This window comes from Petaurus breviceps, unplaced genomic scaffold (assembly GCF_028583685.1).
Source record: "Petaurus breviceps papuanus isolate PSGF00001 unplaced genomic scaffold, PetGlider_PUasm1.0 37, whole genome shotgun sequence".
NCBI lineage: Eukaryota > Metazoa > Chordata > Mammalia > Diprotodontia > Petauridae > Petaurus > Petaurus breviceps.
Window position 1 is genome coordinate 95,272,277 of NW_027186296.1, and position 144,179 is coordinate 95,416,455.

General features: G+C 38.1%; 2 long non-coding RNA genes across 2 annotated transcripts in view; one reads left to right on the top strand and one right to left on the bottom strand.

Annotated features, from left to right (window-relative positions):
• Positions 1-4,981: 4,981 nt before the first annotated feature.
• LOC138168675 (uncharacterized) lies at positions 4,982-65,517 on the bottom strand. Its single transcript, XR_011170178.1, has 3 exons — positions 65,336-65,517; positions 62,463-62,554; positions 4,982-5,236 (listed from the first exon to the last, which is right to left on the bottom strand). It is a non-coding gene; the product is annotated as an uncharacterized lncRNA (long non-coding RNA).
• Positions 65,518-137,449: 71,932 nt separating this feature from the next.
• LOC138169528 (uncharacterized) overlaps positions 137,450-144,179 on the top strand; it is a 12,422-nt gene continuing 5,692 nt past the window's right edge. Inside the window, exon 1 of the long non-coding RNA XR_011170374.1 lies at positions 137,450-137,839. This is a non-coding gene — a long non-coding RNA (uncharacterized lncRNA). The remainder of the gene's footprint in view (positions 137,840-144,179) is intronic.

A 144,179-nucleotide genomic window follows, 5' to 3' on the forward strand; every position in this document is an offset into this window, starting at 1 on the left:
TCAACTGCTCATCTCTACTGTTGTTTTAAGTGGCCTAACTCATCCACTACAGGAAGAAAAGAACGGTTTCTTTAAGGAATTGTGCTATTTATAAAATAAATATAAAATCTAATATCTATTATGCGCAAATGATAGGGTAGGCGAACTCCGGCAGCTGTATATTTGTTGAATATCAGCCTCCTGTGAGTATAAATTGCACCTTACTGAGGAGAAATACAATACAGTTCACCAGAGACTTTGCTGCAAGGTGTAGTTGCTTGTCTGTGGGCAAGTAATGACTTGCGTTTTCAGCTGCTTCTTGGTAAGAGCCTTGGTAATTGGAATCAGTTATTCAAAACATCTCTAAATGTGATTTAAATGGCAAGGATTTAATAACAGAGAAAGAAGCCATTAAAGAGGTTCAAGCAGGGGAGAAGGGAATTCCGTTTTTTAGAGCAGAGGGAGAAAAATAAAGCAATTACTTGATGTAAAGGCCAGAAACAGGACTCCTGCTGTCCCAGAGAAATCAAATCTGTCAGCAATTAGTGGGATCTTAGGAGGCAAAGAACCCTTCAGTGTTGAGCAGTGAATAAGGGGTGAGCAATTATATGAACTGATAAAAGTGTTCTGGTTTTCAAACAGCAGGTTAACGAGCCTTACTTTTTTCATAACTTGATGCAGATGTGATGAGTCACACTTTATGATATTTCTCAATGGTTTGAATGTAAATTTTTTTTTAAAAAAATAACCATATTGCGCTGCCTCTTTCCATCTGAAACAGTGTTAGCTCTACCTAACCCAAAATGATGTGCAGGAGAGCAATTTGATTTAAAGAATAAGAAGAAGAAAAAAAAGATTTTTCCCCTTAATAAGGCCAGTAGCTCAGCTGCCAGAAAAAGCCCTGGAGTTGTACATTTTTACCAAATAGAAAAGCCATATTTGTAAAATGTGATAAGCATCCTATGTGATAGATAAATACTGACATTTCAACATTGGAAGAGAGAATATTATTTGGCATAAAGTAGGGCAATTATATTTATTCAAGAAATATTTAGCTCTCGTTATTTTATAATATGGCCTTAGAAACCTCAAATATCTATATAGTATGGGTATAAATATAATTACATTTGTAGATATAAATGTATAGCTATATACATGTGTATGTGTATAAGATATGTATTTTTTTAAACAAATTTCTCTCCTGCACATCATTTTGATTTAGGTAGAGCTAGCACAGTTTCAGATCAATAGAGGTAGTATGATATATTTTTTAAAACTTTACATACAAATAATTGAAAACTACAAAAAAAATTCCTCATCATATCAGCATCTACCCATGTATCTATTATCTGTAAGTGCCTATCATTTAGGCTCTTTATACAATCAGCTGTTATGATATTTAAATAAGTATAAAGAGTCATATCTAAAGGGAAGAAAAACAATTTCTCTACAACAAAATAGTCTTGATGATCTTTGAATACAAGGAGCAACACTCATTACTGAACTAGGGAAGACTGTCTTTAGGGACATTTAAGAGTTATAAAGAGAAACTTTCTGAGCAAGGATTTTTTTTATGAGTTTCCTAGAAATTTCTGATTTGAGGTATGAAAGTCACCAGTTAAATATTTTTTTCATTAACAGGTGTTTTATTTGAGAAACATTGTAAAACACACCTAAGCAATTAAACATTAGATGAAATAAATACTTTAAGCATATGTGATATTCTTAACAAATGTGTATTGGTTTGAGAAGTATGTTGGCATTTTTTCTTAATTTATACTTTTTTTTTCTAAAGAAAAAAATCAAGCATTAATTTAGGTCTTGAGGACTGTTTTCCTTTCTTGATACAAACTTGGCATCATCAGAATCCCATTACCTAATATATCTAATGGATCCTGTAGGGAATCTCTCTAAAATGAATGACTTCAGTGGTTCTGTGTCTAAATCTAATCCTTCCTGCTGTTGCTACTTGTAATTTAACCAAGTTGATCATACTTATTTAATGGAATGGAATGTGTCTTGCATATATCAAATGCTTTATTAACTCTTGAGGGTATAGATCTTTTTTGGGGGGTGGGTATGGTTGGGAGGTCTCTAAACTTGCAATTTCATTACTGTGTAATACTGTCATTATGGAAATTTCCTTCACCAATGTAGATCTGTACCTTATCTGTAACTTGTAATTTTGGAGAATTGCCTGGGGCATTGAGAAGTTAAGTAATGTGCCCATGTTCACACAACTAGCATATATCAGAGGCAGGATTTAAATGTAGGTCTTCTTGACTCCAAAGTTAGCCCTCCATATGCTATATTAAGCATTATCTCATAGGCAGTAGATATAAGTATGCTATTGTTGTTGCTGTAGTCATTATTCAAAGCAGGGGCTTGATAAACGTCCATTGAATTAAATAACATACATAATGCATATTTAAATGTGGCATTTAACACAGCCCCAAACTAAACATGAAGATTTCTCTTGCTTTTGTCTCAAAAGCAATTTCCTGTCATTGCTCCTTTTTCAAATGATGCATTTGCCACATGAGCAAATGTAGGTATATAGGAGTTAGTGTTGTTATTTTTGTAACGAACTGTTGTCAATTAAGATATCCAAAGCTCTATTCATCAAGCTAAAATTTTTCTTTTAAAATGGCATGGGGGAGGATAATGTAGAGTAAATCACATGGCCATGTTTGTATGCATGTAGGGAACAAATACTGCATAGTACACTATAGGTGACATGTCTATATGCTCAAAGTTTTTCTAGGGCCCTGCAGAAATTTGGGAAGAAAGGGAAAGGATTCAAATTAAGAGTACCATATATTTAAAACTTAGAGACTATTTTCATGCCTCTTTGGATAATTTCTTTAAAAAAAAATCACTTCTCATTCTTCATTCCAGAAAGCACTAGGAGTTACTGAAATGAGAATATGTAGAGAAAATACATGTATTTGTACACATACACACATATATAGACATGCATAATACTTGAATTATATACATATAATAAATCATACATATATTATTAGGTGCAGTAAGATATTCTTACTTATAAAGGTTATTAAATCTCTATTGAATAGCTCTCTATGAAATTATTAAATGTTCTAAAATTCTTGCCAGTCAATGAAATCAAAGCTTTCAGTCCAAGTTGTCAACAATGTTTTGTATATAATTTTCATGAGAATAAAGTAGAATTTAGCTATGTTTCAACAGATATATTACAGATTCATAAGGAAAATTTTTGTATTAATTAATGGGGCCTCAAAAGTAGTTTCAGTTACATAAATAGGCGAGGTACTTAGTGTGGGAGAGAGCAATTTCTGAAGACATTACAAATGGCAGTGATGCCAAGAGATCAAATATTCCTAGATTGATAAAACTTCTAGTGATCAAAATCCTTGAATCAGTCAAGATTCCCAGGTTCTAAGTTCAGATCTGCCGCTGATTCACTTTATGACATTTAACAAAAGCCTTCCCATTTTTTAGTTTCCTAATCTTCAAACTAGGCATGACTTGAAATGAATAAAATATTGTGCTCTAAGTTCGCAAGAATAATATTTTAACATGACTACTAAAGTTTTAATTAAAAAAATAAGACCTCCTATGTCTTTACAGGCAGATAGAGTAATACTGTTTACTCTGTGTGGGGTCTTCCTAAAATCTCTTAGATCTCTTATTTGTATAAAGGTGAATATTTTCCCCATTTCTTGGTCAAAATTCCTGTCAAGTGCCTGAAAAACAAGTATCTGGAACTTAGTAATTTGATGGAAATTCTTCACAATACACATATGTCTTAGCAAGTATTTTAAATGAGAATTAAATTTAAAGGCAGTTATTTTAACTAGTGCATTGGGGACTGGCTATTAGTCAAACAACATGCCAGTAGCCAAAATCAATATTCTGCAAGATATATCAAGGGAGGCTCAAAAATGTCAAGTTACAGTCTCTGATAGGTACAGTCATAAACCATTCTTCATCAGACAAAGGTAAATACATGCAAAGGAAGAAGCAGAGTCATTGAAGTTCCTGGGGACTTGGAGAGGGCTGAATCATGAGGTTAGAGATGCCTGGAAGCAAACCAGTTCCTCTGACTTGCCTCATTTCATCCTGACAACAGAAGCCCACTTTGTGAATGTTTGTGAGTGTGTGTGATGTCGCCCTTCTGAACAGCACACATATTGATCTCATAAATATCAGTTTTATATCAGGGCTTTAAAGAGCCCTGGGCTGTATGGATTGGACCTTGTGCTTCTGGAACCAAGCCCTGAAGTTTATTTTGATTGCTATTCAGCTTTGCTTAAGTGAAACAAATAACTATCCGGACCTCGGAAACTTGCTCTGTGAATAGAGCTGAGACTCACAGCCTGTTTTCCTTGACAGAAACAGGTGGGATGTGGAGACTGACTCTGTTTTCAGGAATCAGAAAGAGGTAAGTGGCGAGCAGCACTGAGAGATTCATCGGCTTCTAAATTTGAAGTCTCTTGCTTTGAGTACCTTTTTGGTTTGGGTGTGGTTGGCAGAACTTTCTTACCAAACTAACTGCTTCTAGAAACTTTCTGGAACAGCCATCCTGTCTGTTAGCTAAAGAAGAAACCAAGCAAGTGTAATCTCTCCTCACCATCCATTCTTTTTGTTCTCTAATATAATAATTGTTTGCTATATAATTTTTACCAGTATTGTGGAGGAGTTGATCCTATTCTACAGGCTGCCTTAGTATCCCAGTTGAATATAACAGCCTTCTTTTCAGGGATATTATTGAACCTTCTCTTTTAATTACATGACTTGGATCTAGTTGTATTTCTGATACACACCCTTATATATAACCATCTCATCCACCTGCTTGAGGTAAATAGTAAAGAACGCTGATTTATTGACTATATTACTGCTTGGGTTCTTCTCATAAAGGAGGATAGGCTGGGAAAACATTTTTAGGCTGATAAAATTTTAGGACTTGTTTGACAAAAAAAGAACTAATTCTTACCTTTTCAGTGACCATGCAGTTCTTGCCTCTGTGATAGAATCCCCACAACTTATTGGCATCTCTCTCGCCTCGAGTTTCATAATGTCTGAGCAAGGTCTATGTCTCTGGACAAGAGTATTTTCAGATTTCTGGCTCAGGCTCATTGTTTCTTCACTGTCTAAACTCCCATTGACTTCTCATAGATGAAGGGAGCAGTCTTTAATTAATGAACGTTCCTCTCACATACCAGAAATCTCCAGCATAGATTTATTTTTGATGGTATTCACACACTTTGATGACCTTCAAAAGGAAAAAAAAGTCAACAGGAGAAAGAGGCAGTATAATGTCCTATATTAATATAGAATCGTTCCGGTGGGCTTATTTTTTTATCTAAAACAGAATGTTGATGTGTGTCGGTATGAAGGAGTGTGGGACATTAAACAAAGGTAGAATGGAAATTCTGTTGGTTTTCCTCTTTCTGTTAACATGGAAGAGAAGCAACATGGTGCAGTTAATAGGGAGATAACCTCAGTCAGGAAGACTACCTTTAAAACACATACCAGTTGTGTGAACTAGAGTAAATCATTTAAACTATTGGTGCCCTGGACAATTCTCTAAGACTGTAAATTGCAGAGAAGGAGCTAATTCTCATCTGAGAGTTCCCTATATCACTGAAACCACAGGACCAATCCCTCTCCCTGTTAACATGGAAGTCTCTAGAGTTCAGTTGGCTTCTTTCTTCTCTTCTGTCATTCCTTTGATTGAAGAATTTTTTTCAATATTTTTGTGCAGTTCTTAGACTGTTACTTTTTTATATATAGTTTGTTAATGTATATATTGTCAGATTTTACTATGTCTACAGGAATAGATATTAGAAGATAAGAATTGATATTTTTTTTGTACCAAAAGTAAAAATATACAAAAAGTAAATGGTGCAAAATATTACTCATGCAACAAATATTTAATAAGGGCCTAATATGTGTAATGCTTTATACTAGGTATTGGAGGAGGGAAAAAGAGAAATAAGACATGGTTCCTTCCTTCAAGGAGATTGCGATCTAGTAGGGATAGAAAGCTATATAGTTATAATACAAAACAAAATATTGTATAAATACATTATGCTATAAGATTAGATGAGGTAGATGAAGGATCTAGTAGTGGTAATGTCATGTAAATAAATATAATATGGCATAATGTATTATAAATTTATAATAAGTATATATCAAAAGCATAATTAAAATAGACTTGCAGTCACTATGGATTGGAAAAAATCAAGGAAGGCTCTAGGGAGGAGGTAACATTTGAGCTGGGTGTTTGAGCATGGGCTTGGTAGGTTGAAATACAAGACTGAAGATATTACAGAAAATAAAGAACAGAATTGTGAAGGTACAGAGGCTAGAGGTAATGGGAGAAAGGGAAGAAGTATGGCAGTGGTAGTAGTAACAAGTAATAGTAGAAGTGGTGGTGGTAGCGGCCACTGTTGTGTCCTCTCACCTGACCCTGGCACTCGAGGTTCTTCTGAATGCCCAACCTTCTCATATAGACTTCTTAGAATCCCTAGCTTTCTTCAAGTCTCAAGTTCTTCCTCCTACATGAGGCTTTTCCTGTGCACCCCCCCCAGTCCCCTCACACCCCCTCGCATGCTCCCCCCCACTGCTAGTGCTTTGACTACCAAAAAAAATTTACCTTGCATTGACTTTGCACCTGTTTCACATTTAATTACATAAGTATATTTTATTTCCCCCAATAGAATATAAGGTCTTTGTGATCGGCAACTGTTTGTTTTTGTCCTTTTATCACCAATGCCCAGAACGTCTGTCAAATAGTATGTGCTTAATAAATGTTTGATGATTGCAATATTACTGTTTTCATTAACAATGATGATGACCTTATACTGATATGTATGCATAACCCCAAAACTTTTGTAGTAGCTACAATACCAGCAAAGTCCTCTAACCTTCAAGTCAACAAATGGGCTGGAAATTAAAAAAAAAAACTGTAACCCTTAATTTATTCCCTAACACTATATGTATACACACATATGTATGCATATACATGTACACTCATATGTGTATGCACACATATGTGTACACATATAGTGTTAGGGAATAAATATACACATATATCTTTATGTATTTATATTTCTGTTTGAATGGCCATTTCAAAGAATTAAAAGAAAAACAAGTCTTTACTGAGTACCTATTATGTGGAGAGATATGAAATAAATCTTTTAGGAGACTTAGTACTGACCTTCAAGCAGTTTATCATTTTTCTCAGGTTAATAATCACAGAATCAGAGATGTTTAGATTTGGAAGGGACTTCTGATTGGTCTAGTTCAACCTACCCCCATAAAGAAATATCCTGAACATGGTCATCTAGTCTTTGTCAACAAGTGGAACTTTTTTTTTTTTACACTTGTACAATTTAGAGCTGTAATAGACCATAGAGGAAAATCTAGTCCAATCCTCTCATTTTACAGATGAAGAAACTGAAACCAATAGAGGTGAAATGACTTGACTTAGGTCATAAAGGTAGTAAGTAATAGAAACCTCCTTTGAACCCGGGCCTCCTCACACAATACCCTTTCCACTATATCACACTGCCTGCCTTCTGGGTTTTCTTCTAGAGTTGCTAATAATTCTTATCTATGTCTAAGGACATGTAAATTATTCAACTGTCTTTTCTAGTTTCTGCAACCTTGAGATAGACTCAGTTCTGAATTGGATAGTGTCTCTTAATTGAAAGTGCACATTATTATGTACCATGGTCAACCTCGTTAGGAGAAAAATGTCTATAGACTATAAAGCATTACATAAATGTAAACTATTATTATCACTAAAGTCATAAGAAAAGAAGCAATGTGATCCAGTAAGTAAAGCCTTGGTTTGTTCAAGTCCAAGCTGTATCATTTATTTATGAACTCTTTGATGTTGAGCTGTGTCTTTACCAATCTGGGCTCTAGTTTCTCCATCTGCAAAATAGAGATGATAATATTTGCAATATCTAACTCATACACTTGTAAAAGTCAAATGAGATAACATAAATCACTGTGTAAATGGAAACTCTTTTTCTTTTAAAAAGAAATACTTTCCCCAAGAAGACAACTTGACCACTGTGGTCCATCATAGCCTCTTAAAAGGGCATTAGAAAGATATTATCTTGCATACTTAGAAGTAGAAATAACCTTGTTCCTTCAAAGCAGTCAAACAGCCTGATCAGGTGTCCAGAAAGTTTTCTTTGGTAGTAAGCAAGTAATACCAACAATTTTAAAAGGTCTTTTAAAATAGGACAAGATGCAAATGAGGCACATTTGCTATTACACCTAGAAGAAAGGACTATTGAAAGAAAAATCTAATCGTATGACTGTGGCACTTCATGGAGCAAAGAATGAATTTACCGGAGAGCCTGGCTTTATCACTTTCTTTTGGATTGCTGCCATGAGTCCTTGTGGTTGGTGAAGCTGTCATAAGGAGATCCTTTTGGTACTACTGGTAATAAACCCCCTTGGATTTAGTTAAAGGCAGACTTGACATGCAGAATTCCATGGTGGAATGGATTGTGTTATAGAAAAGCTGCAGTGCATTTTGTGAATTGAATGTACTCTGAATGCAGAAGTTTGGAATGATATAATTCTTGTGTTTTGAGAGTATTGTCTTGCTCGTGATTCTATATAGTGAAAAAAGTCAGAATTATAACCTAATCTTTTGTTGGAAAAACAATACAGTTATTAGTAATGTTATTAATGATTATGCAATGTCCTTCCATCAATTCCACAAAGATTTATTACATATATACCATGCTAGGTGCTTGGGGTGCAAACATGATATCACAGTCCATGTCTTCAAGGAACTCTACTGGGACATGTGACATACATTCAAATAAGCACAAATAAGAATAACACAAGGTAAAATGTGACAGGGACAAATAAAAGATCCATACAAAGTCCTTTAGGAGAATTTGAACAGGGAGAGATCATTTTCAGCTGGCAGAGATCAGGGAAGACTTCATGGATGGAGTGTGTATGAGCTAGACCTTAATGAAGAAGCAGGTTTTCAACAAATGTAGATAAGGAAGACATTGGGACAAGCTTACATAAATGCACAAAGAAAGGAGAATACAAAAAAAAAGTAATTAACCTAATCTAATCCAACCAGTATCTACTAAGTACCTCCTGTGTTCTAGGCACCACACCAGCATCTGGGGATACAAAGAAAAACAAAGGAAAACAAAATCCCTCTTCTCAGGGAGCTTACATTTTCCTGGAGAAACCAAATATGTAAACACAGAAGTACATGTGTGATAACTTGAGGAGGGACAGAGCACCAACCACTGACCACTGGATCCAGAACTTTCCAAAGGAGGTAGCAATGAAGGAAGGGAAGAATTTTAAGGGTCAGAGGGGAGTCATGTATTCCAGGCATCAGGATGGAGGGCAGCCTGAATAAATGCACAGAGTGGGAGACAGAGTGCTGAGCTTGAGGAACAGCAAATAGACCAGTTTTGCTGAAATATAGGGTGAATGGGGAGGAGTAATATGCAATAAGTATGGAAAGGTGAATAGATTGTGTAGAGCTTTAAAATATCAAGCTGAAGAGAATGCATTTACTTGGGAAATGAAAGGGAACTGTGGTCAGGCTGCATTATCTGATCTAGTGTCCATTCTAACTTTCTCATTCTTCTTCACTTCTCTTCAGCCTTTGACACTGTTGGTTACCTTCTTCTCCTTAATACTCTATTCTTTCTAGGGTTTTGTGACACTCCTCTGTTCTGGTTCTTTCACCCCTCTGACAGCTTCTTCTCAGTCTCCTTTAATGGATCTTCGTTCAAGTCACACCCACTAACAGTGAGTGTCTCCTTTCTTATTCCTCTTCCTCTTCACTGTTTTACTTGGTGATCTTATCAGCTTCCATAGATTCAATAATCATTGTGATGCTGATGATTCACGGATCTGCTTTATCCAGTCCTAACTTCTCTGGTAACATCTGATCTCACATCTCCAACTGCCTATTGGACATCTCAAGCTGGATGCCACATAGACATCTTAAATTCAACATATCCAAAATGGAACTCATCTTCCCCCTCAAATCTTCTCCCACTTCTAACTTCCCTATGGCTGCTGAGTGTCACAATATCCCTATAGCCTCCCAGTTACCCAGCCTTACAATCTAATGGTCATCCTTGACTTCTCACTCTCTCTCACACAAACCTCTACCCCTATGTCCAATCAGTTGTCAAATCCTATTGTTTTTGCCTTTATAACACCTCTTGTATATGCCCCCCTTTTCTTCTACCACTGCCACGCCCCCCCCAACCTTTGTGAGCCTTTATAAGCTCATACATGAACTATTGCTATAACCTGCTGGTTGGTCTGCCTGCCATAAATCTCCCCACTTCAGTCTATCCTGCACTCAATTGTCAGTGATCTTCCTGAAGCACAGGTGTGACTATGTTATACCCCACCCCCAGCCCTAATCAGTAGACTCTACTTGCTCCTTATCACCTCCAGGATCAAGTAGAGAATCTTCTGTTTAGTATTTAAAGCCCTTCATAACCTCTCCAGTCTACTCACCCCTTCCCCTGTCCCTACCACCCTCACCCTCCCATACTCTTTGAACCAGTGACACTGGCTTCCTTGCTATTTCTTGGACAAGACACTTTGAGTCCAGGTATTTTTACTGACTGTCCTTCATTCCTTGGAATGATCTCCCTCCTCATCTCTGCCTTTTAGCTTCCCTGATATCCTTCAAGTCCCAGGTAAAATCCCACCTTCTACAGGAAGCCTATCCCAATCTCCCTTAATTCTAGTGCCTTCCCTCTGTTGACTATTTCCAATTTGTCCCATATATAGCTTGTTTGTACAAAATTGTTTACATGTTGTCTCCTCCATTAGATTATGAGCTTCTTGAGAGCAAGAACTATCTTTTGCCTTTCTTTGCACATACCTCTCCATGCTTAGCCTAGTGCACATGGCAGACATTTAATAAATAGTTATTTACTGACAAAACAAAACACTCAGAATTGCTCCTGTAATAGAAATAATGCACTTATGCTGGTCCATATATATCTTGCCTTATTTATTCCCTTTTTAAACTTAAGACACATTTTTGAAGTTAAGGTCACTAGTTATTCCAAGGACAGATCCTACATCCTTGGCCTTATTAGTAGCAAGTTCAAACCATCAAAGCTGACCAGTTTCAACTTAGAGAAAATCATATGTGGGATTGTGGGATAAAAATTAGGCTGAAAATCAGGAACCTGTATTCTGGTTCTGTCACTAACTGGTTATAAGAGTCTTGGACAAGTTTTTTGCATCTGTTTCCTCTTTTGAAAAATGGAGATGATATCTAGTTCACAGCCTCACTGTAAGAATCAAATAAGATAAGGAACATTATTATGAACCCTTATATTCAACATGTGATACAATGTAATTCATTAATATTTCTGATCATACTACTTATGGGGAAAATTTCATTAATAATTAATTTCTACAAGCATCTTCTTTCCTAAAGCAATATCCACAGAAAATGCCTGATATGATTTTATATCAAAAATCACTTTAAGAAAAACAATGTAAAATTTATTAAAATTCATTAAAGTTATTTTTTTCTATTTTACAGGAAGCTTTTGTAAAGATCATTTTTTTAAAAATCTGTCACAAATAAAGTGCGTGGGGTGGTGGTGTGATTGACCCTAATATACTTGGCCAGTCTCCATCACTGAATGCTATGCTGAAGTGGTGGTCTTTGTGTCTTTCTCATTGTTATTCTTTGGTGACATAGTCACTTGAATGCTCAAGGAGTGGAAGCAGCAGCAGTATTCAGCATCAAGTCAGTTTCAGCTCTTGAAATTTGAAAAGCAACCACTTGGAGTTCATTACACATTTCTACTCAACACTCCTGCCTTAACATTGTATTGCATAAGAATTCTAAATTCATTTTGGCTGCGGTACAAGGGCTGTTTTCTGCCTGGATGCCCAGGTCTCTCTTTCTTTCCATTGTCTCTGGGTGGTGTCCAGGAATAAAGGATACTTAACATTAAAAAAGACAGAATTGTTTGCAGTGAAAATACTTCCCACTAACTGGTGCTCTCTAGAGGTTTTATAAACTCCAAATGTCACTTCCTCTGGAAGAGCATAGGCATATATACTTCTGTACATCATAACTGGAATTGTTATTTGTTTATGTTGCTTTATCTTTCCCTTTCCCATTATTTACATTCACCATCCATGAAGATATTTAGAAAAAGAAGGAAATTCTTAATGTGAATCCTTCATCACAACTGTTATTTCCAAAGGCTTCATTACTGGTGTACTTGGCACCTTCTGTTTTATATGTGAACATAGAAACCATTCCTCGAAAGTCTTATGGAATAGAAGTGGGTTGGTATAGTATTGTGGGAACAGCACTATGTTGGAACCAGGCAACATGGGTTCTAATTTTGACTCAGTCACTTACTAGCTGAATTACCTTGGACAGGTCACTAAACTTCTTGGCTTCTCAATGTTTCTACTTAAATTTTTTTTAAAAACTTCAAATTATCTCAAAGGTCCTTTCCAGATCTAAAATTCTATGTTCAACTCTATAATGTGCAAATAAATAACCTTTTAATCTAGGACACATTTGGGTATTTGTGTTGTTATGAGAACTACTAAGACTTCAAAGTCACTGTTGCTAAGCTTTTTTTTGTTTTTTGTTTTTAATGAGACAACACCAAATATTGTATAGAAGTGACAAATGTGATTGGAAGTTTTATGGATATCAAATTTTGTATCATTTTTGCTTAAGAAGCAGCAACCTTCTGAAATGATTACTGGCTTTGAAATCAGAAGACTGAGTTTTAATCCTGTTTTCATACACTTTATTATTTATCAACTGCCTTGATGTTGGGCAAGGGATTTGCCCTTTCTGAGACTCAATTGCTTCATCTGTAAAATGGGAGAAATACTTGTATGCTTAGCTCATGAAACTGATGCATGGAAAGTGATTTGTAAAACTCTATATGAATGTTGAGTTCTTTAAAAGTAAAGCCAAAAAAAAGTATATCTATCCTTCACTAGAAGGACATATGCTTATCATCTAAAAAAATTCAAAGTTATTTAACAATTTCTTTCTCTTGTGTTTACTAACTGACCATAGCATATTTGTGTTGTTAGGGGACACATCTTCTATGGTGCTTTGTTTGGGACATTTTTTTTTTCCACAGGGAGAAACTAATCTCCTGGCGAAGATCCATCCTAGTATTAGCCTTTAATGCTTTTCTCTCCCTCCTTCACTCTAAATCATTATTAAGTTTATTACTTCTTTTTTTTCTTTTGCTGGAGAAGATTAATGGCTTTCAATGGGCAGAGGTAACTTCACAGAGCTCATTGGCTCTATAAATAGCACCTGCTGCTAATTCTCCACTGCCTGGTATCTCCCCAACACATCTTGGTCTTTAAACAATTTGTTCAGAAGAAGAGAGCCAAGGGTCACTGTGCACTTTGATATTATTCAAACTGTGTTTTATGGATAGTGGATTTTTCTGCATGAGATTTGGCCTGGCAGGTCCCTAAAGAAAACTGGACGTACCAGCAGCTCCTCAGAGAGGCATGCATGCCTCCCTAGCTGAGTCTGTAATGATATCAGGGAACCTGTTGTACCTGTTGGGGGTGGCGCCTTGCTAATGGCTTTCCCCAATAACTTTTTTTTCCCAGTAATTTCTTTTTGCTCCATATGTTTGAGTCTCAGCTGAACTCTGTTCTAATAGCCTGAGGAAACTGTGGCTTCATTGAGATATAAAGCACCAAAAGGGAGAATGCTGAGGAAATTGCTATGGCAGAATAACTTGTTATTTCAGAAAGAGAAATAAGCCTGTACTATGCAGGGTATAAAAGGGGCTAGTGAGTGAAGTGAGAAGTATTGGTCCTGGAGTTAGAAGACCTGTGTTCAAATCCCAGCTCTAGTACTTATTAACTCTGTGGCAAGAGGCAAGTTGCTTAATATTTTTTGTGATTCAGCTATTTTGTCAGTAAAATAAAGATAATAAGACTTGCACTCTACCCCACAGAATTGTTAGAAGGAAAGCCCTTTATAAACCTTGAAGCACTATGTAAATGTGAGTTATGTTTACAATTGTAATAATTACTATTATCTGAACAATAATGTCTACCAGCACCTAGTTTTAATTTTGTCCAGGTTTATAAAGGTTATAAGAATGGGTAGCTAGATGTCTCAGTGGATAGATTGCTGGGAATCAGGAAAATAGTTCAAATCCAGCCTCAGACACTTACTAGCTGTGTGACCTTTGGCAAGTCCCTTAATCCTCTTTGCCTCAGTTCCCCCATCTGTATAATACACTGGAGAAGTAAATGGCAAAACACTTTAGTATCTTTGCCAAGAAAACTCCAAATGGGGCCACAAAGAGTCAGACACGACTAAAATGACTAAACAACAATAACAACAACAGGGGTTGTAAGGGACAAAAATATATATATCTTTGATCATGTGACTCCTCTGTTTAAAGACTCTTGGAGGCATTTCATCGTCCACTATAAAAAGTCAAAACAGTCTATCATTCCAGACCTTTCACAATCCTGGCTGAGACTCACCTTTCCAACCCATCATGCCCTACTCCCCTCCCTGTAGTCTGTATTCTAACCAAACTGGACTACTCATCATTCCTTTGCTCCTTCCTGTCCCTGTACCATCGTTTATCTCATGCCTTGTGCCCGGCATCCTCTCCTTCCTCCTCCCCCATCCCGTCCCACCACAGGTACGTAACTCTTCTACCACATCCTCCTATAAGTTCTTTCTTGGTCTTCCCAACTGTAATTTTTTCTTCATCTGAACTTCCACAGTCTTTATTTGTGCTTGTTTTTCTTACGCATTTTAACATATCATATCCTACTTTGATCATAGGTGTTTCTATACCCATCTTGTCTTCTTTCCTGAAAGGCAAGTTTCTTTTACAGCAAGTACTTACTATGTTCCAGGCACCATGCTAAGTGCTAACTATAGATACAGATATGGAAAAGTCTCTACCCTAAAGTAAATTACAATCTGATGGGGCAAGACAATCACAAAAGGAAGCTGAAATGGATGGAGGCAGGGGAGATCTCTGGCCCAGGAGACATGATGAAGTTCAAAAAAGAACAGCCAGGTGGGAAATTAAGAGATGGCTTGGATTGCCCTCCTTAAACAAAGGTTTTGGGAAGAGGTCTTCACTCAGTCCTGCAGCGGGGCAGAGGGTACTGATGAAGTATGAGTGCTATGGCTGATTTGACCTTGCAGTATGAAAAAGGTTTGTAGGATCATAATGGAGATATCCAAAGGAGGGTAGTGGAGTCATGCTTCTTTCATCTTCATATCTCTCCCCTATGCCTAGCACAGGGACTTACACATAATAGTTGCTAAGCAAATATTTACCTATTTTAAAAATGGAAACTTTGTAATAATTTGTAATAATAATTTGAAACATGTGTAATAATTAGAGTTAACATAAAGCAGAGAAGGCTATGTGGACATGGGACAGGTGATGAGGAACCTGAATAGTAGTAAGACTCCAACCAATGCTCAAAGAATGGAAAATTTGGCCATCATCACCAAACTAAAACTACAATTAAAGGGAAGCTTCTGGGGGAAGGCGATATTTGGCCTGCCTGTATTCTGCATCTGGTACTTGGTAGAACACGACTGTGGGATAATATACTTGTTATTTGTTTGTTTTCCCCAAGTATCTTGTGATGCTTATGTAATTACCAGGAAGTAATATAATCTGTCTGAGTAGCACACTCTGTTTCAGTGACATAGAAAATGAGACCAATGGAAGCATGATGGACATATCTTGGGCCCACCATACAACTGTGGATTTTAATTCTCAGTGCATGGAATCCCCATAGCTATATCAACTCACTCTTCATTCCTAAATATCACTTAATCTTTACACACAGACACAGATGCTGAGACACAGACACATACAATGTAATCCTTATACTAAGTATGTATTTGATCCATATTTTATTGTTATTTATAATGTCAATATAATAGAATTTTTCTTTAAAAAGTTATTCCAATGCTTCCTTGTAATATGGGAAGTGACATCCTTAAAGGCATAAACTGTGGTAGACATTTTCATCAAGAGGGTCAGAAGGACCTGAATGTAGCAGATTCCAAAGAATAGCAACAAAGAATGAAATCCATTATACGTTAACAAGGAAGAAATGACTAATTATTGAGCCATGGGCAAATTCATAATGAGATGTATATGTATAATTAGACTTTTGACTAGGTCAAAATCAATGCCAAATTATAAGAAAGCATAAAGAAGAGAGGACATTGAATATATTTACAACAGCTCCCTATTTAAACAGTAAAACTTTGAAAAAGGGAAATGGATAAAAAGTAAAGATATTGACTGTTTAGTTATTTTTCTTGGAGAAGTAGTGTCCAAAGTGGGGGCCATGGCCTGGTCCCATGGGAGCTGTGACTTGACCCCAAGGAATGTGTGGAGGATGGGGAAATGAATTGAATCCCATCTTCCCACAATAACCATGGCACACCAACCCTTATTCCTCAATACTCTACTGCTTTGCTCTTCCCTCCCACCCCTTCTCTGCTTCTCAGGCTTCCAAACTTTCCCTTCTGATCTATGGGACAGTTATAAACTAACCTCTGCTCAGACACTCAATGTAGCAACTATGCAGGTATCATTGGGAAAATACCTGTGACCCTCAGCACACCCACCCCCAGACTCCTAGGAGAATAACATTATGGCTCCATCAGGAACCTGGGGGAGGGGTGTAGGCTCTGAGCTTCAGAGGAGTGACTAGTAAGAGCCATTCCCTTTTACTTTGGGCAAAATAGAGTCACACCACTCATCTTATTACAGTATTTTTTCCTCCAAGCCCACCATCTTTCCAAACTTCTTTTTTTTTTAGGATGCCACCATCCTTCTAATTATCAAGACACTCTTGGTGTCATCTTCAATTCATCACTCTCCCTCATCTTATATATCAACCAGTTGACAAACCTTGCAATTTCTACTTTTACAACAGAGATGTCAAACATACCCAAGGTGGGAATGGATATAATGGCAAGCAAAGTAGTACTTTGCTGCTTGTTTCAGCTATTCAAGTGCCTTTCAGCCTCCACTTTGATTGTGTCAAGTCTTTGTTGGACATAGTATAGGTTTGTGTTGCCCTTTATAGGTCTAAGGGAGTTTGGAGACTTTTCTTGCCCTTAATAGGCTTAATATCAACACATGTAGCCCATGTTTGGAGAAGCCTGCCAAAAGAGTGGACAGGAAGGAGCAGAGCAAAGCTCAAGCATGAGCTGGGACAAAGCAGAACTGAGAGACAGAATGTTTGTGATGTCGTTACTCTGTTGTTCTGTCTGTTCTGTGTTGGTGTTACTTTGTCTGTTGATTTGTGTTACTTTGTGAGACAGAAGCACCCTGTCTGTTGTTCTTAGACAATAAGTCTTGAAATAGGACTTTACTACTGTTTATAGAAGTCCTGAAAGAGGATTTTACTGCCATTTACAGAAGTCCTGGGACTTTACTATTGATTTGTGCTTGATTTCTCAGACAGAAGCTTTGTCTGTTGGTTTGTGTTACTTTGTCAGACGGAAAGTGAATTGAGATGATAGTGCTGGCAATGTGTGTAAATACTGTAGTTTTGTTAAACTTTGTCTTCTTAGAAATAGAAACTGCAAAGGGCTTGGAGTGGAGCAGTGTGTATGAAATAGGAGTGGAGAACTGCCTACATGTGAGTCCAGGCAAGATGACCTGGGAGAGCTGCCCACTATGAATCCAGACAAGAGCTGGGAGCAGTCAGCCTGTCCTCCCATGGAGGAGGAGCCTTGAGGTTTGGAAGCCAGTCATGTGTCAAGATGAAAGAGAACTTTACTTGGATACTCTATATAGATTGATGAGATTGTGACTTACTGTGACCTATGGGTGTATGACTTTTGTACTTTCCACTACCCCTTAAAGATAATTGAATTGGCAGCCAGCCTGGAGTTAAGATGAAAGAAGACTTGATTTAGGTACTCTATATTGATTGATGAGATTGTGACTTACTGAATGATATGTTTTGTCTAAGACTATGTGGCCACCTCAGTAATAAGCTGTTATGTTATATTGTTTTGAATGTTGTGCTCTAGTTTTTTTTTAATGTTTTGCTTTCGTTTATTGCTGAATAAATAGAGAGTTCACTATACGATGTGATTAGATCCTTAAAGTTATTTACAGCAGCAGTCCTCAGAATTACTGCTGGTGATTGGCTTTACAATGGGTGAGAAGGAGGACACAGATGACTGGAAGCACTCTCACAGCACTCCTGAGTAAATCCTGAACCAGATTAAAATATAATTGGGAAATACTTAACAAAATAAATAAAAATATGATAAAATACAGATAATGTTAATATGTGGTTTTCTAAGTCAATATGTGCCTGCAGAGATCCTTATATATGGCTTAGTGACCTCATTTCTGTTTGAGTTGGACACCACTGTTCTATGTCTCTGACATCTATCTCCCACTCTCCAGTCATACAACCACTACCATAGTATATGTTCTTATCACTTCTTTCCTAAATTCCCTGCTTTACATCTCTTCACTTTTTTTGATCATCCTCTGACAGTTGCCAAATTTGTTTTTCTAAAATATAGCTCTGACCATGTCACCCCTCTCTGCCTTTCTCAATTAATTCCAATGGTTCCCTATTGACTCTAGAATTAATTATTATTACACCTTCACTTCATCTCCATTCATTCATTTTCTTCTAAAACAAACAGCTTTGTAATTCAACTGAAACTATTCTCTCCAAAGCTATAAATGGTCTCTTAATTTTCAAATCTAATGGTCTTTTCTCCCTCCAACTCCTCACTCCCATTTACCCAGCAACTATTTGTTGTCATATCTTGTCATTTCTATCTCTGAGACATCTCTCATTTTTATCCCTTTTTCTCTATTCACACAGCTACCATAGACCCTCATTTTCTCACACCGGACATTGCAATAGCCATCTGGTTTGGTCTCCCTGACTCAAATCTCTCCCCACTCCAGTCCATTGTCTACTCAACAAGTCAAAGTGATCTTCCTAAAGCATAGATGTGACCACGTAACCATCCACATGCACACAATAAACTCCAACTTGGGGCATCATGTTTATCATTTCCCACCAGTTGCCTTTCTTGGATTTTTTAGTTTATTTTTATCTTCAGCACTTAGTACAGTGTCTGACACATAGTAGGTGCTTAATAAGTGTTTGTTGAATTTAGCTGACTAAATGGGAAATACCTACTTCCCCCTCCCCCACTGTGATTTATTCAAGGGATTTGCCTGGAATAATCTGTCTAGAAGCAGGCCCTGTTTTCCTTGAGGAACATCACCTTCTGAATATGGGCTTTGTGGGCAGCAAGAATGATTTGGGAACTGTGCATTTTAACCCTCTGCCCTCACCATTCTACTGGTTAACTTTCCAAAAGTCCAGAAGTAGGCAGCAGCAGGACACAACTCTATACCATATAGCATTGTCCTCAAGTAATATCATTCTGCAATAACATCGTTATAACTTTATAACCAGTCCAAAGTCTACAGAAATGCCGTAATGCTCTGTTGTAACATCATCATGTTTGTAACATTTTTTTTTGTGGAACTACTTCCAGTGTGATTATTTTTCACACTGTTACGTTTTCTAAGGATCATCGGATGATTCTGGGCAGAATAGGCCTTTGTAATAATAAATAAACAACTGAATGGGGGCCAGGAGACCTGGGCTTGAGTACCAGCTCTGTTTTTAGCTCATCATGTAAATTTGGTCAAGTTTCTTCATCTAGGCCTTAGTTTCCTCATCTATAAAGTGAATGCATTTGAATACATGATGTCTAAGGTTGCTTCCACCTTTGACACTATGTTATGCTTTCACTGGAACTTGGTTATAAAAGTTGAATCATGTGTTCTTCAATTTTACTTGTCAAAGATACCCGGATCAATACTCTTCCCATGTAAAAAACTAGCCCCCCACAAAAAATCACATTAACATTCTCTATTGTCAATGGAAGGGATGCAATGTGGTATAGTAGATAAGAGTGTTGCACCTGGCATCAGGAAAAAACTGGGCTCATATACCACCTCTCACACAAATTGTGTGACCCAGGGCAAGTCAAAGACCTCTCTGTAGCTCTAAGTTGTTCAGTAATTGGTAGTAGTAGAGGGAATTCCTGCAACTAAAAATCACAGGTCTTTGACTATGTCTGTGGAAGCTGCTGAAATGTTTTGCAGGAGCAGAGCCATAAAATGCCCATGTTTCTTGCACCCATAGAGCTTTTCTTTCTCGGGCTCACTGTAAGATGGGGATTATCTAAAACTTCAGTGTTCTGTTAGGTAAAAATGATAAGTTTGTATTTGAAACTGACCAAGTCTTGGCAATTCAGTTAATGCTCTGAGGGAGATATCGATTCCTTCTATTGTCCTCGGCAGGGCAGTCCATGTGGGGAGTATCTTATTTTGAAGCACTCCAGGTGAGACACAATGCTTTCTTGTCTGAGAAGGCCATGTTTACTGTGCACAGAAGTATCATGTCATCAGTGTGACACCATTGTGCCATTCTGTCTACAAGATGAGCCCAGGGCCCAGCACAGCAATGAAGAACATATGTTTCCAAAGGGAACAAAGACAGAGTACAACTTATTTCCTTCCTGGCTCCCTCCATGAGTTGGGCAGGTAAAGAAAATTGCTTCTGTTTCTAATTTCTTCTGCCAGGTGGACCGAAGCTCCTTGAGATCAGGGATTATTTAATTTCTGATTGTGTGTCCCTAGAGCCTAGCACGTAGCTCGCACATAATAGATATTTAATACATGTTTGTTGATGGATTGATTAATCTGCCCCAGACCTTGGTCTCTCTACTAAAAGCAGGGTAACTGTGACATTACTGACTTACCTAACAGATGATTTTTTTTAGTACATTAGAGGGGGAGAAGTGTTATTATGGATCTGATTCTAACAAAGTAGAAAGAGCTGGTTGGTCAAGCAGAAATGATAGGAGCATAGATTTAGAACTGTAAGAGATCATAAAGGCAAATAGAACCTTGGGAGGAGGTGACCATGCCAATTTTGAGTCTATGATAGATTAAGAAGGGGAACTCAGTACATAGTATCAGATACACTTTAGTCTTCAAGAAACTAGATTTTAAATAGTTCAGAGAAAAAAATTGGTAAGCAATCATGACCTGAAATTATTAATATTTTTTAAAGACTTGGCCTTCCCATCTTACCCAAGCTGGAAGCATAGCAGCCATTCATGGGCTCAATCTCATTACTGAGTGTCGCAGAATATTTGACCTAATATGTTTCTGACCTCAGGTGGTTTGCCCCTCCTTAGGCAACCTGGTGGCCCCCAACTCCTCACCATATTGGTATCAGACTTGGTGTGGACACCTGATGGTCTGTATCCCTACTACAGCTTAGAATGCTCAAGCTCAAGTCATCCACAACTTCATCCTCCCCAGGATCAGGGATTATAGGCATATACCACCATGACCTTAAGTTCTGAAAGGGCAGTTGTTCTCAAGATGTATGGGAGGTTCTCAAAAACAAAATTTTGCCAGGAAAGTCACATATAATGTCAATGAGGAAGAAAAGTCACTGACCAGCTTGGGTTAGAAAGGTACATCTACAAACGATGAAAGAGAAATCAAATCATTTAGGACAAATACAAATGTGGTAAAGCCCTGTAGAAATAGAATCAGGAATGCCAAAGCCTAGGATGAACTGGTTAATCATAAATGCTAAAGACAATAAAAGTAGGATACATGCATATAAAAGAGGAGAAAGAGAAGCCACAGAAAGGATTGGACTCCAACTTGTTTTGGGCAGAAAAGCAGCAATAGATGAGAGAAGACATGTTGTCTTGGCACTAGAGAGCAGAATTCAAAGCAATGGGTGGATGTTCCAAAGAGGCAAATTTATAATTAAGGTGAGGAAAAATCTTCACAATTAGAGCCATCCAAAAGTGAAATGGGTGGTTTCAGGAGACTAAGAAAATCTGTGTAAAGTACTTTGCAAAATTGAAGGTACCAGATAAAGTAAATATGATTATTATGACAGTGGGTTCCTGCTCAGTAGAGACCTTCAAGAAAATTTTAGATGACCATATTTTGATGATGATGTAGAATGTGCTGTTGTTAAGGCATTGACTGGACTAGCTTTTCTTTGAAGTCACTTTAGTTCTGAGACTCCATAATTCTATGATGTCCTTTGAGGCAAGGTAGAGAGATTTGATTATGAAAGAAATTTAGAAAACTGGTTGATTCACTAAATCCAAAGAGTTTTGATTAATGTACCATTACCAGTTTGGGAAAGTCTCTAAGACTGCATTCAAAGGCTCTATCTTTGACCTTATTCTGTTTAACATTTTTTCTGAATGACTGGGAGGAATGTGAGGTTCTCAAATTTGCTGATGATACAAGGTGCAAGGCAGCATCGATATGTTGTGTGACAGAATTCAGGAACCAAAAATATCTCAACAAGCTAGAATGATGGACTGAATCTAACAAGGTAAAATTTAATAGAGACAAATGTAAAAATGGATTTAAAAAAACAAGTAAAGGAGACATGAGTAGGAAATAATTCATATGAGAAAGTCCTTGGAGTTGGAGAAGACTTTATGATCACTAAGAGTCAGCTGTCACAAAAGCTAATGTGATCTCCAGCAATATATCAACTTGTTAGTTGATGATTTAATGAATGGCTATAGATAGTCTAAAAGTTGTGATACTTAGCACCTCTCCCTTTTCTATTACTCTGCCACCATTACTTAGTAAGTAGCAAAGGGCATAGCCCTGAAATCCATTTTCTGTTTTCTTTTGTTATATGGAGTGCTTTTCCCTAAACTTTATCACCTAAAAGGTGCTTGCTGGTCATGAGCTTCTATAGATTCAGCTAGCCTGGTCCTTATACTCTGTACTCTTCCTAGGACTGAACTCAATTGTTTTCCACATTTTACAAGCTTGCCCTTCTCTGGAACTGCAGTTGAAAACCCAGAATTTTCTTCATGCCATAATGAAGTATCAGAGTAGGGTATTTGTGGAGGATGATGGTATTATTGTTGTTATTGTTCATTCATTTCAGTCATGTCTGACTCTTCATGACCCCATTTGGGGTTTTCTTGGCAAAGGTACTGGGGTTGCTTGCCATTTCCTTCTCTAGTTCATTTTACAAATGAGGAAACTGAGGCAAACAGGGTTAAGTGACTTGCCAGGTCACCCAGCTGGTATTTGAAGCCAGATTTGAACTCAGGAAGATGAGTCTTCCTGAGACCTGGCACTCTATCCAATGTGCCACCTACTTGCCTCAACAGTATGGCATTAGATTGCATTGAAAGAAACCTCTAAAGTCTTCAAAAGAAGACACTAGACCCACTGTACTCATCTCTGGTTAGGTCACACTGGGAATATCATCTCTAGTTTGGGCAATGATAAGCTGGTGGCTACAATGGTGAAGGAATCAGAAGCCATGGCATATGATGATTGGTTTAAGGAAATGAGGATGTTTAGGATTAAGTGAAGACTTGGAGGAGACATTTACTGTCTTTCAAGTATTTGAAGGCATATTGTGTAGAAGAGAAAGAGATTAAACTTGTTCTGATTTTACAGGAGATAGATTATATGACCTCTGAGGTCACTCCCAACTCTAAGACTCAACTGTTTTTTTATTTAATTTGCTCTATGAAACCTTTGTAAACTTTCTGAAGCCCACAGCTAATGGGTGAACATTACCAAGGAGTTTCTTATCATAGGGACTGTACAGAAATGGAATGAGTTGCTTTGGGGTGCATAGGGTCACAGCATCCTAAATTTAAAATTAGAAGGGACTTTAGAGTTCATCTTGCTTGTCTACCCCCTCATTTTATAGATGAGGAACCAAATCCAAGAGAAGTTAAATGATCTTCCCAAGGTCACCCAGGTAGTAGTAACTACTAGAGCCAAGATTTGTACTCAAACCCTCTCATTCCAAATCCCAGGTTCTTTTTCTAGTCCCATCATAAATTCCTAGTCACTAGAGAGAGGGCTTTAAGTGTAGGCTTTTTAACCAATTGTCAGAGATATCATAGATGAGATTCAAGATTTGGGACAGATTAGACAACCTCAAAGGCTTCCTTCTAACATAGTTTCTATTTCCTTTCTACTCTGATGTGAACTATGTGATTACTAATTGTTTGACCTTGGGTAATTTGCTCCAAACCTCAGGTTCCTCATCTATAAATGGGGATCATATTTGTACTTACCTTAAAGGGTTGCTATAAAGTTCTAATGAGATAATGGAGAGCATTCTGCAAACCTAAAAGCTCTAATTTGTAAAACATTCACTTGAGAGTCAATACATGACCCTCCTAATTTCATTGGTCCTCTTTGAGAACAAAGGACAAAGGACAGCAATACCTAGCATTTAATCATTGAGTGGGTGTTGCCGCAGACAAAATGAGACCTGAGAATGACCTTAGCTTAAAAAAGACAAAGTATCCCACTGTATCTGAGGCCATTGCCAGTTGTCCTGACCTATGTCTCACCACTGGACATGAATGACTCTGGAGAAGAGAGTGAGGTTGATGACTGCACAGACCTCCCTCCCTAAAATTCAATTTACTTGCAAGTCAAGACATCGCTCTCTTGATGTCATAGGAATGAAGGATGAACAGTAACAATTTATAGAACACTTAAAGGCTTGAAAAATGCTCTATACTTTGTTTCCTTGAATGTTTGAAACAATCTTACAAGGAAGTGATAGTATCCTCCTTTTATAGATGAAGATACTAAGGTTCAGCGTGTTTAAGTGATTTGCCCATGGTCACACAGCTAATCAATATCTGTGGCAGGATTTCCTAGTCCCTTACTCTACCAAGTGGGTTCTATCTCTCATGTCAGTCATAACAGTTATTATGTAAGCTCCTTGAAGGCAGGGACTGTTTCATTTGTGTGTGTGTGTGTGTGTGTGTGTGTGTGTGTGTGTGTGTGCCTATAACTATGCCTGGTATTCTCTATATCCAGTAATTACTCTATTTCTTTTTACATCTTAGCTGAGCTGTTTTTCTTCATTGAGACTTCTGATAGAATCACTCATAAAGCAGTTCTGATTGCTTTTTTTCTACATCTGCTGTTCATATGGGTTGCCCGTGCTAGCTTCCAACTATATTGTAAGTTCCTTGAGGACAGGGACCGTGTCCTTCCATACACATCACAAAAGATAAAATATTTTCACTCTTGAAGCAATTGTTTGTATCCCCCACAAATTAATAGAAATGTACGGATCCATGTTGTGTGTAGCATTAAAAATGGGCACTGCAGAGGATGCAAGACACTCTCCCAGGATCTTGCACACAGTAAATGCTCAGTGAGTGTTTGTTGACTGATTGATTTCTCCTTGGTATCTAACAGAGCATAAAGCTAAACATCCTCCTTTTTTAGGAGCTGTGCAAGTTAAATGCCAAGAATTTATGTAGCTTACAGCAAGTTGTCAATTAGGCTACTTAAATTAATTTTTGGCAGCAGTTAATTGGAACTGGAAGTCTTTTGTCTTTAAACAGCTAATCCAAAACAACAAAATACAATGATTAAGTGTGTTTTAAATAATATTGTTCACAGAATTTAAAATATAGGACTTAATTAAAAATTGGGCTTGTTAATCTTTTTTAAATAGAAATTAATTTAAAGTTTAGAAAGAAAACAAGTCCATGGTTATCTCTGGGGAGTCTCTCTAAGTCCATCCAGTGTCAGGTCAATCAGGATTCCATACATCCTCAGTTCCTCTTAGAATCTAGAGAGTCACACTACCCCATTTATATTTGACCCTTCCTCCCCCCCCCCACCCCTGGAAGAGACCACATTATGAATAAGTCAGTGTGGTCATAGCTGCAAATATATAGAAATGAAAAGAATTACACTTTTTAAAAACTGGAATGGGCTTTAGAGAGTATCTAATCTGCCTCCTTCGCATTTTACAGAGTAAGAAACTGAGACTCAAGTGAAAAGCCTTTAAATCTTAAGTCTAAAGCTGGGTAGTCATTGACTGGGGACATTGTAGAGATTTCTTTATATATGTGTGACTTGTATTAGGTGACCTTTGAGGTCATGTTAAACACTGAGATTCTGTGATTCTATGACTTGCCTTAGGACACACAGTTAAGTTGGTAGAGCTGTCATATACACACCCATTTCCAAATTTCTAGTGCTCACAGATTTCAAACTTGCTAGAAATATATAAATGCTGACCTTTCCCCCAGCAACACTCTATGGGTCCAACAACCTATAAATGCACAATACTTTGGAAGAACAAAATACTGATTCAACCACTTGTTTTTATTCAGCCATTTATTTCTAAAATGGAACTAAAAGCTTCACCCTCAGTTATCCATAGTAATAAGGATCAGAGACAACATCAGAAATTGAATTGTTATTAAGTCATTTTTCAGTTGTGTCTGACTCTTTGTGACCCCATTTGGGGTTTTCATTGCAGAGGTACCAGAGTGGTTTGCCATTTCCTTCTCCAGCTCATTTTACAGATGAGGAAACTGAAGCAAAAGGGCAAAAAAATGAATCTTCATGACTCCAGGCCTTACATTCTATCCATTGTGCCGCCTAGCTGAAAACCATGGGTTAAAAAGCAATATGTTGGTATAGCAAAAAAAATACTAGACCTAAATTTGAGAGAACTAGCTCTTCCATTTATCAGTCACTTATCTCTTCCACTTATCACTCATCACTTAATATCACTAAATTTAGAATACTTAATCTGGAAAACAGGGATCTCTCCTAGTATTTGCCCTACATATCTCATGGGTTTTTTGTGAGGAAAAAATGAGACAGTATACATAGAGGCATTTTGTAATCATTAAGTGCTTTTAAAATGTAAACTATTGTTCTAATTATTTAAGCTAACATTTTCTTTTTTTTAAATGCTTTATTAACTTCTGATTTACATCATTCGTTTCCGCCAGATTTTGAGTTACAAATTTTCTCCCCGTTTTTCCCCTACCCATCCTCCCAAAACAGCAGTCCCACAGGATATCCCCTCCTCCAATCTGCTCTCTCCCATATTTTCTCCCATACCCATTTATGCTTTTCCATTGGATCTCTATGCCTCAGTGCCTGTATATCTTATTTCCTAATTACATGTAAGATAGTATTAATAATAGTATATATATATATATATATACATATACACACACATATATATACATACACACACACACACACACATATATATATATATATATATATATATATATATTTGATTTAAAATTTTTCAATTCCAGATTCATTCCCTTCCCCCCCTGCCACCCACCCCCACTGGGAAGACAAGCAGTTCAGTATAGGTTGTACATGTGTGGCTAATGCAAAACAATAACATAGTAGATATATTGCAAAAGACTGACTATATTTCCATCCCTCCTATCCCAACTTCCATTTGTTCTATTCTCTACTTTGATCCTGTCCCTCTTCAAAAGTGGTTGTTTCCAACTTCCCTCCCCCCCAGCCTGCCCTCCCTTCTGTCATCCCCCCTCTCATCCCCTTCCCCTCCCTATTCTCCTGGAGGGTGAGATCCCCTATTTAGTGTGTATTTCACTCCCTCCTCAAGCCAGATTCAATGGGAATAAGGTTGACCCATTCCCTTTTGCCTTCCTATTCTTCCCCTCCATTGTAACCATTTTCCCTTGCCTCTTCTGTATGAGATAGTTTGCCCCAATCTGTCTCTCCCCATCTCCTCTCATTATATTCCTCTCACCTCTTAATTTCACCTTTTAAGTATCATCCCTTCCTGTTAAATTGGTCCTGTGCCCTCTATGTATACCTGTAAACATATATACACACATTCACATATGTATTCATATGCCCATATACCCTCATATATAGACATATATATATATATATATATTTCTAATCCCTTCAAGTACTGAGAAAAGTTTCATAAAATACATTTATTTTTTTCCATGTAGGAATGTTAATAGTTCAACTTTGATAAGTTCCTTATGATTTCTTTTCCCTGTTTACCTTCTCATGCTTCTCTTGCTTCTTGTATCTGAATGTTTCAGCAAGAATGCTTGAAAGTCCTCTATTCCACTGAATGACCAAATTTTCCCCTGAAACATGATACTCAGTTTTGCTGGGTAGGTGATTCTTGGTTTTAGTCCCAGCTCCCTTGACCTCCAGAATATCACATTCCAAGCCCTTCTATCCCTCAGTGTAGAAGCTGCCAGATCCTGTGTTATTCTGATTGTGTTTCCACAATATTCAAATTGTTTCTTCCTGGCTGCTTGTAATATTCTCTCCTTAATCTGGGAATTCCAGAACCTGGATATAATATTCCTAGGAGTTTTATTTTTGGGATCTTTTTCAGGAGGTGATCGGTGGATTCTTTCAACCTCTATTTTGCCCTCTGGTACTAAAACATCAGGGCAGTTTTCATTGAGAACTTCCTGGAGGATGCTTTCTAGGTTCTTACTTTGGTCATGGCTTTCAGGTAGTCCAATAATTTTTAAGTTATCTCTCCTGGATCTATTTTCCAGGTCAGTGGTTTTTCCCATGAAATATTTCACATTGTCTTCTATTCTTTCATTTATTTGGATCTGTTTAACAGCATCTTTATTTCTCATAAAGTCATTAGCTTCCATTTGCTCCAATCTAATTCTGAAGCAATGATTCTCCTCATTGAGCTTTTGAGATTCTTTTTCCATCTGGCAAATTCGACTTTTTAAGGCATTCTTCTCCTCATTGCCTTTTTGAGCCTCCTTTGACATTTGAGTCAGTCTGTTTTTTAAGGTATTATTTTCTTCAGTCAGGCTGTTGACTCTCATTTCATAATTTTCTTGCATTGTTCTCATTTCTCTTCCCAATTTTTCATCCGCTTCTCTTATCTGCTTCTTAAAGTCCTCTATGGCCTGTTAACCAGCTTGTATTTTCCTTTGAAGCTTTTGGTGCAGGAGTTCTGACTTCACTGTTTTCCTCCTGTTCCATGCCTTGCTCCTTCTTGTCCCCAAAATAGGAGTGTAACATTGGAATCTTCTGTCTGCTTTGCTTCCTTTGCCTGCTCATTTTGCCACTCAATTATTTGACTTTTGGGCTTTTTGCCACAGTAGGACTCTGCCACCAGACAGGGGAGTTTTCGTCCCAAACGCTGGGGACATTTCTCAGTTGCCAGAGGTATTAGATGGGTGCCCTCTCTGAGGTCTCCACATGCTCTGGCAAGCTGGACACACACCCCAGGACCTCCACCCTAGACTTCAATCCAGATCCAAGCAGGTTAAAGCAAGAGCGATTACCCCTCAGACTGGTGCTTGGTCCCCCTACACTCTGCAGGCCAGGAGCTGAAGCCACCATGTGGCACTGGCTGGCTGTGCTGGCGTCTCAGCGGCTTCTTGCCCCGGGGGTAGAAGCCATGCACTCCCACTTACTGGGTCCCAAAGTCCAGACTGCACTGGCCTCTCACCTTGTCCTTCGCATCTATGTATTGATAAATCTGGAAATGGCTACAGCTGCTGCTGATCTGGAGTCTCTCTGGCAGGCGGCTGGTCAGGCTCGCCCTGGGGCTAAAGCCTTGGCATGGGGCTGGGCTCAGCTCCTAGAGCGCTGTGCTGGATTTCTGCTGGCCTGCCGGGCTGTCCTCAGTGGGAGGTTAGCTTCTCTGTGTCATTTTGTGGGTTCTGCAGCTCCAAAGCTTTTTTAGAGTCCCCTTTTTACATGGATTGGGGAAGGTGGAAGCCGGAGCCGCGGGAAGGTCGTGCTTCTACTCCGCCATCTTGGCTCCGCCCTAAGCTAACATTTTCAATCATCTTCTGCTCCAGTAATGCTAAGTAGGAACAAACTGATTCCAAACTCTTATTCCTTTCTCTTTCCTGTTCTAAAGTGAGGACATTGATAAGTAGCAGGAAGAGGGAAGTGGATTTGGAATGAGTTAAAGGACTTGAGCTTTATACTAGTTATATTGTGTGTGATCTCAGGCAAGTCGTTTAATCTCCCTTGGTCTCAGTTTCCTCATATGTAGAATAAGGAGCTAGGTTAGCTCTCAATCTCTTCCTGCTGGAAATTCCATAAGCCTCTTTGCTGATGTAAAGTGTGTACTACCCATGTAAGATGTGCAAATATTATACACTGAAAGGTATGGGAGCCAAGAAGCCAAGATGGCAGAGTGGTAGAAAGCAGTATAGTGAACTAACCTCCTCAAAACTTCTTCAAACAGATCAAGAAAATGCACCAGACTGAATCCTGAGGATGGAATGCAGTAAAAATCACACAGTAAGTAAGTCATTTCTCCAGTCCAGTTAGGCATGGAGAGAAGGACAAAGAAATCTGCACATACTGGGGACAGGGTTGGGCCAGGAATGCACTGTGCAGGCTCAATGCAGTGGAGATAGTTGCCAACCATCAGCTTTGTCACTCATTACTTAATTTCAGATCACAGTTCCAGGGCAGAACTGGAGCATAAGGTATCATTCCTAGGTAAAGAGGCCCTGGACACTATATCTAGAAAGAAGGAAATTCAGAAGCCAGCAGCGATGTGGTTCAGACCCCAGGCACAGATTGGGGTCTTATTTCCAGCACCTAGCCTTCCATGCAGAGGACCAACAAGGGCAAGATTCCCAGACCAAATTTTGCCACTCTGAACCAATAGATTCCCAGATGGTTAATAGGAGCCAAGTTCAGCAGTGTTCTACTATTGCTCAGATCCACACCTAGGTCAGGAAGTTACAGAACTCAGAACAGAGGGGCACCAATCAGACTTTGCCCTAGATCAGATGATTTTGGAAACACTGAAAGCTTATAGGTCTCCAACCTTCCCCAAGATCCTGGAATTACATAATTTTCCATGTCCCAAAAATGAAGTGACAGGACCAACCCAAACCAACCAAACATATGCAGAACCCACCCCTAACATCACATCTGAAGTCAGGAAGTAGATTGGGAGAATGAGTAAACAAATAAATAAAGGAATTCCACTTAATAGTGTAACTTGTGATAGAAGGGAAGCTCAAAACATAAACCATGAAAAAGAAGATAACTCCAAAGAAAATTACTATGAGCAAAACTTCAGAGCAAAACATAGCTTGAGCAAAATTCAACTAGAATTCCTAGAAGAAATGAAGCAAGAGATTTAAAACAGTTTAAAAATATTTTTTCTAAATGAAACAAGCTCTTTCTTTAAAAAATGGAAAATAAATGAGAATTTTGGGAAAAAAAGAATTGGAAAGGGAATTAATAATTTGGCACAAGAGGTACAAAATCTTGCCCAAGCAACAAACTCCCTGAAAATGAGAATGGGTGAAATAGAACCCAATGACTCCATGAGGCAACAAGAAATATTAAAACAGTCAAATGATGGAAAATATAGAAATGGAAAGTTTTTCATGGGAAAAACAGCTTATTTGGAAAAACAGATCAAGGAGAAAAAAAGTTAAAAATCATTGGACTCTCTGAACACCAGGAACAAAAAAGAGTCTAGACACTCAGTTTCGAGAAATCTTAAGAGAAAACTTCTCAGAGCTTTACCAGTCACCTCCTGAAACTCCCAAAATGAAAATTTGTGGGAACTCAATAAATAAAGTCCATATTTTCCAAGCCAAAGAAAAAATACTGTACACAACCAGAAAGAAAAAAACCTTAAGTACATAGGAGCCACAATCAAGATCTCACATGATATAATAGCCATTACTATAAAGGAGAAGAGAATTTGGAATACACTATCACAGAAGGCAAAGCGTATGGATTTACAGCCAAGAATTACTTTCCCAGCAAAATTGAGTAAAATGATATAGGGGGAAAATGGCTCTTTAGTAAAATAGGAGATTCCCAAGCATTCCTATTGTAAAGAACAGGATTACATAGAAATTCTGAAGTTTAAACACTAGAGTGAAAAGAAAAAGGTAACCTTAATGAACAATGATAAAGGACTAAACAAAAATGAACTGCTTACATTCAAATATGATAAGATGATTCATGAGTCCTCTCTATGCCCTATCATTATCAGAGGTCATAGATGGAGTCTAGTTAGACAAGACTTGGGAGTGGTTCTGTTGTATTTTGATCTTACAAAAAATGGAAAAATGAGGAATAGAGCAATATACTAGGGAGAAAGGAAGTGAAGGTTGAGGAAAATCATCTTATATAATCAGGATGAGCAAGTTTAGATGTCTATACAAACAAGGAGGAGGGGAGAGAGTGGCTAACACTTGAACTTCATTCTCATCTGAACTGATCAAAAGAAGGAAGAGTACACACAAACAGTTGGAAACAAATACATTTCATTCAACAGGGAAATAGGAGAGAAAAGGGAGAAGGGGAGAGAATTAGAGAAAGGGGAGATCAAGAAAGCGATTAGTTCTAAGCAAATCAAATTCTAACTAAGGATATACAAAAATAGTTACTGTTTTTTTGAAGTGGCAATCTTCCATCAATTGAGGAATGGCTGAACAAAGTATCTTATTTAAATGTGATGGAATACTATTTTGCTGAATTCTTATCAGCATGACAATAAATCATGATTCTAGAGGCCTAATGATTAAATATGCTAACCACCATCTATCTGATAGAGAAGTGTTGGACTCAGAATGAAGACTGACACAATTTTTTTATAAATGAACAATGTAGAAATTTGTTTTGATTGCCTGTATGTGAGTGTAATGTATACTTGTATTTTGTTTTTCTTGTGTTCTTAGTTGGGGGTGTGAGAGGGTGAGAAAGTGGATTTTGGCTGATTAAAAGAAATGAAGTCTTTTTAAAGGCAAACATAAATTAAGGTGGTGTGAAAGAAAAAAATTATTTAAAAAGAATGCATCTGGAGAGGAGTTATCAACAGATATTTTTAGAATCTTGCCTTCTCTTTTCCAAGGGAAACTATGAATCCTGCCTCAAGGGGATCAGAAGGGGCCACTAGGCTATTCACTCTGTTTTCCTCTGAGAGAGGGACTGTTAGACTAAATTTATATCTATATGACCTCCTAAATCTGGTTGGTCTGGGGATACAATCAATTCAGAACAAAAAAAGCCACTAGCTTCCATGTTCTTTAGAAGGGTAAAGGAAAGGGAACTTACCAAATTTTAATTATAAAAAAGAATATCACAAATAATGAATAAGCTCATTTTTCCAAGAAAATAGCAGACAAAATTGTAATTTTTTTTAAAAATTAGAATATACTAGAAATACACAAGAGTGAATGAGCTCTTTAAATGGGAGTGAGGTGACATCTCACTCAGCTGAAAGAGAGATCCTGATCTCAGTCACAGGGGAATTCCTTGAAGTCTCTGGGGAAGCAAACTGGAAATCAGGGACATATCAAGGCTCTGGATTCCCCTAAATGTATACAAAAGAGTCTTTCTTTTTCTCTTCCCAAAAATAACCAACAACCGTGTATGTCTCCCGTGAAGAAGGAATGAAGAATGTCTCTCCTCTCCAAAGCTCTTATTTCAACTCCTCCTTTCACCCAGGTGTACAGTAGCTTCAGGTCAGAATTTTCTCTACCAATTAAAAGAGTTTCAAGCTTCCAAGTTTGGCTGGAAACCCGTTACAATAATGGGGAAAGAATCTATGATTTTATTACAGTGGGGAGCTACTAGTGTGGAAATTCCCTTCACTAATACAGATCATGATTCTTCAATAATTTGGTAGGTAATAGAATTAATGTCTGAGATTCCAAACCTAGTACTCTATCCACTGGACCAAACCAACTGTTTCTGAACCTATAATTAAAGTGAAAATGGAAAGTAAAGCATCTAGGTAACCTGCCAACTGGTTAATGAGCTTCTGATAATTAAATAAACTTATAAATCTTGTTTATAACATGTCAGCTATATTTGTGCTGAATAGTATAGCAAGGAAGTCAGCCAGCCCTTAGATGTTAGTGAGCACTTAAAGAAATGTGCTAACATATTTGGGTCACTGGGATAATATTTATGAGAGGGAAAGCCTCAAAAAAGTACAGAAATGGAAGGTTAGGGTAACTTGTACTTTATTACCTACTGCTGGCTTTGCTATGCCATCTGCACTATGACTAGGAGTTCTCATAGCTCAATTCTGGTTGCCATGAGCTCTAGCCCCACTATTTAACCCTACTGAAGTGTGTTGCATTGATTCTTGACAGATCAAACATTGTCATGTCTCAAAGAATCATTGTAGGACCTGAGTGTCCTAAACTCCTTTAAGCAGGGGATGTGATACCAAAAATAGCAGCTAGAATAATTTATAAAGCATGTTCCTATAGAGAATTTAGTTTTAAAATAACCAATAGGCAAATTTCCATTTGAATGACATGATGGTAATTTTATAGTCCCAAAGCAGAGCTAGCATATATCCACTTTTTAGGGGCTCAGTTCTAAAATTTGCTTTTTTAAAGAAAGTTACAGAGCGGGAGAAAACTAAGAGAAAAAGAAGAGCTGGTTGATGTGGAAATAGAACAGGCATAGTTGAGGACCTTGTCAGCCTAAAATGGAAACAGAAGCAATTGCTATTTCTTGGTCTGGCTTAATTATAATGCTTTTTGAATCATGTTTAGGACTCTCTGGTCTGCTGCTTTTAAAGGGAAGATTGAGAAAATAACTATGGTACACAGCTAGTAAGCACTGGAGTTGGGATTTGAACCCAGGTCATCTGCCTCTAAATTCATGGCTCTTTCCATGGAAAACTTATTCATATTCCTGAAGAGTTAAACCTATATTCTTCTACATGTTGAACAAAGTGAGAACTTTTAAAAGTTCCACATAATAATGAGAACACCTATACTATAATTGAATTGATTTTTTTTTTGCTTTTTGGAGGGCAATTGGGGTTAAGTGACTTGCCCAAAGTCACATGGCTAGTAATTGTGTCAAGTATCTGAGGCCAGATTTGAACTCAGGTCCTCCTGATTCCAGGGCCAGTGCTCTATTCACCGCACCACCTAGCCGCCCCTGATTTTTTTTTTTTTACTAATAAAAATATGGATGTGAAATTATAAATGATAGAACAGGTGTTTTTTAAATTAGGAAATCCTCAGCTATTTCTTGGACATATATAAATACCCATGTAAATCTCAACTACTTTCTGAGTCTCATTCTCTCCATTTATCAAATGAGAATAAAACTTGCCCTGCCCACTTCACAGACTTATTGTGAGGAAAATGATTCATGAAGCTTTAAGTGTCACGTTATCTATTAAAGTCCTATCTCTGATATCTTACCATGGCATGGAGGTGACCTTGGCTTCTTAAAGACTTGTCAGTAAAACAGAAGCTCTGACTGATTCTATCAAGTTGAAAAGACTTCAAATATGTACCTAGTCACAATTTATATGCTGTCTGAAGATCTTCCTAGCTAACTTCAGAGATGCTCATCACTAGGGTAGAAGAAGGATAATGATTTTTTTCCCACAGAAACTTTCAAAGACTTTCTAAGTTTTGGAGAGGTTGTAATCTGCTTTAGTGGAGGCAATCTCACATTAATGAAATCACAGACCCTTGAAATGTTGAAGTAACGTTTTATGTAACCATAAGCAATAATCATAAGCATTTCAAAAACAGTTTTCCTAATGACCTCAAAATTTTTTCCACTCAAGAAAAGTAGAGTAGTGAGAATAAATAATTACAGAGAAGTGGGAAAGAGAGAAAGGAATAGAAAGAGAAATAATACCTAATGGTCTTGGGGACCAAAAAAGATGCTGAAGTCTTTTGACCATTGGCAGAACTGATGTGACAGACCAGGCCATGAAGTCCCAGGAGGCACTTGGAGTAGCACAGCTCCAGTGACTAGGACTTCTCAGTGACAAGATAAAGGAAAACAGCAAGATTTCTCCTTTTTGCATACCCTTGAATCCAGGGTAGAAGTATAATTCAAGACTCACTGTGAAGTGGGAAATGGGGTAGAGACATCACAAAGTCACAAGGGGTCAGGCTTGGTGGAACGTTACTGTAGTCTAGCTAATGGGGGAGGCTTAAGCTAGTGGATTGCTTGAGTTCAGGAGTTCTGAGCTCTACTAGGGTTAAATCTGATTGGGTATCTACACTAAGTACAGCACCAATATAGTGAGCTCCTAGGAGCAGAGAGCCATCAAGTTGTCTAAGGAAGGAAAACTGGCCCAGGTCAGATAAATGGAGCAGAGTAAAAATTCTATGTTGATCAGTATTGGGATTGGGGATGACTGACCTCTGCATATCCATCCTGGGTAAAAGAGCAGTCACAAAGGGAAAATATTTTTTGAATTAGATAGCTGATGGATTTGCATTATTTATAGGAGGGAAAATTAAAAAATCCCACTTTGCTTGCCATTACAATTACAAAAAAATTTGAAGTGAAATTTCAGCTACCTATCATTTCCTACTGTCATGAAATTGGTCAATTTTATGGAACTAAACAAAAGTCATTCTTGAAAACTTGGTCCTGACCTTTGAGGAATGATATCATGTTAGAATACAGAGTAAGCAATTTGAATATTTTCAGTTATTTAGACTTATAATGTAGGACAATGAGGTAGGACTTTGTAAATTTCTCAAACTAAAATAATAGACAACCATTAGTAACTGCTACTAGTTTTTTAGAACACCATTGTACTAAAGATATTTTAACTAGTAAAATGAAAAACATATGTATTAAATTGAAGTACATAAATTATTCAAACTAAACATTCCTATAGATTTTAGTGATGAGAATCTATCACTTAAGGTTTTTAAAGTAGACTTTGAAAATGAATGCACTTATATACTTTGTAGATTGTTTATGTCCAATAAAGTGCCCCTGTGGAACTTGGTTAAGAATGTAGGAGCCAATGATGGCAATTTTATTTATCATATTTTAGAAGATTAAATGTTTCATTAAAAACTTAACATTTGATATCAATATAATCAACCAAACTTAGAAAATGTTTACATTTAAAATTTTTGGTTTCAGTGCATAAAATATTCTAACAGTTGTCAATTCCTCTATGTCTCCATCAGGATTCTTTATCCATTCATTGTTGCTTACTTTCCCCCCTAAATAGTGATAGTTATTGTTTATGCCATTCTCTAGTTCTCTTTTTTGCATTATTTTATAAAGATTTTTCCAGATTTCTTCGTCCATCTTAATGTCATTAGAGTATCCCATTTCCTTAATGTACTACAATTTATTTTACTATTTCCCTATTCTTGTATACCTGAGTTGCTTTCAGTTTTTTTGAATTATCAGTCAACAAGTATCTTAATCTAATTCAACTCCATAAATATTTATTAAGTGCCTACTATTTCCTAGGCACTATGCTAAGCATTAGGGATGCAATTAATAAGAAGAAAGATAATTCCTGCCCTCAAGGAGCTTACAATCTAAAGAAAGAAGATAACAAAAAGAATGCAGGAAAGGGGGAGGTTTCTAGAGGATACCCAGCATGGGAGCATCTCTTTCCATGGAGTTGAAACTAGACAGAGTATCAGATGCAGAGGGGAGTGAACCAAAAAGTTAAATTACTGTCCTCTATAAAGGAAGGCACTGGGAGGAATTTGGAGGGTGAGGGAGATGCACCTACTATGTGCTAGGTGCTGAGGATATAGAGACAAAAGTGCCCTCTGCCTTCAAGGAGCTTACAGTCTAGAAAGAGACAACGTGTGTGTGTGTGTGTGTGTGTGTGTGTGTGTGTGTGTGTGTGTACAAATTATACACAAAATATAGTGACTTTGCTGGGAAGGCAATAGGAGCTGGGAAGATCAGAAAAGGCTTCATGTAGAAGGTGTCAGTTGAAATGAGCTTTGAAAGAACTAGGGATTCTGAGAGCTGGAGGTGAGGAGGGAGTGCATTCCAGACACACTGTATGAGGGAACAGAGAAAGGCAATGGAGCGTTAAAAGATATATGAGGATAATGAATAATAAGGCCAGTTATACTGGACCACAGTGTACATGGGTGATTGTACAATAAGATTAGAAGGTGGGTTGGGGCCAAATTGAAAGGGTTTTAAATTTTACTCTAAAGGAAATAAGGATTTGCTATAGTTTATTGAATAGGATAGTGATATAGTAAAAATCATGCTTTAGGAAAATCAATTTGGCAGTAGTATGAAGAATTAATTGAAGAGGAGAGGAATTTAAGGCAGAGAAACCAATTAGAGTATCACAATAGTTCAGTAAAAAGGTCATTATGTTAATAGTAAGAAAAGGAGATGGATGCAAGAGATATTGTGGAAGCAGATATAGTTAGATTTGGCAACTGAGTGGATATACAGAATGAGTGAGAATGAGAAGTTGAGGAATATACCAAGATTTCGAATCTGGGTAACTAGAAGGATAATGAATCCCTTAAGACAAATAGACAATTTTGGAAGAAAAGTGAATTTGGAAGAAAAGTGGAAGGAAATGAGCTCTGTTTCAGACATGTTGAGTTCAAGATGCCTACATACATGCAGTTTGAAATGTCTAAGTAGCAGTTATTTTTTGCTAGATTGGACCTCAAGATAGAGGCTAGGGTTAGAAATATGGATCTAAGAGTCATCCACATGACAATGATAATTAAACCCATGGGAGCTGATGGGGTCATTATACTGCTATGAAAATCTGTGAACTAAGTTTTTAAAAATGTTTTTAATAACATTTTCAGAGCATGTTTCCAACAATGGAATTACAGGGTCATTGGGTAGAATTATTTTAGGGGAGCCAAACTACTCTCTAGAGAGACTCTGTAGTTTTCTAATTCCACTAGCAATGAAGGAGTATATCTTTTTCTTCATAACACTTCCGGCATTGAGTTTCATTGCTTTTAATTATTCAAATATTTAAATAAACTATCTCTCCAAAGCATATATTCTCTTCAGTGATGCAAATAACAACTCATCCATGCCTGAGGGACTCTTGTCCCTCTCCTCTCATAAGTTCACCATAGTACATTCATCCAATGTGCCCTTCTTCAATTTTTGACACTTCAATTTACCAGTGGAATACATGGGCTATTCATAGTTCATCTCTTACTTTTGAAAATATCCAGTCCATTTCCTTTTTGAATATGCATTTCTTTGTTGACATACTTTGTGGTCTTGTGACAGCTGGTTAGATCATTAATTTGTCGGTGTATTATTTGTCATTTTTACTCATTGCTCCAACCTATGCCTTTTAAAATGATATACTGTTATCAATACATCTATCTGACACACCTGTCATTTGATAGAGCTTACCATTTGTCATGTTGTTTTTCCAGAATTCCCCAAGCTGCTAGAACCTCTTCCTCTCAAAATTACCTCATATTTATGTAATCATTTTGTATAATATTTTATATGTATATATTATATTTTAACATTTATTTTGTGTGTGAAGATTGTATATTCCCCAGTAGAATGTAAGGTCATTAAGGAGGACATCATCATCATGATCCCTAACATTAAAATGGTGCTAAGGCTTGCAAGGCAACTAGGTGGCGCCATAGTGAATGAAGTACCAGGACTGGAGTCAGGAAGACTCACCTTCCTGACTTCAAATCTGACAATTACTAGCTGTGTGACCCTGGACAAGTCACTTAACCCTCTTTGTATTCCATTTACCTCCAACTCTAGTCTTTCTCCTGAATTACATACCCACATCACCTTTCCAACACCTCAGCATCATGATCCCAACATGTCCAAAAAACAACTCATCTTTCCCCACAAACCCTCCCCTTCCTCTCAACTTTCCTATTACCAACAAAGGTATTACCACAAGCCCAGGTATTCAGGCTTTTAACCTGTGTCATCCTCAACATCTCACATTTTCACTTACCCCACATATTCAGCACATTACCAAATCCTGTCCTTTTTACCTTTACAAACTCCCCTTCCCTCCACTCTACCACTCTACCTTACCACAGCAGTTCAGGCTCTCATCACCTCTCTCACCTGGACTGTTGGAAAAGCCTTCTAATTGGCCTCCCTGACCCAACTCTCTCCCCCACTCTAATCTATCATCCTTTCAGCTGTCAAAGGTATTTTCCTAAAACATACCTCTGACTATTTCACCCCCTACTTGTAAGCAAACTTTACTGGCTCCCTTTTAGTTGTGATCAAATATAATGTCTTTTGTTGGGCATGTAAAGCTTTACATAACCTGGATCCTTCCTACCTTTCCACGCATTTAACATTTTACTGCTCTACCATCCAGCAAACCTAGTTGTTATTCTTGGAATGCAGCCTTTGATCTCTCATCTCTATGATTTTTCACTTGCTGTTCCCCATACCTGGAATGCCCTTCCCTCCTCGACTTTAGCACTTAGGTTCCTTCTTCACTTCCTTAAAGACTCAGCTTCAATACTAATTTTTGCCAGAGACTTTCTCAGTCACCCTAGTTACTAGTATCTTCTCCCCTGCTATTCCCTTCCATCAATGCTTTGTGTCTTTTTTTTTTAATTGTTTATTTTATTTTTAATTTATGAGATAAAGCATTTCCATAACATAGTAGAATAATAAAAAAATAATTGCACATGAAACTGTAAATCTCTTATGAACAACTTGCTATTCCTTTTAAACATATAATAAATTTATCATGTAAATTTCTTTTTTTAATCCTTTCTCTTCTTCTGCCTGCCCCCCTTCTAGAGATGGCTACCATTAGACACAAATATATAAGCATGTGTGTTTGAGTGTGTGTGTGTGTAAAATCATTCTATATACACTTCTATTTATTAGAAGTGTATTTTGTATCCAGTTCTTTCTCTGGATGAATAATATCTTCTTTCATACATTCTTTGCAGTTAATTTGGGTATTTATAATAGTCAAAATGACTCAGTCACTCAAAGTTGTTCTCAAAACAATATTGCTGGGGTGGCCAGGTAGCACAGCAAGTAAGAGCACTGGCCCCAGTGACAGGATGACCTGGGGGATCGAATCTGGGCTCAGACACTTAGCATCCATCCAGAAACACCTGGCCGTGTAACCTTGAGCAAGTTACTTAACCCCAATTGCTTAAAAAAATATTGCTTTTGCTGTATATAGCATTCTCTTGGTTCTGCTCATTATTTCATGCAAGTCTATCCATGTTTTTTTCTAAAATTGATAAGCTCATCTTTTCTTAGAACATAGTAGCCTATAGGATGCAGCAAAAGCAGTAATCAGGGAAAAAATTTTTATCTTTAAATGCTTACATCAATAATATAGAGAAAGAGTAGACCAATTGGGTATGAATTGGGTATGCAATTTAAAAAAAAACTGAAAAAGAACAAACTAAAAATGCTTTGTTATCTTGATGCACTTAGTCATCATCTCTGGCATTAGGAAGTAAATTTCTTAAAGGAAGGATTTTTTTTTAACCTTTATTCTGAATTTCCAGCACTTAGCAAAGTACCTGGAGTAGAATAAGCATTTAAAAGTGCTTGTCAACTGATTGGCTGACCTTGAAGCCATCAAATCTACCTCCCTTATTTTACAGAAGAAGGAACTGAGGCACAGACAGGTTAAATCATTTGCCCAGGGTCACACTAAGTGTTTGAGATGAAATTTGAAAGTTTTCCTGACTCCAGGTCTGCTGCTCTTTACTACACCAATGTCCATATATACTAGACGCATATCTGTTATACAAAGTGTATTACTGGGGAAGGAGACAGCAAAACATTGTTTAGCACAGAGCTTTCAGTATGCTGGCATTGGGGCCTAGCCTTTTGTGAATCATACTTTTGCTTTAATTAACACTATGTTTCAGACTTTGACATTTAATGCTCCCACCTCAAAGTTGAGGAATAAAGTAATGCTTTGCTTAAAAGCATTTATCAAACTTGCTGAAAAATGATTCTAGTGGGAACATTCTTCACAATGGTATGTAGTGGGAAAACTGCTCCACGTTGAGTTCCTATACGCATTCAGTCATATCTGGTCCATGAGGACAGGTACCATTTTTCATATTTTCTTTGTAGTCCCAGAGCCTAACACCATCCCTTGTGTGTTGTTGTTGTTCAGCCGTGTCTGACTCTTTGTGGCCCCATTTTGGGGCTTTCTTGGCAAAGAGACTGGAGTAATTTGCCATTGTTCAGGGTCACACAGCTAGTACATGTGTAAGGCCAGATTTGAATTCTGGTCTTCCTGACTTCAAGCCCAATGCTGTATTCACTGAGCAACCTAGCTGCCTCCCTATAATTAGTGCTTAATGAATGCTTGTTGGATGGATTGGATTGGGTAATATTATTCATAAATGCTGTAATGTTAGGAGCATACCATAAAAAAATCCAAGGAGAAAAAAACCAGCCATAGAAATATCTATAAAAGGCAAACACCACAAAACAGTGAACTCTTTCTTGCTAAGTCATTCACATCTAATTCATTTATGAATGTCATCTTAACATTCCCCCAAAATAGGACTTGAACTCCCAACAAACATATACATACTTATATGTATACATATGTGTATACATATACAGAAGAGGGACAGTCTCTACCCACAACAAGCTTTCATATAGGGCAGAGGTGACCAAGAAAAAGTGACGTCAGAGATGATGAGCAGAGCCTTAGGGCAATCAGTTGCTGACCTAGCTAGAATAGTAATTATTGCTAGCATTTAAGGTTTGCAAAATGCTTTTGTAGATATAATCTCATTTTATTCCCACAGTAATCCTGGGAGACAGGTGCTATTGTTATACTTCTTTTACAGATGAAAAAACTGAGGCAGACAAAACTTATGTGACAGGCCCAGGGTCACACAGCTAACAAACATCTGAAGATACATTTGAATACAAGATTTCCTAACTCCAGATAGCAAGGTGGCATAGTGGATAGAGTGCTGGCCCTGGAATCAGAAGGACACATCTTCCTGAAAGGGGGTCATGAAGCCTTGGATGAGACTGAACAACAGCAACACAGCCATTAGCTGTCTCAGCGAATGCCTCATTGTTCAGAAGGAGTGGGAGTCTTGGTGTGATTATTGTTCTTAGAGCATGGAGTGGAGAGCTGGAGGTGGGAGTTGGGGAGGAATGGCAGTGGCATACATACCAGCCATTGAAAGAAGATGGTGGAGTTGGGTGTCTAGATAGTTGTGAGACATCATCAGTCTGTAAGGCAGGCCAGTCCCAGGGCAGGAGGTTAGTTTGGGCCAATGTACTAACAGGAATAAGACAGCTAGGTGATGCAGTGGTCAGAGCACTGTACCTGGAGTCAGGAAGACCCTGAGCTGAAATCCAGCCTCTTACTAGCTGTGTGACCCTGGGCAAGTCACTTAACCCTGTGTGCCTCAGTTTGCTCATATATAAAATAAGCCAGAGAAGGAAATGGCAAACCACACCAGTGTCTTTGCCAAGAAAACCCCAAATGGGATCACAAAGAGTCATGTCAATTGAATGACTAACAGGAATAATAGTCATTCATTCAGCATTTATTACACAACTATTATGTGCTAGGTGCTAGGCATACAAAGGAAAGAGAGTTTATATTCCATGGCCAAAAGATTCCATTAATATCTTCCTATCACAAGGCCATTTCATTATCATCTTTACTTATGAAGTATTTTGTTGGCAGAAATTTTATTAGGTGGCTACTACAACATTTACACACAATAAATAGTTTCTCTGGAACTTCTGTTATTAAGAGGATGTTTAAAGAGCCTTCCCACTCAACTTCTGAATGAGTCACAAGACATTATTCTGTGGAACTTCCCGAACATCTAGAGCAGATATGAGTTAACAAAAACACCAGAGAATGATAGACTTCAGAGGAATCACTGTGGGTTAGAGTTCAAAAATGACCAGAGGGATTATATAGTCTAACATCATCCTCACTGCAAAACTATTAGATGAAGTGGTTTTTGCCTAAGGTCACATAGTAAGTGACTGAACCTGAACTGAGCCTCTTCAATTCCAAGCCCAGTGTTGGTTTTCCAACCATATTGTAGCACCTCCTTCTATAGTATAGTGTAGCTCATTCATTCATTCTTTTTTGTCTCTCTCTCTCTCTCTCTCTCTCTCTCTCTCTCTCTCTCTCTCTCTCTCTCTCTCTCTCTCTCTCTCTCTCTCTCTCTCTCTCTCTCTCTGTCTCTCTCTCTCTGTCTGTCTGTCTGTCTGTCTCTCTCTCTCTCTCCTCACCCTTCTTAATTAAACATCTCCATTACCATTTTGAGCCAAACAGTAAAAACTAACAAATGTGAAAGAAACATCAGAGTCAAAGGAAACAAAATTGACTAAATTTACTAATAAATTTGACTACCAAGTATTATTTTAATTTCATGATTTAATTAACACAATCTTCAATCTTTCTCAGCTTTTACAAAAAAATTCAAATTACTATGGATATACCACAATTTGTTTAGCTCTTCCCCAATTGATAGGCATCCCTGTAATTTCCAGTTCTTTGCCACCACAATGAGAGCTGTTATAAACATTTCTGAACATGTAGATTCTTTTCCTATTCCCTAATTATCTTTGGAAATAGGCCAAGTAGTCCATCTGATAAAATCCGTTTTTATAACCTGACTAATGTATAATGTGAAAGTATTTACAGATCCTATACTTAACTGTATGCCGCCATGGGGAGGAGGGGAAGGAGGGGGACAAAATGCGAAACTCAAGGAATTGTGGAATTGAATCTTGTAAACTAAAAGTAAACAAATTAATTTTTAAAATTTTTTTAAAAAGGAAATAGGCCAAGTTATGGTATTGCTGGGTCAAAGGATATAGGTAGGGGCAGCTAGATGGTGCAGTGTATAGAACATCAGCCCTAGAGTCAGGAGGACCTGAGTTCAAATTTGACCTCAAACACTCGACACACTTATTAGCTGTGTGACCTTGAGCAAGTCACTTAATCCCAATTGCCTTGCCTTCCCCACTCAAAAAAAAACAAAGAAAGAGTATAGGTAGTTTAATAATTCTTTGGGCATAATTCCAGATTGTTTCCCAGAATGGTTGATTTGGTTCACAATACCACCAACAATGAAATAGTGTTCTAATCTTTCCACATCCCCTACAATATTTATCACTTTCTCCTTCTATCATTTTAGCTATAAGAAATTATGAACTCAATGATTTTAGAAAAACTTACATGAAATAATGAAGAGCAAAATTAGCAGAACCACAAAAACACTGTATACAGTAACAGCAATATTGTTTTAAGAGCAATTTTGAACAAATAAGTTATTTTAACTGTTATAAATACCCAAATAAACTATATAGGGTATATGAAGAAAGATGCTATCTACATCTAAAGAAAGAACTGAGAAATAGAAATGTCTAGAATAATTTTATACACACACATATATACATATATACATACACATACACACACACAACCCTATTTGTGTCTAATGGTAGTCAACTCTAGGTGGGGGAGGGGAAGGAAGAAAAAAACATACATGATAATTTTGTTGTATATTTAAAAGGAATCACAAGTTGTGCATAGTATATTTTCAGTTTCATGTGCAATCATCTTGTTTATTATACTATATTATGGAAATGTTTGTTTTACTCCATAAATTTAAAATAAAATTTAATAATTAAAAAAGAAAAAAATCACCATGCATTATGAAATTAAGCAATATTCAAGTGATTTTAGATACCCTCTTCAATTCAGTGGTGTTGCATAAGGGCTCCATAGAATTTAAAGAACATGACTTTTCTGGCAGCTTTTCACTAAGTATATGTTCTTACACAAATTTTTCCTTTCCTTTTTAAAAAAAATTGTCTGAAGAAAGAAATTTACTGACTTTGGGGCCCTCTAAGAGCCTACTCACCTTTAAGTGACCTTGCAAATATATAAGGACATCCTTACAAGCTTACAAGTTTTTTTTCTTTCCTTATTCAAGGAAACTAGAAGCAAGGACAGAATTTTATTGACTTTCACTACAGTTTTCACCCTTTGTAGTACCACTGAACCTACCATGACCTCTTCGGACCAAACCCTCTTCATCCAACAAACTGTTAAAAAGCATCTTGAGGCCAGATGTGAGCCTCAACACCCTGGGTTGCTATGCTCAAATCAATAAATCCCTTGCTACCTGCACCAACTTCTCTTTCACTGCTAACAAATGCCTCTGGCTTGTTGCTTTCTGACCTAGTTCCAAGAAGGGGAGGTGATGGGCCATTTTCTAAGATGTCATGAGATTGATGAAGTGTTGTCATCTCAAAACTAAAATAGATGACAGTCGGGCTTCATGCCGAAATCCTCCTCCTCCTACCCTAGTCATCAACAAGCTGATGAAGCTATCTTGAATCATCATTAGCTCCAAAGAGTTTTCTTGAGATACAGGCATCACAAGGTATGCTTTAGTTTCTCAACCGCAAAACCAAAACACATTAATGGATGTCAAATTCCCATACAATTTAGGGCCAATCTTCCTATTTTTCCTGTCCAACTTTGCTCATCTACTAATGCATAAAAAATGCTTTGAGACTGAAAATACTTGACTGTAGACCAGTAGTCCCTTGGAGATTAGCTTTTTCTTTACATATTTCAGCTCTAACTTTGCTAAAGAGAAAATAGACATGTATTTCAGTATTGGGAGTTCATTATTTTTATATCATTGATGGAACTATCAGTGGGTATTCTTGTGCTTTGTTTTTCTCTGCCTAGCCTATGGAACAACTAAATATTTCTCTTGATACAGCTCTTTAAAAAAGAGGTTACAGATTTCTTCATTTTTAAGCCAATACCCTAAGCTCACAATACCCTGATTCTAGAGCACCTGGAGACTTCACAAGGAATCTAAATAAGAATCTCCCTAACTTTTCTCCTCTTAACTCCTTCTGTTTCTTTTGTTGTTAAATGTCTTAAACTGCTTGGTGTCCTTCTCTCCTTTTTTTGGAATTCCAACAAATTATAAACAACAAAGAATAAAAAAAGAGAGAGAAGTGATGAGGGAGATATTAAAAGAAAACCACTTGTCAACCAGCAAGCATTAGGCATTTACTATGTTCCATTCACTGAACTAAGTGCTCGAGATACAAAGACACAGACACACACACACACACACACACACAATGAGGTTAAACTTACAAGGAAAGGTACTAAGGGAACCAGGAGAGGGTTTCTGTGAAGGTGGTGCTTGAGATGAATTTTGAAGGATGCTAAGAATTCCCTGGGGTGGAGTTCAGTAGAGAGAATGTTCCAAGTTTTATTTTGTTTTCCATTTACTTTTTTGTAGTCGTGCATATTGTTTTCCTGGTTACTTCACTCTCCATCAATTTATATAAGTCTTCCCATGCACCTCTGAATTCTTCCTAGTCATCATTTCTTATGGAACAGTAGATTTATATGCCACAGTTTAAAATAAGAGAAAAATCATTTTCCCAGTTGATGGGCATCTACTTTGTTTCTAGTTCCTTACTACCAAAAAAATATGCTATGAATATTCTGATATATATTGAACCTTTCTTTCTCTCTTTGATCTCTTTGGGGGTATATTCCTAGAAGTGGAATCATGAAGGCAGAGACATATATATATATATATATGTATATATATATACATATATATATACATATATAGACATTTGAGTTACTTTCTTAGCATAATCCCAAATTATTTTCCAGAATGGTTAGACCAATTCATAGTACCACTAACAGTGTATTGATATCCCTATATTTCCACAGTCACTCAAATACTGGTTGTTCCCATATTTTGTCTCCTTTGATAATTTTCTAATTGTAAGATCAAATGTGAATTGTTTTAATGTATATTTCTTTTATTATGAGCGACTTACAAAATCTTTCATATAGTTGTTAATAATTTGCAATTCTTTTGAGAACTTCTTGTTCATATCCTTTGACAACTTATTCTTTGGAAACTGGCTCTTGTTCTTGCATATTTCTGTCATTTCCCTATATATCTTGGATATTAAACCCTGGGTATCAGAGAAGCATTGTGGTATAGGGACCAGGAAGTGGACCTTGTAGGCAGGAAGACTGGGGTTCAAGTCGTGGGCAAGTCAGCTGGGCTTTGAATGTTCTAAGCAATTCTCTAAGAATCTTAATTGCAGAGAAGATGCAGAATTGCATTGGTAGAAGGGAGAGTCCTCATCCAGGAACTCTGCACCAATGAAATAATAGGTCTAATAACTTTTATCAGATCTTATTAGAGAAATTACTGCAAAGATTTTCCCATCTAAATAGCTATTTTTCCTCTAATCCTATTTGCACTGTTTGTGTTAGTCCAAGAACATTTCCATTTTCATGTAACTGAATTGATCTATTTTATCCTTCATGATTGCATCTAATTCTGTTTGGTTGTCTCCTCTTCCTAGCCATATCAATAAAAGGCTTTATTCTCTTCTAATTATTTTTTTATCATTTGATACATCATATTTCAAGTTGCATGTCTACTTTGTTTATTAAGATTTATGATAACATGTTGATCTAAACCTAAAATTTCTACCAAGTCATTTTCCAGTCTTCCTAGTAGTTCTTATGAAAGTGGGATTTTTTCCAGGTAACTTATGTTCTAAAGTCTATAAAACACTGAATTAGTAACATTTGTGGATTTATTTTGTATCTTGGTACTTTACTGATGCTATTAAATGTTTTGAGTAGGGGTGGCCAGGTAGCACAGGGAGTAAGAGCACCGGCTCCAGTGTTGGGATGACCTAGGGATCAAATCTGGGCTCAGACACTTACAACCCACCCAGAAACACCTGGCTGTGTAACCTTGAGCAAGTTACTTAACCCTAATTGCTTAGGGGCGGCCAGGTGGCTCAACGAGTAAGAGCACCGGCTCCAGTGTCAGGATGACCTGGGGATCAAATCTGGGCTCCGATATTTAGCACCACACCCAGAAATAACTGGCCGTGTAACCTTGAGCAAGTTACTTAACCTCGATTGCTTTAAAAAAAAAATGTTTTGAGTAATTTCCTTAGGTAACTGGTAGTGTAGTGGGTAGAGTACTGGCCCTAAAGTTAGGAAGACCTAAGTTCAATTTTGGCCTCAGATGCTTACTTGCTGTGTGACCGTCTGCACCCATCTGTTTACCTCAGTTTCCTCATCTGTAAAACAGGAATAAAAATAGCACCTACTTCACAGGGTTGTTGTGAGGATGAATTGAGATAATATTTATAAAAAGCTCTTAGCACAGTGCTTTGTGAATGTTTGTTCCCTTCCCTTTACTGATTTCCTGGGGGTGTTCTAAGTAAATCATTATGTTATGAACAAGTAGGGATAATTTTTTTCTCCTTGTCGCCTTTGTTTATGCTTTTAATTGCTTGGTTTATTTATATATCTAGCATTTCTAGCTCTATTCCAAATAACAGGGAAAAGATAGCTTTGTTTCACTCATGTAATTATTAGGAAAAATGTATATTCATTGGTCTATAACTGTCTTTTCATGTTTTATCTTCACTTCCCCCAAGTTGAAATATTCAAACATATTTGTCTATTATAAAGGGTTCTGTAATATGTTTTCTTTCTGAATTTTGGGGAATTATATATGTAACAGATTTTCCCCTCCCCTTTGGTACTTCATTTACAACTATTTCAATTTCATTTTCTGAAATCATATTATTTAACATTTTTTATTTCATGTTATATTAAATTTGTAAATTGTTTTTTGCTTTTTGGAGGGGGGAAGGTAGGGCAATTGGGGTAAAGTGACTTGCCCAAGGTCACACAGCTAGTTTTTGTGTTGTGTCTAAGGCCGGACTTGAACTCAGATCCTCCTGACTCCAGGTCTGGCACTCTATTCACTGTGCCACCTAGCTGCCCCAATTTGAAAATGTTTTTAAGCTAACTATATTTCTTTTAAATTCCCAGACATTCTGGATTACTGTGTACAGTAGATTCTGACAATTATTTTTATTTCTTTTTTTATGGCTTTGCTTTATACGTTTTTATTTTGGAAATTTTATTTTCTTTTTTTTATCAAATGAGCTAGAGGTTTATCAATTTTGTCTTTTTTTTTCAAAGAACTAGATTCAAGTTTTATGTATCAATTCTTTATTTTTATTTCTCAGCTATTTCTCCTCATTTTCTTCTTTTTAAATTTTGGATATTTTTGTCAATTTTATAATTCTTGAAATTGTATACAATCCATTAATCTCCTTTTCTATTTTATTATTTAAATTTTTCTAGAGAAAGTATTTTTACATCTCAGAACTGCTTTAGTACCTGAGAAACTTTGGTATGTGTCTTCATAACTATCATTTCCTTTTATTGTTATTGTTTCTATCATTTGATTTTTTTCACCCATTCACTATTCAAATTGTCATGTTATGTTTACATTTTTGTCTCTATCCTTTGCTTATAGTCTCTGAATTAATTATGATCTATAAATGATGTATTTATTATTTCTGGGTTTAACATTTGATATTTGTAATTTCTCTTTACCCTCACACTTGACTAATTTTTGTGAAAGTACCATGGGTTTCTGAGAAATATTCAGTCTAATGTTTCCATTTAGGAAATATCATAAATATTTTATCTCATAATTTTCTGTTCAGGATTGTATTTTCCCCTTTTGTTTCTCTTTCTGTTATGATTTGTCCCACCTTGAGAGAGATGAATATTAAAATATTCTACAGTATTTATATCACTATCTATGTCTTTTTGCCATTCAATTATTTTTATTTGATGAATGCAGATTCTATGAAATAGGAAGCATATGTGTTTTATACTTATAGTTGTTTATTGTCTATGGCTTACTTTTTGTCTATGTTTATATTATCAATTTTTATTTTTCCTTTATCTGATAGCACAAGTGTAACTCTTGCATCTAGGTGGCTCAGGAGATAGATTGCTGGAGTCAGAAAGATCTGCATTTCAAATCCCACATCAGACACTAGCTAGGTGATTCTAGATAAGTCAATTAACTTCTATCTGCCTCAGTTTCTCCAACTCTAAAACTAGGGTAATAAGAGCACCTACCTTACTGGGTTGTTGTGAGGATCAAATGAAGTAATAATTGTAAAACTATTAGCATCACACCTGGCATATAATACGCACTTAATACATGTTTATTCCTTTTTTATTCATCTGAATAATACTAAATTTTCTTATAGTCATTTATTATCATTCTGTATGTCTTTATTTTTAAATTTGTTTGTATATACATTCTGGGTTTTGATATCCTTTCTGTGATCTTTAATTTTATTTGATAGTTTGGTCCATTCACATTTAAAGTTATGAATAGTAAGCATAAATTTTTCTCCATTTATTTCTTTTGTGTTGATTTTTATCCCCTTATAGTCAATCAATAAACATTTGCTAAGCATCTACTTTATTCCAGGCACTATGCTAAGCTCTGGGGATACAAAAAGGTAAAAGACATTTCCTTCCATGTAGGAGCTCACAATTCAATTGAGAAAACAACAAACAACAAATATGTACAAAGAAGCTATATACAGGATAAATAAGAAATTGAATAATTAAAGAAGTAAGGACTAGAATTTATAAGACTTCCTATAGAAGATGGGGCTTTAATTGGAATCCAAAGGAAGCCAAGAAGGCAGTATGAGGAGGGAGAACGATAAGGGAGAACATTCTAAGTATGGGGGATAGCCAGAGAAAATGTCCAGAGCCAAGAGATAGAGTGTCTTGTTCATAGAATAGCAAAGCCAGTAACATTGGAGTCCTCAAAAAGTACATGGAAGGAAGTAATTGATATGAAGACTAGAAACAAAAAAAAAAATCTTAGAAAAAATATGGATAGACTTACATGAAATAATGAAGAATGAATTGAGCAGAACCAAGAGAATGTTGTATACAGTAATAATAATATCATTTTAAGAACAACTCTATGTGAATAAGTCATTTTGACTATTATAAATACCCAAGCTAACTACCAAGGATATATGAAGGATGATGCTGTCTGCATATAATAAATAGACATATGTATGGAATGATTTTACATATATATATATATGTATACACACACATATATACATATTTGTGACTAATTGTAGTCATCCCTTGGGGGAGGTGAAAAGACAAAAAGGGGGAAAAGTTACATGACAAGTTTATTATATGTTTAAAAGGAATAGCAAGCTGTACATGATAGATTTTCAGTTTCATGTACAATCATCTTTTTTTTCTATTCTGGAAATTATGGAAATCCTTGTTTTATTTCTACAGTTCGGAATAAAATAAATTAAATTTTAAAAAAGAAAACTGGAAATGTAAGGGGTGAGTCTAGGTTATAGGGGTTTCAAATGTTCAAACCTAGAATGTTTATATTTGATCCTGGAGTTATTAATTAAGTTATTATTAGGAGAGTGACATGGTCAGACCTGTGTTTTGGGAAAATCACTTTAATAGATGAATGGAGAATGGACTGGAGTGGAAAGAGACTTGAGGCAGGCAGACCCACCAACAGGATCTTAAGGTAATGTAGGCATGAAATAATGAGGGCCTGCACCAGCATCCTGGAAGTATCAAAATAGAGAAAGGGGAATATTTGACACATTACAAAGGTGAAATGGACAGGTTTTGGCAACAGATTATATATGAGGGGTGAGAAATAGAGGTATTAAGAATGATACCGGGGCAGCCAGGTAGCACAGCGAGTAAGAGCACTGGCTCCAGTGTCAGGATGACCTGGAGATCGAATCCTGGGCTCAGACACTTAGCACCCACCCAGAAACACCTGGCCGTGTGACCTTGAGCAAGTTACTTAACCCCAATTGCTTAGGGGAGGCTAGGTGGCTCAGCAAGTAAGAGCACCAGCTCCAGTGTTGGGATGACCTGGAGATCGAATCCCAGACTCAGACACTCAGCACCACAACCAGAAATAACTGGCCGTGTAACCTTGAGCAAGTTACTTAACCCCAATTTCTTTAAAAAAAAAAAAAAGAATAATACCTAGGTTGTAAGCCTAAGACAATTCAAATGGAAGTGATTCCACTTCCTGGCATGGCGCTGGTATACTGTCCAGGTTTCACAGACATACAACAACAAGGTCAGCACAATGGCTCTGTAGACCCTCAGTTTGGTAATCAGTATAAGACCTCTTCTCTCCCACACATTCCTTTGGAGCCTCCCAAACACTGAGCTAACTCAGGCAATTCATGTGTCAACCTCATTATCAATGTGTACATGCCTAGAAAGTAGATGTGCATGCCTGTCAAGGTAAGTGAACTTATCCACAGCATTCAAAACTTCTCCATTTGCTGTAACCAATGGTTCCATGTATGGGTGTTATGGTGCTGGTTGATGGAGTGTTTTCTTGGTATTAATTGTTAGGTCAAAATTAGCACAAGCAGTAGAAAAACAATCCATACTTTGTTGCATCTCAGCTTCAGAGGCTGCCTTGAGTGCACAAACCTGGAGAACTAGTAAGATAGTGTTACTCTTGGCAGTAATATGGAATTTAAGATGGGAAGGATTTGGGGAAAATTTAATGGATCAGTTTTGAACATGTTGAGTTTAAGATATCTACATTCAATTCAAAATGTCTGAAAGGCAGTTTGGGATACAAGATAGTTTGGAAGTCAGCAGAACAGTTAGAGCAAAATGGATAGTTTTGACAATCGCCAATACAGAGATGATAATTAAATCATAGGAACTGGTGAGATCACCAAGTAAAGCAGCATAGAGGGAGAAAAGGACCCTGGAGAGAACAGTGTGGGACAACTACAGTTGGAAGGTGTGATCTGGATAAGGGTCCACAAAGGACACTGAGAAGGAGCAGTCTGAGGAGAACCAGGAAAGAGTAGTGTCCACAAAACACAGAGAAAATAAGAAGAGGGTGATAACAGTGTTAAAGATTGTTGAGAATGAAGACTGAGAAAAGGCCATGAGGTTTGGCAGTTTGGAGATCATTGGTAGCTTTGGAGGGAGCCACTTCAGAGGAATGATAAAGTAGGAAGCTAGATAATAGAAATGAGATCAAATGGCATTGCTTGTACAATAGAGACATTAATCTTGGTAAGAAGTAAGTCCACTTTTTCATGAGACAGAGATGAAAAAGAAGATAGTGGCAGAAGGTATCTGATCATAGGAGATGAGGAAAAGACAGGAGGGAGCTCATGGTAAATGGTCTCAATTTTTCTGTAAAATATGTCAAGGTTCATTTTTTAAAAATATTTTATTTTTTCCAATTTTAAATTAATCAATTTTTTTTTGCTTTTTTTTTTGGAGGGGGGAAGGTAGGGCAGTTGGGGTTAAGTGACTTGCCTGAGGTCACACGGCTAGTAAGTGTTAAGTGTTTGAGGCTGGATTTGAACTCAGGTCCTCCTGACTCCAGGGCCAGTGCTCTATTTGCTGCGCCACCTAGCCACCCCTTTCCAATTTTAAATGTAAAAACAATTTTAACATTCATTTAAAAAAAATTTGATCCTAAAATTCTTTCCATTTCTCCCTCCCTTCACTGAGTCAGCAAGCAATTTGATGTGTTATACATGTATAGTCAGGTAAAATGTATTTCCATATTACTTATGCTGTGAAAGAAAACACAGGCCAAAAAAAAAGGAAACAAAGAAAGTTTTTTTTAAAAAGTATGCTTTCAATATGAATTCAGACTCCATCAATTCTTTCTTTGGAGATGGATAGCATTTTTCATCATAAGTACTTCAGAGCTGTCTTAAATCATTGTGTTACTGAGAATAGCTAAGTCATCCACAGTTGATCATCTTACAACATTACTGTTACCATGTGCAATGTTCTCCTGGTTCTGCCCACTTCACTTTGCATCAGTTCATGTAAGTCTTTCCAGGCTTTTCTGAAAGCATCTTGCTCAACATTTCTTATAACAGAGCAAAATTCTTAGCTGAGATTGTAGGGGGAGGGGAAACCAGGGAGATTTAGGGAGGGGTGAAAAGACTTAGAAGAGCTGCTATGGAAAGCGGCTAATATGGTAGGATTGCCTAGCACTGGTGAGAACCAGTTGAGGTTGTATAAAATAAGTTTGAAGTGGACCCTATCAGAATGGTTGCATGGCTTTCTCCACCTTCACTCAGCAGCATATGTGTAGCAGCAAAGGCAGAAAATGGCAGCTTGCCTCAAGGGACAGGCTCAGAAGGAAATCTTCTAAATCAGTATTCTGTCCCTGATTTTGTTTTACTTGCATTAGTGATATGCTTAATCTATTCCTATAGGTACTCTCCCTCTTATTCACTTCCTTCTAACATATCTCAAATTCTTTGAATTTACTAAAGTTGATGATTTCTCTCTCCCTCCTTTCTCTCTCTCTCCCCGCCATTGTCCTTTCTTTTTCCCTACCTAGTTAAGCAAGTGATTCAAAATCTTCTCTCTTCACTCTCTCCTTTTTCTTATTGCTTTCTTCTAGTGAATGATTTTCAAGAAGTTTTCTTTTGCTTTTACCTCATTCTTTCTCTTTTTTCTAGACTTTTTTAATATTTTAATTTATGGGATATGTCTTTGTTCATTCTTCTTCCTATCCTTCTTATAGATGTAAAGTTTCTGAAGTATTAAGTTTGTGCTCCCTCTGCTATCTAACTGCTGTTAACTTTGTATATTTTACCCTGTTCTTTTTTTTTCTCTACTGTGGCTTGCTCAATTCATTAGAGAAGCACTATTGGATGGAAATAATATTATGGGTCAGCAATCAGACTGAATTCCCGAGTCTGAGGCTTGGTTCTCTCCCTACCTTCCTCCTAGCACCCTTCCTTGTCATTCCCTAGAAATAATGCCTTTCTGATCATAAAAAGAGAAAGGTCCCATGTGTACAAAAATATCTGTAGTAGTTCTTTTTGTGGTGGCAAAGAATTCAAAATTGAGAGGATGCTCATCATTGGCTGAACAAGTTGTGGTATATGAATGTAATGGAGTACTATTGTGCTATAAGAAATGACAAGCAGGCAGATTTCAGAAAAAGTTGGAAAAACTTAAATGATCTGATGCTAAGTAAAGTGAGCAAAACCAGGAGAACACTGTACACAGTAATAAGAATATTGTGTGATGACCAACTTTGATAGACTTCACTCTCCTCAGCAATACAATGATCCAAAGCAATTCCAAAAGACTCATGGTGGAAAATGCTATCCACATCCAGAGAAAGAACTATGGAGTCTGGATGCAGATCGAAGCATGCTGTTTTCACTTTCTTTATTTTTTTCATGTTTCTTTTTCCTTTTACACATTGTAATTGTTTTGTGAACTGTATCTTTTTTTTGGAGGGCAATTGGGATTAAGTGACTTGCTCAAGGTCACACGGCTAGTTTTTTGTGTTAAGTGTCTGAGGCCGAATTTGAACTCAGGTCCTCCTGACACCAGGGATGGTGCTTTATTCACTGTGCCACCTAGCTGCCCCCGGAATCCTAGTCTTAAATTTTTCATTCTTATCTTTAGTACTGAAGACCAGTTGAAATAATCAGAAGGCAAGAAAATGGTGGTCACATTTCAACTTTCCTTCTTTTACCTTTCATATTTTCTAGCTACAACCCTTGGTCAGTTACCAAAACTCTAAAATCACATAGAACCCAGATCAATTTTAAGGACTTCTCAATAATTTAACACTCTATAATACATGTCCCCACCCAGGTTTTCCCCTGGAAACATCTGAATCTAACTTGTTTTAGCTTTCATATAGGTGTCTTCATTGTCCTTGAAAGTCACTAAGGCTGCCAAGGCATGGAATGTAGAAAAGGATTATAAAAGATATTCATACTCTTAACCAGTCAAGAAAACATTTTATTTTCAAGGATCCCATTTTGTTCAGGAAGCTATCTAGTTTCTCCAGGTTTGAGAGAAAAGGAAATGACTCAGGAAATGCTAGAGGAATCTAACAACCTAATCTACCTTCCCTTGAATCTATACCATCCATATGACACAATAAAAGTCTGGATTTGCTCTTCGGCTCTCATTCTTGCTCTGGACCTTGGCCACTGGATTCTCGGTGCTGTACCAATCTCTCCACCCCTGTTTAGGACATTTATTGTTGACTTAGGTCCCTCTGGTGTTCTATTTCTCTGTGCCATAAATGTCTTGGTTTTGTCTCATGTCTTTCACTGAAGTTGTGAGGGTCCATCACCCTGTCACCACTGCCTTCCTTACTGTTTACATAATTGTGGTCAACTTTACTTTGTTGACCTCTGTAGATATTTATTTGCCCCTCCCTGCTTCAGTCCCAACTGCCTCAGGAAAATGTTAACTACTCTTTCAGAATGAGGCCAGGGTATTTGGGGATTAATCAACACATTTCCAGCTCTTTTGTTTATCAGACCTATAGAACCATTTAAAGGAAGCCAAAGTGGTTGTTAAGACCTACCCCAACCAATGACCCCACCAACTCACATCTAATTTAGGATAATTAAATTCCTTTACCTCTTCCTTGCCCCAGGGCTTGGGCAGTGAGTCTCTACCCTAAGTTAGCACCCCCTGCTGACCCTTTTTCTTTGTAGGGTGGGGATCCCTAATGCTCCTTTCTATTTGATTATCTAGCACCCCTAATCATACCTGGTGACTGGGGCCAAGCAATACAAATTACCCTGAAATAAATAAAGCCTAAATCTACACAGTAATAACTCTTCCATTTTTCACATAGGGGAAAAAAGAAGAAATACAAAATGTCAATGATCATATGAAGGGATGCTCCAAATCTCTAATATAATGAGAAATGCTCCTAATGCCCTCTAATATAATAAGAAATTTAACCAACTCTGAGGTTTCACTTCACACCTATTAGATTAGCAAAGAAGACAAAAGAAGAAAATAGCAGATATTGAAGGGGTTTGGGGAGGATAGGCACATTAATACATTGTTCTATGAATTGATCTAACTGTTCTGGTCAACAATTTGGGAACTATACTCAAAAGTCACCAAGCTGCATATCCTTTGATCTAACAGTACCACTACTAGGCATATATTCAAAAGAGGACAAGGACAAAGGGGAAGGAACCAAAATTGTGTATGAAAGAATATATATAGCAGTACTTTTTGTGGTAGCAAAGAAATGGGAACAAAGTGGGTATCCATCAACTTAAACAAATTGTACTATCTGAATATAATAGCACTGTAAGAAATGGTGAATATAAGGAATTCAGGGAAACTTTGGAAGATGTGTATGAACTGATGCAGAATGAAATAAGTAGAACAAGGACAGTTTACATGACAAAAAAAATATAAAGTAAAATAACTTCTGTAAATCTTCAGAACTCAAATCAATGGAATAACCTATCATGACTTCCAAAGATTAATGTTTAAACATTCCTCCTGCCTCTTAGTAGATTTGTTACAAAGGAGCGATGTTTGGTGAAGGGTGCGAATTAGGGAACAGGGGCAGAGTTAAAAATAATAAATGAGCAACATTAAAATATTTATATAAGATGCAAAAAACAACATCAAGAAGCAGTTTGGAAGGGGATGCAAACATGGCAGTTTTGTTAAGTCTTGTTAAATTTAATATGCACTTTAAAAAACTAACTCTACATAATTAAAGTTAATGATTTTATGTATTGTCATTTTTGTTCTTTGTATATTTGGAATTTTGTGTTTGGTCATTAAGCTCACTTTTAAAAGAAAGCAACAAAGAAGACATTAGGAAAAGAAATGGAAATAGGCTTTGGTCAGGGTAAGTTGCATCAAAGAACAGGGAATTAGCCTGATATATGAGAGGGGGTGCAGAGAAATGGAGGTACCTTATAAGGGGTCAGTATACCAGAGTGGCTGTGCCAGCCCTGCCACAAACTAGCTTAACAATTTTGTTTATTTTACTTCTCTGTTTCCTACCAAAATAAAGGGAATAGACTAACAATTCTTCCAGTTCTGAATTCTGTGGTTCTGCTATTATCAACCTGGATTCACGAATAAACTTCTGTGTCCATTCTGAAGCAGGAGGGAAGGGGGCAAAGTTTCAGATTTAGCTTTAAGTGGGAGATTTATTTTTCTTAGATCAGGTGTTTTTTGAAGTTTGCAGATGGCAATTTCATTTGCATTTAATGTCCTTCAGATTATTTCCTTTCTGTTGTGCTAAACACCTCTCTCAGTTGGGCCTAATTTGATGAGGTCATGCTAGGACCCTTGACCCTTTGGTTCTTAAATGAAACCATCTGACCAGAAAGGAGAGGGAGCTCTCTTGTAGACAGACTTTTGAGATTTGCAGATGTGAAGCCAACTTTCCTAACTACTCACTTGCCAGTTTAGCTCTTGATTGGAAGAAGAATTAGTGAATTCCCAGCATTGGAAGGAAAATGGGGCCAGTTAATCCAATGTTATATTCTAAACAAAGTTAAAATCTGGCACCAATAGGGGAAAACCAACCCCTGATAGTTACAGCTTGTAAGCTAGAGTATTAATAAACATCAATCTGAGGAAAATACCAAAAGGATACATTTTGTAAGAACTACAAAATGGTCTATAACTAATCTTAACCAAGATTCCTAATAGGAAAAATTGAGTTACATGCTCTCCCATAAGAACTAAAATGCTGCAACACATTATAGAAAAATGCTTCTTTCTTTGTCAGGTCCCTAGTTAAAAAGGGCTGCAGGACGATGACCAATTCCAATCCAATTTAAACTGGTCAGATTTAGAAAACAGGTGCATCAGTAGAGGGTTAGATTTTACTGCAAGAATAATTTTGTTTTCTTTCCTGCTGGCTTTGTAATTATCAATCCTGAAAATAATGAGACTTTTTTCTCAAGCACCATACTGGTAGAAACAGCAGTGAACATGGAGTTAGATGCAGCTTCAAACTCATATTCTGCCATTTATTTACTAGTTGTGTAACCTTAAAGAAATCATTTAGCTTCTCTGAGACTGTTCTGCAAAAGTCATAGAAGCCTAGACTCAGAGTTAGAAAGGACCCCAAAAGCTATCATCCAATCTGCAGTGGAAGCAGAACCTTCTCTATAACATCTCTGACAATCTAGATTGCCCTTGAAGAACCTCCATGAAAGCTGAACTTACTGTATCCTAGGCAGCCTAACCTCCTTTTGGATAGTTCTAATGATCAGGAAGTTTTTCCTGAAATCATTTAAATCTCCTTCTTAGTGAGTTCCCCTGCTTCCAGTTCTACTCTCTGGGACCAAGCACATCTTTAATATCTCTTCCAGATGACAGCATTTGAAGCACTTGAAAACAGCTGTTATAACCCCATCTAATTCCTCTATTCTGTGGGTTAAAGATTCCAAGTTCCCTCACCAATCCTTATATGAGATGATCTTAAGGTCATTTATCACCTTGGTCTCCCTTATTGGGAACTCTCCCACTTTTCAGCCTCCTTCTTAAAATGTGATACCTAGAACTGAATACAGTACTCTATAAATGGTCTGACCAATGGGACAAGAAAGAGAGAAAGTAGAAAGAAAGAGAAAGAACAAAAGAAAGAGCTTTTATTTGCCACTTACTGAGTGCCAGTATTATTTGGGAATATAGATACAAGCAACAAAATAAAACCAAACCAGTTCCTGCCCTCAAGGAGCTTGCATTCCAATAGGAGAAGACACACATATAGAGGGAATTGTGGCCAGGAAGGAAAGCTTTGGATCAAGAAGTCCTAGGGAATGGTGATTGGAATCTTTAGGTAGTTGATTCAGAAACCCTTTCCAGGAATGATTGCATTGATCAGGTTACTTGTTATTTGTCCTTCATTCTCAAAGAGGACATCAAGAAGATGATGCCCTGACTTGCAAGTGAATGGATTTAAGTGAGGTAAGGCTGTATAAAGTCACCAGCATCACTTTCTCCTCCAGAGCCATCTGGGTCCAGTGGCAAGCTATATATAGATCAGGATTACTGGAGATGCCACCCCCCCCAATGAATTACTATAGATTTGATAGAGGTAGAATTGGAAGGGGAGGGGAGGAGAGGAGAGGTGTGGTAGGAGATAGATAGGATTGGTGCACTATGCTCAAGAGAAAGTGAGATGTAGAATTTAGGGGTTACATGGTTGGAACTTGAATTAGGATTAATAGTGGAGGCTAAAGAGCAGGAGGCAAGATACAGAGATGGTCAGAAAGTGAGGTGAAACATAGGCTTAGCAGTGATAAATGACTTGCTCAAGGTAACAAAGCCAGAATTCAAACTCATTTCTTCTTATTCTAAGACCTCATTCTATCGCAGCTGCCTCTTGGTTCTAGATTTATGTAGTTGCAATTAGCAGGTGTGATCAGCAATGTTATTTCACAGATTTACAAATGAGATATAAATTAGAATGAGAAGCAGTATGTCATAGTAGATAAAAGGTGGGCCTTAGAGTAAGGAATACCTATATTCAAGTCTTGTCCCTGAGACCTGTGTGACTATGGACAAGTCACTCTTGATGCCCCAGACAATCTGTATGACTATTAAGTTAGAGATGAATCACATTTCCATTATTATCTGTAGAGATAGCTAGGTGGTCTACATTGGGAAGTATTTCAGGCAGAGAATGGATAACCCCATGTTGGATATGTTGTGGAAAACATTCTTGGTCAAATACTATTTAGACTAGATGGTTTCTAAAGTCTTTCTGTTTCTATGCTTCCATTTTCCTGGATGTTGGAGCCTAGACCATTCTCTACATTGATGTTGTTCTCTCAGTCAAGTGTTCTTCTGATGATCTCTTTCTGCTCACATCTGCTTCTCCTGTGGTTGCCAAAGCAACAACTCCAAAGCTCAACCTCCAGCCCACTCCCACCAATTTTCAGGTACTCTCTCCTTCCTGCTTCTCCGTGTCAGAGAAAGGGGGAAGATGCCAGTTGCTTTTTGAGATTCCACAAGGCCCTCTAGAAAGTAAAGAAGACACAAGAGGAAGGGCATGGGACTTTGGGTAAGGTAGAGGTGGCATACTGACCTACCCTTACCTAATCTAACTCTCCAGACAACCTGTACCAGTTCTTATGCTTAACAGTCACCAGGAAGGGGATCTCCTTAGGGGTCTTCTTTTGGTCATTACAGAGTACAAGCTCCTCAGGCATCATGGTAAACAAGATGCAGTTAGCAAACTACACTTGCTTTGAAAATTGTAGGCAATATGTGTCCTTGAATGGAATGCCAATGCAACATACCATGGCGGGGGGGGTAACACATTTTTTACTATTGAAACATTTGCTGTCCTCAGTATCTGGTAGGTTACATTTTGAACCCATTATCCATATCTTCATTTCAGAACAGTTCTCAAGGGTCTTAGGGGAAACTGAAGCATTTTTCTTTTTTAATGCTTTTTCTAGTTCCTTGTACTAAAAAAACTCAAAATCCATGCATCTCCAATTACAGTTATGCAGATTCAACAAACAGGGAATATTTTAACCAATCAGTTTTTTAGTTTATTGTCTTCCTAGCACTTCCTAAGTGCCTGTAGTAATTCAAGCAAAAAGTGCAGTGGGGAGAGAAAAAAAACCAAGCAACTAACAAAAGGGAAAAAAATAGCAAAAAAAAAAACCTAAATCTGAGTTTCCCCTGTAATCCCAAACTAGTTTCCAAAATACATACGATGGGGACTTAGGATCAACTAGAGGACTCACCTTTCAATTGAAAACCAAACTATTTTGGCCTGGAAAATTCCCAAGGGTCCCTATAGACCCTTCAAAATCAGCTGCAAAAGTTTGACATTTGGAAGATACAGCATAGCATAAAATAACATTTGATATATAACAGAATAAGCATGATTAACCAAACATCCCAGGTAATCACCTTACAGTGTCATGCCCACCAAAAACTACATCAAAAGTGCACGCAATAGATATAACATGATGTTAACCATTAGATCTTTAGTCATTGAAGCTGCTGGCCAGCTAGGCAACACTCGTCAGGGGCTACAGTAACTGAAGGTGGTGCCTGACCTGAGTCTGCTGTCTTGGTCTTCCCTAAGCAGGTTACTCTGGGGTTGCCTGACTTCTCAGTAAGGGAATCAGCTTCTTTGTTCCACCTCCACCTAGAATGGTTGGAGAACAAATTCATCTTTGACTCTAGGGTTTCTATGCTTTCCCACAATCCTCAAAAGGAGGAAATAAAGGAAATAACCACTATCCAAGATAAATTGGCTTAGAATAGATTCTTTTATTCCCACATAGAAACAATGATAAGCATAGAAATCACAGCTCACATTATTGATTAGAACTTACTTCAATAATCCCTATTATTATTAACACAGTAAGCTAGGAGGCCAATACCTCCTGCTAGCAACATTATTATTTCTGGACTTTATTCTATCACTGAATAATTAAAATGAAGTCAATTTTCTTTTTTCTTTTTTTTTTAGTTTTCAACTTTCACTTCATAAGTGAGTTTTAAGTTTTTGAGTTTTAAATTCCCCTTTCTTCTCCCCCCTCCCTAAGATGGTATGCATTCTGATACAGACCCCACTTATACATTCATATTAAGCATATTTTCACATCAGTCATGATGTAAAGAAGAATTAGAACTAATGGAACCATGAGAAAGAAGAAACAAAACAACAACAGAAAAGGAGAGAAAATAGTATGCTTCCATCTGCGTTTAGACTTCAACGAAGTCAATTTTCAAGTGCCATTTTGAAAAATATTGTGTTGAGGCAACGGTACTGGGATAAAAATCAGAGGACCTGGATTTGAGTCCTTCCTTTGACACCACCATGATTATGACCACAGTCATGATGACTACTACTGTCACTACTACTACTATTGATAATAAGAAGAAGAATGTTGTTCAGTTGAGTCTGACTCTTTGTGACCTCATTTAGGGTTTTGGGGTTTTTTTGGCAAAGATACTAGAGTATTTGCCATTTCCTTCTCCAGCTCATTTTATAGACTAGGAAACTGAGGCAAATAGGGTTAAGTGACTTGTCCAGGGTCATACAGCTAGTAACTGTCTGAGGCCGGATTTTAATTCAGGCCTTCCTGACTCCAGATCCACCGAGCCACCTAGTTGCTCATAATAATAACTAGCAATAACTGCAAAAAGTAGCACTTTAACGTTTCTAAAGTGCTTCTTATCTGTTAACTCATTTGATCTTCACAACAGCCCTGGGAGGTCAGTGCTATTATTATCTCTGACCTGGAGATGAACAAACTGAAGCTCCTAGAATCCAACTGACTTGCTCTGGGTCACACAGTTAACAAGTATTGGAGGCAGGATTTGACCTTGTCTTCCTGAGTCCAACTCCAGACAGTCTAACCACTGCACCTTCTAGCTCCCTGCTTTGCAGGGAGTGAAGTAACTTTGAATCAGTTACTTCACCTTTGGGCCTTCATTTCCTTATCTGTAATGCAGATCTCAACCTAAGATCTCTTACAGCTCTGATAATTTATAAGTTCTTGAATTAAGCAGTTATATTCCTTAACGTTGACTTTTAAAAATATCTACTGTTTACCTTTCATGGGTCATAAATGAATGCATTTCATGTGGCTGGAACTGCAGGCATTAAGTGTCACTGTTGCAGTGAACTGAAAGACACCCATATGGTTTGGTAATAGATGATCTTTTAGTAGAAATTTTGAAAAGTTTTATTGCTATTTATAAGTAATTAATTCAGTTATCAAAACATTTGCACTAATCATAGACTATTAAATGCACTAACCATAGGCTATTAAATGCTAGCATACTACTTTTTATAGGCAAAACTTTTACTTTAGAATTGAGGGAAGGAGGGGCATCTAGGTGGTGCAGTGAGTAGTGCGCCGGCCCTGGAGTCAGGAGGACCTGAGTTCGGATCCGACCTCAGACACTTAACACGCTTACACACAAAAAAAAAAACTAGACGTGTGACCTTGGGCAAGTTACTTAACCCCAATTGCCCTCCAAAAAGAAAAAAAAAGAACTGAGGGAAAGACGTTTAAAAATCTTTGCTAGGTAGGAGACATATTTGCTATATATTGGGGCATTACTAAGAATTATTGCATGAGATAAAAAAGTAAAAAAAACCCACAATTCTTTAGTGTAAAGACTCCTGCTTTCACTCACTGTCATAGTGCAAATGACAAAATTTGTTACCTCATGTTTTCTCTAATGATTTACAATTTTACCTAGGTTCTTCCCTTTGGTTCTAGAACTCAGCATAGGGGAAAGAATGATGATTCTGGGATCAGAGGATATGGGTCAAAATCCTGCCTCTGTCCTTTTCTAGCTGTGTGACCTTAGACTTAATCTCTCTGGGCTTTAGTCTTCTCCTCAGTAAAATAAGTGAGCTGGACTAGATGGTCCTTTCCAGCTTTAAATCCACGATTCTTTGCATTTTTGTGGCAGTATAGAGACCCAGCCTCTTTCTGAGTCAGTGTAGTCTATATACTGATTCCCATATCCTCAAAGGAGCTTTGGCAGATGAGGTCACACTGGGCAGAATTTCTGCTGTTTAGTGTTAAAGGATCTTGCTCTGCCAAGAGCAAGGCTCCAGAGCTGGGAAGGACTTAGAAACCCCAGTACTGGGCAGCTGGAAGACTCTAGAAGGAGAAGCTCCAGTTACTAGTGAGGAAGGAGCTGGCCTATTCGTGGTCCTCTCTGAGGGACTGAGAAGGAAAACCTAGTCATGTCAGGAGAAAAGGCCAGGCCAGGCTTCCATTGTTAACGCCTCATTCTTCAGTTTGAGAATCCTTTAGCTGTTTCCTAAAAGAAGGCCACACAAATAGTAACAAAGCATCTCCCCAGTGTGAGTAAGCAAACGTATCTTTGTAAGAAAAAAACATGTTTACCATGAGCATGACTCAGAGGTCTATTATAGTTACATAAAAGAAAAACTTACCACTTCTGGGGAGCTGAGGCTGATTCTGTTTCTTGTGCTATACCAAGATGCCTTCTGCTGTTCATTTGTTTAATGTTTGTTTTAGAGGCCTGTCCTAACAGTGATATCGGCCAATCAATCTCCAGTTTTTGTCCACTTCCATAACATCTCTCTGCCTACCTTTCCGTACTTGACACAGCTTCAGCCCCACTTTTGGCCCTTGTACAGGCTATTTCAGCAACTTCCTAATCAGCCTGCCTGCTTCCACCCAGAAGGAGAATCTCTACTGTCTACAATCCGTCCTCCATTCAAGGGTAACATTGTTATTCCAATGGCACAAACACGACCAAGTTATTCCTCAACTTTAAAATCCTTAGTGGCTTACTATTATCTCTGGGATAATATGCAAACTCCCCAGACTGTCAGCTAAGATCCTCTTAGAAAGAACACTAGATTTGGAGACAGAAGAATTGGGCCTGAGTCCCAGCTTGGCTGGTGACCTATGTCCAATCGCTACTTTGGGGCCTTGGTTTCCTCTTCTGTAAAATGCAGCAGTTAAATTTAGAGAGGTCAGTTTGCTTCCAGCACTTAGGTCTGTGATCTCCTTCCTACCTTCCTTTCCAGCCTTATTTCCTATTTCTCTCCATCACTCCATTTCACCTAAACCAGCCTGCTATCTATCCCCCATATGAGACCCTGCATCCATGGTCCACTAGGTCTGGAATGCACCCCCTCCTCACTGCTGCCTCTTAGAATCCTTCACTTTTCTCAAATCCCAGATTCAGTGTCATCTGTGACACAAGTTTCTCCTCATCCCATTGGTTACCATTCTCTTTCTCTCTTGAAATTATTCTGGATTTATTTATCTGTGCACATGCCCATAAAATGTAAGTGCTTGAGGGCAACTAGTTCCTAGTACATAGAATAATACATCTTGGATGTAGAAAGTACTTAAAAGTCATATCCTGAATTGATCGAAGCCAGTTAAAGAACGGTAATGGGCAGCTAGGTAGTTTAGCAGATAGAGTGCTAGGCATGGAGTCAGGAAGACCTGAGTCTAAATTCTATCTCAGATACTTACTAGCTGAGTGACCCTGGGCAAGTCACTTAACCTCTCTTTGCCTTAACCCACTGGAGAAGGAAATGGCAAACCACTTTCATATCTTTTGCCAAGAAAACCCCATGGACAGTATAGTTCATGGGGTCATAAAAAGTAGGACATGACTGAAATGGTCGACCAACATTTTGAAGTTTCCAAAGAATTGTATGTATCTCATTTGAACTCCACAATAACCCCATGAAATGGGTGTCATTTGCCCCATAGACTAGAGAGCTAAGACTGATGGGCTAGTCTATAATTATAAACCTAATAAGTGTCAGAGACTGAATTTGAGTTCAGTCTTCCCTGCCCCAGGTCCAGCCTTATATCCATTATCCTTTGCTGTACTAGGTGCAAGGCAAAAGGCTGGATTTAGAAAGGATGTAATAATGTTTGCCTTTGTGAAGTTACCACACAGTTTAGTAGGTAAACAGGACATAAGAAGAGATGACTATAATATACATTATAAGTGCTTTAGAACTATGCAAAATGAAAAGTACTGAGTGAGGTCTAAAGGATGTGGATATGTGTGTATGTATGAATGCATGTGTGTGTAATTGTGTTTATGTATTGGTGTGCACATGTTGTAATGTAATGCCAAGGAAAGGCAACTTCCCAGGTTCAAAATACCAGCATAGGTGCTCTCTATTTTATTCAGTAACAAACCCAGAACAGAGAAGATCAAAACATGACATCATTCAAAATACAGCATTTACTAAGTGTGATTAAATAATCTCCAAGGCCTACCCCACCCCAGGACTTTCCAATCATTCAATCAATTACAAAGTCTCTGTTCCAAATACTTCTCCACCCCTAGGCTATACCTTAATTAAGTCCACCACAAAGCCCCTCTTCTCAAATGGAGATTAGTTTCCAAACATAAGTAAAATACATTCATTTGCTCAACCATAGAACACAAAAAGGTCAAAAGTTCCCCACCCCTGGATCACAATTGAATCTACCCCAGAGTTACATCAAGTTTAAACACAGCACTTAATACCCAAATGGAGGTCTTTTCTTCATCTTGACACGAGGCAAGTTCTCAGCAATCTTAGTTCCTGGGGAGACAAGGCTTAGCAAAGCCACAAGATACATTGCCAGTCCCTTCATGAATTTATCCTCTGTCTGTAGAACAGTCCTAGAACCCCTGAACACATTAGCAAAGCCCTCTCCCAGGATTTCTGTAAACATACAACAAGAAAATCCTTCTTCAGGGCTTCTGAACGAACAGAAAGGCTCCCAGACCCCTGCAACAACAGCACTGTCCCTCACCAGTGGACAGTATTCACTCTGTCTGCAGGACAGTCTCCAGACCCCTGCAACAACAGTACTGTCCCTCACCAGTGGACAGTATTCACTCTCTGTCTGCAGGACAGTCGCAGGCCTTCTTAGCGAACAGCCAGGTTCCAGGACTTCTTCAACAAAAGGACAGTCTTTCACCAGTGGACAAATCTGGCAAAATAACATCAAAACAGACAGACAAAGTACCAGCAAAACAGCCATGTCTCCTCAGTCCTTGGCAGCTCAGGGGGCAGGTCTCAAAAGTCCAGGGCAATTCAAAGCGGCCACCAGCAATCCTCTTAGTCTCTCTCTCTCTCCACGAGGTGCTGCTTCCAAAAAAAAAGATCTTCCGCCTCTCTCCAGTGTCTCTTCAAATCTACGTCACCAGCTCCTCCCACTTCAGGACTTTCTTTTCACATCAACAAGCCCATCCCACAGGTGGGATTAACAAACTCTGGGTTTTAATACAATCAATTTGAAAACCAAGCCAATACAGGGGAATCTTTAATTGCCATTACTATCACACATGTATATGTATGTGTGCTATATAAGTGTGTGGGGGGGTAGGGGATGGGGAGGCCAGGATTCCTTGAGGACAACACTATTTAATATTTCTTTTTGTTTTACTAGTACCTAGTGCAATGTCTGATACATGCCAGGTGAATAAATGATTCTTGATTAACTGATAAGGGCAGACATGTGAAGAAAAGAAATTAATTTGGTGGGTTTCCTCTCTTTCCTCTCCCTTAGATCTTACTCATCTGTTATTTAGTGCTTAGAGATAGGAGAAAAGAGTGAAAGAGCTGTAGAAAGTAGGGAGGGGCCTCTGAAGCACTGTTTGGCTGATCAGACACTTGAGAGGGCAATGAAAACCACCTCAAGAAGAAATCTAGAGCTCCCTTCCTCTCCTTTCTTTCTCTCTTTTCTCTCCCCTCCCCTCTTTTCTTCCCCCCTCCCACTTTCTCCTCCCCGCTCCATGCCCTGAGCACCTTTGCTGGGGTCACTGTGCTACTGTCCAACCCCAGGACCACTCTCAAAGCACCTTCTGCTAAGGAAGTCTCAGCGCCCTATGAAGAGAAAATCATATGTTGACACAGTTTCCCAACTATTTTGAAAACAGTGAGTTAGTCTCAGAATTAAGAACTAAAGCAACTGGAGCTGTAACAAACAAAACAAAATAAAGCAAACAAGTAAACAAAAAGAAAACCACAAGGTGAAGACTTTGTGGAGGCAGATCACAAACTAAACCCCAAAGGCTTATGTGAATTTGACTTCTGAGCTCTAATTTAAAATGCCTACAAGCTTGATCATTACCAGTACATGCTAACAACCGCCTTGTTTTAATAAAAGGTTTCAGTGACATGTAATGTTGGTGTACTCCCCAGGAACATCCCATTCCAGGAATTAAATGTTTTGAGGGGTTTTTCCAAAGTATTTACAACAAACATGCTGCTTCTGGACGATGGTTATAATTTAAGCTTTGAAAAGCCGACATTCTGCTCAGAGACCCAGACCCTGTTTAGTTAAGTCACAGAAAGCTCCTTCTAGAGGAAGGGAAAAGAAGCTTAAAGAATTTACTTTTTTTTTTTAATCACCTAGTACAAGTGAGATAGAAGATAGGGGCCATCTTTAATGGAGATTGATCTAGGAGAGAAAAGGGTTGAGCATTTCTGCAGAGAATCCTAGATTAGATGAAGGAAGACAAGACAATCTGAGAGAGGAAACAAGGCTTAGTGGATGGATAGTTTGCCTTGTGGTCAGGAAGAACTGAGTTCCAGTCCTACCACTGACACAAACTGGCTACATGACCATGAGTCCATCACTTCACCACTTAGTGTCATAGGCAGCTAAATGGGGCAGTGGATAGAGAACTGAACTAGGAGTCAGAAAGGAAGACTTGATTTCATATCTGACTGTGTGACCCACTTAACCACTGTTTGCCTCAATTTCCTCAGCTATAAAGAAGGAATAATAACAGCATTTACCTTACAGGGTTATTGCGAAGATCAAATGAGATAATATTTGTACAGCATTTAACAGAGTGCCTGGTACATACTAGTTGTTTCCTGCCCTTCCCTAAACCTGTAAGTTATAGATGGGCTGTGGATGGGCATTGGTGGAAGAAGTTCCATCCCTAGAGAGAAAACTGAAATTGCAAGTCTGGACCACCATCCTCACACCAACCCCTCAACCCCCCAAAAAAGAGAGAAAAGAATTTTCTAAGGTCAACAGAAAGGAAAAGGGAAAAAAAATCTCATCTGCTAAAATGTTTGTTACTAGAATTGTGGAGATTCCCAATTATAAAACCAAACTTATCCTTCCAACTGAAATTTTTTGTTTCAATAGAAAACAAAAGTCTTTTAATTTAAAACTGTTCTCCTCTAGATTCAATCTAATTCAACAAATATTTATGAAGATCTTGCTATATACAAGGTACTAATCTAGGCCCTGGGGATTCAAATGAAGAAATTTCTTCCCTCAAGAGCTTTCACTTTAGTAGGGGAATGTGGGATATAGCCTATATACAGATGAATAGATACAAGGTAGTTAGGGGAAAGATAGAGAGGAAGGATGAGAGAGGTGTGGCAGAGAAAGAAGAGACAGAGGGAGCAGGGAAGGAGAAAAGAGAGAGAGAGAGAGGAAGAGACAGAGACACCAAGAAAGAAACAAATAGAAAGAGACAGAGAGAGGGAGGGAGAGAGGGAGATAAAGTGTTCAAACAAACATGATAGATCAGAGAAGGCTTAATGGAGAAAATAGCATGTGAGCTGAGTCTTGAAATCCTAGGAAACAGATGAAAAATCAGTACATTCTAGGCCTGAGAGATGAGAGATGACATGTGTGAAGACCACTTGTCCATAAAGTTTTCTTGGTATTGAATTATAAACTATTACATGGACATGTGAATAAGTCTTGAGTAAGCACCAAGGTGCTAGGCTAGATGGCCCAGACAGTTTCAAAAGATTCAGCACTGTTTTCTGCCCTCAAGGCGTTTGCAATATAGTTGGAGAGAAAAAGCACATGCAAATGAAAAGTAGTACTCCACATACCTGTTCTACAAAAGACAAAGCAGGCAGGTGAATAATTTAATTGCAAAATATATCACACAAGGGAATGGAATTTGTGGATTTTTAAAAAATTTCTGCATCAAAACTTCTTTACCCCTTTGTCCAGCTCCAAACAATTGCCCAAAAATATAGGCTAATGTGTAATGGAACAAGTGTAGGATTTGGGGTTGGAAGCCCTGGGTTTGAATCCTAGCTCTATTTACTACCTATATAACCTTGTTAGGCTACCAACCTTCTCTAAGTTTCTGTTTCCTCATCTCTGAAGTGAGGGATTTGGGCTTTATGTCCTCCATGGTCTTCTGTAGCCCTAAACTAAATGATCTTATAAATCCTTTACTCATCAGACTTAAGAATTTTGGGTAAATCAACAATTCTTCCATTATCTTCATATAGTGTTCTTAATGTATAACAAGAAAAGTACTGGAAATGTGGTGAGTAATATTTCTTTGCATGGCCCATAGCCTTTCACACAAGTACTCAGTAAGTACTTGTAAATGATGATAACCAAAGTGTAAAAATGACACGTTGTGGGAAGAGCCTGGCTTGGATTCCTATTTTAAAGCATATGACTCCAGAATCAGAATTTATAGATGCAAATCTTTGTATATTTTTCTGACCTGGTTCACCTTGGGATTTTCTCTCACCTTTGCCAAATCTCAGAAAAGGCCTGGGAATTTGAAGAAGACCAGGGCTTCAGGGCTGAATTAGAACCATATTAATAGACTTGTAGGGAGAAGCTTGTACAAGCACATCCCTAGCTGCTGCTATCAACACACTTTTTTTGTTCCTAGCACCAAATTTAAAATAAAAGTTTAAGAAAAACACAAGTAGAAATAGAGTATGTATGCCTTGCATTTAGAGGTGCCATCTGTTCAATTTTTCACCTTCACAGTCAAGAGTGTTAATGTCTCCTGTACAAAGACAACATTTGTCAGCATTTTCTGCTGCTTGGATTTATCAAACAGTTCATTTTTATTCTATGGGCACAGTCAGCTGAATTTCTCCAATTCCAGATTTCTCAAAGTTTGTATAAATTTTCAACTCTTTCCTCATTTGGAGGAACTTCCTTTTAAGGCACTACAAGGGGAAAGACAGAATTCAAAACTGGCTCTTATTGGTTAGCTAGGGATGGGTTTGAAAAAAAAGATGTAGGGTAAGACCTTGTAGTAGGTAGACATCATCATCATTACATTTAGCAAACTTCAGATGAATTCAACTAAGTTTTCAGGCCCTCATTAATAGATTTGAAAAAATTTGGGGAGTGGAAAAGAGAAAAAATGTAATATTTTTATTGCAACTTTCAGTGATCTTTCCAAACCCTAATTGAACCTTCGAGGGGGTATTAAAAGCATCCCAACTTTATAAATGGCTTTGGCAGTGTGCAAAGCCTTGAATTCCCACAAGATTCATATTCATTTTTAATAGAATTTATTAAGGAAAACATAAAGTGATATGCTTTCTTTCCACACCAAGGAAAATATCTATGCCTCCTTGGAATTTAACTCTAACACAGTCTTGCAAATAATGGCCTTTGGATTTTGCATGCTTTGTTTTTTGTGTGTTTGTTTTTTAAAGTACTGCTTTTTGTAGGCACAAAGTAGGTGCCCATTCATTGGGAATTGGGCAAAAACATTGTGGTGAATGAATGGAATGGAATTTTAATCTGCTATAAGAAATAATGAGTATGACTAATACAGAGAAGCCCAGGTGCAAAAAATGCAAAGTGAGGTAAACAGAACCAAGAAGACAAGAGAGAAAAGAAGTATAACTATAAATGGAGAGAAAACAAAACAATGTAAATCAAATGCTGTAAAATGCTACAAAACAAGTTTGATCCCAAATTAAATATATGAGAATGTACCTCTCCCTTCTTTAAAGAGGTTGAAGATGATGCATGGGAGACTCTTCATAGAACATCAGACTTTTCTATATGTTCATTACTTTTGCCAGGCTCTTTTGCCACAAATTCCAACTTACTCTATTCTTCAAAGAGGGTATGTCTCATTCCCTAATTTAATTTTCTCAGGTGCCCAATACTTTTCTTGGTTCCTACTCTCCATTATACTACCTAACTCTGACACTGCCTAACCCTTGTGTCTATAATCATATATTATTCCAGACAAATTCCTTCAATTGTTTGGGATCAACAGGTTGTATTATTTCAGTCCCTAAGAGTTGCCTTTGCAGGGTTTGGGAGAGATCTAGATAATGCATAAAAATAGGGCAGAATTTACAGTTTTATCCATTCATTCAATAAAATTTTATTAAGTGACTACCATGCATGTTCCAGGCACTGTACTGAGTGCTGAGAGTAATACAAAAAGAGGAAAAAGACAGTCCCTGCCTTCAAGAACACTAGGCACTCTGGACCATCTTGGCATTGGAAAAAATTAGAATCAATACTGGGAAACAAGGGAGATGAGGCAGTGATGAAATATGGAATGTGTTTTTAAACTATCTTTTGGTCCTACTATAGGACTTGCTTTTTTAGAGACGGCTATATATTTGGTGGAATTCTATTGACTAAATGGTTCCATAGGCCAGATTTCGTGGTTTGTGCTATAAAGCTCTTTAAATCCTCCTAAATTGTGTTTCGTCTATATAATACATTTTTGAATCCTCACAGGAATTATTCATAAAACTCTCTTGGATAGTTGATTTTTCTCCTACTTCTCCTTTCTTATGTCTGCCCCCACCCCTCATTTCTCCCATTTAGTTTGTAAAACATAGATTGTTTTACATATTGCGTTAAAGCCATCTCTTCAGGTTTGCAGCATGGCCCTCAGATTAATAGTGCAAATAAAATATCTTGGACACAGCACATATATACACATATGCACATACACATACAGTCTCTCCCATTTTCTTCCCAATGACTCTCAACTTTTTACTTTCTTATTTGTGTCATGTGACCCCCAGGGACTAACGTAGGTCCTAGCTTTCTGCTGGGCAGCTAGAAGGCACAGTGGATATGGAGCTGGGCATGGAATCAGGAAGACCTGAGTTTAGACCTGACCTCAGATACTTTCTAGTTGTGTGACCCTGGGCAAGTCACTTAACACTCTTTGCCTCAGTTTCCTCATCTGTAAAATAAGCTGGAGAAGGAAATGGCAAGCCACTCTACTATCTTTGTCAAGAAAACCCCAAATGGGGCCATGGAGAGTTGGACATGACTAAAACAACTGAACAACAGAAGCTGTCTGATAATTTTACTTTTGATATGCCACTGGAGGAAATTTCCCAGTCTTTCTTTTTCCCATTTTATCCATTATATCCCCTGCTTTGTTCTCCTTTCTCTAACCTCCATCCTCTTTCATTTCACTGCTAAAATGGCCAATTTTTGTGTTTATTTTTTTTTCTCTAATAGTTTTATGGGCCTCTCATTCCTCTAGATCCTGGTTGCTGTATATGTTATATTTGACTTTTCTTGGATTTTGCCAAAATCTTTCTTTTTTGAGATTTTGCCAAAATCTTAAAAGTGAGATTTTCCTGACTGGACAACTTCATTCAATGGAAGAATTCATTTCTTATAATTCAACTCCCTTAACATTCCAAGATATTATTAACTAGCTTCAATTTCATTGATGTTGCTAACATGCCGAACCTCTAAGACCTGGTTAGAATATAAGGACTGGAGGTGTTGTTTTTTAAAGCTTCTCTTTCCTGGAAACTAGAAGACCCTATGTGTCTTCTACTTCAAAGTCATCCCCATAACATAACTCTTGCCCTGAGAAAGAAAGCAACTTGCCTGAAGTCACACATCCTGTAGAGTTGGGATATGAATCTAGGTCCTATCACTGCAAAACCAGTGCTCTTTCCATTGCACCACACTATCCCTTCTATATTTATCAGTGGTGCACTAAGGACTATCAGTGTGGATCATATAGTTGCAAAGAAGATGTATCAGCTTTTCCAGGAAAATGAGCCTTGATTTCCTTTCTGTCATGGTTTGATTACTATGATCAGCTACCTAAAGAAACGTGAAAGTTTTGAAATATCTTTGATTCATAGATCATCTAAAAAGTACAAATTTATTTCTGCTATGTGAACTTTGAACTTCTTGTATGTAACCCAAAATAGATTTTAAACCTATCAATAGGGTTTGCACAGTCTACTTTAAAAAACAAATAATTTTTCCTATGAAGATGTAAACAAACTGAGGTTCAAGTTCTGGATTTTTTATTACCCTGAACAAGTTACTGTTACCTCATTTTCTAGTGTATAAAATGGGCATAACATTTGCTTCCATAATTTACCGAAATATCACAAAGCATAATGAAAATAATGTATTTCTTTGAAAAACTTAGAAAACTTACTGTAATCACAAGCAAAATCAATGCAACCAAGATTAGATGGAAAACAAAAATCTGGGAAACAATCTTTATAGCCAGTGTCTAACAAAGGTCTCATTTCTCAAATATAAAGAGAATTGAGTCAAGTTTATAAGAATACAAATCATTCCCCAATTGAAAAGTGGTCAAAGGACGTGAACAGGCAGTTTTCAGATGCAGTTAAAGCTATGTATAGTCATAGAAAAATGCTTCTAAATCAGTATTGATTAAAGAAAGGCAAATTAAAGCAACTCTGAAAAAATGTGATAAAAAAGGAAGTTGATAAATGTTGGAGATGTGGGAAAATTGGAAGTCTAATGCATTGTTGGTAGAGTTGTGACTTGATCCAACCCTTCCAGGGAGCAATTTGGAACTATGCCCAAACAGCTATAAAACTGTGCATATACACTTTGATCTAGCAATACCACTACTAAATCTGTATCCCAAAGAAACCATAAGAAAGAGAAAAGGACCCACTTGTACAAATATATTTATATCAACTCTTTTTTTTGTGGTGACAAAGAATTGAAAACTAAGGGGATACCCATCAATTGGGGAATGACTGAAAAAGTTGTGGTATATCTATTCAATGAAATACTATTGTTATATAAGAAATGATGAGCAGGCAGATTTCAGAAAAACCTTGGAAAGACTTACATGAACTGATGCTGAGTGAAGTGAGCAGAACCAGGAGAACATTGTACACAGTAACAGCAACATGGTGCAATGACCAACTTTGATAGACTTAGCTCTTCAGCAATACAATGATCAAAGACAACTCCAAAAGATTCACGATGGAAAATGCTATCCCACATCCAGAGAAAGAACTACGGAGTCTGAATACAGATGGAAGTATACTATTTTCTCTCTCTTTTTTTCTTTCTCGTGGTTTTTCCATTTTGTTCTGATTCTTCTTTCACAACATGACTAATGTGGTAATAACTTTAATATGATTGTACATATGACTGCATGATTGCAGCATGGCTTTCAGATTAATACTTCAAATATAATCCACTTCAGATTGCTTGCTATCTTGGGGAGGGGAAGGAAAGGATAAAAAAATTTGGAACTCAAAATGTTATAAAAATGAGTGTTAAAAAAATATCTTTACATGTAATTTGAAAAAATAAAATACTATTAAGTGGGGGGGGAAGAAAAAAAACTTGCTATTTTATAAGAAGGAGCTGCTGTACCAATCAGTACATTATTCCATGAGGTACTCCCACCCCTGTAAAGGAAACTCAGTTTCACCTCTTAGCAGATTGACTTCAAGTTACTTCTCTGCCATTTGCCTAGAATGCTTTAACTGTCATGATTTACGATAATCATAATGGATAGCATATGGTGCTTTCAGATCTTCCAAACACTTTCCATGCTTTCTTTAATTTGCCCAGTTTAACAGCCTTGTGAAGAAGGTGCTGTTATTATTGCTATTTTACAGGGGGGAGGGGGGGAAGGACTGAAGCTCAGAAGGGATCAATGACTTGCCCAGGGTCACATAAGAGGGTCTGAGGGGGAATTCCAATGTAGATCTTCTGTCTCCTGGTCCAACACACTGTACTATTCACTAGTTTTCTGAAACAGACAGTTTTCTTAGAGAGGATAATTTATTTCAAACAAATGCTTTTTTTTCTGAGTGAAAATAATTTTATAAGATAAATGAGCTTACCAGCAATCTAATTAGCTTATGAACTCTGACAGGCTTAGATGCCATTTAGACCTTTTTCCTCATATTTCTGGACATTTGCCTAAAGTGTGTATATCTAAAAGGAAAGTGGAAATTCTAAACTATAAACTATTTTGCTATCTCTTGTGTGATATATGCACATTTGGATATCATGGGTGGCTTTAACTATTACACTCATATATTAATCAATCAATTAATAAACATTTGTTACACTCTTACTATGTGCCAGCCACTGTGCTTATCACAGAGGATGCCAAAAAAAAAAGCAAAGAACAGTCCCTGCCCTTGAGAAGTTTACAATCTAATAGGAGAGACAACATATGAACAAACATATGGAAAGCAAACTATAAAAAGGGTAAACAGGAATTAATTATCAGAGGGAAGGCATTAGAACTAAGAGAAGTTGGGGAAGGCTTCCAGTAAAATATGGCATTTTAGTAAGGACTTTAGGAAGTCAGTGAAGTCAGTTTTAGGAGCAGAGAAGGGAGAGTGTGCCCCACATGGGGGGGCAGCCAGAGAAAATGCACACAGCCCTGCAAATTGAAACACGGAGAATTTTTTTATGTTGAAATTGAATTTTAGGCTATAAAAGGTTATACATGAGTAGTTTCCTAAAGTTTCCATCAACAGAGGCTAGAGAAGTCCCAAGGCTCACTAGAAGGGTTAGCAGACTTTACAGTGCTGCAGCAGAAACAGACCAAAGGACAGGTAGTCTCATCTACCCAGCACTGGAAAAACTTAAAAAGTGAACAAAGCCCCTTTGCCCCCATACCACCCAGGTGTGTCAGTATAGAAAGGAGCAGAGTGGAGGGGAGCAATGTAAGAAAAAGCAAGAGTACTAGCCTAGAGTCAGAAGACTTGACTTCAAGTTCTAGCTCTGTCCTTAATCCACCAAATGACCTTGGCTTGGCTTCTAGTCACTTCTCTGGATCTCATTTTCCTCCTCTAAAAAATGGATTAGATGACCTCTAAGGGTCCTTTCAGTTCTAACATTCTGTGATTCTGTGTGTATATATTCCAGTGAACCAAGAGTGCTGGTATAGTGTAGTGTCCAGGAAGGCATGTCTAGCTACTGGGGAATTGCCAATATTCTTTTTTTTTACTCTAAGAGAGAACATATCATACTAGACAAAGCATCAACCATAGGGTCAGGAAGACCTGGGTTCAAATTCTGACCCTTACTAATTGTATGGCCAAGTTAAAATCAGTTAAATTCTCTATGTTCCAAACAACTTTTTCAGACTGTAAGTTATAGGCAAATTGCTAATATGCATCAGAAGAGGGATTTTCCATGTTGGGAATATCCCATCCCAGTGAAATTATACACATGTATGTATACACACCCACAAGCTCATATAATCTTCATGATATCAAAGACCTGGCTTTACTGATCTCCTTGATCTCTGCCACTGACAGTTGTTTTAATTATATGTGTGTGTGTGTGTATATATATGTATATATGTATGTATAGGTTTATGTAATATGTATGTATATGTGTATAATATGTATGTATGTGTATATATAACCAAAGATTCTGAAATGGGACCTCCCATCAAGCACTAATTCACTATGGAATGGACAGATGAGAACAATTTGTTCCAAAGGCCATGAAGGTGACTGAAGCAGGTCCTATGGAGTGCTTAGAGCTTGATCAGACATCAAAGATGCCAAGGTCCACTGCATCCCGAGTTGTCCTGACTTGTCTTGCCACTGGATTTCCTTGACTCTGGAATAGGGAGTGAGGCTGACAACTTTGTGAAACTCTGCCTCACTTAAATCCAATTCACATGCAAGTCAAGATATCACCCCATGATGTCACTGGTCCTCTTCAAAACAAAGGACGAACAACACTGTTGTAATAAATATTGAAATATTGGGTCTTGCCTTTAAAGGCAACTAGCATAGATCATCTAAATCAAAGACTGTAGCAATTGATTCCTACCAACCTGAGAGGGGGGATGATGAGACAAATGGCTTAATTTCAAAGATACTCTTATCATGTAGTAAAGGTATGTCCTTCACATTTGTCATCTACAATTTTCTTCAGAAAAGAAGATTAATTATCAGAGGATAACAATGCAGGAGACTGAGACCCATCCATCTTCTTTATTCCAAAACTTATTTCTAGATTGAATTAGTGTACCATAACCATCAAGGGAATAATAAGAAGAATTCACAGTCCTATAGGGTTTTATTAATTTATAAAGCACTTGCCTTGTCTTCAGTACCTGGGGAGAAGCAGCATGGGTATTATAGAAAAAACACTGAACTACATCAGAGAATATGGGTTTAAATCCTGACTCAGTTCTGTGCTCTATATTCTTTACCCAAGCAAACCCTACTGAATGTAAGTTTCAAGTTTCCAGGGACATTTTATCTTTGTCACATAGTGTCTAGCATAGTGAATGATATATAGTACATGACTAAGGAATTGTAGAACTACACAATTAATTTCAGAGAATGATATTCTATCAATCATTTACACCTTAGTGTAAATATTATGGTCATCTCCTCCAAAGTCCCTGTTAAATCCATTTTAGACATTAGAGAATAAAGAGGAAAATATCCTTTTGGTTGGGGGAGCCTTTCTGGAATCCCCCAAGTCATATACCCCAGGGGTCAGCCCTGCTGAATATTAAGGTCTCTCAACTTTCCATGGTATACAATGACCTAACCACCAAAATCAGCAGAAGATGATGACAAGTAAGTTATAGGAATATAAAGGATCCATGAAGCCTAAATTAGAGGGATTTAGCAAGCTAAAGAACTCACTTTCTTTCTTTCTTTCTTTAATTACATGGAATGGCTGAATGTTTAAAGATGAATGGAGTGGGAGGGGAGTTAACTTGTAGAAATTCCAAGGCTTTTTTTCCTAGCATTTGAAGATGTAGTATTTTTCTGAAGGATTTTAAAAATCATTCCTGTCTCATCCAGACTAAGAAAAAAAAGTGATGCTTGCATTTCTTTTTAGATCTCTCATTCTTTACCATTTGGACTTGTTTAGCAAATACTCTCCTGAGATGTAATACAATGTGAATAAACCAGAGCCTTATCCATAGCAAATACAAGTCGTATTCATTTATCCTTGGGAGCAGAGGTTTCAACCGTAACTAAATGCAAATATGCTGGCCCTTTTGGTGTTCTTTATGAACTTTTGAAGCAGGTTTGTGATGAATAGATTTTATAGGATTATGCAGTTATAGTTTGCTTTTAAAATTTTCAGAAAGAAATCATAAACATGACCTCATATGTTAATAAATCAATTATGGAATGCTGTTTTATACATATGTTCAAAATATGACCCTGTCCAAATCTCCTTGAAGGAGTAGTAAGAAATAACTTGAAACTCAGACTCAGACAGTTCTGGTCTCCAAAATGTTGGGAGAATTCAATTCTGAATAGAAATAATGATAATACCTCACTATATTTATAGAATGCTTTATAGTTAGCAAGTGACATGCCTTATAAAAAAAACCCTAAGAGGTAGGTAGTGCATTTTAGGGTTGAAGAAACTGGTTCAGGAAATACCAAACCAAGGTTCATAGGTCTAGAGCTAGAAGGAATATCAGAGGCCATCTAACTCAACTTCCTAAAATGAGGAAACCTAGGCCCAGGAAAGTTAAGTGAATTAATAAAGGTCACACGGGTAGCAGCAGAGATAGCATTTGAATCTGTCTTTTAGACCCTGTCTTTTAGCCATTGCTCTTTCCAATGCACATCGCTGCCAGTCTCACCTTGAACATACATTGTTGCTATATCTCTGGGCAAGTCACTTAAACTCTCAATGATACTCCATTTAAACCATGATATCCTTGAGAGCACAGTCTTTTTTTTCTTTCCTTTCTTTGCACTGGCAATACTTAATACAGGGCCTGGCACAGAGTAGGCTCTTAGTAAATGCTTATTGGCTGACTTTAAGACTATAAATTGCAGAACAATTGCCAATAAATAAAGAATGTTTCTTCATTGGGAACTCCATTCACCAATGAAATCATAGGTCTAGACCAAAATAATAACAATAATAATAAACAACTTGTTATTTTTGATGTATCAAAAAGCCTATGTTGAGAGTGTTTCTTTGGTCTCCTTGTCAATACCATTTCATCCCAAGTGAAGCAGAATGAGAAATATTGAATATATTGGTTGCCGTGGATATTGGCATCAGGACAACATGGTAATTCCATGTGCTTTTTTCAGTACTTCAATAGATACCTGGTCTAATTGAGGTGGGCAACCCCTCCAATGATGCTAATTGACACTTGTCCACATCCTCCTGCACAACAGTACATTTGTCTGATGTCCTGGAGGCATTTCTCTAATCTTCTAGACATTGGATAGACTTCAATAAAGTATGTGGACTGTTCATCCCTCATTCTTTCCACACTTATCCCACTTTCTTTTCCAGTCATATCTCTCTGATGACATCCTCTATATCTTCTTTTACATAACTTTCGATTGCTAATGTGTTGTAATCTACTTATGCCAACTATGTTCTTCTCAACTTCAATTCTTCAGGTACTATTGGATCCTATGACTCAAACAGTATTGTTAGAAAAATATTTAAATACTTTAGATAGGTCTATGATCTCAACAATGAAGGAGTTCTCTCTAATAACGCAGATTGTGCGCCATCCATGCTTGCCCATCCTGGGTGAATCTTATCTATGTTCTCTCAAGCATTTAACACAGTGGGTCAACTCAACATTCCAGAGGCCTGCCTTTCTTCCAACAATACAAGGGGACAGGGAGTACACACTCTAATTATATACCTGCCATCCCTCGCTCAATATTTAGCCAGTCCATCTTTTCTTCCTATCATATAATTGCTTGACAATGTTCTTTACTTCTACCTATTCTTTGAAGTTCCTGCTTGGTTAAATGTCAGAATCTGCAAATACCCTCCATGTTCCTCTCAATTGCTCTTTGTGTGATTTTTATCTTTAGTTCTTCAGACAGTGATACATCTCACTGCCACATAGTAATATTAGTAAAATATTATAATTAAAAAGATGGACAATGCTTTCTGGTTAAGATAGCTATAGGAAAGATCGCCCCCCACAATATATTCCAGCAAAGCTCTAAAAATAGCACCAGAATAAATATTGATCAACAAATCCAACAAGAAACTATAGTACTTTCATCCAGCCTAGGACTGCACATAGAAAATAAGAAATTCCTAAGAGGGACCCCACCATCAAGGAAGGTAATGTGAGCACAGGTCAGTAAATCAGAAGCCAGCCAGTTCCTTAACCAGAGATGCTTCAGGGTACTTCAAACTTGTAACACAATTTACCTGGGTAGGGAAGGAAAACCAGAGTGTGCAGCCTACGATGCTCCAAAGGCCTCAGAAAGTCATAACATTCTAACCACTCTGACAACAGATGTGAGGATGGGACAGGCAATACTCTGATGATGAAAATCTGGGAAAGTTTGCAGCAAGATGACCTGAGATGTCCCAGAGGAGCCTGAAGACCACAAGATTCTGAAGTAGAATGATTTGGGGGGGGGGGCCTGAAACCAGCTAGCACTCTAATATCAGACAGACTAAGGAAGATGGAAGTCAGTGGCAGGAGATGAGGCAATCAAGATCAGAATCAAACAGGACCTAACTATCCCATCCAAAAGTGCAGAAGGGACAGAGTGTAGCCCTGGTCTCATATAAGGAACAAAGGCTAACAATATTAGTCAACAGAAGAAAGCTAAACATTGTGATGAAATATTATGGATCAAGAGATATCCAAGGGATATATTCAGAAGTTTGAGAATAGTTGTAGAGGAGCCTTATAAAATTAAAAAATAGACTTAGCTACAGGACTATGAGATACCTTGGATAAATGAAATAAGAAATTTTTTTAAAGCAATTGGGATTAAGTAACTTGCTCAAGATTACACAGCCAGGTGTTTCTGGGTGGGTGCTAAGTGTCTGAGCCCAGATTCGATCCCCCAGGTCATCCCAACACTGGGGCCAATGCTCTTACTCACTGTGCTACCTGGCCACCCCAAACCCAATATTCTTTTTTTTAAAGCAATTGGGGTTAAGTAACTTGTTCAAGGTTACATGGCCAGTTATTTCTGGGTGTGGTGCTAAGTATCTGAGCCCAGATTTGATCCCAGGTCATCCCAACTCTGGGGCCAGTGCTCTTACTCACTGAGCTACTTGGCTGCCTGAAATAAGAAATTTTAAAAAAGAAACTATAAGTGAAATGAGAGTTTTGAAGAGAACAATTATAAGAAAAATAAATAACCACATAGAATGTAGTAAATTTTATTCCCCCCCCCAAATTAAAATAGAGCAAATAGAACTGTCATTTTATGAGATAATAAGAACTATTAGAACACAATCAAAAATGAAAAAAATAGAAAAAAATGAGAGTTATCTACTGTCAAAAGCAACTGAACTGGGGAAAAAGGCAAGGAGAAATAATTTAAGAATGATTGGACTCTCTGAAAACCATAACCAAATAAAAAGACCTGGATCTCATATTTCATGAAATCGCAAATGAAGAATGCTCAAAGGGTAAAATGAAAATTGAAAGAATCCACTGGTCACATCCTAAAAGAACCTCAAAAATGAAATTTCCCAAGAATTTTACAACCAAAGATCAGAGTTTCCAGATCCAAGAAAGAAATAATTCAAGCAACCAGAAAGAAAGAGTTCATGGACCAGTGGGAAATAGTCAGGATCACACAAGGCTTGAAAGATAAAAGCTTATAATCTATAACAAATTATCTTGTAAAATTGAGCATAATCCTTCAAGGAGAAAATAGACCTTTAATGAAAGCACAAACTTTTAAGCACTCCTGATGAAAAAAACGAATGTTAAAAAGATACTTTGAAATGATAACAGAGGAGTCAAGAGAAGTCTAAAAAGGTAAATATATTTGAAAAATTGAAAGGGGATAAGTGATAATAAAGTTCTTACCATCTAATAAGGGAGAAGAAACAAGTGTCTTTTCAGAACATTAAAGTCTTCAAAGGTCACAAATGGAATTCAATAAGTCAAACAGAAGGTTTAGGGTTTTGTTCTGTTCTTGAGAGATGAAAGAAAAAATAAAGGAAAAAGAAATACACTAAGGAATAAAGAATACACGATGGTACTTACTACTTCTCCTAAATGGGGTATATTAGAAGAATATAGAAACAAAGGAAGGAGTGAAGAAGAGGTATCACAGGAACCTTATTCTTAACTGGATATGACAAAGGAGGGTTGAACATATACACACAAAAAGTTTGATATACATTAAACTTAGAGAAATGGATGAGGAGAAGGGGATTTAAAAGAGAAGGTAGAATCAAAAATGTAATAGTTGCAAGCAAAATAAAACCTGTTAGCTTTAATGAATGAGTCATAAAGGGGGTAGTAAAATGAAAGAAAAAAATGAACCAGTAGTCAAGGTCTAAGTGAGGAGAAGAAAGGAGGAACCATGGTATTGAGGCAGAAAGTTTCAATTGTAAATTACAGCTGAACACATTCCTTTCTTTTATCATTTTTTTAAGTGGAGATCAAGGGGAAAGGGGAAGAAAAAGTACAGGGTATGTGATTCAAGTAAAGACATAATAAACATTCACAACCATGAACTTAAACCATGACATAGAAGATCATAAAATGGATTAGAAAGCAGAATCTAACAAGATGTGTACAAGAAACACAATTGAAATATAAAAATTCACACAGCATTAAAATGGAAGGGTGGAGCACTATCTATTATGCTTCAAGTTATTCCAGATGAATTTTGTTATGATTTTTCTACCTTCATAAAATAACTATTTGCTAGTTTGATTTGTATGGAACTGAAAATAACTAAGTCATTCAAAGTAGATCATCATACAATGTAGCTGTTCCTGTCAATATTCTCCTGGTTCTGCTCATTTCACTTTAAATCTGTTCATGTAAGTCTTTCTAGGTTTTTCCAAGAGGAGCCAGCTCAACATTTCCTATAGCAAGGTAGTATTCCATCATAATCATACACCACAAGCTGTTCAGTCATTCTGCAATTGATGGGCATGCCCTCAATGTCCAATTCTTTGCAAGTACAAAAAGAATTGTTATAAATATTTTTGTACATAGAGGTCCTTTTCCTTTTGAGAGACAGACCTAGAAGAAGTATTGCTGGGTCAAAGGTTATATAGCCTTTTGGGTCTAATTCCAGTTTGCTCTCCAGAATGGTTGGATTATTTCATACCTCAACCAACAGTGCATTAGTGTCTCAATTTTCCTGCATCCTCTTCAACATTTGTCATTTTTCCTTTTTGTTATATGAGTCAATATGATAGGTGTGGAGTGGTACCTCAGAGTTGTTTTAATTTGCATTTCTCTAATCAGTAGTGATTTAGAGAATTTAATTTATTCATTTGAAAACTTCCTGTTCATATCATTTGATCATTTATCAATTGGAGAATGATTTGTATTCTTATAAATTTGGCTCAGATCTCTTTATATTTGAGAAATGAGGCAGAGAAACTTGGTATAAAAACTCCATCCTGTTTTTCCACTGTTTATCCTTCTCTCTCTTTGTTCTTACCTTGTCTGTCCTCAAAAAGTGTTTTGCTACTGCCCCCCCCAATCTGCCCTCCCTTCTATTAGCCATCCCCACCTTTCTCTTATCCCCTTTCTCTACTACTTTCCTGTAGGGCAAGATAGCTTTCTATACCCAACTGAGTGTATATATATTATTCCCTTTTTGAGGCAGTTCTGATGAGAGTAAGGTTCAAGTGCTCTCCCCCACCTTCTTCATCTTCCCCTTCACTATAAAAGCTCTTTTCCACCTCTTTTATGTGAGATAATTCCTTCCATTCTACCTCTCCCTTCCCTCTTCTCCCAGTACATTCCTCTTTCTTACCCTTTAAATTTATTTTTGTTGGATATCATCCCATCATAGTCAATCTACATCTGTGCCCTCTATATACAGTCCTTCTAACCGCCCTAATAATGATAATTTTGGGAGTTATAAGTATCATTCTCCCATGTAGTAATAACAAAAGTTTAACCTTATTGAATCTTTTAGAATTTCTCATTACTGTTTACCTTTTTGTGCTTTTCTTGACTCCTGTATTAAAAGTCAATTTTTTTTATTCAGCTCTGGTCTTTTCATCAGAAATACTTGAAAGTCCTCTGTTTTATTAAATATCTATTTTCCCCCTAAAGGATTATACTTGGGTTTGCTGGGTAGGCAATTCTTGGCTCTAATCCTAACTCCTTTGCCCTCTGGAATATCTCTTGTAAAGCTATCTGATCTCTTAACATAGATATTGCTAAATCTTGTGTTACCCTGACCATGCTTCCATGATATTTGAATTGTTTCTTTCTGGCTGCTTGTCATATTTTCTTCTAGACATAGAAGCTCTGGAATTTGGCTATAATATTTCTGGGAGTTGTCATTTTGAAATCTCTTTTAGGAGGTAATCAGTAGATTCTTTCTATTTCTATATTACCCTCTAGTTCCAGAATATCTGAAGAGGTTTCCCTGATAATTTCTTTTTTTTCTTTGCCTTTTTTTTGGAAGGAGGAGGGAAGGGCAATTGGGGTTAAGTGACTTGCCCAAGGTCACATGGCTAGTAAATGTTAAGTGTCTGAGGCTGCCTGATAATTTCTTGAAAAAGGATGTTTAGGCTTTTTTTTTATCATGACTTTCAGGTAGTCCAATAATTCTTAAATTATTTCTCCTTGATCTATTTTCCAGCCTAGTTGTTTTTCCAATGAGAGATTTCTCATTTTATGCCCTTTTTTATTCTTTTAATTTTGTTTTATTGTTTCATGATGTCTCATGGAGTTAGTCATTAGCTTCCACATACCCAATTCTGATTTTTTTTTTAAAGCAATCGGGGTTAAGTAACTTGCTCAAGGTTACACGGCCAGTTATTTCTGGGTGTGGTGCTAAGTATCTGAGCCCAGATTTGATCCCCAGGTCATCCCGACACTGGAGCTGGTGCTCTTACTTGCTGAGCCACCTGGCTGCCCCTCCCAATTCTAATTTTTAAGGAATTATTTTCCTCAGTGAGCCTTTGTACCTCCTTTTCCAATTGGCCAATTCTACTTTTTAAGGAGTTCTTTAAAAAAAGCAAGAAAAGGGGTTGGCTATGTGGTGCTGTGAATACAGCACTGGCCCTGGAGTCAGGAGGACCTGAGTTCAAATCCAGCCTCAGACACTTACCACACAAAAAACTCGCCATGTGACCTTGGGCAAGTCACTTAACCTCAATTGCCCTACCTTCCCCCTCCAAAATAAAATAAGGAGTTCTTTTCTTCAGTAAATCCTTATACATCTTTTTCCATTTTGCCAATTTTGTTTTTTAAGGAGTTCTTCTCTTTAGTGAATTTTTGTGCCTCTTTTACCATTTTGTTTATTCTGTTTCTTAAGGTATTAAATTCTTCAATATATTTTGTGCCTCCTTTACCAACTTGTCTTTTTTCTCATGATTTTCTTGCATAATTTTCATTTCTCTTCCCAATTTTTCCTCTGCCTCTCTTACTCAGTTTTTAAAATCCTTTTTGAGCTCTTCCAGGAATTCTTTTTGGACCTGAGACCAATTCACATTTTTATTTGAGACTTTGGATATAGCAGTTTTGACTTTGTTGTCTTCTTCTGAGTTTGTGTATTGATCTTCCCTCTCACCATGTTAACTTTCTATGGTCAGGTTATTTTTTATTGTTTGTTCATTTTTCCACCTTATGTCTTGACTTTTAACTTTAAGTTAAAGTTGAGCTCTGCTCCTGGGATGGAGGGGACATTGTTCCAAGCTTCAGGGGTTTTTTTGTGCTAGTTCTGGGGATCTGTAAGTACTCTTTTCCACCGTGAAACTGTGACCAGGGCCCGCACTCCCCTGTCACCACAAGCTCCAGTGTACAAGTCCTGCTCTTCCTCGTCCTGGGACTGCAACCCTCAGATCCATGTATGGGCAATGCAACAGAGTCCTAGACTCAGCACCAACAAAGGGACCCATGTAATGTCCTTCTTACCAGTTGCCCCACCCTTTACCATCTTTGGGCTGAGATCTCTGGAAGCTGCCACTGATAATTCAGTTGTTCCCAAGATCTGCTGCTGGTTTGCTGGGGCAAGGCCTACAATGGACTGCACTCCACTCTTACCTTGATGCAACAGAAATTTTCTGCCAACCTTCCAAATTGTCCTAGACTGGAAAATTATTTTATGCCATCTTTTAGTAGGTTCTGTTGCTCCAGAATTCATTTTATAGTGTTATTTTAAAATTGTTGGAAAAGAATCTGGTAGAGTTAAGGTGAGTCCCTCCCTTTTCTTCACCATTTTGGCTTCACCCATAATGTTAATTTTAAATCCCTTGGGTTAGTCATCCAGTGGTTAATAAGTATTTATTGAGTCCTTACTACGTTTAAGGCACTGTGCTAAGTATAAAAGATAAGAAGAAAAACCAAAAACATAACCCCAGCCAACAAGGAGTGACAGACTTCTAGAAAAGGGCAAAAATGAGCCCAAATAAGATTTTAATCTGAAAAAAAAATCTAACATTTCTCACATTCTACTGATTTTCTGCCTGGATTATATCACTAGTCTTCCTGACTTCAGTCTCTGCCTAGTTTGATCCATTTTACATACTATTGTCAAAATAATCTCAAAGCATACTTCTAATCAATAACCTTTAGTGTCTCCCTTTTACTCAATAAAGTTCAAACCTTTAGATCTCTCATGATCTGACTTCAACCTACTTTTCCAAATCTATTCCATTTTATACCTATCATGTATGCTTTCATGATACTGAACTATTATTTAATGCTAAGCCCAATATGCCCTGAAGCCTCTGTGTTTTTGCTTAAGTTTTTCTTCTCCCTGGAATATCCTTTCCCTCTACTGCCTACAGACATCCCATCATCCCTCAGGATCCAGATCAAATGTCATGTTGTGACTGAGACCTCCGTGAGTACAAGGTTCCTATCTTACTTGTCCCTGCAGTCCCCTCAGTACCCAGCCTAGGCTTTTGTGTGCACTAAGCATTCAAATATTTGTTAGATTAAATGTAATACATTTCTAACCATATCATTATCATCACTCAAGTCCTTCTGTGGGAAGATCGCTGTGTTTCTGGCAGATGAAATGAAATGTCTCAGGAAGGTATGATGCCTAGTAAGAAATGCATATCCTTTCCTTTTCATCCTTCCTTTAATGTTTAAATAGGTGAGAAAACTATCTGCTTGAGACACTGATAGGGGCAAAATGAGCTTGCCACCTTAAGACCAGTCCAGCACTTACAGAATGCAAGTGCATTATGTATCTGCATTAAGTCTGTAAGAAAGAACACCTTGTTTTGATTTTCTTCTGAATAAAAAGGATTGCTCAGTAAAAGTGTCTTGTGTAATTCTAAAAGAAAATTATTAGATGGATATAGGCAAGTACCAGCTTGTGATTATACTTTAGGTGAGGATATAGTGATATACAAAAGAAAATATTGTTATGAGTTTTCTGTTTGTTTTCATTATCTAATATATGTTGGAGGGTGAGGTTTTTTTTCTGGTGAGAAAAATGTGTAAAGTTATTAACATTTTCATCTGCTGAAATTGATCAAAATCTTACTCGTTTAATCATAGCTAAGTGACTTACCTGGCTGGCAATGTCTTCTAAAAATCACATCATGAATAAGAAATTGTCACATGGTACTGTCATGGCTGCTATCTTTTAGACCAAGTCTTTTGTGTCCCAATTTTAAAAGGGTTCGTTGTCTTGCAGTCTTCAGGCTCCAGAGAAGGCTATGCTTGTCACTAATGAGTCACTCTGGGTTGTCACATACCTAGGACAGAAAAGGGGTGATGGATTTTTAAGCTCATGAATGAGAGGATTATTGTGTAAGAGCATCTGAAGAGCTTTCATCTTTCCTGTTTGGATCTGGAGCCACTGGAAGGGGTTTTGCCAAGAAAAGGAAAGAATTAAATGGAAACAAGCCTTGCATTTCTGTCCTAGGATTTTGAAAGCTCAGGGCCAGGGACTTCAAATATAAATGGGATGATCTCTTCAAGGTACTAAGGAAAGAGATGGACTAGCATCAGAGGATTGTTTACACAGCTGAAAGATGCCATCGTTTCTCACAGCTCTCAAGCATATCCATGATGCACAGAGATTTTTTTTACTCTACCTAACAGGCAAAAGGAGAAGGGTATGGCAGAGGATGATATGGATAAATAGTGTCATGGAAGCAACAGACATGAACTTGGAGAGACTTCAGGAGGTAGTGGAGGATGGAAGGGCCTGGTGTGCTATGGTCCTCGGGGTCACAAAGAGTCAGACTGACTGAACAACAACACCAGCACTGTTGGAGTCTCTGGCGTGACCAGTCTACCTAAATGGTATATACTAACTGCTCCAAAGTCTTTCTGAGGGTGTGATATATGAGGCAAATAAAATTCATCATCAACACAGTTCTCTCTATTTTCTGCTCCTCTTCCCTTTCCAGTACCAACAAATGTACAATATTTTCATGTTGTCCACTGGCTGATGAGGAAGGAAATTGAATTCCTCATTTTAGGAACATAAAGAAAGGATGGGTTATAGTGGGAAGAAAGCAGAGGCAAACAGACCATTTAATTATTACAATATTTTAGGTGAGAACTAATGAAAGCCTGAACTAAGGTGATTATAATGGAATTATGAAAGAGAAGGCAAGATCCAAGAGATAATTTAGAATCAGTAAATTTGGTAAGAGATTAGATGCTAAGGATGGAAGGAGGGAAAAGGAAGAGTTAAAAATGAATAAAGGTTTGTATGACTGAAATGTTGACTTAGGCATGTTAGGAGAGGAAACAATTTGGGGAAAGATAAGTTTTGTTACAGTTGTAATTTTAAATATATTGCGTCTGAGGTGCAGCAGGACTTTCACATAGAGAGATCTGGCAGTAAAAAATGCAGAATTGGAGCACTGGGAAATGATCTGGGCAAGAAATAAAGATTTAGGACCCATTCAAGAAAAGATGACAGAGGAACCCGTGGGCAGGACTGAGATCATCAAAAAAGAAAAGAGCAGAGACAACAGAAAGGGGCTGAAGATGCCAGCCTTTTAACACCCTTGACAGAACTCAAGTCTGTTGACCATCTCTCTCAGATTCATAGAGGATAATGCAGAATATATCTCACAGCAGGCAGATGTCAGATTTAGAGCGTTAGTCACGGATGAGCATAAGTGTTAGCTGAAGACTAAAAGTCAGAGCTCAGGGAGAAGTTCATTATGATAATAGGCTCCTTACAGGTCTCTCTTCCTACACCCATCCTCTCTCTAACCTATCAAACTCATCTTCCTTCTACATAGATTTATTCACATCATTATTCTGCTCAGTAACCATAGGTGACTACCTATAATGAACTGAATCAAGTTCAAATTTGTTTCCCTGGTATTCAAGGCTCTCTTTAGTGCCACCCAAACTTTTCAGCCTTTTAAATAATAATAGTAATAATATTTATATAGTGTTTACTATGTGCCAGCCACTGTGCTTTACAATTTTTGTCACATGATCCTTACACAACAACCCTAGGAGATAGGTGCTATTACTATCCCCAATTTACAGATGAGTAAACTGAGGCAAATAGGAGTTAAGTTACTTGAACAAGGTCACAGAAGTAGTTAAGTCTCTGAGGTCAGGTGTGAACTCAGGTCTTCCTGAGCCCATACGGAACATTTTATCCAATGTTCCACCTAGCTTCTATTTCCTTTTACTCTATATATTCTGTATTTCAACTAGACTGAACCTCTTCTTATCTCTAAACATGGCTGCTATTTTCCCACTTCTATACCTAGCATACCCTTCTTTTCATTTCTTCAGCTATTGTGTTTCTACCTATGTCAAAGACCAATTCAAAGGCCACCTGATCTATGAAGCCATACCTGAGGTTCTCTTTTGATAACAGCCTTCCCCTTTGAAGCTCTCTCTTAATAATTTATTATTTTTCCTATTATAATTGCCTGTGTTTGTAAGCCTCTTTCCCTAGTGTTTCTTTCATTGTCCCAGACTTAGCAAAATTTACAGTGATCAAATTGGTGCCACGTGTATGAGAGAAGTAGCTGCAGTTTGTTGCTAGGGATTTGGGACAGTCAGCCAACACTATAGGCTCAAATGGAGTCTGGGAAAGCAAAAATCAGGCATTTCCTCTTATTTCAGACCACCTTGCCTTCAACATGTTGAGGGTTGCCCCTCAGAACTAGTACCAGAAAAGAGAATGAAGATGAAAATAGTAAGGTCCTCCAATGTTTGAACCTCAATAGGGACAATCTGGGAACCTAGGCACAGAGGAGGGAGAGAACTAAAGTGAGGGTCTACCTCTAAGACTCCGGCTGGTCAGAACTTCCCTGTGGTGGATGGGAGGATCAGAGATGATGATTCTAGGCCAGAGGTGGACCAGACCAGAGGACCAACTTAGTATCAGTGGTACCGTACCATAACAGGTCACAATGAGTTAATGTGGTATAGGACAGCATATCAAATTAGAATTAGGGTCGGCTGCCATAAACTCTAACCTCTTCCCTTAGACTCAGCCTTTCTCCTTTAAATCCAGAGCTCCCAAAGAACAGAAGGAGCCAAGAGCCTATGCTGCTTAGGGATTCTGAGTTCTATTACACATAACAGGGCTCAATCACCTTATATTTCTTCCTCCTTTCACAGCCAAACTCCTACAAAAAAGCAATTTACAATCGTTGTCTACACTTCTCCTACTGACTTCTCAATCCCTTACAGTGTGGCTTCCAGCTTTACCACTCAACTGAAATTGCTCACTCCAAGGCAATCCAGGATCTCCTAATTGCTATATCCTTTTCTCTGTCCTCATCCTTTTTTTCCCCTGGATAGTCTCTCTTCCCTCAGCTTTCATGATATCACTCTTCTGCTGTACTCAGTTTCTTTTACAGTATTATCCTTGTGTGGTTTCCCTAAGGCCCCTGGACTTTTCCTCTTCTTTATCCACATTTTCTCACTTGGTGAGTTATTGCCTCTTCAGCTGTTGTCCCGTTATTGACTCATATCAGTCATCCCCTCTTCAAAGATTTTTTTTTCAATTATTGGTTCTTCATAGATGACTTCCTGGTCTAAATATCCTGCCTTAATCTATCTCCTAATCTCAGTCCCGAATCACTGACTGTTGGATATCTCCAAATGCTTCCCAAATTCAACATATAGAACTCATTCATCATTACCCATCAAACCCACCCTATATTGACATTCCCATTTCTTTTGAGAGAGTCATCATCCTTCTAATCTCTTGTGTTCAGTCTTAGACTCATGCTCAGATCTTCCTTTGACATCTTTTGCCTTGTCCAGTTAGTTCACAAGTCTTGTAGATTCTGCCTCCATCTCTCTCCAAACTGTCCCTTTTTGTCCATTCACCTCCACTGCCTGGTTTCATCTATCCACTCTCTCTTATCTAGACTATAGCAATAAGCTTTTAAAAATATATTTATTTTTCTTACATTTGAGTTCCAAGTTGTTCCAATAGTCTTCTGACTGAACTGGCTGCCAGTCTTTCCTCTCTCCAATCTATTCTCTATACCAATGCCAAAATAATCATCCTAAACCACAGATTTGGCCTCGTCACTCTCCTGCTCTAAAATCTCCAATAACTCTCTATTACCTCTTGGATAAAATGCGGACTCTTCAGTTTGGAATTTATGGCTCTCCACAGTATGGATCCAGTCTACCTTTCCAGACTCATTCCCACTATGCCCCTTCATTCTGTTCCAGCCAAACTGGCCTACTAAGCATTCCCTGAATTGGGGATTTCTTCTGGTGTCTCAGTGTCTTTGCCTATGACTTCCTATATGCCTGGAATATACTTCTTCCGTATCTTGGCCTCTTAGAATCCTTAATTTCCTTCAAGGTTGATCTCAGGTGCTACCTCCTGCAGGAAGCCTTTCTTTTTTGGAGGGGGGAAGGGGTTAAGTGCATTTAAGGGCAATTGGGGTTAAGTGACTTGCCCAAGGTCACACAGTTAGTAAGCATTAAGTGTCTGAGTCTGGATTTGAACTCAGGTCCTCCTGACTCCAGGGCTGGTGATCTATTCACTGAGCCACCTAGCCATACCAGGAAGCCTTTCTTTACCTCCCCACCCCCACCCACATACCACCTCCTACAGAAGTCTTTTCTGACCCTCCCCCAAGTTTTTAATACTCTCTGTTTCTTCATCATATATTACATTAATAAATGTAAATGTTGTATACCTCACTTCTCCATTCTCCTACCTCACACCCATCCTATATAGTGTAAACTCTTTAAGGCAGGGAAATTTTTCTTTGTCTTTGTATCCTCAGTGCTTAGCAGGGCACCTTGTACATAGTTGGGGCATAATTAATGTTGAATGAAATAATATTGAATCATTATGATTATTCATCTCTTTGGGATGAAATCTAGCCCTTAGTCCTGTAACATATCTCCACTGTATATCTGAAATGAAAACTTCCACTCAGGGCAGAATTCTCAAGGTGAAATAAAAGGTATTTCAAGATGATCTCCTCCCTAATTCAAATTCTCAAAATTTCATGCCAATATATTTCAAACTGTTCCAGAACTTATGTTTCTGTAGTCTCCCTTAGGGCCAGTGTTTCTCAGTTTTGCAGTTATTTGAGCCAATGTTTCATCAAATTTCAGAGCTGAGAAGGACCTTAAATACCACCTAGACCGACCTTCATTGGTTTATAGACAGGGAAACTGAGTCCCAGAAAAATAAAAGTGAGTTGCCTGAGTTCACCTAATCAGTCCATGTCTCCTAACTCCCAGTTCAGCGCTCATTCTTTCTCCTACACTGACTTGGTTTTTGTTGAGGATTTTTTGTTTGTTTGTTTCTGCATGTGAGGGTGGCAATAGAGAAAAAGGGGTATTTTTTCTATCTCAATCTGAGGCTTGGTAGGCTTTTGCTTTTGGAACTCACACCTCATCTCCTTCCTCAGGATTACAAAAAAAAATCTGACATGTGACAAGGGGGAAAAGGACCTGAGTCCTAGCCCCAGTTCTGCTACTAACTTATTTGTGACTTTGGAAAGGTGTTTCTTCTTCTGTAAAATCAGGGCATTGAACTGGATGTTTTCGAAGGCCTCCAGCTTCGAGATTTTATTCTACTCCTACAAATGACAATCCCAACTATTTATCAAGTAGCACTGAAGTGAAATGAAAGCTTGAACCCACATCCTTTCATCAGTTACGTGCTTCCCTGTTCCTATTAAAATATCCTTTTCGCCTCGTTTCAAAAGAAAGATCCATTAATTTCTCACAACTCCTTTGCTAGTGATGAGAACACATATGTTTCTAGAATTCATCCTTGACTCTCAGGATAACTCACTCATCTTATTTTATTTTTTTTTATCTACTTATTTGTTGATCCAAAGTGTATCCGTGGCTACATATTTTGAAAGACCCTTCAGAAAGGGCTTTGCCTGTAGCTAGTATTTGCTTTTGATTGTATACTTCAGGGTTTGATTTGAGATGATAGGAATGTCATTCAGTTAACACAACTGCAATTTCTTCAGCTATTTACCTTTAAATCTCTGTATTACACTTGCTACAGATGATATATGAAAGTAAAATATTTGCACAGTTTGGTGATTCACTCCCAGGCTCAGACAGTTCCAGTACCTGAGGGAGAGGGAGAAGCTGATGTTGACCTTGACCAGGCCCAATATTTTTGTAGCAAAGAAGTAAATACAAGCATTGCCTATTCCTACCTATAATGTCCCTCGAGTTAGGTCATGGCCCCGAAGATGGTCATGATGCAAGCAGCTCGGTTTTGCAGCTACATAATCAGAAACGGGAGTCCCTTGGCAGATTTTGTTTGCTGGAGAGGATGGTCTGATCTTTCCATCCGTCTCAACTATTTCCCTCTTTGCCAATGGTTCTTTGTTACAGCTGCCAATTCATTGAACTGCTACTCTGCTGGGACTCTAGAATTTCCTAAAGCCTTCTTTTTACCTTTAGATTTCTAGAAATTGTCCCTTTTTATTGTTCTTTTGTTTTTATATTATGTTTGTTTCTGAACATACCCTTACCCATCTCCTACATAGTGAGCTCTCCCTTGTGGCAGTTCAGAGAACCCAAGACATGTTTTTGAAGAGGATTAGCATACAACCGACTTTCTAATTGTCTCATTGTATATGCAGCATTATTCCACAACCATAGTTCCCCACCTCTGCAGTGAAAAGAGGAGGGAACTTTTTATTCAGCTCTAGTGCTTGTCTTTCCAGATGAGCTTCCTGATTTGAGCTTGGTCGAGGTCTCTTTAAAAACCTATGTCTTCCTTTCTTCACCCCCTTGGCTGTCCACCTGTGCAGAGGCTTCTCAGTGCTGATGCAAGGTTCAAAACTCCATTGTATTTCAAAGGGGGTCACCCTGCCTATCCGATTAGGATAGTTTAAAACAGCTTGTAAGAGAAAACCAACTTTAATTTACCTCAAGGAAAGCTCATTTTGTTGCTAATTTAATTTTCAAGAAATGCCTCATGTAGAATGTGCCACAGGAATTTCTATAAGATCTATTTATCCAACCCAGGAGGATTATCTGACTTTTGTATGTTAATCCTCTTGAAAAGTATGTCTCCGGTTCTAGGAAGAGGCCTGTGATATTCTTTACATTTTGAATGTTTGAATTTCATCTTGAATAAATGAACTGATGGCACTTCCCATCACCTGTACCACTTTTATCAGATGCACATGTCCTTCTCCAATATGGCTCAACATTATTGCTAATTCATCATTTTAGAAAACCAAACAACAAACCCAACTGATTTGTCACTGTTGAGTAGGCACAAAGGAATTACCCACTTCCTCCCCTAAAATTAGTCATAGAATGTTATTATGGTTAAGGGGGAGAAGGAATGAAAAAGGAACAAGAATCTATGCTCCAGGCACTGTGTTAAGCACTTGATAAATATCTCATTTCTTTCTCACCACAACCCTGGGAAGCAGGTGCTATTATTATCCCCATTTTACAATTGAGGAAACTGAGGAAGACAGAAAGTCAGTGACTCGCCCAGGGTCACATAGGTAGCTAAATATCTGAGGTCAAATTTGAACTCAGGTTTTTCTGACTCCAGGCCCAAAGCTCTATTCTACTATACCACCCAGCGGCCTAATATATTAATAATCATAAAACATTTCTACAGCACTTTGAAATTTAAGAACTTTTTCATCATACCAACACTGTGAGGCAGTATAAAATAAGTAAGTTGGTCACATGACCTCCACGGGTCCTTCTTGCTCTAATACTTCTGTAAGTATTACGGCTCCCATTTTACAACGAGGTAACAAGTTATTAGGAGTATGGAGTAACACACCTAGTAAAAGCCAATTTCAAAATAGCTTGTATAAATTTATTGGTGTACATCTAATAACACACCACAAGCCGCTCTTCCAAATATCTTAGTCTTCTAAAATTTTAAATTATGTGTGTATCTTTATATTTGATCACAGGTCTTCTGATTTGTACTTCAATAAGTATTATTTCCATATCATATCATATTTATTATTATGCCTCACCATGGACTTGGGGGCAGCTGGGGAGTGGAAAAGAATGGGGGAGGCATCTAGGTGGCACAGTGAATAGCATACCAACCCTGGAGTCAGAAGGACCTGAATTCAAATCGGACCTCAGACACTTTAACATTTACTAGCTGTGTGACCTTGGGCAAGTCACTTAATCCCAAATGCCCTGCCTTCACCCCTCGAAAAAGAAAAAAAAAAGAATGGGGGGACAGAAAACATAGTGAAGTGTTCAATCATATCCCCATGTTTGAGCAGCAGTGGTTCACCTGCCATTCTACTGATCGCTAACCCCAAATGAAGGCTGTGTGATATGGTAGAAATAGAACTTAGACAGTCAGAAGAGCTGAGTCTACCTCTTTCTAAATGAGTAGCTCTAAATGACTTCCTGTCTCTGAGTTTCAGTTTCATCATCTGAAAAATGGGACTAATAATTGCTGCTCTGCCTTCCTCACAGGGTAGGCCTGAGGATTAAATGAGGCAGGGGACGTGAAAGAATTCTGTAAAGCAAAGAAAGGTGGGGCTTATCCCTTCACAGAAGAGGATATTCATCCACAGGACACATGCTTCGACTGATTCTTCAAGAAACAGGAAAGATCTGTATCGAACCATTCTTACTCAGTCCCTGATCGCCTTATTGATGAACAGCACCCATTTACCAGATATAGAAAACATAGTGTAGCATGTAATGGGGTACACCTATAAGAAGATATGGGTTCCATTGAGTCGCTGTGTAACCTTGGTCAAATCTCATGCTCTCTTTGGGCTTCATTTTCCTCCAATAAACTATTAGGATAAGATGATTTCAAGGTTCTCTTCCAGATCTGATGGTCTACAATAACTACAAGAAAATTATATCGTTTTTATACTTAATCAGACTGACATTGGGCAATTTACTTCTCCCCTGTGGGCCTCAGTGCCTTTCATGAAATGAGGAGATTGCACTAGATGGGCTGTATGGATCAAATTGGCTCTACCTTTATGGTATTTACTAGCATCATTTTCCAAGGACCCACAGACGACTTCCTATCTGGCCCCTTGTCATTAGTTTGCTGGATTTCCTTATATGGCAAAGGAAAATAGTAACATAGAACATTACAAGACAACCATGACGAATAAATCAACACTTGTGGCTCCAGCATGGAAACATCTGAAATGTTATACATTAATAATAGTAATAACAAAAAGTAAATGTTTACACATGCAACCAGTGGCAGGTACAGATGGAGACCCGGACATTTAAAAGTAACACTGAGCTTTGTAATCTATGTATTTACTGAACTGATTTCAATTAGGTTATCTAAATCAGCACAAACAATGGCAGTGGAAGTTTTCTAACTCCTGGCAGTGAATTAAAGAGCATGTTCTCTCAGAAGGAAGTACATTCCAGATTCTCAAAGCATGCAATATGACTTTTGTTTCTTTTTTTTATAGACAGTTTTTCTTCAACTTGAGGTTTTTTGTTTCATTAATAATAGCTTCATTTGGTGTTTGGTCAGTGACTGATGACAATGTTGGTCAACTGCAGGTGGAATCATGTGATTATCCAAAATCACGTGTTTGACCGTGTGCTTATCCATCATATGTTCATTTTAAAAGACCTAAGGTATTGGACAAAACTAAAATAGTGTCTTCCCTTCTCCAGCTTCAAGAATTAGTTGGTTTATCAGGGTTTTAGCCTGGAAATTATACTTTGTATATATTTTGTACTGGGTCAGTTTAAGAAAGTTCCAATATCTATATTCTCTTTATCAGCCCTTTACTTACTAGAACTAAACTGATGCTGACTTGGAAGAATTCTCAAGCTTTTTAAAACTGGTATTAAGATGTGATAATAAGATGAAAACATGTTTATAAAATTTGTGAATGACATAAACCCGGGGAAAAATAGGTAATATTTTAGATGATTGTCTCAGAGTCCAAAAAGATCACGGTAGGTAAGAACAATGGGTACATCTAATGAAATCTGTACTTTAAAACTGTAATCTGATCCATGTCAATGAAACAGATTGAAAACCCCTCAATCATTTAGTAGTTGGTTTTTAAGAATTACTGTGGCTAAAAAATCCATCTCTCCATGGTCACAGTGATGAGTCTCTCTGACCGTAGCTGGAGCTGATCCTTGGATAACAAATGAAATAAAATCCATCTCCAAGCCCAAACTTGAAGCCATTTCAAGTCTGTAAGACCCATCAGAATTTGTGTTTGCTAACTAATATAATCCTTGAGAAACTAGGATCACCTCCACACAGGAGACAGGGGTGGGGAACCTGTGTCCTCAAGGCTGTATATGGCCTTCCAGGACCTTGGGTGCTACCTTTTGAGTACAGGTTTTACAAAGCAAATCCTTTCATTAAGGGGATTTTTTCTGTGAGGTTTACATTCAGTCAAAGGATTGCACTTGAGGACCTAGAGGGCCATGGCCTCGAAGCTGCAGGTTCCCTACCCCTGGATAGGATGTTAGTAGGTGAAGATGCAATTTTAAAAAGATTAATGTAAAGGCTGACATGACTTCAAAAAAAATCAATTTCAAAATCAACTGCCTAGGTATAGGTTGTTGGTGGTATAAATAGAAAATAATTCTTACAAAAAAGATCCACAAGTGAAAAGTTATATACTGGCCATTGGAAAGATATGAGAGTCAGATTGCTTTACAGAGTCATAGAATATCCAAGATATCTAGTCAAACTTGGGCCCAAGCAAGAATAACCTTTGACAATACACCCAACAAATGGTCATCCAGCCTTGGGCTGAAGATTTTCATTAAGGAAGAAAACATTGCCTACCTACCTTCTTAAGTGGCCCATTTCCTTTTTGGGTAACTAATTATTAGGAAGATTTTTCTATTATCAAGCCTAAATTTGTCTTTGCAACCTTTACTGAAAACTCCTAAATTCTGTCCTCTGGGAATGAACAGAACAAGTCTAATCCCCGAGTTTCATCATCTGCAAAATTGTAGGGGGTGGGGAGAGGAAGGAGGAGAGGAGGCTTGTTGACCTCTCAGGTCCATCATAGCTCTAGTTCTATGATCCTTCCACATGACAGCCCTTCAAATACTTGAAGACAGACAGTCACCATTTCTTCTCTTCTCCAGGCTAATCATATCCAGTTCTTTCAATTGATCCTCTTATAACATGGACTCAAGGCCCTTCATATCACCATTGCTGTTCCTGTGGGTAGATGCTCTTCCTCTTTTCAGTGTCCTTATTATACTATGGCATCCAGAACTTAATATGATTCCCCAGATGTGGTCTGACCTTATTCTTAGAAGTTATTTTTCTTATTATTCAGCCCAAGGTGACATTAGGTTTTTCCCCTGTTGCCATGTCACAATGATGACTCGTATTGAGCTTTGAAGTGCACTAATCTTTTTCAGACAAACTTTTGTCTTGTCATGCCCCAATTCGTGTACTAATAAAGTCTATTTGAACCCAAGTGTAAGACTTTACATTTGTCCTGATTGAAAGGCATCTTATCAGAGTCATGTCAAGACTCCCATGTATGTCTTCTTGCAACTCTTCCAACATTGACTATTTCTGTCTTTCATCATTTCTCAAATTTGCTGGGTGTGAGGTGAAACCTCAGAATCATTTTGATTTGCATTTCTCTTATTATTCCCAGTGCTCTTTCTACCAAACAAATGTGTGGGAATTTCACACATTTTACAAGCAGTAATGGAAGCTCAGTCAATGTTTTCACATGTTGACATAACCAATCCTTCCATGTGACAACCCTTCAAATACTTGAAGACAGCCATCATTTCTCCTCTAAGTCTTCTCTTTGAATTGATCAACCAATCAATAGATGGATGTATAGGTTCTTATATTTGAATTGACAAACATTTATCCTTCACAACAGAGCTATAAACGGAAGTCTAATTCCTGAGTTTGCTAATCACTTCTTGATACTACACAGTAATATATATGAATTCCACAGCAATTGGAAAACCTAAGCTTGAGTTCCTGCTCCAACACTAACTAGCTGTGTGCCCTCAGGTAAGTCATTTCACAGCTTGGAGTCTCAGTTTCCTCATCTGTAAAATGGTACCAATATGACCTGTTTTGCTTATTTTGCAGTCTTTCTATAAATATCATAAGAAATGACATATTTTAAAACACTTTGAAAAAAGTAAAAAACTATGGAAAGGTAAAATATCATTAATTGTCTACTACCAAGAAAAACCAACTTTGCTAAAATCTTCCTGTAATGTCACATCCTAGTACAGAGGATACTCAGGATTCTTAGACTACATGTCAACCAGAGAGTTTTGGCAGGTCGTAGCAACTGGGAAATCTTCAAGTATGGTGGACTGTATGACTGTCATCTGGGGGATCAGACTACTCTAAATAAGGAGAAGCTAATTACCAGAGGAAAATTTGTCCATTAATTTTGGGATATCCACGGCAATTCCAGTCCCTTAAACTACTAAGGGATATTGTGTGTGTATTGGTGGGGGCGGGGGGTGGGCATGACCTATGGTGTTTGAGGTAATGCCTGCATGAAGTCACAGATAACTAATCTGCTTCTTCAAGTATATAAAAATTAAAATAATTTAGTTCAGTTAAGCAAAATAATTCATCAAGAATATTTGGGAGGTAATATTTAATATCTGTGCTAACCTTATTTGATAGCTTGAATTTTAGGAGAAATTGCTGCATCAGAGTTTAGTAGAGAGATTATAGAATAGAGATGATGAGATGCTGTAATCCTAACCTCTTAGGAGTTCAGCCTTGCTCGTGAATTCATGCATTTACTCTTAACCCTGAGCTTCCCTGCCACCACCCCCACCCCCTCTTCTCTAGCACACACGTACTCTCAGACATAGTGAGTCCATTTGCTCAGCACTGAAATGTTTCAAGATGTTTAAAGCTGAGAATTGGCCACCTGCACATGTTCTAGTTAAGACTTTAAGTTGTACTACAGCTCAAGCCTTCCTGACAAAAGTTCAAAAGGTGATCATCTGAATCATTCATGCTTTTGTTATCCTTGACCTAAAACAATAATCTCTCTCTCTCTCTCTCTCTCTCTCTCTCTCTCTCTCTCTCTCTCTTTCTCTCTGAAATTTTATTGCCTTCATTTGACAAAAGGCTTTCCATTTCAATGAATCCTGTGTGGATTTTTTTTTTTGTGGCAATGTCAAAGCTATAAATTCTCTACCCAATAATTATTTGAATTGAGCACTTTAAGTCTTCATAAAGAAATATACTGTCATGGTGTATGTTTTAAAAGACCATTTAAAAAGTCTTTGGACAAATCTTAAGGATCTCTCCACCTCAAAGTCACAGAATCATTAGAGATTTAGAGGTTAAGTCCAATTCCCCATTTTATAGATGGGGAAACTGAGTCTAAGAGAGAGCAAGGGTCAAACAAGCATCTGACCCACACATGCACAATCTCATTTGTTTTTTGAAGGCCAATATATAGGATATGCTATATGTAAATATACTGGAAGTTTGATGCCTCCTTTTAAAAACAGGCTGACTGTAACAGAATTCTCTTCTACATTTATTTGCTAAGGAAGCTTTTTCTCAACTTGGGACCTGGAACCTAATGGCATACATAAAGATGCAAACCCAGCATACTGTGTGAAGAGGGTGCCAATCAACCTAAACACAGAGCTGCTGACGGGGAAATATAGTGAGGGTTATTTCACCTTTCCAAGCTGGGAGCCATTAGGTAATGGCTTTTTTTTTTTCTTTTCACTAACACACATCCTGAAAGTAGGGTCCACATTTTAAAGAATGTGCCCCACTGCCCCTTTGCATCCCCGATTTCATTTACTCGGTTCAGCTAGTTAATGATGGTCCACTTTGGCTCAAACATCCAATTCCCTTTCATCAATCATGTCTCTCTGGACTGTCAATGGTTGTCCTTTGCAGTTGTAGAGCATTGATTACAAAGCCTTTTCATGTATGAACTCTTTAGAAGGGAATGCTAGTTCTTTCAGACAGATACAGACCTGATTTTCTATTTCTGTATTTTTGGAGGAATTTATTTTTATTTCTTCCATTAAAAAAATAATGTGGGGAAAAAAAGCAAAAGGAAACCAGTGTTGGTCATATAAATGCCAATCTGGTATCACTTGGTATTTGAACAAAGGCCATTTGCTAGAAATATTCCCTAGTAGATTAAGACCAACTCTTTGCTCTTTGTACTGGGAAATGCAAAACATTATAAATCAAGATAAACAAGATTTAATCCTTGGACAATAACATAGATGGAATATTTTTTCTCCTTCCCACACATGTACACTCCGAGTTCACTCTTTTCCTCCCATTTAACCATATTTGTCATACATTCACCCTTATCTAATCCTACTCCCCTCCTTCTACAAATCTGCTGAACTAAAGTACTCACTGTTTCCTGAAGTCACCCTGCCTTTTCCTGACTCTGTGTATATGATCTTACTATTCCTTATGCCTGGAGTGAATTCTTCCCCTGTCTCTGTACTTTCAAATACCTGGTGGTAAATGTTTAACAATGGACTGAGGAAGGGGGTGGTGAATTATATGGGACACACCCTTAAGTTTAATCTTATTGACATTTTCTCCATCATTTTCTTAAATCTAGACAATCATCAAAACAATAAACCAAACACCAATGTATAATGTTTGCAGATTTCTGATGAATAAATACTCACACTGCAAATTTAACAATCAGCTCTCTCAAGCCAGTTGGAACTGGCTCCAGCACACCCCTGATTGTAATGCTAATGTGCTTTAAGGTAGAGCTTAAATGTCACCTTCTTCATGAAATCTCTGCTTAACACTCAGGCCAAAAGTTCTTCCTCTTAAGATCTCACATGGTACTTTATTTGCCACTTCCATATACTTCAATACAATAAATACTAAGAGGACTAGACCTGGAGTCAAAAGACCTGGATTTAAATTGTGCCTCTGCCTCTTATTACATGTATAACCTTGAACATTTCCCATTTCTTGAGACATAGTTGCCTCATCTAAAATAAGGAAGTTATATGCCCAAAGGGCTATAAAAATGTGCATACCCTTGGACCAAGCAACCCCACTAATACATCTCCCAAAGACATATAAACAAAAAGGAAAAGGATCTCTGTATATAAAAAATATTTATGCAGCTCTTTTTTGTGGTTGTAAAGAATGGGAAATTGAGGGAATGCCCCTCAGTTAGAGAATGACTGAACAAGATGTGGTATATTGTTATAGAATACTATTGTTGTATAAGAAATGATAAGCAGGATGCTCTCAGAAAAACATGGAAAGAATTACGTGAACTGATGCAAAGTGAAGTGAACATAACCAGAGCACTGTGTGCAGTGACAGCAATGTTGTACAATGACCAACTGTGAATGACTTGACTATTTTCAGCAATACAAAGATCTAAGACAATTTCAAAGGACTTTTGATGAAAAATGCTATTCATCTCCAGAGAAAAGAACTGATGGAGTTTGAATGCAAATTGAAGCATATTATTTTTTACTTTATTTTTTCAAGGTTTTTTTTTTGTCTGTGTTTTCTTTCATAGCACAACTCACATGGAGATATGTCTTACATGATCACGCATGTGTAACCTATATCAAATTGCTTGCCTTCTCAGGGAGAGATGAGGAAAGGAGGGAGGGAGAGAATTAGGAACCAAAATTTTTTTAAATGAATGTTAAAAATTGTTTTTATATAATTAGAAAAATATACTTAAAATAAGGAAGTCATATTAGGTAACCTCTAAAGCCCCTTTCAACTTTAAATCAACTTTAAGCCTATTTTGTATGCTTCATCTTCCAATAAGTTCTTAGGACATGGACTTTTATATAACAAGTGTTCAGTTAGTGAATTGAATATATATTCAGCACAATTCTAGCAGTGAGATGGCTTTTAATAAAACAATGCTAGCATGTTTTTTCTTGATGCCATATTTTCAAGCTTAGTTATTATATATTATATAATATATAATTATATGATATATTATTTCTTAATTATATTTTAATAATTATCAATCAATATTATATTAATTATACAATATATTATACATTATATAAAAGACACTCTTTTATCATGTTCTTTTCTTCCACCCCTCACCCCCATCAAACTCCCACTTCTTAAAAAAAAAAAGACATGGCCTTAAGAATATCCAAGGGAATTCTTTTGGAGGTAGCCTCCTGTTATGATGTTGTTGATCTTATGGTTTAATTTTTTAAAATTATTAAATGGTGCATAATTTAGCAAGTAAGGTAAAAAAAGAGTATAGTGTAAGAGATTTATTGCATTAAGACATCATTTTAACAGATTGTTTAGTTTTGGTAATATAATTTGACATCTAAACATAAGCTGAGAGGGATCTCCCACAAAACCTTTGATAATATGATTCATTGTCAAATGTTTGTTTTGCCTATCTGGCCCTCATTAATTAATTCTTTTTAATATAGCTTGGATTTACTGATTTTGAAAAAGAGAATTATTCTTATTGATGTTGCTAAAATATCCAGGTGGCTTGAATTCACCAACTAGATAGTATAATCTAGCACATTTGTGTAGCCCTAATCAAATCTTTACTAACAGATGTGAGGAGCCCAGTACTGAAGCTAATGTTTGTGTCTATATGATAATTAAATTAGCTCAATAAGGAAAATAAATGAACGATAATGACTTTGTTGTTTCTCCCCCTTTTCCTAAACCTAAATAATCATCTTTAAAAAAATCTTTTGTGGAAATCAAATTCAACTTGGGTTATTAAAAATAAAAAGAATGATGTTTCAGAACCAGTAATATACTAAATTATAATAACTTGGAATTATATAGCATTTTTCTCTGATGTGAGAGCAAGAGCTCTGATCACACCATAGTTCAAAGTTCAGTGGTCCCCAACATTTAACACATTCAAACAAACCACCTTAATTGTGAGTCAATGCATCTCAGTGGATAGTATTAGAAGCTTTATATTTAGAATTCTGGGTGATATTTTCTAATGGATAGGAAATGCCTTTCTTGGTTTGAATGATTATTCCCACATATAATTAGTTCCTGCTTACATGAGTGTTATACTAATGTCATGGCTCAATGAATTGACATTATAATTCATTAATCATATCCCTCATCTAGCTTTTGGCTCCAGTTGGTGGCGCCTCTAACAAAGCCTAATCATTTTTTATTTAAGGATTTTCTCACAAATCCTAGAGTTTTGCATTATTGATGTATCCTCCATCCGTTCAGCCTCTTCCTAATGTTGAATTGTTTTAATAAAGGTAAGATAACGTGTTTTATAAAAGGTAAGTTGATAGAAGGAAGGTGGGCAAATGGGGAGTGGACAATAACTTTAGAGGAGAGCCTTCCTTAGCCCCATGATCAGTAGTAATTGGCCAGTGCTGCAGCTGTAGATCAGCTCACATTTGACCATGTTTTTACTCTGAAAGGAGAAACAATTCTTCCTCTGTTCATGTTCTGCCTGTCTTTGACCTAGCTGGAGGCTAATAATGTCACCAGCTGCATTTGGAGACCGGTCACCAGTGCTGAAAAGTGAATCAGTTCAGCTTTCCTAGGGATGAAGCCACCTTGAACATATCTCACATTCATGCAGGTGTGGAGACTTTTATTTGTATGTTTTACCATGTTTGTTTATTTGTCTGGCTAATCAACTCAAGTCCATATGCACATCTAAGATACGTTTCTCTTGGTGTTTTTTTAATTTTTTTTAAAGACATTCCTACAACTTTTCCTAGTTCCTTCCATTGATTGTCTCCAGGCTTTAAGAGACAAAGAATAGAAGCATAATTGGACAGTTCTTTAGCAATCATACAACTATATTGTTTTTATTGGGTTTTCAGCAAATGATCCATTGTGAGAACCAAAAATAATAACATCTTACAATTCGAAATTACAAAAAGGACATATCTGTCTCTTTCAGTAGTGTCTCGTTTAAATTCCAAGATGACTAAGACTAAAAGAATCTGAGTAATTTGGGCATAAGCATTTTGTTTTCCTGCAAAATTTTCAAACAATACTCTGATGATAATAAAGTGGGAGATACTAACCAGATCCATTATTTATGCCTTAGCCTGGGTAGAATAAATATTGTCATTGAATGTATTCTAAATATCTGACTTTTAGACATAACTGAAAATGTATTATAGTTTCTCTTATGCCATAACAATCAAATCTTTCAAACCTAGCTGATGTTGGATGATGCCATAATAGATTCAGGTAACAGACACTACTCTTAACTAAAAGCTGGTAAAGAAAAAGTAATCAATACTGGGAAACAAATAGTCTGCCTTTAACAGACTATGAAACCTCAAATGTAAGAAGTTAGATGCTGGAATGTATCATGCCTTAGACCAGTGGTCTCTAAAGCATAACCTTGACTTGACTACAAGAAAGTGTGTAACCAACCAAACAGACCAACCAAACCAAAAGATGAATCCCATTCCACCCTTTCCACCTTCCCACAATAGCAAATTCTGGGCTTGTTTACAATATACTGCATCATACCCTTCACCCATTATGGCTCAATGGTCTCCCACTCTGTCCCCTTCTACCATTTGTCTTCCATAGCTGTATTGCCTAGCCTCCTTTCCCTACCCTCAAAGTGAGCCCATTAGAGTGGTTTTAACCTAATCTCAAGCCAGGCAGAGCACAGCAGCTACAGAAGCTACCCCTGACCCTATCTACTCCAGACCACCTTTTGACTATCTCAGTTGCCCCTTAGCAAATGGTGCTTTGTAGTCCTTGAAGTGGCCAACTCCCCATTTTCTTTTGGTTCAAAAGAGTGAGGCACACAAGATAAGTAGATGTGAATGGGATTTAATATAAACCACAGATCTTATTACATTATCCTTTCTCCCAGACCCATCTCTCTTCTGGATTTCCCTATTTCCACCATACTTCCAACAACCCAAATTCTCAACCTCCTCAATAGCCTTGATTCAGAAATCCTCTGAAACTACTCTTTTCAAAGGTAGCAATGATGTCTTTACAAATCTAATAGCCTTTTTCTCAATCCTTATCCTTCCTGACTTCTGAAGAATTTTACACTATTGACCATTCTTTCCTGAATATTTATTCTATACTCTCTGGGTTTCTGAAAATGATATGTGCATCTACAATAAAAACTCTCATATTCATATTTAAAGAAAACAGAAAAAGAATTGTCTAATCTGCTTTAAAATATTACAAATTAAGAGTTTCGGGTGATTTTGAACCCATTTATTGAAACTATAAAAACATAACACCTGATTAGTTTGCAGGAACAATTCATTGACATCAGGTAAAATGGAAACTCTTTAAATTTCAACAAAATCTTTTCATAACTGGTTGTTAAGATTGAAGAGACAGTATCATGATTCAACAAGCATAGCCATTTTGTGTGTTTGTGAGACATCTTTTCACTACTGACAGTCATTCAAACCAAATATCAGAATAAAACAAACAGAACCAGCCTTGGAATTGCTGTATCACAAAATATTCAACTAAGATTTTAAAAAATAATTAGACACATTGCTCTCACTAAAGACCTTTAATAATAGCATTTTAATGAGAGCAAAAAAGGTTTCTCATGTCATTAATAAATAAAATATTTCATCTTCAAATTATCTTTTTTCATTTCTACTTTTTTTGTTTTATAGCATGAATAATTTATTAGCATAACAATACATTTATTTAGTTTAGAAATGAGTAAATATACATTTTGGGGGAGTGTATGTTAAAAATTTTTATGGATAGGATTGGACAATCTAAAAAGTTAGCCAATGGTCCTCACTTGGCAATCATGGAATAATGTATAAAACACTGAAATATTTGGGCAAAAGGAACAGAACCATTTTCATTTGTGTTATACTCTAGAGATTATAAAATATTTTTCACACAATCATTTTTTTACAATTATCCTGTGCGGGAGGCAGCATAAATATCCCCTTTTCTATAGATGAGTAGCAAAGTGTCAGTAGCAAAGTAGCAAAGATGAGTAACAAATGAGTCTAAGCAAAGCTTAGAGTCAAAACCAGTTCCTATCACCCTAAGTCCAATGGTCTTGGCATTGGTCTATACTACCAGGCTGCAAAGAGATGAAAATGCTACAAAATGAAGAGTGAATTCTATGATGGGACGACTCCTTGTATATGCAGTCTTCTTTCATTCTACTCCATTCTACAAAGTCTACAATTCAGGTAGGCTGGCCAACTTAACACGCCATCTCCTGACTGTCTTTACATTGGTTCTTCCCCAAGCCTAGAATGCTCTCTCTCTCTCCTCACCACTGACCCCTAGATTCTTCAGCTCAAATCTTTCCTTCTGCAAGACCTTTCTCACTTCTATCCTCAACCCCCAGTGCCTGCCCTAAGAGATTACCTTCCACCAATTCGGTAAATATCTTGTATGCACATAGCTATTTACATATCTTCCCCATCTGAATGTTGCTCATTGAGGCCAGGGACAATGTTTTGGGTCTTTTTTCTCCTCCATTTCTTCCCCTTCCCCAAACCAGCACAGTCCCTGGTATAAACTTTTAATCAATGCTTATTGACTGACTGACTGACTCCTGACAGGTATAGCTTTATTTGACAGAGGTTGTTCACCCCAACCCTCACAGTTCAACCACATTCAGTAAAATTAAAAGGGATATACCATGTACACAAATAACTACAGTATAAGGTAAAATGCAGTTGGAATTATGGAGAAATCCAGTTTGCTCAAACAAACTTGGTACAGGGAAATAGCATTTTTAATGGGGCATGGGGGAAGGAGAAGAAGGGAAGGGACAATTGGAGCAGGCTTTATAGGAGGACGTGGAACATGAGCTAGACTTTCCAAAAAGTGAAGGGTTTCAGCAAGTGGGATGAGGAAGGAGTGTGCTCTTTCAGAGAAATGAAATTAGGAATTCTGGAACATTCTGTTAAGCTGCAGGACAAATGAAGGAGCTTTGGTCTAGATCTAGTGTTTTTGTGACTGACCTTCCCTATAGGTCAAATCCCATTTAAGTGAATTTCAAGAAACCATACTCAATAGGGGTTCTTAATTTGAGGTACATGGACCATTGAAACACACACACTATTTTGATGACTGTATTTCAATATAATTGGTTTCTTTTGTAGTCCTATGTATTTTATTTTACACATTTAAAACATCATTCTGAGGAGTCTACAGGCTTCTCCAGACAGCCAAAAGGATCCATGACACACAAAAAAGTTAAGGTTACTCCAAAGTTACTAAATCTAGGAGCCTTTTTTCAGTCACTGTCCTTCTTAACCCTTCAGCATTTTTTGACACTTGGTCTCCTAAGTAGTCTCTTCTTCTTTGACTTTTGTAGTATTGCTCTTTCCTGGTTCTCCTGCTACATGTATAATTCCTGCTTTTCTGCTGAATTATCATTTATCTTCAGTACCTCACTAGATGGCCCCAGGCCCTCTTCTTCACTCTTTATTTTCTCTCTCTTGCTGATTTCATCAGTTACCATGTGTTCAATTATCATCTCATCCAGATGGTTCCCATATATGCACATTCAACCCTAATCTCTCTCCCAAACACTAGTCCTATATCACCAAATGCCTACTGAACATCTAGATATTCCACTGGCCTGTCAAACTCAGCATGTCCAAAATATAAAATCATCTGTCCCAGAAATCCATCCCCTACTCCAAAACTTCTGTTGAAAGCACAATTATCCTCTTAGTCATTCAGATTCACAACCCTGGGACTATCTTTGACTCTTTCCTCTTCTTAAACTTCCTCCACTTCCATTTTTATCTCCATGATTCTCCCATCCTTCCCCTTCTCTCCATTCATATGACTACACCTTTATTCAGGCTTTCTTTATCTCCCACCTTGATTCTGCTAATCTTCATAGGATCCATATTTATAGCCAGAAGGGACCATAAGAATAAGTGGTACCATCCCCTCATTTTATAAATAAGAACAGTAAGGCACAGAGAGAGAAGGACACAAGCTCTTACTGAGTGCCTACTATGTGTCAGGAACCATATACTAAGTGCTTTACAAATATTATCTCATTTCATCTTCAGAAAAACCCTGGGAGGTAAGGACTATTATTATTCCCATTTTACAGTCAAGGAAATTAAAGCGTATAGAGATTGTGACTTGCCCAGAGTCACATAGCTAGTAAATGTCTGAGTTTGAATTTGAATTCATCTTCCCAACTCCAGCCCTAGTATTCTAACCACTGTGCCACCTAAATGCCTTAAGGTTAAATGACTATTTTTATTTTATTTATATTATTTATTTTTATATTATTTTTATATAATATATAATAATAAATATAAATTTATTTTTAAATAAATAAATAATATTATATTGTATTATTTATATTATTTAAAACTATTCCAAGGAAACACAGAGAATCAGTTGCAGAGGGAGTATTTAAACCCAAGTCTTTTGACTCCAAATCTAGTTATTCCTCCTTTACTGGTATCTTCCAGTTAGTCAATAAAAATTTTTTAACAGCCTCCCATGTACCAAGTACTGTGTCAAGTGCTAGAGATATAAAGAAAGATAAATACATTATTCCTGACTTTAAGGAGTTCACATTCTGATGGAAGAGACAACATACAAAAAAAAAATTGCATGTTCCATATTTCCAGTATAAATAGAAGCTAATCAGCTAATCTCAGAAGAGATGTTTGAGGTCGTGGGGATATAGGGATAGTCAAAGGCCTCTGGGAGGAGACAAGATTTAGGTTGAGTCTACAAATGTTTTCTTAGTGTCTTTATATTTGTGCCATCTTAATTTCCTCTTATACTCCTGATACCATTACTGAACTCTCTTGTAACAAAGCAATTTAAGCAAAGGCAACCAATACAGGGATCAAGTTTGACACTGTATAAGTGGTTCACTCTGCTTCTTTGATAAAAATCCATCCTAGGCTGGCATGGTGGATAGAGCTTGAAGTCAGGATGCCTTAAATCCAAATCTTGCCTCACCTATTTACTAGCTATGGAATACTGGGCAAGTCATTTGACATCTCTCAGCCTCAGTTTCTTCATCTGTAAAGTGAGTGCTTAGCACAGCACTTAGAATATAGTAGATGTTGATTAATAAGTGTTTACTGGCTTAGACTGGATTGGTTGGACTCAATGGCCTTTAAGGTCTTTTCCCATTCTCTACCTTTGATCTGTGATCCTACAACCTTAATGTTCTCTACAATCTGGCTCCAGCCTACTTTTCTGTCTTAATTTATACCGCTCCTACCACACCAGATCAAATGAAATAATATTTGTAAAGTGTTTAGTAGATAGTACCTCACACATGGTAGGGACTTAGTAAGAGGAAGTGCCCTCCTCTCTCTGGGCCTTACTTATTTTTTACACACTGCATTCCAAGTGAACTTACTATGGGGGTTCCTGGAATTCCAGATTCCTTCTTCCTGTTTCCATGTATTTGTGCATCTTTCCTCATGCCTAGAATCCTCTCCCTACTCTTTTCTTCCCCTTAGAATCCTTATCTTCCTTCAGGCTCAGCTTAGATGCTAACTCCTCTTTGCATACACCTCCCCCCCCTCATTCCCTGTTCACACAAGACACTCCATTGCCAGACTCCGGGCATTTTCCCTTCCTGTTCCCCTTGTCTGGGATATTCTCCTTCCTCCTCTCTGCCTCTTGGCCTGCCTGGCTCCCTGTAAGCCCCAGCTAAAATCTCATCTTCTGTGAGAAGCTTCTTCCTTAACCTCCTTAATTCTGGCACTCTCCCTCTGTTCACTATTTCCAAGCATTCTGTTTGCATTTGGTCTCCCCAATTAGACTGTGAGCTCCTTGAGGGTAGGGCCTGTCTCTTGCCTTTCCTTTTATTTGCCATCACCATAAAGTAGCACACTATAATGAGGACTCTGGATAAGCTCACTAGCTTTTATACTAGAATTTAAAAACATGTACACAGGCAAGTGAGCACAAGGTTATTTGATGGAGTCAGTCAGTCAATAAGCATTTTTAAGCACCCACTGCATGCTATGTGAAGGCCTGGGGATACAGAGAAAAGCCAAACCATGGTCTCAATGAGCTCACTGTCCAATAGGGAAAACAACATGTGAACAGCCATGTACAAAGAAGAAATATACAGGATAAATCGGAGATTATAAATAGAGAGAAAGCATTAGCATTAAGAAGCATCGAGAAAAACTTCTTGTAGAAAAAGATTTTAGCTTAGATCTAAAGAAAGCCAGGGAAGAAGAAAAAAGCATTATGATTTCCCTACTTGTGGAATTACTAAATATAATAATATCTTCAGAGTTAGCAGAGTGTAATGAATAGAAGGCCACCCTTTAAAGCAGGAAGACCTTGGTTTGGGTTCATCCTCTGACTCGTGCTGCCCATGCCACCCAAGGGAAGTCACTTAACCCATAAGTGGAATTTCAGAACAGTTGCTGGCTTACTTTCATAGAAAGAGATTCCCCACCTGTACCTCCCTACAATGAACTCGAGGCCAAAATATTAATAATTGCACTTGTATAGGACTTAACAATTCACAAGTCATTTTCTGTACCACAATGTTGTCAGGTAGATCATGCGTGCATCACCATGTTACACAAGAGGGAACTGGAGGTACAGGGAGGTCAACCAACTAGGCACAGCATTGTCTATATTCTTTCTGTCATGGTCCTCCACTTGTCACCCCTCACCCATTCCCACTCCTACCCTCTCCCCCACAAAACTTACTTTGTATTTAGAATAGGACTAGCTCCTTAAGGAAAGACTGTTTTTATCTTTGTCTCTCCTACATCAAACACAGTTTCATGCCATGATGTGCCTAGAGCATTATCGGCCCTTGATGCTTGTTGACTGGAACTGAATTGCACCCACCCAAGGTCACAAGACTAGGAAGTGACATAACTAACCCCAAGTCCAAAGCTTTGGCCACAACACCAACGACGAATTGGGCAACCCTTGTTTAGAGAACATGAAGCCTCCCTTTTTTACCCTCTTCCTTCCCACCTTGAGGTTTCTAGGGCTCCTATTATTTCTTTCCTTCCTAACTGTTTGACACTTTTTCTATATTCTCCACAACTGTGGGAGAATGTACCGATTTAGATTGAAATTTGCATGTCTTAAACACACACACATACACACACACACACACAGTGCAAAGGAAAGAGTTTCAACACCTGGGTTTGATTTTGTGCCAAGCATTCATCTGCAGAAGATATGCTTTAGCTTTTGTAAACTTGCTTTATTTCCTTAATGTGTTCATAAGAAAGAATCATGAAACCTTCCTTTCTGGTCAAAGAGATCAGATAAGTCAGTCACTTGAGGCAGGTATTCTGGTCTTCATTTATTTATTTGGAGGCATTACTAGCCTCAGCTGATGAGCATGGCTCGGTTGAAAAGGAGTTAAAAATACAGTCAAAGAGATTTGCTTTCCTCCTTTCTTCCTCTGGGTCATGACCTTTGCTCTATTCAACTTCCTCAATTTAGATTCAGTAAATTGTCATAGAGTAGCCCAACACCTGCTTCGGGTACTTGAGAAATTGACTTTTCCTGCAAATTACCCTGATCAGTGACCTTGTCTTGGCTACCAAAGGATTGGGAAAAGGAGCATAGCTGTATGTGTGGCCGAGCCTGAGCTCCCAATTGGTATTTAGTTCTTTGAAGTTCACAGTTATCTATTTAATGTACAGACATATTTTGAAACAAATGCCAAATTATAATCATCAACTGGAAACCCCAACTGTCACCTCTTAAAGGAAATAGCATTTGATCTTACAAGTGATGCACTGTTGTGTTATTGGACAGCATACAATTCCAATTTTAAAGGGGTGGGGGGAGTAGGTTTGGTGGAAATTGGTAATTCTGACTTTTTTATTCTGTTTTGTTTTCAGGACATATCTCAGTTGGATATCCGTGTGAAAATTATGCATAGTGTGATGATGGGGGAATAGGTACATTTTAATCATGGTGCCCCTATTTGGTGATTTCAAGAGAAGCTTCTTTAGGAGGAATCTAGAAAACCTGTCCCTCCTGCCACACAGGCATTGGGAGTCAAAGGTCACTTCTGGGAGCTCCAAAGGTAAAATTATATTTTTATCCTTTACCTTTGATTTTTGGCAGCTTACCGAATTTTTTTTTATTAATTGCTATGTCCAGCTAACAGGTGTTAGCCCTCAAGTGTGGGCCCAAGGGCAAGCAGGCTGGACAGGCTGCTTAAAGATCATATAATTCACTGCAACCTTGGGCTCATGCAAATTGGTCCGGAGAAAGTTCTAAAGATACTTCAAGGCCAGATGACATGGGAACCTTGGTCCCTGTCAAATATCAAAGAAAAACAGTTAGACTGTAAAAATGTAAACTTATAAAGCATGCACTTAATTTTGACAAGCTCTTAGTATCAAGTTGCAGATTTTAGGCAATAAGAGGGCTTAGTCTAAAATCTGCAATAGAAAAAAAAAAACAAAAGCTCATTTAGAATTATATGCCAAACCCCAGACTCTTTTTTTTTCCCCCACATCTGTTTGGTTTAATTGAACCAAGCAGTTGGATTCACAGCCTAGGGCTAGACATCAAAATTCTGTTTTACCTGTGATTCTTAGAGTAGCAAAGAACCCAAAATAAATGTTCCCTGAGAAAACTTTAAAATTATCACACTTAATATTGTTATGCATCTGATTTCTTATCAATTTATAGTCTTCTTATATGCTTTCTTCATGTTCTTTTTATTTAGTTCCTTATTATAAATAGTTAACTATATATATAAATAATATATATTTAGTTCCTTATAAATAGTTAACTATTTAATTCCATCTATTAGAATTCAAGCTTTTTGAGAGCAAGGGTCATATTATTTTTATCTGTTGCATTGCACATAGGGATAGAGAATTCCCAATAAGAACCCTAGAAAAGTCCTAGTGTGTTGCCTAAAGAACTGAGACATTGAATGATGCCCAAGCTCATGAAGCAGGTATGTGTGAGAGGTATGACAGAGCTGGCCTCAGAGCCACTGTCCACTATGTACGTGCTTAAAAAATGTTTGTTGAATGAATATGCTTGCCTGCTTCCTTCCTTACTGTGGGGCTTCAGAATAGGTTTAAAATGTCTCCAAAATGCATAATTTTTTTTCCAGGAACATTTGCACCATATACATGGAAAGGAGATCGTAAAATAAATTCCACAAAGAATTTCTTCCTTTCATTTTAGGAATGAAGGAAAATATGTGTGTTGTCTATGGCCTGTTAACACAGTTAATCCTTTAGTATGGTGGTAATGGAGTTGAAATTGTGAGTTTAGCACTCATACTATTGGGGGATGGAGCTCTCTTCTAATCTGTGACCAGCCATTGCCAACAACTCCACAAAAGTATGCCATTAGTTCCAAGAGGACCAGGTAAGTGAGAGATAGTATTAGGTAGTAGAAACATCACTGAGCTTGAAGTTAGGAGGCCTACATTCAATATAAACAGCAATGGAAAATTTTTAAAAGAAAATGTAGACCAACAAGAATTAATTTGCAACAGATTTAATATTAACTTCCCTAAGCAAATCCAGGCCCTCCTTGGCTGCCTATCCAACCCATAAAAATTTCCAATCATACTCTGCATCTTGGCCTTGCACATTAATTATTTCTCCACCCTTTTTTACCCTATCTCCCATCTCTTTTTCCTACTGGCCATGAATGTCCCAGGACAGTAATACTGTCAAACTGGGGTATAATAAAAAGTTCACTGGACTTAAGAGTCAGTAGACCATATGACATTAATCCTGGTTTTGCCACTACCTGTATAACCTTGGTCAAGTCTCTTAAGGATTCCAAGGGTCAGTTTCCTCATATGTAAAATAATAACATTGGGTCACTATGGCCCCCCCAACTTTAACATCAGGTGACTTTATGAATAGGGATGTGTACTGACATTTATAAGGATGCAGTGTGGTTAATGCATGGAGAGCTGACATCCCAGCCTGGAAGAACTAGGTTAAGTCATACCTCTGACTCACACTGGATGTGTGACCCTGGGAAAGTTAGTTAACTTTCCCTTGTTCTAGGAAACCTCTAAGACTATAAGTTGCGGGGCAGATGCCGACCTGGGTTGGTTGAGTTTCTTTACCTAGTAGCTGTCTATCACAATGACATGATATGTCCATTCCCTATTTCTAGCCTATTTATATCACCACTAGAAAACCAATTTTAAGTTCATTTCCTAATGAAAATCAAAGGTGTCATCTTTTGGTATGAAGGATTTAGGGTAGGATTAGGATAGGGAGAGGTATTGGACCTATGCCCTTGATTTCATCAATATACCGAATTCCCACTATGAAAATTACCTCCACTGATGGAGACCTAGTCTTAGATAACTGCCTGGAACACTGAGAGATTAAGTGACTTTCCAGTGACCATCCACTGAGCGTGTGTCAGATGCCAGGCCTGAACCTCAGCCTTCTTGAATCAAAGGCCAGACCTTTATCCACTTCAAAGTACTGTCTATCATGAGAGTTAGTACGTGGATGTAAATTCAGTATAACAAAAAGAAAAGAAAGAAGTGATACTCTTTGCACTGGGAAAAGGAAACGAATTATTAGAGAAGGATGCCTGCTAGAATGAAATCTGACCCCTACCTCTCATACATTTATCCATCCTTCCATTCATTCATTCATTCATTCATTCAGCAACCATTTATTAAACACCTATGTATTGTGTGAAGTGTTGATGAGTGGCAGGGTCTGTGGTGGGGGTTATTTACCTAAGTATCATGAAACAACTCCTTTCTCTGAATGCTGTTCTCCTGGAGTGTTATTGGATTCTCTGCTATCTGCTTCCTTCCCCCCCCCCCCCACTCCCCACCTCCGTAGTAAATGTTGGCTCTGTGACCGGGCTGCTGATATCACAATATGCTTTCTCACATTGAAAGGAGGCAAAACTTCAGCATGTGAATTGTATTCTCCACAACATATGGTGGAGCAAACAGACAGTGGGGAGAGAAGTGATTTGTTGCTGTTCATCCCAATGTGCGTTCTATTGTGTTGCCAAAAAATGATAGACTTAAATAAATTGCTCATTTTGGAATTTATACTCGTGCCTTATTCCAGTTTTTTAAAAAGTGAAAAAGAAAATCCTCATGTCCCTGTTAGAAATCCCCATTTATTTATGTGGCCCTCCTCACCCCCACCCCACCCCCACACACCCAGGTCTGTCTGTAGACATTTGGGGATCTGGATGTTCGTAGAATCCCAGAGCAGGAAGAGAATTTCGAGATAATCCAGTTCATCCCCTTCATGTCTCAGACGAGGAAACTGAGGTCCAGAGAAGGGAAGAGACTTTCCCAAGATTACCCTGCCAGGAAGGGGCAAAACTGGCATGAGAATCGTGGTTTCCTGATTCCTTAACTCGGTGGCCTTTCCACTACGCCATAAGCTGAACGCACTTCATTATTCAGGAGGGACTGGATCTGCCTGGAGAAGCTATTAAATCTGGTGCAAATTAATTTTTGTTGGGCTGCATTTTCTTTTTTTTTTTAATTTTGTCAATTGCTGTTTCTATTGTTGGGGGGTAAATAGTACCTAAATGCTGTCAAAACATAAATCACATCTTCAGTCTGGTAACTTTCAGCTACAGTGAAGTGTAATTAGATGAAGTGTTTTAAAGTATTATTTACAAATATGCTTACAAAAGAATGATTTAAACAGGCATTTTGCTGTTAATAGATTTAAAGTCAGGCAAACAAAATTAATTGTCAGGCTCTTCTTAATTTTATGGTTTGTAGCTGTGGGAAGAACAGTCTGCTTTGTCCATCATAGACAGCAGTGTCCTGGGAGTTTTTCTCAGTACCTATTTTAGGGGCAGCCTAGGGGTTGGGACATGGGGGTAGGTGGAAGAGGAACTAAGCTAGTAAAAGATTTAGACTGACTGGTGCTAGCAGTGAAGGAGGAGGGAACAAGGAAAGCTAGTTATAATTCAGTCCAGTCCATCAAGCATTTATTAAGAGTTTGCCCTGCTGTTAAGTGCTATGGCTACAATGACAAAAAATGAAACAGTCCCTACCTTCAAGGGAGTTTACATTTCACTGAATACATCAATTTTTGGCAACCTAGTATATGATAAAATAATTAGGTATTAAATTTAAGGGGAAAAAAAGTAGACTGCAAATTATATCAGATGTAATTTAGTTGCTGTTCTTGCCAGAGAAAGGGTTGGTGGCACATTGGCCCCCAGGTGATTGGAAACATCAGCCCCCACTTACTTCTCAGTTTAGGGGGACATAAATGGATGGTTATAGTAGTCCAATATTCTAGTGTTAACCACTGACTAGAGAAGAGAGGTTCATTCAGAGCCAATATTTAGCTTAAAGGTGGGAGAGTGAGACAACAGATAATGCAAGTTGTTAAAGAATGTATTTACAGAAAAGGCAGTGTCTATTCATTTGACCTCTTCTGACAATTATCACATATTGCTGTATGATTCATTTATTCAGCAACTTAATTTTATTTATTAAAACTTTATTGTTACATTTTTTTGATACAGCAAACACTTCCCCCTCAAATGTCCTAAAAGAACCCTACCCCCTCCAAAAGTACGTGCCCCTAAAACAGTTAAGCAAAGCCACCAAATAGAGAGGTTGTGACCGTACATATAACCTTCTACTTTGGGAGTTTATTGACTATTAACAGAAAGAATATATCAGAAATCATTTATTAACTCCAAACTAAATGCTAAGCACTGTGCTGGGCACTGAGGGGGATACAAAAAAAATCAAGATGTTCTCCTTGCTGTCTGGGAGTTTAAAGTCTTCTAAAGGAAATATGGCACACAGGGTAATAATATACAATAACCAACAGGTGGGAAAGAACACAGTCACAGTATAGGTGGTCTAAGGTTCCATTTGAAAGTCCAAGGGGGGAAATATTTTCAGAAGATGGGGGAGGGAGACTTAGGAAAGGCCTTCTGGAAGAGCTTATGTAAATAAGAGGCTTACCACTTTGTTTCTTTGTGAAATAGCTATCTATCTACTTGGAAAACATACAGACAGCTTTAGCTGCAGAGTAAGGAAGAAAGTTGGTTTCTTCAACCTCACATTTAATTTATAATTTTTTTCAGATCCCTTTGCCCACAAATTAATAATAATAATAGCTGACATAGAGCTTTAAAATTCACAAAGTGCTTTACAGATACTACCTTATTTGAGTCTCACAATAACCTGATGGAATAGTCATTACAATTATTACCTCTATTTTATAGATGAGAAAACTGAGGCTCAGAATGACTGTACCACAGTCATACAACCTGTGTCAAGAGCAGGATCCGAATCCATGTCTTCTGGATTCCAAGTCCAGCAATGAACAAATACCATCCTTACCTGTGATACCTTCCCTTGCAATCTTGGGAAACATTTAACATATTCCGTATGTAAAATACACGTCATAACAGCAAGGTTCTTTAAATACTCTGGAAATTCTCATCATACCTGTCATCTAAGAGATTTAAAAATTAGTATCACTTGGACACTTAACCAAACAATCAATTAGAAACTGGAAAATAAACTGATAACATAAGAGAAACAAAAATCATAATTTTAAGTCCTTGTATTTGTACAGCGCTAGGAAGTTTTCAAAGGATTGTCATAGATAAGGTATCATGTGCTCTTCACAACTCTCTGAGTTTGGTGAGGCAGGGATCATTGCCCCCATTTTATAGGGAAGGAAACTGCGAGGCAAAGGTTAAACACTTACCCAAACTCATATAATTCATTAGTGACAGAGTCTCATGATAATAACTCATATTTCTACAGCACTTTAAGGTTAACAAAATGCTTTACTCACAGCTACCCAAGAGGTGGATGGGAGTGCAAGTATACTTCTCCCCATACTATAGCTAAGTAAAGTAAGTCTCAGAGAAGAAACCTAAAAGGATAAAACTGACCACTAGAAAATACATGTTTTCCTCACACTGTGATCTGTACTGCCAGATTGATCTTAAAATACCACTTTGCATCTCTGATGATAAAAAAAAACTTTTGATGGTTCTCCTTTGCCAAAAGAATAAAATTCAGACTTAACCTCGCATTCAATACCCTTCACAATCTGGCCCTAAGCTATCCCCTCCAGTTTCATTTCTCCCATGAATCCACCTCAATGTTCAATTTTTTTCTTCTGGAATGCTTTCTTCTCTGTATATCCAAATACCAGCTTCCTTCAAGACCCAGATAAAATCCTGTTTCCTCTGGGAAGACTTCTCTGACTGAGTCAGGGAAGGCAGAGTAATCTTTCTGATTTCCTAAAGGATGTTTTGTCTGCACCATTTATGAATATAATCAATCAGACACCAATCAAGGACACATTTATAAAGTGCCTAGTATGCACCAGGCAGGTATGTACTGGGGGAAAGCAAAAGTGAACCAGATATTGTCCTTGAGACCTTCACATTCCAATAGGAGAGACAATATGTAGATATAAGTGTGCACAGAACACATATCAAGCAGGTATAACATAACCTGAATGGGGAAGAAATTAGCAGCTGAAGAGAGCAGGAAAGGCCTCATATAGAAGGCAATGCTTTAGCAAAGCCTTGAAAAAAACCAGGTGGAGATGATGAAGGAGAACATTCCAAGTATGGAGAAATAACCAATGCATAGATTGAGTGGTGTGTGTTAGGAGCATCAATTAGGCCAGTATGGCTATAGCTTATATGGAGGAAATAGTGTGTATTGTTGTTAAGTCTTTTTTCAGTTTTGCCCAACTCTTTGTGACCCTATTTGGGGTTTTCTTAACAGAGATACTGAAGGAGTTTGCCATTTCCTTCTCCAGCTCATTTTACGGATGAGGAACTGAGGTTTACAGGGTTAAGTGACTTACCCAGGCTCATACAGCAAGTCAGTGTCTAAGGCCAGTCTTTCTGGTTCTAAGCCCAGTGCTCTATTCATTGCACTACCTACCTGCCAAAATAAGGTGTAACTAGGCTATAAAGGTCATTGGGCCAAGTTATTAAGAGGGTTAAATGCCAAAGGTGTTTGACCTTGAGCCTAATGGTCAGAAGAAGCCACTGGAGTTTGCTAAATGTTAGGGGAGAGTAGGGAAGTGGGTAAGGGGGTGTTATCATCAATCCTGAACTATATAGAAATCTTTAATGGCTGTGAAGAAATGAAAACTGGAGTCAGGGAGACGGATTAGGGTTCTTGCAATAATCCAGGGGAAGAGTGATGAGTGATGAGGATTTGCATAAGAGTGTCAGAGTAGTGACCCTATGGGAAGAGAGGAAGGGATACATGTGAGAGATGCTTTGGAGATAGGAATGCCAAGATTTGGAACCTGCTAGGATACATGGAGGTGAGTGAGACTGAGAAGCTGAAGATGACACTGAGGTTGGGAGCCCAAGTGACTAGATGGTGATACCCCCTAGAGAAGTACAGAACTTAAGAAAAGACAAGGCTAAAAAAAAAAAAGAAGAAAAGACAAGGCCCTGGGTGCAATGATAATGAATTTTATTTCGGTCTTTTTGAGTTCTATATATTCTTGGGTAGATAGCATCTCCTTGCATTCACTAGAATATAAACTCCCTGAAGGCAGGGGCTGTTTTGTTTTCTTCTGCTTCCACAATACCTTGCACAGAATAACTACTTAATAAATGCTTATTGAATGGAACTATTAAATTACTTTCTTTAGCAAGGTTTGAAGACACAGTTCCATCTCAACATAGAAGCTTGTTAATCAGTGTCATTTGGACAACTAGTACTTATTGTGTGATCTATATAGCTTCAGTAGTATGCCAAATTAATCTCTAATCCCTCACTTTTGAATCTTCCCTTCCTTCTCAGAATCTTCTGGATGATACTATAGTGTCCAAAATAGCTATCTTTGTTTCACAGAAGCTGAGTTATCTGGAACGGAACCATCTAGTCTGACCCATAAATGCCTATCCCCTTTCTAAAGGGATTAAAGTTAAGAAGGACATAGAGTTTGTGTTACACACACAATCAAATCAATTGGTCAGATTCCATCTTCCACAGCTCTTGGAAATTATCTTCATAGGTCCTAGTCTTCCCAGAATTCTTGACTGGGCTTTCTCAAGAATTCCCCTTTCATGGCAGTCTTCAAGAGGTCACTTGTCAAGGTATATTGTAGAAGGAATTCGTGATCAGGTACAGATTGGGCTACATGGCCTCTGAGGACCCTGCTAACTGAGATTCTTTGATATTTTCCAAGCTGCAATCAAGAACGGGACTCACCAGCCCTTTCAGTCACGTCTGATTCTGACACAGCTGGGGGGAATGCAGCTAAGATGAACTTTCTCTGTCCTCCGAGGTCAGGATGAACCCTATCTCATGTCATCATTATTAGCTGCCAAGACCCACTCCAATGTTGCAGGGCGCCATACACACAGAGGCAGGTAGAGGCAATGCTGTCAGGTCTGGCCGCCTCCACAGCGCAAAAGGAACTCAGAAACTCAAAGAGCACACTCTGTTTCACCAGCTTGGGGCCAGATGATGAATCAGAAGATAGTTCAAAACTTTCAAAAGATGATTCATGAGTCGGGCGAGGAATGGCTTGGTATTTTTGAACGGGGGGAGGCGGATAAGTTGTAAATCCACGTCTTTTTATTGATTCCAACCAAATATTCTTATGGGTCAATCCTGGCAGAATTATAGAAATCAGAAGAGCATTCTTTCACGTGACACCTTCTCAGATAGCCTGAAAACATGTTTGCCAAGAGGCAAGGTCATGCGTTAGCTTATTGGTGTTTTGTTAATTGTTAGGATAACAAATTTTGTAGTAAAAGACAAAAGCTGGTGTTTCTGTCACACTCAAAGGTTAATTTATTTTCTCATATTCACACAGTTACATGAGTATCAGAAGCAGGATTCAAACCCAGGTGTGTTAACTCCATGTCCAGTGCTTGTCCCATTGTACTTCCTATAAGACACAGACAAATCAGTTTCACGTCATGAATTTCTTCCATGGACTGAGCTTTGCATATTGTAATGCATATCCTAAAGGCATTAAACTTAAGAGTCAAAAAAGCTTCATTCAAGGCCCTTAGTCTTGTCACTATGAATCAGTCATTCAGCCTCTTTGAATGGATAATGAATGGAAAAACATTTACTAAATACTTCATATGTGCTGAGCATTATGCTAAAAATTGAGGACACAAGTAGAAAAAAAATGAGAAGGCCCCTCCTTTCAAGGAATTCACATTCTAATTGGAGGAGAGAATGCATAAAAAAAGTTTAATTGTATGACAAATTGAAAAACTAAAGGTTCAGCAGCAGGTGAGAAGATCTAAACCGCCCTACACTCAAGAAACCTACATTCTACTAGAAGTATTTTATAAGCCTTGAAACACAATATAAATAGAAGCTATCATTATTATTTCTTGCTGTGAAATTAATTAGACCTCTTAACAATTTCATAGAGAAAGCGGGGGATGTGAGTGAGGCCATCTTGGAGTTTGGAAAGCCTGATTTTAAGTCTGACCTCTGACACATTCTGTATGTGTGTGTGTGTGTGTGTGTGTGTGTGTGTGTGTGTGTGAGACCTTGGCTGGGTAAATCACTTGTCAGTGCCCCCCAGGCAACTCTCTTAAGATGACCAGTTTAAGAATTGTTCCCAGTTTGCCAATGTGCATTGGTAGGAAGGATTTCCTTTTCTGAAAGTTTCCAGCACTGGTCTAGATCCCTTCTAAGAACAACAGATTTTAAAATGGCACCAAAAACAATGAGTGACCAATCGCTTATTAAGTGCCTATACTAACAGTTAGAAACTGTTAACAACCCTAGTTGGCACAGAGTTGTAACGGTACATTTGTAAGTCATAAAGCAGCACAGAAAATGGGGATAATTCTTATATGCTCTGATTATTACATCAGTTTTTCCCTATCTCTAAAATGGTAATCGTTTTACTTGTTTCATGGACTTCACAGAATTGTTGTGAGCATCTAATGACATGTTAAAGATCTGTGAAAATCAGATGATATCCTACCTGGGTAGAGTGGCCTTGTTGTTAATCACTGGAAAGGGTCTTTGCCAAGCAATGCACTTGAGGCCTCATTACCCTTGAGCCAGATCATTTTTCCATATTTACTTCTGACCGCAACTTTACTTCCCTCCTGTCCGACGTGCATGTTCACAATTATTGTTTTTTAATCATCAAAGGCAGACCTTTATTTATGAGAAAGGTAAGCTGTGAGAACTGAGCTTGGAGGGTGAGAATCATCAAGGCAGATGTAATAGAGCCTTTGATGATAACATCCTATTTGAACATGTCTTCCCCAGACTATTACTTTGAAGTAGGCCATCACTCTTCAGTTAGCCTTCCTACTAAACAGCCTAATGTTGCCTCCCCCTCGGCTCTGTTTACCTTGTCAGCTCCGAGGCTGACTAGCTGTCTCTGTGGACACTACAGAGGTAGGGAATATTTGGACAGCTCAAATCAAGTGGAGGTGGTCATTTATAGCCATGTGAAAGAACTCAAATAATAGAGCAGTGATGTTCAATTTATAGCCAGGCTTGGCCCCTTCGAGATAGGAAATGAAGTAGAAAACCTGTCATTCTAAAACAGGCCATGGGAGTGATTCTGATGGCTCCAGCCTTGACCTTCACTGACAGAGGGTGGGCAGTAATTAACTATAACTTCTTTAAGCTTCAGACTATGTTATTTTTAGGATGTCTTATGTCTCTAAAATTATAGCCCAATTTATTTGACAAAATTGTATTTCCAGAAAATCCTTGATGGTCAAAAAAATCTGGACTCTCTCCTTTTTAAAAATTTTTAATTTTTTTTTTTTACAAACAAGCTTAAGATGAGAGATGTTGGGGTGGGGGGGGGTGTTAGAGATGATCTGGCTGTGAATCCTGACTCCTTAACAGGCCTCAAACCTACTGGTGAATTAGGGAGATGTCTACCTGAAGCATGTGAAGATTGCCTCCAGCAGAAAGTTCAGATGGGAACAATTTGTTCTAATGGCCATGAAGGCGACTGAAGCAGGTGCTATGGGGCACTTAGAGCTTTGGGTGCCAAGGTCATCCGATGAATCCTTGGCCATCACCAGTCATCTTGACTTTTGTCTTGCTATTAGACTTCATTGACTGTGGGAGAGAAAGTGAGGCTGATAAATTTGTGCATCTCTGCTTCACTTAAACCCAATTCACCCCTAAGTCAAGATATCACCCTCTGATGCCATCGGTCCCCTCTGAAGAGAAAGGACAAACAGCAACTTACTATCTGTGTGACCAGGAAAGACAACCTCAACTGCCTCATCTATAAAAGCAAGGGATTAGATGTTAGATGATCCTTAAGGTTCCTTTCAGCTCTAAATTCTTTGATAATATAGGAAAAGAAGATTGATTAGAAAAGTGTGTGTGTGTGTGTGTCTGTGTGTGAAAGACAGGGGTGGGGAAAGGAGAGAGAGGGAGGGAGGAAGAGAAAGAGAGAGAGAGATAGAGAAAAGGAGAGAAAGAGAAAGAGAGAGATAGAGAAAAGGGGAGAGAGAGAAAGAGAAGGAGGGAAAGAGAGAGAGAGAGAGAGAGAGAGAGAGAGAGAGAGAGAGAGAGAGCAAGGAAGAGACAGAGAGAGATTACAGCCTACCATCCATCTTCCTTTTTTTTTTTCTGTAGTCTCTCCTCAGTGCCCACAGATGGTCCCACTAACAACACTAAGAGACGTCTGTGAGGTAGGCCTTAATAAAGCAAAATCCTCCCAGGCAGTCAACCTCAGCTCACCTCTGATTAACTCTATAACCTTAACCAAGTTTCCTTCCCTTTCTGGAGATGTCTTAATGAGGCATGACAGAAGGCAATTGGACTTTTAAGTTTCCAACAGTAGGATGATGCAGTATCTCTGACTAGCTCCAAAGTGCAATCCTAGATAAGAAATACTTGCTGACTTGTCTTTGTCTTTCTAGCCCTAGCACTTAGCACCAACTTCTGTGAGGGATCCAGGCCCCATCTGCAACTCAGGCTGCTGGGGCAACAGATCAGAAAGCAATCAAAACCTGATCCCGAAGACTGGGCTCCTCTCTAAAATCTTGAAATATCTTTATCCTCGTTCCAGTGCTCAGAGCTTTCTGCTCGCTAAACCACTAGCAAACTAAAGTTCAAATGGGATTTTTTCACGTATTACTAGGTCTGAACCCCTAAACTACTGTCCCCATGAGATGCTTAAATCTTTATGCATCTTCCCTGTCTCCCCTCTGTCCCACACTCTCTACCAGGTGTACTTTTTTTCAGACTTGATTTATATGATAACAGAATAAATTCAGAAGTAATATACAAAGGCATAGATAATCCAAGAGTGTAAAAGAATTCTACATACGAAATCTGGGCAGCACAGACTCAGGACATGAATGGTAACAATCAGTTCCATCGTCCCTCTGCCTCTCGAGGAGTTCAGACAAGGAGGTGTGAAAAGCGCTCTGGTTTTGAAGTCACATCTACTTCATGCTTCGAGGTGCCTTTCCACACCAGCGTCTTCCCCAGTCATCCTATACCTGATTTGTTTGGATGTATCTGTCTGTTGGTTGTCTCTGCATTAAAGTATGAGCTCCTTGAGGCAGAGTCTGTCTTTGGCTTTTCTTTGTGTCCCCAGTGTTTGGCACAGGGCCTGATATTGAGTAGGTGCTTAATAAATGCTTATTGACTATGTGACCTTGGGCAAGTCACTTAATCTCTTTGTGCCCCACCTTTCTCATTTGCAAAATGAGGAAGTTGAACTAGATGACCTCTTCCTTTCTAACTCTTTATTTATGATCCTACTTTATCTGCCATATAGGGAAATTAGGTGGCACAGTAGATAGAGTACCAGGCCTAGAATGAGTTCAAATCTGGCCTCAGACCCTGGACAAGTCACTTAACTGTGTTTGCCTCAGTTTCCTCATCTATAAAATGATAAGATATGGAAATGGTAAATGGTAAATCACTCCATTACTGTGCCAAGAAAACCCCAAATGGGGTCATGAAGAGTCAGACATGACTGAAAAACAACTGCACAACAACAGCAAAAAAAGACAATGATGACAACCACATCTGCCATTTTCTAATCAAGAACCCCAAACTTCTCTCTCCATCTTTCCCCAACTGGAAATGTATTACATCTCCCTACATCCTGCATCCCATCCTTGGGTCATTGGCACAGTTATAACAAGCACCAAAATCCATCAAACCTAATCAATCGGGAAGCCCTCCCTGTCCTTGCTTGTTTCAGGATCTTTGTCATCACTCTGACTGCCCCAGTGTTTTAGACCTTCTCACACAAAAACTTTGGTTTACTTAATGGCAAGCTAGTCCCCAGTATGTAAGTGGTCATTTGGTATTTCACTTGGATTTGCAGTCGGAAGTCATTTAAAATTGGAAGGAACCTCAGAAGTCCATCGTCTCGCCCCCCCCCCCACCTGAGGCCCAGAGAAGCCACTGGCGCAAGGTTTCATGGTTTCCCTGGCAGAAGCAAAATGTAAATCCAGCTCCTCTGGCTCCTCACACAGCTCTTTCCACCAGACCAAGTCTGAAGTCTTATGCCCGGCTCTGTCATTTAATCACTGTTTAACCTTGAGCAGTTACTCCTCTGGGGCTTGGACCAGACGATCTCTAGGCTCTCTGGGCAACTCTCACTTCCTCTGCTTTTCTGGGTGGCTTCTATAACAGCCCTCAAAGACGGAGAAAGAGTAAATCCTACCCCCAGCTAAAAGGGCAAATCCTACCCCCATTCCCACTATCAACCCTGTCATCATTCAGTCTATCAGCAAATGTTTATTAGGTGCTTACTATGTATCAGGCATTGAGCTAGACACTAGGGATACAGGCACAAAGAATGAAACAATCCCTATTCACTATGTGCTTACGTTCTAATGGAGGAGACCAGAAGTACCTATAAAAATATATACAGCATAAATATCAAGTTAATGAAAATAAAAATTTTATGAGTTTTCAGAAACTTTAAACACACACACTATATGTATACATATATGTATATATTATAGAATAGAGGGAAGAAAATGAGAGTGCTGCTGGGAATGTAATAATTTCTTAGGTATTGTTCTGGTCTTAAGACATTGGGTTCAGAAAACTCTCTGTTAAATAAGGAGACCAGGGTGACTTCAAACTTGGTCTACATCATTGAAAATCAAACAGGGTTAGACCTCTGATTACTGACACTCATTCCCCACCCTTGGCGGACCAAATGAAACAAAACTCAAGAAGCCAAAGAAGTATATTTCTCCTCCCACAAAACTTGGGCAATGTTTTCTGCAACTGAGGATCATCAGGAAAATCTGGGGGACCTTGGAACAAATTCTTGCTCAAACTGCATCTACCCACTGTGGCTTGAGTTTGACTGGGGAGTTTTCAGTTGTCTGCCTCTGTCTTTAGCTGACCAGAGCTGGCTGCTGGGTAGTCCTTCTTGCCATAGTCCTTGACTACAGAAAATGACTTGAAAATGGTCCAGACACTGACAAAGCACTTGGCAGCTGAGGTCTTGGAAGACAGTTTAAAATGGCCTCTTCTTCCTCTGAGATATTCGCTTGGCCACCTGGGTCAATCATTATAAAATCATTTGGCCTGGAAGGAACATTGGCTGGGATCACTTAAGCCCGTTCCCATGCGTGGCATTAGGGCCAAGTTCATTATTTCTAAGTAACCTGGACTGAAGAGGTCCCTCTTTGAGCATTGAATAGCTTCAGTGATGGAAATTCGGCTCTCTCTGGAGGCCCTCTCCAGTTTTTTTTCTGAGTTCCCTCGTTCGCGTGGTAGTCTTTCGTTTTTGGTTTGAGTTATTTTGTTTGTTCAGGTTTGGGTTTTGGTTTTGTTTTTTAGTCTACTTTTCCCTTCTATAATTTGTGCCTCAGCTCTAGAGACAGTGGTAGTGGATACAGTGCTAGATGTGGAGTTAGGGAAACCCGAGCTCAAATGTGACTTCAAATACTGACTAGCTGTGTGATCCTGGGCAAGTCTCTTAACGCTTGCTTGCTCCAGTTTCCTGAACAGTAAAATAGGGTTATAACAGTATGCCCCTAGCAGCATTGTTGGAAGGATCGAATGACATAATATTTGTAAATTGCTCAGTATAGTACCTGGCATATAGTAGGTGCATAATAAATGCTTATTCCATTCCCCTTCACATACTTTTTTGACCTTTTCAACCAGATAGCATCGATATAGCTTTGTGGTCTTCCACTCCAGCTCTTAAGATTGATTATACCTGACGTTCACAATGCGTTTATTGACCAAATCAGTGAACTTCTCTTGCTTGGTGGTTACCCTCATTTCTTGCCAGACTCCCTGAAATACCTGCTTCTTAGATGAATAATAACCGAAATTGTTGTCCCACAAAGTAAGTCAATAGAGATAACAACATTGCTTTTTGAAGGCCTGGCTCTCCATCTCCCTATTTCCAGAAAGAAAAGGACAATCATATACAGGCATAGATCCAGAGTGGAAGGGTATCTTCAGAGACCATCTAATCCAGAACCTTCATTTTAGAGATTAGGAAACCCAGGCCCAGGGTCACATGACTACTAAACATCAGAGGTGGCATTTGAACCTGGGGCCTCTGACTTGAGGCTCTTGCCATCACACCAGATTATGTAGGAGTCCACAACAAGATGTCAACCAAGAGCACCATTTCTCTATGTGGATAATCAAGGTATTATCAGGGAGTTTTTGCATTAGCAGTAAGTTTTTTAAAGCTAAATCCAGGACTCATTGCTTTAACAACAACTCTTTCCTCAGCCTCATGGCCCCCAGAACCCCCTGCCACAAAACAGGGTCTTTGATGACAACTACAAGGTACTTTCATCTCCTTCCATATCTCTCTTCACTATGCTCTTCAGCTAGCTTCCCTCCCCCAGTCTGTGCCCCCCACTACACCCACACACATAACCAGCTGTCCATGTGTAGACCCCATTCTCCTTTTGAAGTTCAGCTGTTGCCTAACACAGCAGCTGGATGGGCGGCCATTGTGGCGTCCCCCTTCCTGGCTTTTCAGAGCACTTAACAGCACTTTGGGGACAGCTGGGCTGATCTGAAAGTTTCACTTCAAATTTTAAAGTACCAGCTCCTGAGACAGGATGCAGAAATAAATCTAGCCCCCTCACCATCCTCCCATTCCAGCCATCCAACCCTTAAACAACGTGTTTTATGTCTTTGCTAAGCCCAAAGAAATGGGTTTGAAATCCTGCTCCCAACTCTGCAGAAGGCAGGGGGGTGGGGAGTGGAGGAGACAATGAATTTTCCTTGTTAAGGGAAACTTCAAAGTCCAGCTCAAGTCTCATCTTTTCCTCAAGCCTCCCCCATCACCCCAGCCCACAGTGATCACTCCCTTCTTTGACCTAGAACACCTGAACCACTCACAGGGCCCTGAAAAGACTTTCCATGTGTCACCTTGTTTGTGTGTTAAACCCACAAAGAGACTATGTGATCTTGGGGGGCAAAAGCTGCCTCTTCAACCAAACAATCAATGAGTGTTTCTCTGGCGCCTCCTTTATGCCAGGGACCCAAAGTAACTACAGCGTAGTATCCGTTCCCAGGGTGCTCGTCTGCATTCTGTAGAAGGAGATGGCATATCTGAATCTATACAGAATAAATCCAAAGTCCACATACACATGCATACATGGGCTGTCCGGCATTTAGCAGAGTCTTTTGTTCATAATCACTGCTTTATAAATCATAAAGTCACCAGAGGAATAGGAGAGCCATAAAGAACCTCAGAGATCAGATAGCCCAGCCCCAACCCCTCCCATTCCATGAGTGGAAACAGAGAGATGAAGGGATTTGTCCAAAGTCAGACAACTTATTAGTAGCAGAGCTTTGGACTAAAACCTCTTTCTTTTGACTTCCAGGCCTGTCTACTTTCTCCTTCACCTTACCTTCTCAGGTTTGCTGATCTATTGATTGATTGATTGGCTAAGTGAGGCACCACATTTGTATGCATCTTCCTGGCCTACTGTGCTGTTCCCCTTAGATGATGTTCTCTCTCCTCCTTTTAGGCCTTTCCTCAAGCTGTGTCACCATGTCTAGCATATTCCCCCCTCTTTCCTCACCTCATAGAATTCCTGACTTCTTTCCACGTACAATCCACGGGCCACCTTTTATACAAGGACTTCCCTATCCCCATTGTTGTCAATGTTTCCTGTCCCCCTAAATTACTTTGTATTTGCTTTTTGTATTTCTATATCTGGGTACATGTTGTTTTCCATTAGTAGCATGAAAGTTCCTGGCTGCCTTGAGGAGCTATTTGAGGGTTTGTTTGGTCTGCATCCCCAACTCCTAGCCCAGTGTCTGGCATATAACAATCACTAACTAAATATTTTAAAATGGAATTGAGCTGGTAGCACCTCTCCTTCCCCATATCCTCTCCTTATGAACTTTCATGTGTTTTTAACTGTGATTACAATTAAGAAAAAAAAAATGGCCTAAACTTCTGAATTACTACAAGGACATTGTCATGAATACAAAAATTCCCAGATCTTGTCCCAATCCCATTCAGAGGTTCTATTTTCTTGGACCTTGTTTGCTCTTATCTAATTGTTAACTAATTTCAACTAAGATGTTAGCTATTAAAACTTTAAAGTATTACGCTTCTTGGGGATATTTGGATTTCCAGGCAACCTAAAGACAGGAAAACCATACTATCTAGAGGCCCACAAGACTCTAGGGACAAAATGCCATCACAGAGATCAGGTAGTTCAACCTTCTCATTACAGTAATACTTTCATTTATATAGAATTTTATGAATAACTTTAACCCCAACAACTCTGTGAAGTATATTTTATCTATAGTCACAGATGAGGGGACTGACTGGCATAAGAACAAAAGATGTCAAAAATTTGTTTGAAAAAAAAAAGAATAGTTGTCACTTATGCAAGCAACAGTAAGTGGGAAAAGTAAGGATTAGAACCCAGATCTTCTCTATGGTCACTTGGCCTTTTGCTCTTCTCTGCTACATTGACCACAGAGGGAATATTATTTAGTAGAAAAAGCCCTGGGCTTGTAAGCTGAGGCTCTGGGTTTGAATCTATATCCTATCCTGTGTTACCTGTGCACATAACTATTTCTGTTGGTCAGGCTGACTTCAAGGACCCTTTTACATCTAAGTCTCTGAACCTGTGAAAGAAGGAATATCTTGATTGTAGAAATTATGGGAATTAAAAAAAATAACTTGTGGCCAAGGGTAACCATTCCAGTATACCACTTAGGGTCACAGATCTAGAGCTAAAAGAGACCTCAGAGGTTCTTCAGTGCAAATTCCTCATTTTACAGATGAGAAAACTGAGGCCCAAGGAAGATGACTGATTTGGCCAAGGTCCCATTAGCAGTAACTGTCGGCTTCAGGATTTGAACCCAAATCCTCTGACTCTAGAAGGAATACCCTGTACCTACGTATGTATGTTCAGCTATTTTCGATTCTTCATGACTTCATTTGGGGTTTTCTTGACAAAGATACTGGAATGGTTTGCCATATCCTTCTCCAGTTCATTTTACAAATTAGGAACTAAGGCAAACGGGGTTAAGTGTATTGCTCAGAGTCACATAGTAAGTGTCTCAGGTCAGATTTGAACCCAGGTTCTCCTGACTTCAGGTCCAGAATTCTAACCATTGTGCTATACACTGCCTCAAATCACCTACATAGGCAACTGCCTTATTGTCATGAGTCTTTCAGTTTGTAAAATGAAGGGTCTGAACCAGATTATTTCTAAAGGCCCTTCCAATTTTAAGCATCTGCAATTCTGTTATTTTAAGTTGGGTCTTTAATATGCCATTAGGATAAGAAGTCAAGAGAGACTATAATACATACTTTTTTTTTGAAAGCCTGGAGAAAAAAAAAGCCTGAAATTAAACTGTGTTAAATGGACCAGAAATTACCATTCAAGAAACAGAATTCTGTTTTTCTTTTTGCTTTTTTTTCCATATGTACTTATTTCTGAAAACACTATATCCTTCCCACATCTCTGGTTCCCACCACAAACACACAACAAGAAAGTTAGCACTTTGAGGGTAAGGATCACTTTTTGGTTTGTCTGTGTAGCTCCAGGGGCCTAGCACCATCCTTTAAACAGAGCAGGTGATGAATAAGTGCTTTTTAGATTATTATTATTATTTTAGAGATTAAACAGACTCCCAGATCTGTACTTGAAGCAAAGCTATTATATCTAAATTTAATCTAGAGAGGAATGCCCCTGTGGTAGACACGCTGCAGATAATGCCTTTATTCTCCTGGCCCAAGATTTCTGAAAGTGACTGCTTCATCCCAATGGGCTGGTGGCCCTGGAGGAAATTGCAACAGACAGTTCTAATGGTTGTCTCTTGCTCCTGATTGCAGACCACCAAGACAAAATAGATACACAATTTAGGAAGATGTAATTCCTTTTAAAAAAAATTAGACAAAATCTTGAAGGTGTTTTTTTCCCTTTATCTTTAGACCTAACACATACTCTGAAACAATGGCTGCTGCTGTTCAGGTAACTTGCTCAAAAGGACTGAAGCTTCAATTGTGTGTCCTGAAAAGATATGAACACAACACAGAATTTTTTTTAAAAAAATTACATTCTCAGGGAACCAGTTTCTGCTGAATGCTGCTTGATAAAAATTCAAGATAAAACCCTCATGGATTCTACTCAACCATAAAGAACCACTTAACAGACAATTTGCACAGTCCACGGACTGCTAAATTTCTTTTTGACTGTTGTAAACTATCTCATCCAGCACCTATCTTTTGAACTATATGGTGTTTTAAATGACAAATTTGTTGGTTTTTTTGTTTTCTTGTTCTTCTCGTTGTTAGTTTTGCTGCTGTTGTTTTTAATAGAGAGCTCATGCTGGACTAGGGAGGTGACTGTCTCTCCCATGGATTCTGAAGCTTGAGCTTTTTCCATAAAGTCTGATCTAGTTCCTCTGACCTTTTTGGTGAAGAATTCCAAGTATCAGGCTAGCTAAGGAATGCCTACATCGACTAACCAGAGTCACCTCTTTAAATGACAAACTATAAACTGAGCTGCAAAACAGGATTTTACATTGCAGCTCTGTGAGCATGGATGTCATTGTTGCTGGAACAAAGATTTGTTACTTCAAAGAAAATGGTTTTTCTATAAATTTTGTGGCTGGAAAGATCACCTTTCACATTATTCCAGGGGAACCAAAGCTACAATTTTCAAACAAGTTGAATACAAACAGCTTCACCGGACAGGCTGGTTTTTAGGTAATCTCCTTTCCTCCTTCTTTCCCCTTTCAGTTTGTCATACAATTTCTTGAATAACTGGGTCACCTCCTTTGCTTTTTGTTTACCTAAAAGTAACTGGAACTTTCCTTACCTGACCTTGGTGGAGCTGATTCTTAGTTTTAAGAGCACAACTAGTCATTTTAAAGATGACAGAATCCACTCACCTTTTATCTGAAGTAGCAGTTGCAAAGAGAAAAAGCATAGCTTTGGGGACATTATCCAAAATAGTGACTGAGAAGAGAAAAAAAAGCATAGCTTTGAGTGCTGAGGGATAGAATTTGGATACTCCTAGATCTTGAATAAAGAATGTTAGAGCTTGAAAGGACCTTTGGGATCATCCAGTCCATAAGTGTCAAACCAAGGGAAGGCTCATGATTGTAGTCAGAATCAGATTAAAATATAATTGGGAAATATTTAACAAAATACATAAATTACAATAAAACACAGATAATGTTAATGTATGATTTTCTGTTGATTTGTAGCCCTCAGATTACAATTATTTACAATTTATTTTTAAAAATATTTTTAAATTTACAATTTAGTGTCCCCATATTTTTATTTGACACCCCTGATCTAGTCCATTGGTTTCATTTTATTAATAAGGAAACTCAGGTCCAGAGTGGTTTGCCAAGGTCACACAGGTGGTAACCAACAATGTCAGGATTTAAACCAGATCAGAGTATCATAGATTCAGAGATGGGAGGGATCTTCTGTATCATATTTTCAGGTCCAACCACTTTTATTTTATACTTGAGGAAACTGATGTTTAAAGAGTCTAAGTGATTTACCCAAAGTTACATAGGGAGTGAATATCCGAGTTAGGATTAGAGCCCGGCTCCTATGACTATACAGCTCTCTTTCTACTAAATCTCCATGCTGCCTGGCACATGGTACACTGCCTACATAGCTGTACTCACTCCCTATTAGAAATTCTATTCACAAAGTGAATTCTTCAAGAAATATTGCTTCAAGGATTTGATTTTATTTTGGTCCAGATTTGTGGTTTCTTTGATATACAGAACTTCCTTCCACACCAATACAGTACAGCAACCCTTCCATAACTTCTGCTCTTAGGGAAGTGACCTAGGGCACTGAGAAGTGAGTCATTTGCCTGTGGTCACATAGAAAGAATGGATGAATCAGAGGTGACACTTTAACTCAAACCTTCCTGATTCTATCCACTATTACCTTTCTTCCAGAAACACTTCACTGATATAATTTGGGAGTAAATGGGGGACATTGAAGAAATCTTAGTTGAACATATGTCTAATTATGACTAGCTTTTTCCCCCCAGAAACGATTTTTATGACAACATCCAAGGCAAATAATACCATTAATACAAAGTGCTTGATATCCCCAGGAGTGAAAGAAATTGAGACAGATTCAGAGATGGAAGAGACCTTCAAGATTACATAGTTCAACCCCTTTATTTTACACTTGAGGAAAATGAGATTCAAGAGATTTACCCAAAGTTACACAGATAGAGAAAGCAAAGCTAGGGTTTGACTTCAGCTCCTCTGTAAGTGAATTTCCCAGGAAGTGAATCTCAAAACTTGTCCAGAGGCATTTCGAATGATGATATGGTTTACACTGGTGAATACCCAGTCTGATACGACATAAGCTTTCCAATGACTTGTATTTATTTTTTAATGTGGCTAAAATGAAGGTTACAGCAGTTTACAAACATGACTAAAATTGGTGCCAAAATTCAGTTCTGATTATTTGGCTCCTAAGTTTTTTTTTAAATTTAAATTAGTGGATGACTCCATTCAGAAAACTTCATTACACAATATAACACCTTGCTATGAGGTTTACCTTTTTGGTAGGCTCCCCCAAATTGTTCAAATCCCAGTTCTGCTACTTCCATCCTATGTGACTTTAGGCAAATTACTTCCCCTTTTCTGAGACTATTTCGTCATCTGCTAAATTAAGTTTAACTGGATTACCCTTAGGCACGACCTGTCAAATCACCCTTTATTATAAAGAGAACCCTTCCCTTCTTCAAACTCTACTCCCTCCCCCATAGTTATAGGAAATAATGAATAACTGTTAAGCCACAAGGTTCTTAGATTCATCTGAATTTAGGGTATGAACTAAATTCTTTTGTAAACCAAAGAATAAAGCTACAACAACAATCTAACAGGGAAGGTCTCTTAGGAGAGTTTAATTCAAATGTGGACCCCAAGTTCAGGTTACCATCAAGCAAAGAGCACAGATGGTTGTCAACCGCCATCTAGTGGCTACAAAGAAATTCCCTGGAAAAGGGATTTGGAAGCTATTCTCCAGATTAGAATTTTAAAGGCTCACCCCAAGGCTCTGTACATTTGGGCATCTTCCAGCCTTGCTCTCGGGGAAAGAGCATGCCGCGGGATGCGCCAAAGAGCCCGCGCCCAAGCTAAGAAGCCTCCAAGACGGAAAGCGACAGCAAGCGGGTTTAGCTCTGGGTACAGACAGGTAGGATGAGGGAGAAATCCTCGCCTGCACGCAGCGTTTGTGCTCTAAAAGGGTAAGTAAGTAGCAGGCTGCAGGCTGCTCGCTTTCCCATCGGATCGTTCCCTGCGTGCGTCTGGACCGGCCCGACCGGCCCTTCCAGGCCCTGCCTTAAGCCGGAGGAGCAGGAATCGCTGGGTCTTGGCTGTGTTTGCGCCAAGGGAGCAGGCTGTCCTTGGAGGGGACCCACGTTTAGCCCACCTTTGGCTGGGAGGGAAATACACACAACCCCTGAACTCCTGCATCCGTCGGTGCGCAGTACCTTAATGAGGGTCCATTTGGGGTTGGGGTGTGGGGAGACACAGAATTAGTGGTATTTTATGTTTAGGACTGGCTGATTTTTAACTCCCTCATTTCTTGGTTCTCCTTTCTAACAAAAGGAAAATGAACAACAACAAATAAAAATGGAATGAAGTTACTCAAAGCCAGTAGGGAAAGTTACTTTCTTCCTAAAAAAAAAAAAAAAATTACAAGGCAGTAAGTATTTTAGCTAGTCTGCATAAGCTAAATATAGCTTTTAACACTGTCAGGACAATTGGGAGGGAGAGAAATCATTTATTAAGGGGACAGACTTTGAAAAAATATGCTTTATTTCTGTCTAAAATAGTGGTCCAGTACAGTGGAACAGGGGTTAAAGTCATTAAATGCTCAACAGTTGAACAAAGTAAAAGGAATCCAAATCAATTGCTTAGGAATCTAACAAATATGAAAAATTAATTTCTCTGTCAGTTTCTTTCTGTCTCATTTCCTTTTTTCTTCATAATTTTATGTATTGCTTGAAAATCATTGCTTTCATGGTTATTTTAAGACAATTCAAGACACTGGGTTAGGTTAGCATGTTAATAAAAGCACACAAAGGGGGTCTATTTCTCCCCTTATACAGATTTAAAAAAAAATTAAATCTGAGCTTTTGTCCCCAGAAAATGGCAAAGCTAAAAAGGCTTTTCCTGTTTTCCTTTGAACTAGTGTCAATCTGTCAACTGAGAGGCAGAAAGAATATTAGATCCAGTTCAAACACTTTCACTCCTATGGCCTTATCCTACAATTGATTGCTTTCAGTGAAAGCTTTATCAATTTAAGGTGTTTGTAGAGTTGATTTCCTTTCTTTTTCTTTTAAAGAAGAGACTCTCAACAAGTATTGTCATAAAAAAGCCAATTATTGTATATGTGAAATCACTTATTAGGGAAGACAACACAAACTTACAGCTATAGTCACTGGAACCTGCTCAATGGGTGCCCAAGGAGGCACATTGTCCAGAACCCAGGGATATAAACAGGCCAGCTGCTCTGTAACAAAGGAACCTGTTCTGTGAACATTTGGCATTGATGGTTGCCTAAGTATTTTAGTGTCTGCAGAAAGTCATCTTTCCAACCTTTCTGTTTTCCCTGATAAATAGTATTATCAAAGTGGGTACACACTCCAAAATATTTACCTATTCAATGACAGTGCAGTTGAACAAGAAACCAACTGAAGGTTTTGGAGGCAATGCCTGTTAGACCAAATACTCACTGTCAGGCAAACTGAAATAGGGAGGAATTTAAACTTTGCAGGTCTCATGCCTGAAACCTTTCACATGTATTTACTACCAATGAATGGCATTTGATAGCTGACTGGACTCTTGTCTCAAGTGGACAGAGGCACATCTCTTAAAGCTTGGTGGGTAAATGTCACAGCTTGAATAACGATTAGTACCCCCTAGCTACATTTCTACTGCTGCCACATCTTTAGTTATACCATGTATGTATCTCTCTCTGTCTCTGTCTCTCTCTCCCCCATGTGTGTATATATATGCATGTGTGTATGTGTATATAGAGAATATATATTCCATATATAAAGATACATATATGATATATATGTTATGTGTGTGCACACATATAAAGTGTGCTCTATGCATGTGTATCTGTATTATATTTATAGTCAAATTGAAGTTATGTGACTACTCAATGGTTGCCATGTAGCTCTAAGAAGCCTCTAAACTTAGTGTCCCAGGCATCTCTTTAAGTTACAGATAAGTTGTTGATCTGGGTTTCTACAAGGGAAGTTGTCCACACTGGTGAAACTATATGTCCAGATCACCCTGTCCTCCACCTCCTAAAAAAAATCTATGTGGAAGTTAGTGTATAGTAAAATTAAATTAGTCATACTGCTATCTCAGATTTGATCACGTATCACAGTTTACAAAGTTGTTTCATCACAATAATCCTTTATAAGGTTGAATATATTACAGATATTTTATAGGTGAGGAAACTGAGGCTCAAAGAGAATAGAAAGTGTGCCCAAGGCCATACAACTAGGAAACAGAACCAGGAATTCACCATTTAAGTGTTCTTTCCTTTATACATACATTTTGTCTTTTATTGTAAAGTTGCTTGGTTACTAGTAATTGAGAACTATAGTGTCCACACAGTGTGGAATCACCAACAATTCTCCATGTGCTAGCCAAATTCCATGATTGACATTCTTCACAGCTGTCTCTGCCTTACTCTGAATCTCATGTGCAGTTGGAGAATCTGCTTAAAAATAGACTTTGTTGCCAAACTGAGAAAGTGAGGTACAGATTTTTCAGAGCTTAACTAGAAATTCTGGTACTTGAGGCAAGTATCACTAAGTGATCCTGCAACAAACAGCATGAAAAGTGTCTTCAGGTAAACTACTTTAAGATAAGTCCATTTAGGGTAGAGGGTGGAAGAGGCCTCAAGCCTTGGGACCCAAAGCTCTGTATTCAAAGAGACCCTGGAACCTGCCCTGTGAAAAGGAGACAGAGACCCTGGGGATGCCAGGATGCTTGGGGTGGGGGTAGGATACAGGAGAGGAGGGGGAAGAGAGGAACAAGGTGAGGCCAGGTCTGCTCCAAACTCATTTAGGCTAAGAGGGGAAAGAAGAAGGAAATGAAGGAAAGCCATCTGAAAGTTATCTCCTTTAGCTAAGTATTCTTTTTAACTAAGTGCTAAACTCAGTGATTCTGTCTAAAGAAGGAATCCCAGTACTGTCAGTACTCTTCATTTTCATACTCTGGGACAACTCCCCATTCTTCCCACCCTAGTTATAGCTGTGAAGGTTCTTGGAGAAGAGGAACTTCAGTTACACGTATTGTGATTACTTAGGTGAATGTTCAGTTATCTAATGTTCCATTTGAGCCTTTCTTTTTTGTGTTTTCTCAAATAAGTCTTTAAATGAACTTTTAAAAAAAATGTGTTTAATTCGATGACTTAGAGCTTTTTTTTTTTTCACTGAACCATTTCAGGAAGCCTCCCTAGAATAATCTGTCCCCTTTGATCTCTCCTTCATTCATATTCCTATAGCATATATTGTCCAGGCTGTATTATATTGGATAACTTTTCATGCATTTGGGTTGTGTGCTTCACATCTTGTCCCTTCAGCTAGATTGTGAGTTTCTGGAAGGCAGGTTCCATGTATATGTGTTTCTTCCCCAGTGCCCATTACCATTGCAGGGCTTCATGTATGATTGTAAGACGTTAGATCTGAAAGGGATCTTTGGAGATTGTTTGACCCAACTTTCTTTTATGAATCAAGAATTTGAGATCCAGAGGAAGGAAGTGACTTGTACAAGGCAACACAGCTGATTGATTAGTGGTAGTTGGGGAAGGGAATGAACATTTATGTAATGCTTACTATGAGCTGAGAATTGGGCTAAGTGCTTTACATATATCTCATTTGATCCTCATAACAATCCTGCAACATAGGTGCTGTTATTATCCCCGTTTTGCAGTTGAAGAAACTAAGGCAAAGGTTAAGTGACTTGTGCAGGATCTCACAGCTAGTAACTGAGTGAGACTAGATTTGAACTCAGGTCTTCCTGACCCCAGGCCCAGGACTCTATCTACTGCACTACCTAGCTGCCCTAACTAGTTCAGTTTATTTCAACTATATTACAAAAAACATTAACTGGTTGGCATAACTTCATAGGTGGCACAGTGGATAGACCTGCAAGGCTGGAGTCAGTGAGACTTGAATTCAAATTCAGTCTCAGACATTTAACTAGCTGTGTGACTCTGGGCAAGTCAATTAACTCTGTTTGCCTCAGTTTCCTCATCTGCAAAGTGAGCTGGAGAAGGAAATGACAAACTATTCCATTATCTTTGCCGAGAAAACTCCAAACAGAATCACCAGGAGTCAGATAGGACTGAAACAACTGAACACTAACAATAACTTCCTAACAGTCTAGCGCCCTGGACTTAGAGTCAGGAAACTCTATGTTGGAATCATGCTTCACACACTTACTAGAAGTGTAACCCTGGGCAAGTCACTTACCTCTCAGAGCCTCAGTTTCTCCCTTTATAGAATGGGGATCCCAATAGCAAACCTCATAGGTTTGTTGTAAGCATGAAATGAGATGTGTCGAGCTCTTTGCAACATGAAAAACACTATGTAACTGTGTTTTTAGTGTTGTTTTTAATTAGTATTCTATGTTAGCATTAGTTAACATAAGCAGGTTAACTAAACCTACACCACCAAATAATATTATTAGTCATTAAAAAGATCAAACGATTTGAAAAATGAAACATCCTCCCTGACCAGTTTAAATCTATAGAAACCCTGGAATCCTTTGGCAGAAAGCTCACAAGACCATGGTTGTAAAAGCATTGATAATCATCAGTCACCTGAGTAAGTAAATAGGAAATGTTTCCCACAATGGGCAGTCTAGAGATTGTTGTTGACTGAACAGGCAGCTTTGAGGAAAGCTCCCAGAATGCCTGTTGGCTAGTCCAGAATATCCTAACTCTTGTTGGACAGACTCAACTACAAGGCATGGAAGCATGTGAGTTATATTTAAGATCAGCTGTGTAGGATTTTTGTGTGTGAAGAGAACCCATGGGCGCCTTGCTGTTTGTCTTATAATCAGACAGTCTCACGCTTCATTTTTGTTTTGTTGTTACCTGGGTGTTTGCCTCTCCCCTCTGGTAGAACATAGTTTCCCCTTGTCATATTTGAGACTTTGCTAAGGGATAGTCACCTCTCCCTAATTTTAATGGGAGTTGAGTGTAGAGGCCATCTCTTATTATGGCTTTGCACCCCATAAACTGTGCTTGGCATCATGTTGACTTAGCACAAGGTCAATGTCCAGTCATCAATAATGATTAGTCATTTGGTCCTTCTGGCAAAGAAGAGAGAGGCTTCTGTCCTTCCACAGAAATCCAAACATATATTGGAGAGATTTTGAGCATTCTCCTAGAAGGGAAAGTCAGACACACAGGTAGTAATGAATCAGGTGCAGATTTCCAACCCCTGTTGTTATTTAGAATCTAACAACAAGCTGCCTGGAAAGCTTCCATCCCCTCATTTGTCTCACATTCCGAGCAGTCTTGTGGTTTGGTGTCTATATTTGGGACATTAAAGGGTTCGGAGTCTATAAATGGCACGTTAAATGGTACCTCATCGGCTGCAAATCAAGTGCTAATTAAAACTGCATTAACCCTAATGGATTGGAGAGAGGGAATCTAATTGACCCAAGTCCTGTTGCCACCAGGCTGCCCAGAATAACGCAGGGCACCGGGCTTGCAGACACCCAGCCGAAGGTGACATTTCTAAGCTTAACTCCGTCGCCGGCTTCCAGTTCCCTGGGAACGGCTACCGAAGCCGTTCCGAAGGGGAGGCTGGGCAGGAAGGGAAGAAGTTATGTAACTTCCAAATGTGTTTATTGTTGCGGCCAGCCTAATAATAAGAAAGCGCCAAAACGTGCTTGTACCAATCAGAGTCACAGGTGCTGATAATGGCTCACCTAATTACTTCATTATTCTTTGCCACTCGGCAGACAGGGTTTGTATTTACAGTACTGTATATGGGGCTGTTGCTGCCGCTCATTGTGAGCATCGCAGTTATTCCGCAGAGTCTCTGTGGGCCCAGACAAGTACAATCTTGTCTTTCTTGATTTCCCTGGGGGGAGGGGGCAATAGAGAAGAGGCATCCATCCAGAATGTAATGGCAGTCGCTCATCCGGGATGAGTGATAAATGATCAGTTATTTTTGAAAAGCAAAATTTTTCCAAGAAAAAAAAATATTTTTTAAAAATTTCTTTCTCTTTAGCCACAATCTGAGTTAGCAAAAATGCGTATGGAGGGAAGTCGCTCTTGAGCTTGGGCGTCCCAGCGACTGCACCCACCTAGAAACATCAGTGGACCCCAGGCCGTCATCATTATGATGGAAGCGAAGTTGTAAGTAGCCCCCTGAGGCTTGTTGTCCTAATGAATACCAGACCACAAATTAATGAAGTGGGTTTGGAAAAACATTGTGATTTTTAGTCACTCAAGCATCAGTAAATCTGCTAGGAGTCAGGACGGGCTGTTTATAGCTTGTTAAGATGTTGATTGTTTACAAATTAGATTTTTTTTTTCCC